General features: G+C 47.0%; 2 long non-coding RNA genes across 6 annotated transcripts; both read right to left on the bottom strand.

Moving 5' to 3' along the window:
- Positions 1 to 44549: 44549 nt before the first annotated feature.
- On the bottom strand, positions 44550 to 115183 carry LOC311584973. 5 transcript variants are annotated; one of them, XR_014775059.1, is made up of 6 exons: positions 114734 to 115183; positions 114328 to 114433; positions 113688 to 113879; positions 66280 to 66443; positions 65389 to 65613; positions 44550 to 46852 (listed from the first exon to the last, which is right to left on the bottom strand). It is a non-coding gene; the product is annotated as an uncharacterized lncRNA (long non-coding RNA). The 5 variants fall into 5 exon arrangements; XR_014775060.1 differs by having other exon boundaries at positions 65389 to 65591; XR_014775061.1 differs by having other exon boundaries at positions 65389 to 65591; positions 66347 to 66443.
- Positions 115184 to 125812: 10629 nt separating this feature from the next.
- On the bottom strand, positions 125813 to 127035 carry LOC311584454. The gene is made up of 3 exons (XR_014774887.1): positions 126854 to 127035; positions 126577 to 126720; positions 125813 to 125943 (listed from the first exon to the last, which is right to left on the bottom strand). It is a non-coding gene; the product is annotated as an uncharacterized lncRNA (long non-coding RNA).
- Positions 127036 to 144179: the final 17144 nt, after the last annotated feature.

Genomic DNA, 144179 nt, shown 5'->3' with positions numbered 1-144179 from the left:
TATGTTAAGGAACTGGCTCCCATGACAGGGGGTGCTGACCAGTCTAAAATCCCTGGGACAGGATCACAAGTCACAAACCCAGGGAAGAGACAACAGTGCCACTTAATCCAAAGCTGGCATGCAGACAGAGTCCTCTTTCCTTAGAAACTGCAAGGTTCTCCTCCTCCTTAGGCCTCTAGGTGATTAGATAAGGCCTACACACACCCAGGAGAATAATTTGATTTACTCTAAGTTTATGGGTTTTAAAATTAAATGTTATCCAAAGCCACTTCCCCAACTATTGTGTTTACTACATAGTTGGGTACCATGCTTGGCTCCTTTGACACATAAAATTGACCATTCTAGCCGTCAGTCTACTATTTTTCTTTGAGCTCACCTGAATTAGCCAAATATCTCAGGTGATCTTATTATGACTATACCATTCTTGACGTAGAGCAACCCAGGAGCCTGTGAAATGAAGCCAGGAAGGGCTAACCAAGATGAATGAACACAGAGCAAAGGTGGGGATGAACTCAGGACAACACTCCCCGGGCCAGGAATATGTCCTTAGGAAACTGTGTTCACATAGTGCCTGGTGTGTGAAACATATTGAAAAGGAGTGAGAGGACACAGTGCTTCAAGATGGATCTAGAAGCAAGGTTCATGCCACAAAGGGCTTTGAGCCTTGTCCTGAGGGCATCCGGGTCCATCAAGAGTTGGAGGGAGAACTGTACAGTTGTTTGGTACTTTTGAAGGGTCATCCCATGACCTTGTTTGATGCTCAAAGAATTTCTAATTCATCTAGGTAAATAATAGAGATCAGATGAAGGAGAACACGGGTGGATGGGAGGGGCCAACCTCTCTGCCCCTCTCCTCCCAGCCGGCGGCAGCAGCATCACTTCTGAACGCTGGGCTGTCTGTTGATATAACGAGGATCTTTGTTTACTTTAGCCCAGCAAAACTGGAAGAGCAGACCTTTTTACAGCGAAATATTTGTTACTAATCTATACAATGGCTCCAGTGGTTGATGAATTAATACATCACTCACCTCATTAACGCGCTTCCGGAAGAATCTGCATCTTTGCAATGTTTCAGATGGTCTTGCCTATGCTCCGGCTCTTTAATGCACACTGTAGTTCATTGGATTTGCCTTTCAACTTTTCAAATAAATCAGTGTCATTTGTCGTGAGGTGGTGGGGGTGGCAGTTGGAGACAGACACTGAGATTAGCTTGAAGTGTTGACACAATGCTGTCACAGAGCCAAGACACAGAGTCTGTAGAAGAGACCTTTAGAGTCTCCTCTCTCCCAGCAAGACAAGCCAACCCACAGGGGCAGAGGGACTAGCCCACAGATCTGAAGGTAGTTAGTGGAAAGAGCCGCTCAACCCAGTCTCTCAGACTAGGCCCCTCTTCTACACTTGGCTCATTGCCAAGGCATCCAGCGCCCATAGCAAGTTCTCAGTCTCTGCAGTACGGGCCGGGTGGTGAATTCTCATCTCCCATGGACTCGAGTAGAAAAGGTTACAGAGAGAGTTATGAGGAAGCCAATTTCAGTTAAGGGGAAGTCTGAGGAATCTGTCTTCAGGACTCAGGCACTTCTGTTTCTTGGGTTGTTCCTTGGGCTAATTGCTTTCAGGTGTGCTCTATCCATGCTACCATAGGAGAACAAGCAAAAATCCCAGCTCACTTGTCCCGGTGTTTCTCTAGTGGAAAGAGTAAATGCTATTCTTCCAACAATAATAGTAAACATGTAGAATTGAGTTGTATCGGTTGAGTTCAGGTCATTGACAAACTCATTGGCAAACCATTCATGGTATCATAGGTAAATAGATTACTGATTAGTCAGTCACTATTTTGCCTATGGCAATATCAAAAACAATTATGTAGTGTGTCCATCAAGGAGATATATGCTCCCGTACTGCTTAACAAGGGAGGGTGGCTTCTGAGAAATATGTCGTTAGGCAATTACATTATTCTACAAATATCACTGAGACTGTACCTACACAAACTAAGATGGCTCCAACATCATCAGACAAACTTATCTGTGGGACCACTACCCTATATGTGGGCATAATTGATCAAAATACTCTTGTGTGGAGTGACCGTACTTGAAGACTAAGGATAGTCACATGTCCAGAAGGAAAAAACAAGACCAAACAAACAAACCCCAGAATTCTAACAATCCAAGAGAAGAAATTTAATTACCGGATGGGCATAACTGAGCTACAGTTTGAGTTCTGAGACTGAGTCAGATGACGACTGTTTCTAACTTGGACATATCCTATTGTACAAAATGACTCATTTAATTATCATGGACTTCCCAAAGGACATGTACCTGCCACACACCTTAGCACTGCCAGCTCTCCCTGTAAGCCTGGTGCTCTGTAAAGGTACTGCTGGTGAGGAGCGGAGACAGATCACTTTAGCATCCTGAGCATAATCTGGGACTAGTTCCCCAGCGAGGAAGTTCTTGCCTCTTAAATTACAAGCAAATCACTCAAGCTATTTGGAAAATAGTGTCAATGGCTCATGTGCTGGCACAATCTCAGAATTGTACACACACCCCCCCCCCGAAGCTGAGGCAGGAGGATTGCGACCTTGAGGGCTGCCTGGGCTATAGAGTGAAAGTAAGGCCAGCATGGGAGATTAAAAATCTTTGTAGAGGTCTGGTGATATAGCTCGATGATAGAGCATTTGCTCTGCTTGCGTGAGGCTCCGGTTTCAATCACTAGTCATTGAACGCTCCCCCCAAATAAACAACAACAAACAGTCATGAAGGTTTGACAAAGCCATGCTCACTGTCTCATTTAAAAGCCACCACCTTCTCCTGTGGGGCACAGAGGGAAAGGGGACTTTGTAAATAAACATGATTATACAGTCAGAATCTTTTTTTTTTAATCTGAAAATAGTGTACAGTAGGCAGTAGGGAGACAGTTCAGTCAGTAGGGCGTTTGCTGGGGAAGTGTGAGGGCCTGAGTTTGATTCCCAGAGCCTTGTAAAAAACAAACAAACAAACAAACAAAAAGTGAGGCATGAATTGTGGGGAGGCAAAGACAGGCAGATCTCTGGGGCCCACTGGCTGGCAAGGCGAATGTAATCAGTAAACCCCGGGTTCAGGGAGAGACCCTGTCTCAAGAAGCAAGGTAAAGAACACCTGAGGAGTTGACACTCAAGATTAACTTCCAGCCTTCGTGCGCATCACATGCATCCATTTGCACACGTACTGTCCCAACACACATGCACATGCGAACACATACACAGGAACAGTGAATTGAGAAACTGTTAAGGGAAAATGGCAAACGTTGAAGAACTATACAGCTTGTGCTCAAAAACGACACAATATTTTTATATAAAGGATTCTTGCAGAGGAAAAGGATAAGTGTCACAGTAAATAACAGTCCAACGAAATGAATGACAAATGAATTAAAAAATACATATATGTATGCACACACACACACACAAATATATATATATATTTGCTCCTATGTGACAGGACTAACATGGAAGGAACAAAGAGACACCGCATTCAGAATAGCAGATGAGCAGAAGTAAAGATTGACCATTTCAGAGTCAGCCTCCAGCACACTAGTTGGGAGTTAGATTGCTGAGGCTTTCGAGGTAGCAGTGCTGGGTGACGACGATGGACAGAGAGCTTTTGTCACTTGCCATTCTAAGAAGCCATGGGTGTAGGTATGTTTGACTCAACAGCTTGAAAGAATTGAGCTGCAGAAGATGTAGCTGCAGGTTGTTTGTGATAATAAGACAGTAGAAGCTGAGCTACCCCCACAGAGAAGAGCTAGTTGACTATATTATGATGTCGTTGCTGTTTATGTGACTAAGAAGGGGAAAGGTGTGAATATAAAATGGAGTTTCCAGTTCTCTTTCATTGGCTTTGTAGATGGAGGTTTTGAAGAGGTTTTCACACTGGTTTTCTTTCTCTCCCGTCTGTACCTTGCTAATCACAAATGGCCATGGAAGGAGATCATGGTGTTATGAAAAGGAATGGTAGCCTGTGTGCTAAATGGGGTGCTTCCTTAACCACACTTCTCTCCCTCTTGGGGAGAAGGTGGAATGTGACTGTCCATTCTCCTCAGAGATCAGGCCTCCAATGCCTGCCCCCCTGGTGGGTGTCGGTGCTCGGCTCCCCTGGGTCTGAGAGAGCTCCTGACAATGATAAGCAAGCTTGCACCAAATAGGAGGCTTTGGATCTTTAGGCCTGGGTCAGAAATTCCCAGGTTGAGCTGAGTCTGGTCTTTTGTTTCCATGTTAGGGGAAAAAAAGGCCATTTTATATACAGAGCACATAGTTTCCTCTTATTTTAGGAATATGGTGTTTCTTAAATTCCCCACTCTCTTTCCCCACAAGTATTTCTGAGTTTTTATGGAGAAAAGAAAAATGGAAGGAAAGGCAAGCTGGTATCAGCTGGCCTAATTTGTCTCCACATGCTCTTTGGTGCGTGTTGGAAGTCGGCTGCCTTGCATCGCCTGCTGCAGTCTCAGCCTCGTGATAAGGGTCCCTGCTGAAGTCTCCGCTGTCCGGGAGAAGAGGCTTCAAAGCCAGCGGAGCCCTTCCACGCCTCTGTTTGTTTAGATTCTGTCACATTGCATTCATTTCATGACTGCGTATCATGTCCCTACCCTGATGGAGAGGTCAGCCGATGCTATCTTCTTTCCTCCTGTTAAGTCCACTCCAAGACTTCTGAGGAATTTAGGAGATGTGAGCCAGTGCTTTGTGGTAGGCTAACAACCACACAAAACAAGACAAAACTAAATCAAGCCAAGCAAACAAACAAACAAAAAACAAAAACCCCAAAAGTCAAACCCAAGGCTCAGGTCCTAGCTCTTGCAATCAGTTCTTCACACCGGATTCACTTCCTTCACACTCACACCGGACTCACCTCCTTCATACTGGACTCACCTCCTTCACACTGAACTCACCCCCTTCACACTGGACTCACCCCCTTCATACCAGATTCATCCCCCTTCACACTGGACTCACCCCTTTCACACCAGACTCACCCTCTTCACACCAGGCTCACCCCCTTCACACCAGACTTTTCCCCCTTCATACCGGACTCATCCCCCTCACACCAGACTCATCTACCTTCACACCAGACTCATCCCCTTCACACCAGACTCACCTCCTTCATACTGGACTCATTCCCTCACACTGGACTCACCCCCTTCACACCGGACTCATCCCCCTTCACACTGGACTCACCCCTTCACACCAGACTCACCCCCTTCACACCGGACTCACCCCCTTCACACTGGACTCACCCGCTTCACACCAGGCTCACCCCCTTCACACCAGACTCACCCCCTTCACACCGGACTCACCCACTTCACATTGGACTCACCCCCTTCACACTGGACTCATCTCCTTCACACCGGACTCACCTCCTTCATACTGGACTCACCTCTTTCACACCGGACTCACCCCCTTCACACTGGACTCACCCCCTTCACACCAGACTCACCCCCTTCACACCAGACTTACCCCCTTCACACCAGACTCACCCCTTCACACTGGACTCACCCCCTTCACACCAGACTCACCCCCTTCACACCAGACTCACCCCTCACACCGGACTCACTCCTTCACACCAGACTCACCCCCTTCACACCAGACTCATTCCCTTCACACCGGACTCACCCCCTTCACACCGGACTCACCTCCTTCACACCGGACTCATCCCCCTTCACACTGGACTCACCCCTTCACACCAGACTCACCCCCTTCACACCAGACTCACCCCCTTCACACTGGACTCACCCGCTTCACACCAGGCTCACCCCCTTCACACCAGACTCACCCCCTTCACACCGGACTCACCTCCTTCACACCAGACTCACCCCCTTCACACCGGACTCTTCCCCCTTCATACTGGACTCATCTCCTTCACACCAGATTCATCCACCTTCACACCAGACTCACCCCCTTCACACTGGACTCATCCCCCTTCACACTGGACTCACCCCCTTCACGCCGGACTCACCCCCTTCACACCAGACTCACCCGCTTCACACTGGACTCACCTCTTTCACACTGGACTCATCCCCCTTGCACTAGTTCGCATTTTACTTCCCTTTGTTTTTTTGCATACTAGCCACTTCATTTTTCCGATCATGGCTCATCTGGCTGGGATTGCCACATCACCCTCTCCCACCTGATGGATAATTTCCTGCGTTGCATGTTGCAAGACAATCTGGTGAACACTCCTTCCTCCTGCTGAGCCAAAACCTTTCATAAGCTTTCAGTCCTGCGGAGGGAGGGGGGCATCTAGTGTGGAAGCCGCAGAACTCAGAAGTGTATGGATGGTCTCTTAGCTCTGACATTCCCCCCCCCCACACACACACACCTTAATTTCTAAGTGCGTGTCTTGAGCTTTATCAGGATAGTGTGTCTTTATAAAGCCCCGATTTCCTGGAATTTTCTGGGAGACTGAACAGAGGGGCTGGGGAGCCCAGACATGCTGCTGCCTCTCCATCTGTTTATAATATAAAGACCTATAGGGCCCCTTCCAATGAGATGAGCCTAGTTTATGAAGTGCTCAGAAATCCTCAAAGAACATTCCTCCTTTGCCCCAAGTCTCCTCAGCAGACCAGCAACAAGGAAAGCAGGTATTCTGGGTAGTGGGGTGGCTAGGCCCCCTCAGCTCCCAAAGTCAGGCTTGTGAAAAAGCTGTGCCCCCGACTCCCAGCTCCTCTCTAGCTCCACCATGTGTATTGGGGTCTTTGCTGCTAATTATAAACACTGCCTTTGTTTGTGTTGGAAAGAGCCACATGTTTTCAGAGTGGGATAAAGGGGCCTTAAAAGTCCATCAAGAATTTCTGGGACCAAGTCACACATCCTTTTGCTTGACTGTGATGGTGGTTTCAGGGATGTACACATACCTCAGAATGTATCAAGGTGATACGTTTCATGTGTGCACTTGGCTTCAGGCCAGTGATACCCTCGATAAAACTGGCAGACAAAACAAAACATTTGTCCACCCCCACCTCCAGCCTAGAGCCTCTTCCATTCCTTTGTACTATGATTAATAAATTGGGTTAAGTTAGGGGGAAAAAAGCAACACAAAACTCCAAAGTAGTTTAGGTTCTGATAAAATGTTCTAATTTGAGCGAGGTGTGGTGATGAATGCCTTTAATGCCAGTACTCATAAAGGCAGAGGCAGAGGCATCACAGGGAGCTCGGTGCTGACTTAGTGAGATCTAGGCCAGCCAGAGTTCCATAGAGAGACAGTCTCAAAATGAATGTCGTTAAGCAGCAACAGTCTTGTTTTATCTCATTACTTCGGCTACTCTCAGAATCTAGGACCTTGAAGTCAGAGGCTCTGTTTATAGGAAAACAAAGATCTAAAAAGGCTGGTCAGCACCAGAGGATAAACCAGGAATCACTTAAGATAAAGCTGGATACAGGAGACAGCTGCAGGTCATCTCTTAAGGAGCCTCTTCAGCTGGAAGGCGTCTCACTGGACCACCTTAACTGTTATCGGAAGGCTTACTTATCGGCAGTTCTCACAGCCTGTGGTCCAGGTGATATTTATGGGCTAGTGTTAAGGCTAAAATTTCAAAAAGTATCTGTAGATCGAAACCGCAGAGAGGAGGCAAAAAAAAAAAAAAAAAAAAAGAAGAAGTGACTGTCATTCAAATGATGAGAAGTTGCCTTCTCTCTTTCACAATTGAGCGCATACGTTTTGCTGATGTCCTTAAACAAAACGCGATGTGATTCATGGGTAAAAAGCTCATAGCAGATGTTGAGGAGAGCCAGTGGCTTGCTTGGGCAGGGAGGAGTCGCAGGCCAGGTCTGGGGTCCCACCTGGCATACACTTTCTTTCCATGGAGAGCGTTTAGAAGTGGAGCAAAACTTAGAAAGCAAGTACAGTTTCCACCTTGTGACGGCCAGACTTGCTGGCTTGCGATATGCTGTGTCATCCATACATTAACCTCACACTCTGAAGCACGTTGTCTCTTTCCTGTTTTACAGAAGGACAGGCTGAAGATATGGCATACAAGTTGCCATGGTCACAGCAACAACAGCACAAACTAATTGTAGAGCATTTGCTTTGTGCCAGACTCCACCAGCTGCTTTTGTGTTTATGAACATGGCACATCATAGCACAGTGCACACGGCACATAGCACAATGCACACAGCACACAGCACAATGCACACAGCACACAGCACAGTGCACACAGCACATAGCACATAGCACATAGCACACAGCACATAGCACATAGCACATAGCACACAGCACATAGCACAGTGCACACAGCACATAGCACATAGCACACAGCACATAGCACATAGCACATAGCACACAGCACATAGCACAGTGCACACGGCACATAGCACAATGCACACAGCACATAGCACAATGCACACAGCACATAGCACAGTGCACACAGCACATAGCACATAGCACACAGCACATAGCACAGTGCACATAGCACACAGCACATAACACAGTGCACACAGCACATAGCACAATGCACACAGCACATAGCACAATGCACACAGCACATAGCACAATGCACACAGCACATAGCACAATGCACACAGCACATAGCACAATGCACACAGCACATAGCACAGTGCACACAGCACACAGCACATAGCACATAGCACACAGCACATAACACAGTGCACACAGCACAATGCACACAGCACACCTTTGTTTCCATTGAAGATGAGGCTCAAGTAATGCCATACACTTGGCAAGTGAGAGCCTGTGATTCACAAAACATAACATAACATATGAGTCTTTCTAGGATGTGTGTGTGTGTGTGTGTGTGTGTTGTATTCATTTTTTTGTGTGTACAAGTAGGATGAGAGGTCTGTTTAACTTAAACAGTTCTGGATTAGAATTGACACTGGTAGGAGGCTTCCGCCCCACCAGAGCCACAGACTGTTGTTCATCATGCTAGCCGGTTTTATTTATATCTCCCAATGCCCTGTGAGGAGCTGGGCCTGTAGTTCAGAACCGATGTCACAGTGTTCACCCAACTACAGGACTCGGACCATCTGAAATCCGCCCACTGGAGCATATGATTGGCTCAGCGCTGAGAATTGAGAGATGAAAAACTCTCTGGTTTCTGGAAATTTTCACTAGGAATTATACTCTTTTTTTTTTTTCCCAAAGATTTATTTATTTATTTAATATATATGAGTGTTCTGTTCTCATGCTCACCAGAAGAGGGCATCAGACTCCATTACAGATGGTTGTGAACCACCGTGTGGGTGCTGGGAATTGAACTCAGGACCTCTGGAAAAGCAGGCAGTGCCCTTAACCGCTGAGCCATCTCTCCAGGTCCTGGAATTATACTCTTGAAGCTAAAGTCATGCTCCATTTATTCTGTGCTTCCCATGGCAGCTAGAATAGGAAATGGCAAGGCCAGAAGGAAACAGAGGTGGGTGACAAGGACAAATAAGGAGGAAAAGAGACAACAGAGGCCACACTTTCACCTTAAGAGATTTCTCAGGCCCACCCAGCCCCTACCTTTACTAGTTATCTGTACCAAGAAATGTATTTACAGGCACACCCGGGAAATATTCTTTTTCCTTTATGATTTCACTTTATTTATTTTAGTGTTTTATAGCACTGGGATTGAAACCAGGGCCTCGTTTATACTAGGTAGGCCCCTCGCACCAAGTTGTTTCCCCAGCAGTTTTCCCTTTTGAAAAATATTAAAATCGGCCAAGTGCCGTGGCTTCCAACTGACATCCCAGCATTTAAAAAGTAGAGGCAGGATGATTGTTAGTTCGAGACCAGCCTGAGTCTTGCAGGGAATTCCTGGATCAACATAACAATAAAAACATATTTAAATCCTATTCCCTCTAAATTAAACAATAAGCCTTAAACAAACATAAGATTGTAAGGGGTCATGGTTGTGGCCATTTGTTTTGAAGCGAGTCTTACTACAGGAATGGAATGTCTTGAAGAGTAGGAACTGGAGATGGAGAGTGTGCAGGACCCCTGTTGATGTTATCTGGGCTCCGCTGGATGCCTGTTGATTGATGTTATCTGTGCTCCTGCTCATTCCTTGCCAGAACCCTTGACCCTCCTGGGTCCTCCAGCCTTCATTCTGTCCTATCCCTTTCACTGGTTTCTTGGGATATTTTTCTTCCTGTGTGAATGTGTTTGTGTCTAGGCTTGTTTTTCTTTTCATAACCCAAGAAACCATAAAGCACTCACAAGTCAGTTGTTTTGCCACCAAAATGAATCCTGAACTCAAACGACGACCTTTGGCGTGTTCTTCTCCACTTGAATAACAGTTCTCTAAGTTTTTCTCTTAGGTGCTGCTGCCTTCCTCGGATAAATGCTATTCATGGCCATTTGTTTATTCCGCACTTGTCGGTTGGTCATGAACTTCCGGGTCAGATAGTTACCATGTGTCATTCATGACCACCGTGACAGAATCAAGAGAGCAGAGATATGATTTGGAGACAACTAATGAAATCCACTAGGGCTTGGGATAAGTCGTGTAGCTGACTCCCTTTGACCACAAATTGAGCAAGAACAGTAAAAGTTGGGCAACATTCAGACTTTTCGCCTTAAACCAGAGTGCATTTGGATGTTCCCTACAAAAATTGTCTCAACCAAATCGATTTTCAAAAGCAGTGTTCCCCATCCCCGCCCCCTTAGAGGGGGGATTAAAAAGCAAATGTATTTTATGTGCGTGGATTTTTGTCTGTGTGTATAACACGTGTGTGCTTGCTGCCCTCAGATGCCTGAAGTGGGCATCAGATCCCCTGAAATTGGAGCTACAGATGGTTGTGGGTCACCATGTGGATGCAAGGAAGCTAACACAGGTCCTCTGCAAGAGCGTTCACTCTTGACCACTGAGCAATCTTCCCATCCCTGACAGTGCAGTTTATATGGAGCAATATCTACAGCTCCCAGGCCCCAGAGAATATGGCTGCCTGGGTCTCCAATATACTTTGTAGACCAGGCTGGCCTCGAACTCACAGCAACCTGCCTGCCTCTGCCTTTCTGAGTGCTGGGATTACACTCAGCTAATATCACTTGCACCTTAAGACAGTAATTTTATGGTGATCAAATCCATGGATTTGAGGCAGACACTCTGGGATCCCACTCTGGCCGTGTCATTGATTTACCCCCTTCCTTACGCCCCTCCTTTCCGCGGTCCTTAGTTTCCTCCTCTGTCACGTGAGGAGGATAATAGTGAGATTAAAGGTGATGACACCTGCATGGCTCCTAGCCTAATAGTTGGTTCATAGCACACCCTCAAGCAGTGGAAGCTGTCATTCTGAAGGTGGGCGATCCCGGAAGAGAAGTGGAAAACCAACCAGGAGCCCCCTCCCAGCCCCCTGCTCAGCTGGTTCCCCAAACTGTGTCCAAGCTACCCTATCCAGAAACACCTCGTTTTCTCCCCACCTGATAAATGGTGATTCTATTGTCCCATCATGCCTTGTTCTCAATGGCGGCAAACCATTTTGAAGACAAAATGAGGAAATAGGAATGAAATAGGTTATAAAAAGAGGACATGTGTTTTTTATCAGTACTCTCGGAAAAAAATAGTTTATTCATTCAACGAATATTTCCCAAATGCTTACCATGTCTAAGGGTGGAGCACAGCCTTATCTTCAAGTAGCTGCTAAAACCTTCTCCACAATAGAGAAATTCAGGAGAGAGCTTGAGAGCTCCTTAAAAATGGGGAAGTGATGTGGGCATGGTGGCACACGCCTCCAATCTCAGCGTTTGGGAGGCAGATGCACGTGGATCTCTGTGAGTTCCAGGCCAGCCAGGGTTACATGGTGAAACTCTGTAAACAAACAAACAATCAAAATTTGGGGAAATGAGTCAGGCATGGTGGCACATGTTTGTGATTCTGGAACTCAGCAGGGAGAGGCAAGGCGATCAAGGAATTAATTCAAAGCCAGCTTGAGCTACAGAGTAAGACCTTGTCTCAAATGAGGCGATGACTTGGGATGTAGCTCTGTAGAACACTTGTCTAGCATGAATAAGACCCTGGGTTTGAGTCCCAGCACTGGAGGATGGGGGTGGGGTCAGAGGTAGGGGTGCAGATGTCTTGTCTCTGTGGAGAATAAAAAAGACCAAGCTTCGGTTGGAGAGATGGCTCAGTAGTTAAGAGCACTGCCTGCTCTTCCCCAGAGGTCCTGAGTTCAATTCCCAGCAACCACATGATGGCTCACCACCATCTACAATGGCATCTGATGCCCTCTTCTGGCATGCAGGTGTACATGCAGATAGAGTAGTCATATGCATTAAATAAATAAAAAGAAAAAATAATTATTATTTTTAAAAAAAGACTAAGTTCTGGCTGTCTTCCTGTTTTCTCTGCAGGCCAACTCTACCTCATGGGACCACCATAAAATCTAAACCTCCATAAGATCAGGCCATGGGACAGACTATAGAGCATTTTCTTTAATTAATGCTTGATGGGGGAGGACACAGCCCATTGTGGGTGGTGCCATCCCTAGGTTTGCAGTCCTGGATTTTATAAGAAAGCAGGATGAGCAAGCCACGTGGGAGCAAGCCAGTCAGCAGCACCCCTCCATGGCCTCTGCATCAGCTCCTGCCTCCAGGTTCCTGCCCTGTTTGAGTTCCCCATCCTGTCTTCCTTCGATGATGAATAGTGATGTGAAGTGTAAGCCAAATAAATCTTACCCTCACCCCAACTTGCTCTTGGTCATGGTGTTTCACTGCAGCAATAGAGACTCAAATTAAGACATTGACCCCCTTCTCATGTGGCCAGCCCGGAGCTCTCATGTCTTTGGGCCGGTGTCAGTTGAGTGAAGTCTGGCGTGTCTACACTCACCAATGGCTGTGATCTCATACAAGCTGTTTTCCAAAGAACAGAGCTCTTTTTCAAGAAGGATCTAAGATAATTACTCCCATGAAATTTGGAACTTGGACCACATTTTGCCCTTTCCTGCTCCCAATTTATTAAACGCCCTCAGTGTGTTTTCAGAGCCACCAGGCTTTGGGCAGGAGTGATGCTGTTGCTCTGTGGTGCTTGTGGTTCCGGGTCACAACCTCATATCTGTGCCCTTGGATTTCACCTTTTATTTATTGTTCCATTCTCCTACGTTTTACGTACAAACAGGACCCTTTAGGGGAACAGGCACAGTGCGTGAGCCACAGCCCATTGGGCACTTTTGTTTAAGGGGCTTAATGGTGGGTTTTGAGATCTTGTCAAGCCAAATGAACACTGCAGCTGGTCCATCACATGGCGCCTCCATTGGTGCTTACAGGAGCACTTGTCATGAAGGTAAACACTCCCAGATGGGAGAAGTGGGGCACTCTGCGATGTGAAGGGGACAAGGCTATAGCTTGTTGGTGATTCTGGAGCAAACAGAGAAGTATGATGTTAATGTCATCTTAAGAATAGGTCTGGGGGGGGGGGGCTGGAGAGATGGCTCAGCGTTTAAGAGCACTGTCTGCTCTTCCAGAGGTCATGAGTTCGATTCCCAGCAACCACATGGTGGCCCACGACCATCTGTAATGTTATCTAATGCTCTCTTCTGTTGTGCATGCAGGCAGAGCACTGTATACATAAGAAATAAATAAATCTTAAAAAAAAAAAAAAAAGAATAGGTTGCTATGCTCCACGCTGAAGAAAAAGCAAATTGTCAAGGCCTTGTCTGCCACCTGTCTCTTCTCTACATCAATGCCAGCTCAGCAAAGCCAATGTCCTTTATGTAGGTCACTTACAAACAAACAACAGTAACCCCTTGTATCCTTCCCAGCATTGGTTGTTCTCCTTTCACACCCACCACCCCAGGTGGAGAGTGTTACCTTGTGCACAGGCTGAAGGCCGCACTGGACTGGGGCTGTGGAGGAACAGCCCACAAACAGAGCAAATGGCTTGTGAATCATCCCAATGATGGCAAGACTGGTCTTGGCTTAGATGTTCAGAAAGATCCTTACATTTGATCAGCAGAGTATGTGATCCACCCATGAATGTGGTTTAGGGTGGGCAAAGGAGAGGATGCTGGGTACAGAATGGTAGCAAAGCTTCACAGTGAGTACAGTCCAAGCTTGGTGAGTAAGAGGCTGAAGATGTAAAAGGTGTTACCACTGGACCCTTTCTGAGATAATTGTCTAGCTGCTGCAATAATATACCTGGCAAAATTAGTTCAAAGGTGGCAGTTTGAGGGCACAGTCCACCATCCCAGGGAAGTCACGGTGGCTGGAGCTTGAGCCGATTGACCACACTGTGTCTGTGATCAGGAAGCAGAAAACAATGGAAGTCTGTGCACGGGTACCTTTTCCCTTTTCCTGAATGAAGTCCAGGTCCTCACTGCAGAGAATGGTACCACTGATAGTCAGGGTATGTACCCCCACTTCAGTTAGCGTCATCAATATTCTTTCATAGAGGACTCCAGAGGCTAACTGAAGCCATATCATTCTTCATCTTCATCCCCAGAGGCCTGTCTCCTAGATGGTTCTAGACCCTGTGGAGTTAACAATCTCCATTAACCATCACAGACCATAACACTTGAGTTTTATGGACTAAAGCTAATAGCATAAGTGCTCTGTCCGTCCGTCCGTCCATCCATCCATCCATCCATCCATCCATCCATCTTCCCATTCATCCTTCTGTCCATCCATCCATCCTTCCATGCCTTCATTTAGACAGTTTATATTTCAGGGTATTATGCCAAGAGCCGGGGTACAGTGCTGAACAAAAGCAGACTGAGCCCCTCTGAGTTAGAAGAGAAGAAGTAAAACTTGGTGAGGGAAAACCAGGAGCGAGGGGTGTAGATCACAGAGGCTGGCAATACATGATGGGGGTCACTGAATTGTTGGGGGATGGTGGAGGAGCAAAGATGCTAAAGGGGCAGCAGGGAAGGGCTCCCTATGGCAAACAGCACTGAGCACTACAGAACACCCAACTGCCTTCCCAAGTTGAACTCTACTCCTTGTTTGGTGGCAGATAGATGCTTATGAGTTCGACCCATGAATAGAACACTAGTGTACTCATTCAATCTGTTACTTAAAGGTGACGGATTACAACTTTAAACATAGACTCAATCTTCACTTGACCCTTTTTCTCCTTAACTCTATTGTTCCTTGTCATTCCAGCCATTTATATGTTAATGTCCTCAAGGATGAAATAACACCAGTGTGCCTCAGTTCTCTTGAGAGTGTGCCTATAGCTGAACTATAACAGTGGTCTGCATTCTCCATCTGTCTGCCATTTTCCAAGTGTTTCTGCTGAATTGAGCTGCTTGAAGAGTGCCTGGATGGCATCGTTCAGACCCAAGACAGCAGTGGAGGCACTTCTGTCCCTTCGCTTTGGTAAAACAAACCAGGCAAAATATCCCAACACTTTACATGTGACAATCTAAAAACTCGCCTGACTTACCAGAGGCCAGGTCAGCTCCAGAAGATAGTGATGATATTAATAGCTAAAGCCCCTTGAGCTTCTGTTGTGCGCTTATCACTTCATGTGCACATCTCACGTCTCAGGTTTGCACCAAGAAACATGAGCTGGTGAGAGGGCTCAGTGGGCCATGCATTATGCAAGTGTGAGTACCATGCAAGTGTGAGCATCTGAGTCCAGACCATCTCTGCCTACATATAGGAGGAAGAGGTAATCCCAGTCATCCTATGATGACATGGGTAGTGGAAGCAAATGAATGCCCAGAAATGTGTGGACTAACTAGCCTGGGGTAAGTCGAAGCAAACTACAAAAGACCTTAACTCCAGCAAGGCAGGTGAGGGCAGACTCCTGAGTTGCACTTTGACCTCCACACATGTGCTATGGCATGTTTTCACTCTCTCACACAAATTTATACAGATTAGAAAAAAGAAACAGATGTTGTGCTGCCGTTATTTCCATTGTATTCATAAGGAAGGAGAGATACAGAGGTGTCATAAGACTTGTTCAAGTTCACACACTGTTGTGGTATGACCAGGTTTGGAACTGAAGTCTGACTGTTCACAAAGCCCACCAAACAAGCACCCTCCTGAAACCTTCGAGATCTTTTTTTCTCCAACCTCGAGAGCATTGGGCATTAATATACATAGTTAGCAACCAGTCCCTTTCTGACTTGGGAACACAGGTCTCTAGACACAGTAGCCCAACACTGTTAGATTCTAAGAGGAGTGAAAATTTCAAAAGTACACAGGATACTGGCCTAGTGCTTTCATGCTTAAAAACACAACTCACCATCATCTTACTAAAGAAGGATTAACTAAAAGTGTAGGAATTGAATAATATAAAAATCTAAAAGCTGAAAAAAATCTAACCATCTGAAGAATCACCCCACCCTTCTAGGTTTCCTCATTTTCCTTCAAATCAGTGTAAATAAGGCCCCAACGCTGACTGGCATCAGTACAAGAATGGGTGTTTGCAAGTGCGCATGCAGCCTTTGCTTTTTAACACAACACTCTCCTTTTGAATGCAGCGGGAGAAAACGGGATGGTCTTTATTATGGTCTTTTATAACTCAGACTTTCCGTTACCTTCATCTGGTTTCTATCCTTCCCCACCACACAATTAGTCTCAATAGTTGAGGTTTCCCTATTGTCTCTGGGAAGGTTCTTGAAGACAAGGTCAAATCAAGGGCGAGTCTCAGAGGTTAGGAGTCCTGCGCATTGAGTCATCTGAACGTGCCTCTCGGTAGTTCTGACAAAGCCGAGTCATTGTGATGCTGGAGTTATTGAGTGTTTAAACCAAAAGGCTGAGTTGGTCTTGGGCCCAAACCAAAGAGCACATTTTAGAGATGGTAATGATTTAAAAATGTTCATCCATCACAGTGCAACTGGGCCAGAGAAGCAATGTCAGCTGGGAGGGGGAAGGCCAGGCTCTGATTTGTTTGGGGTCAGTGACCTTTCTCTGCTCTAGTATTTTTGCAGACCTGTGTTGACCGTTCGGCACCACACGGTTGGTAGTTTATGAGGCACGGGTTATCTTGAGGGCAGTGTCTCCTTTTCTGGGGTGTTGGGTGGAAATTCCACCAGGTAGATTGTGTGGCATCATTTTACTTCAGGATTTGTTCCCTGGACATTTGGAGGACGACCTGATTGAAGTGTGTGAGGTGTCTCAACATCTCCCCTTTAGGCAAAGCACAACCCAAGCAAGGTTGGTCTCCATAAAATATCTTAACTTTAAAAATGAGTCTGATGCCACATCTTAAAACCAGACTTATTTATCTTTCCGTGGGAAGTGTAGGTGACTTCCCCAAGGTTGCAGGACTTTGAGGACTCTTTCTTCTTCTTGGGTTTCAAAGTGATTCAGGAATCAAAGAAAACTGAAGATGAAGATTTTGAAGGGTTTGGTGCAAAATTCCTCCATCAAATCAAAAGAGGAGAGACGTCGAAAGGCAGATGAAAATTGCCGGCAGGTTCGATCATTTACTCACCAATGAGCTTGAGCCACGCAACCTCAAAATTTCCGTCTCTACAAGAAGAAAAAAGAGCTAAAGCAAGACATCATTTGTAAGATCTTGTCACTGCATCCTGTGTGAAACCAAAGTGCCCAAAATGTGGCAGAAACCATCTTTGCCATCAGAACGTCCCATGGGCGCCGCTGCATCTTCTGGCTCCCCTCAGTGCAAGACACCTGGGCAAGGGCATTTAAAAGACGGGTGTTCTTGTGCTCCCCCACCTCTCTCTCATACCCCCTTTCCCTTTCCCTCCCCCCTTTCCTCTCTCCCTCTTCCACAATGACCTGACAGCCCCATTCTGAGATGACAGAACAACACAGAGGGATCCTCACTATTTGGAAGAAAAGTCATGTTGAGTTTAATGTAAAGGCACACTAGACTTTTCCTATAAAGACATGGATGTTTTAAGGAATGCCATTATGATGTCACATTATTAACTATCAAAATATACTCAGAGTCAAAATACACACACACACACACAGACATATACATACGTACATACATACATACATACATACATACATACATACATACATACAGTTCAGATCATCAAGTCACATTTTCCCCCTAGCAGGAGTCCATTCTCACTGTGCTGAGTCGGTTTTTCTGGGTAGGAAATTGAGAGAAGTGTCTAATCTCATGCATAGTTTGTCTCCTCTTGATCTCTAAAGGAGAAGCCCAACCTAACAGTCTGGCCGCCACCTGGCCATTGACTGAGCCACTGTGGCCAACTGTAACTACATTAGAGCTAGGAGCATTCTCTGTGAGGCTCCGCAGATGACATCTACTCAGTATAGACACACATACCTTCCCACCACTACCCACAGTCCTCCTGGGCATCAATAGTAGATATAAGATCCAAAGGAAAGCTGGATACCTCAGTTCGCTAGAGCTCCCGTAACAAAACTGCACAAAACTGGGTGGTTTAAACAAGCAAAAATTTGTTTCCTTGTGGCTCTGCGTGCTGGATGTGGAAGATCAGGGTGATTTCTGAGGTTACAGGGTCTTCCCTCAGCATCTGTGTGTAGCTAGCTTCCTTCTTTTTGGAGCATGAAGACAAGCCATATTAGACCAGGGCCTGTGCTAATGGCTGTTTGTTAGCTTAATTATCTCCGTAAAGATCCTGGCCCCAAGGGTAGCCTTGTTTCAGGTACTGAGAGTTGGAGCCTCCATAGGCAAATTGTGGAGAGACACAATTGAGCTCTGACCACTGCACAGCACAGAGTGAGTGCGAAATGAGGCACAAGTGTTAGTGCACACGGACACTGTCCCTGCCTGTGTGCCTGACACCGGCACAGGGGTTCCTGTGGTTTGACTCCACAGCAAGATTCTTGGAATCCATCAAAAGCAGCCTGCCCTCTGATTTTTTTTCTTTGTATTTAGTTCACATAATGATTTCACATCTATCATGATGCACCCAGAGCTGGTTTAAAGGATACAGCATTTTAAAAAGTCATTTAAGATTGAAGTACGCGTGGGCTTGCCAATGCTCCCTTCCTCCAGCTTTGTAAACAATATCACAAGATGTACAAGAAAAGAATATTCAGTTGACTTTCTGCTTTTTGACATCTGCGCCTTTGCTAGCACTTTGTTCTTTACCTCTCGAACAGAACCTTTGTTTGCTTTTTGTTTACCTGTCAGCCGGGGCTGGGCTCAAGGCCAGTCCACTCCACGTCTTGGTCTAAGTACTTGGCTTCCCAGCCTCTCCTTGGGTGTGCTGCAAGCTAGCCCAGCTACACGCAAATGCATAGAGCTCACCCACAGCCATTTCCAATTAGATGAAAAGATTCCCTTTTAAATTGGGTTTGCTGCCCTCTTTGAACATATAAAAGACTAATTTGGGGGTTTCGTATATCCTTTTAGGTTGCTCTATTGTTTCAAATTCATGCATATGTGTAAAACCATAAAAGGAAGTTAAGTAAGGGCTCAGCGCAGGGAGCTGTGATTAATTGCTGGCCTTATTAAGACAAGTCGCTACACAAAGCTAAGCAATAAATTAATAACGTCTCAGATCATAAATTAATCAAGACAGCTTGTCTACGAGGTAAATGATCATTCGTAAAGCCTGTTGCAGGCAAAGTGTCTAGGGCAGCCCTGGGGCGGTAAAAGAATTTGGAATTGCTGGCTATGACAGCCCATATGTTCTATATGATAAGAAAATTAACAGACTGTATAGTGAACTCCACTTTAAATCAGAGTGAAGGCTTAATTGTGTCCTGCACAGAGTTTGGGCAGCGATGGGGAGGTTGCTTGTGGTGATGCTGGGGAAATGGTGAGCTGGGGCTCCCACAAGATGCTGATCTAAGCCAACTTCTCAGTATTTGTTCTTGCGAGGCAGCGTGGTAAAAAGAGCCATGTGGTACCAGCAAGATGGCTCCATGGGTAAGTGCTGTTGCTGCCAAAGAGTTGCATTCCCAGAAATAACATTGTGGAAAGAGAGTCAACCCCCACAAGTTGCCCTCTGACTACCACATCATGTCGTTGCATGTGTGCGCTCACACAATGCATAGGCACCGTAAATAAATGCTATTTTAAAAAATGGAAGGAAGGAAAGAAAGGAGAGAGGGGGGAAAGAAGGAGGATGAAGAGGAGAAGAAGGTGATGGCAACAGTTACAATAAGAAGTGTAGGTTTAACAGATTGGTTCCTGATAGGCAATGGGTCTGAGGAAATGCACAAACTTAGATTAGGGGTTCTCAACCTGTGGGTCACAACCCCTTTGGCAAAAGCACTGTTTCCAAAAATGTTTACATTATGATTCATAACAGTAGCAAATTACAGTTCTGAAAAGCAATGAAAATAATTTTATGGTTGGGGGGTCACTACAATATGAGGAACTGTATTAAAGGGTCACAGCGTTAGGGCGGTTGAGAACCACTTAGATAGACTTCTACAAACCTCACCTAGCAACTGTCACCAGCCTTTGTGTACTGGTGCTGCCTCCAAGGGGCTGGCAGGGCCACCTGTGCCAGCCCATTTTAGTTGTCCTCTCCCTTGGGATGGTTAGGAGATTTCTTCCAACTGCATCTTGCCTCAGGTTGGGCTACTCATTACAGATTCTGGAACTTTCTGTGCCTGGGTAATGTTTGGGGAAAGTTTAGCATAGTCCAGGTGCTAGTAAAGGTGTTTTCCAACAATGTGTGTTCCAGAGCCTGGCCACACCCACCTGGTCAAGACACCGATGACCAGCCTGAGGGCAAGCTGTGTGCCATGGGGCTTGGGGACAATATCTGTGGCTACCTGTGCTGTGCTGCTGGGAGGAAAAAAGCTGAGACCCTGAATGTGAAGAAAGGCACAGTTCTCAGGATGGGGGATCGATGGCTGCATACTGACCTTTGTGGACACCCTGTGCACAGCACTGTTTGGCAGGCCTCATGTCTTCTTGAGCAAAAAGAGAACTGGAGAGCAAGTGGGTCTTGCTCCTGGGGAATTGGAGTTCCCCTTTGTGAATTATTAGTCTCAGTGATAAAATAATTTAAAAACTGACTCAGACACTGACCATTTCATTAGTCAGAGAAGAAAATCATAGTCAGACAATCTGTGGGTCCCAGCAGCTGCCAGGACGAGAGAGACAGAGAAGACACGGAGAGAAAGACTGTCATTCTCCTGACCCTTAGCAAAGGACTGTGTAAAATCCCATCTGGGATGGTTCCCAACAGTGAGGACATACCAAGAGTTAGATTGTTTGCTTCTTTTGTCCCTCTGTCCTTCAGTCAGCCAGTCAGTCAATCAGTCAGTCAGTCAGTCAGTCAGTCAGTCAGTCAGTCAGTCTCTTTCTCTGGCCGAGGCATTTGAGATTTGATTGCAGTCATCATAATAATTCACCCCTTATTATTTCAATTTATCTTTCCTAGTAACAAGGGCATTCTCCTTGAGAAGTACAGAGACGGCATGCAGAGAATTTAACACGCATGCAGCGCTACTTCACATTAAGAATTTATAGCCCTTGTTTGTAAACCTTCCAAACTGTGCCGATAACAATTTTTGGAGGTTTTCTCAGTTCAATCAAATGCAATCAAAGCTCTTTCCCCCACGACTTCCAAATGCCCCAGTGGGCATTCATGAGAGTGAAACAACAAATAAATCTTTTTGCTTCTGAGACGAGACCCTTACTTTGTTTTTAAAAATAAACACAAAGCAATTTCCTATAGTTTTAATAGACATTACATTTTATTCAAAAGCAATTACCAGGGCGGTCGAGGACAAGTGTGCCACACTTTGTTTTGTCTCGGGTTGGGTACTGATGCCGGTGGGAACCCTGTGCCTGGTGTCTGTGCCCAAGTGCACGTGTGTCGGTCGGCTCTGTCACAGAGGCCTCACAGCCATTCTACTGCGGGTGTCAGCAGTGACTTTTCTATGAGGTCTTTTATTTAAGCCTATGTAGCCACATAATAAAACACATACCATTAGGAATGGGCTTCTTCCTAGTTCTCTTGTTTCATGGCTAAGGCATTCGTTATGTTGGGTTGGCTCTTCAAAAAAAAAATGATATGTCACAGGCAAGTGTAATAACAACTTTTCAGGGTACCAGAGGGAATGTTATAGGCATTTATTATTAAAGGGACTTTTTGACCCGTTATGACATGAACTATGACATCTGCCTTGCCAAGAGTTGGTGGGGATACAGAGCAGCTGGAATGCAACACAGCAGGTGTGTAGGGTAAGTGGTGTAACAATCTGGGAAAGAAAGTGTAACAAGCTCTGACAAAGTCAAACCTGTTTACACAGTATGCCCAGACATTCCTCCAAGAGGGATATTCAAGGGCATTGTTGGCATCTCCACATGTATGATGTTCATACATGTTTGTTGGCCTAATGTTCTTGTGGACTGTGCACAGTTTACCCTTCTTCATTCAAATGCCGATTTCTCTATCCCAATCTCTGGATCAATCTGGACATTGCATTGTGATGTTTATTCTAAGTATCTCCTGTCTCAAGTTTGTGTAAACACATCACCATTTGTCCTCTGTATTGCCAATAAAAAGCCAACTAGCCAATGCTGGGCAATAACAGAGAATAGGGTGGGACATCCTGATCCAGTGAGGGGAGGAGGAAGAGAAAAAGGAGAGGATGGAGTCATGAGGAGAGACCAGGAAACATCAAGAGAAATGAACTGGGCCTAGGAGATAAGTTAAAAGCAAGTATAATGTGGGAAATCTGATTGAGAAGAAACTGTGTGGTCATGGACGTTTAGGATGGAGTAATTATTGCACAGCATTGTGCTATAGGCTGATTAAATAGATTCTGGTCTCTCTGTGTAGTTATTTGGGTATAAAACTGGTTAAGGGGTAACCACTCATTTCACTAAAATAATAACTTAATACTAAGTATTAATAATCATTCAACACATGTTCTACTTAAATGTTCATGTAAGTTTTTGTTTTGTTTTTCCAGCACTCTACACATGACAAATGTCCAGGTGAATGGAACAAATTGCAGCAGAGCCACACAGCCCCACATTACCAAACCACAGCAGAGCCACACAGCCCCACACTACCAAACCACAGCAGAGCCACACAGCCCCACACTACCAAACCACAGCAGAGCCACACAGCCCCACACTACCAAACCACAGCAGAGCCACACAGCAGCACACTACCAAACCACAGCAGATCCACACACCCCCACACTACCAAACCACAGAAGAGCCACACAGCCCCACACTACAAACCACAGCAGAGCCACACAGCCCCACACTACCAAACCACAGAAAAGCCACACAGCCCCACACTACCCACACACTACCAAACCACAGCAGAGCCACACAGCCACACACTATCAAACCACAGCAGAGCCACACAGCCGCACACTATCAAATCACAGCAGAGCCACACAGCCCCACACTACCAAACCATAGCAGAGCCACACAGCCACACACTACCCACACACTACCAAACTACAGCAGAGCCACACAGCCTCACACTACCAAACCACAGAAAAGCCACACAGACCCACACTACCAAACCACAGCAGAGCCACACAGCCGCACACTACCAAACCACAACAGAGCCACACAGCAGCACACTACCAAACCACAGCAGAGCCACATAGCCCCACACTACCAAACCACAGCAGAGCCACACAGCCCCACACTACCAAACCACAGCAGAGCCACACAGCCCCACACTACCCACACACTACCAAACCACAGCAGAGCCACACAGCCCCACACTACCAAACCATAGCAGAGCCACACAGCCCCACACTACCCACACACTACCAAACCACAGCAGAGCCACACAGCCCCACACTACCAAACCATAGCAGAGCCACACAGTCCCACACTACCAAACCACAGCAGAGCCACACAGCCACACACTACCAAACCACAGCAGAGCCACACAGCCCCACACTACCAAACCACAGCAGAGCCACACAGCCCCACACTACCAAACCACAGCAGAGCCACACAGCCCCACACTACCAAACGATAGCAACAGTCAGCTTATCAGCACACCAAAAGCATATACAAGGGGATGAGGTCTCCCCAGTCACAGTCATTCGGGAGGGGAGTAGGGGGAATTGGGAGGGAGGGAGGAATGGGAGGATACAAGGGAGGGGATAACAACTGAGAATGAAATAATAATAAAAAATTTTAAAAAATAAGAACCTTTGTTGTATAAGGCTGTTGGGTTGAAGATATAGTCATAGTTCCAGCTATAGGTCTCTATGTAGATATTTGCTGTCTTTGAAGGCCCCCCGTGCCTGTCAAAGCCACCCTCCAGGCTATCTCTCCAGGCTGAGAGAAGAAGAGGAAGCCATGTCTCTTCCTCAGCCTTCAGGCAGCTGCTCCTGTGGCTTTGGCTCTCTAGGAGGACACACTGTCACTGTCCCGTCCATGCCAGCAGGCATAAAGGACCTGTGTGTCACTTGCCTCTGCTTGCTCTTCCTCCAAGACTCATTGGAGTTATTTTCTGTCTTGACTCAGGATTCCTCTGTTTGACTCATTCACTTGTCTTGGCACCTCCCAAGACTACTAGGTCCAGCGACACTAACAGGGGATGTGTGCCTGCCTCCCAGGTTGCTAACCCCCAAGAAACATGGAAACCCAGCCAATGCCTGTCCCTGGGCCTCTGCTAAGTGTTTGTCTCCTTTTCTGGGAGCTGAACCTCATGCTGGAGGCAATGCAATTCATCATATTTTGGTTGCAAATTGTGCAGGAAGGTGGTTCCTGGTGTTTTGAACAAAGACCTTCTCGCTAAAACTTGTGACACGTGATGTTGCATGCGATCCCTTACCTGGATTACTGACTAAGAACTCAGACTCTAGGAATTGAAAACCCAGGTCTAAACCTATGTTCTGTCCCTTGATTAGCTGCCCAAGCCAGAGAGGAAATTTAACTTCCCTGAACCTTGGTTCCCTCGTCTCCACAGCAACAATTTGATAGACTGCACCCATCTGCTGCAGTGGTGTTGAGCATTAAGGTGTCGTGGTGCAGAGGGCTCAGGTCCATGGCTGGTATAAGGTTGGCACAGTGTAGGTGTTAGGAGAAATACCACCTCTATGACTGGCAGTGACACGGTCAGTGACTATTTCCTGTGTCCCTGGTGTTTGCTATTTCAAGCTCTTTAAAAACACTAGCCCACACAAGTTGGATGTGATGGAGAGTGTGTGTAATCCCAGCTGCTCTGGAGGCTCATGTCTCACGATCACTTGAACCCAGGTGTTCAAGGCCAGCTTGGGCAAGGAAGCAAGACACAAGCCAACAAACAAACACCCCAAGGCCACTTAGTCACTAGGTCTTGAGGCAGTGAATGAAAAAAATGAAAGAACAAAAGAAAACCATTTTTTTGAGCACTCTGTGACTGGTGCTTTATACATTAGGCATGTTAGTCTAGTGACAGGGAAACTACAGGTGAGGTCAACTGCCACGCGTATGGCTGAGGGCCAGGAAGCCACACTTCAGGTCAGTCTAACCACGGCTCTCACATGTGAGCTCCTCTGAGAGTTGAGAATCTGCTACACTGCAAACCCTGGTAACAGAGCAGCTTAACCAAGCTAAGTCTGGGGAGGGGACAGGGGGTGTATGTTTCTGAACTGTGTCCAGGGACCTGGGGTGGGGGTGCTACTTTATTCTTATAGTAGGCTAAGTCCTTTCTTACATTTTGTCAAGAAATTGTGACCTGGATCTCAGATCCTGCTTAAAGGATTTCCAGGCCACTTCCATTCTTACATCCAATAAAACCAACTCTCAAATCCCAACTCTGTCTATAAGGACACATGTTGTGATGATGATGATGATGATGATGATGATGATGATGATGATGGTGCTGGTGGTGGTGGTGGTGATGATGGTGGTGGTGGTGGTGGTGATGATGGTGGTGGTGGTGGTGGTGATGATGGTGGTGGTGGTGATGGTGGTGGTGGTGGTGATGGTGGTGGTGGTGGTGATGGTGGTGGTGGTGGTGATGGTGGTGGTGGTGGTGATGGTAGTGATCTTCCATAAATCTCATGGGTCCCATGAGCTTTTATGCACATGCATGTCAATCTTGTGCTGCTAATATGTCAGATTTCAAAGCCACTGTATGGAGATGCAGAGGAGACCTCAAAAAATTGAGCATCAGTCTGAGTGTTTCGGCAGGAAGGGATTGGCTGTATCCCTTGTGGATACCAGATCTTTATTCAACATGGAAGACTTCTAGAATAAAGTTTCTGAATTAGAAGACACAATTGGTACAAGCTCGCCAGTTGCCACCTTGTTTCCCCTTGGCTAAAATCCAATCCACCCATTTCACTCTGCTATGGAATGTTCAGCTGAGCCTTGCAAGCATTTCTCTTCTCCTCGCTGCCTCAGAAGGTGCTTTGACAGCGAAGCTGGAAAGTCATAGGCAAAGAAGAGGCTCACCTCCAGAGTTCCAGTGTGTACAGCTGCCAGGCCCAGAGTAGCTGGAGGCCCAGAGTAGCTGGAGGCCCAGAGTAGCTGGAGGCCCAGAGTAGCTGGAGGCCCAGAGTAGCTGGAGGCCCAGAGTAGAGTTTCTCCCGCAGCTAGCAGAACACTTTTTCTAGACCAACTCTGTTCAGGCTCCATTTCTGTTGCTGAAATAAAATAACTTGGTAATGAGAAACCTAGGAGAAAGGGATTCTTTTAATTCATACTCCCAGGTTACAGTGCATTATTGCAGGGCAGTCAAGGTGGCGGGAACTTCAGTCACATGACACCCGGAGTCAAGAGCAGCAAGCAATGAATGTATGCGTGCTCACTTGCTTGCTGGAGTCCTCCATGCCTCCAGGGCCCTGTCTAGGGAATGGTGTTGCCCAGAGTGGGCTGAGTCTTTCCACACCAATTAACTTAATTAAGACCCTCTGCTCATAAACATGCTCAAAGGCCAACCCGATGTACATGATTTTATACCATGCCAAACTGATAATTGAAACTGACCACAGCAAGCTCTAACCAGCCAGTATGGCTTCAGGTGGCTTCCTGTAAAGCAGCCTGGGTCCTCTGATTCCCCAGTTAGCCACCTCCTCCCCAGTTCATCCATCAGGACCCTACAGAGAACACCTTCCTTCACCACCCAGCTCTGCCATTGTTTCAGGTCTGCTCCAGCTTACCTTTACCTTCTGGTGAGTTCCTCACCACCTAGGAAGGTGTTCCTGCAGACAAGACGGGCCCCACTCTGGCAAACTTCTTCATTATGGAAAGGCTACGTACATATACCTCTGCAGCCAGCTGGCGGGACTCAGCGTCAGCCCCGGAATGGTCCCTCCTTTAACTTGTCTCTCGGTCCCTCCTTTTATAGTTCTTTCCCCTAGACGTATAGGCTCTTTTGTTGTTGTTGTTTTTTAATGTTTATATTCCTTCTGTTTTGATAACTAACTGCCTTTTGGCAACTATTGACTTTGTATATTAAATTTCCTCAATTCAAATTCTGGTGTGTATGCTTTGTGGCACAGACTAGAAATCAGGGGTGGTCCCGGAAGACAGACCCTCAGCTCCGAGGCTAGGTATGAGTGTGTCTATGGCTGTTGTCTTAAGCGCGATGACAAATGCTTTGCCAGCAGGAAGTGGATGCTAAGCATCTATGCTGTGCAGTAGCTTCACAGTTCATTGTGCTCGGGAAACTGGGTTGGATCTAAGCAGAAGCACATGTCCTTCGGTGGTGCCCTGTGGTGCTGGCTGGATGCTTCCAAGTGCACCGGAGCGTGTTCAGGAAGCGAAAACCCTCAATTCTCTCTTCAAGTCATGATCTGAGAATCGGAAATTTCCACGGCTGTCCTAAGAGAATTTTTTTATTATGACCAGAGGCTGACATAATTAAAACTCAAGAATGACACTTAATTGGGAGTCCTGCAGCAACACAGGGTCAGCCGAGTTCATGGCCTTGTTGAGTTTTGCAAGTGAACGTCAGGAAACCGAAGCAAAGGAACCACACAGAGGCCCACAGTGGGGTCTTGGAGGAACTGGCTGCTTAGTGTTCGCACCAGTCCCAGCCTCTCTCTCTCTTGTCCTTTCATGTTGGAAGAAACCAGCTTTTCCTTGATGTTTCCTGGGATGGGAGGCTTATAAGGAGTTGCTCATTCCCCCCTCAGGCCCTCCCACAGTAGCCCCTGTTGCCACTAGACCAATGACTAGGTTCTTTTTTTTTTTAATTCAACTTTTAAAAATTATTTTATTAATTTATTCATATTACATCTAAATTGTTAGCCCATCCCTTGTATCCTCCCATTCCCCCCTCCCTCCCATTTCCCCCTACTCCTCTCCCCTATGTCTGTGACTAAGGGGGACCTCCTCCCCCTGTATATGCTCATAGAGTATCAAGTCTCTTCTTGGTGACCTATTATCCTTCCTCTGAGTGTCACCAGGTCTCCCTATCAAGGAGACATAGTCAAAAATGGGGCACCAGAATCACATGAAAGTCAGACCCCACTCTCCATTCAACTGTGAGGAATGTCCTGTGTGTTGGCTAGATCTGGGTGGGGGTTCGAAGTTTACTGCCTATGTTGTCCTTGGCTGATGCCGTAGTTTGAGCAGGACCCCTGGGCATAGATCTGCCCATCATAATGTTCTTGTAGGTTTCTAGGACCCTCTGGACCCTTCTATTTCCCCATTTTCCCATGCTTCTCTCACCTAAAGTCCCAATAGGAAGTCTTCCCCTCTGACCCACTTTCTGCGACATGAAGACTTTCATGGGACATGCCCCTTGGGCTAGTGTCTCCTTATAAGTGAGTGTATACCATTTGACTCTTTTTGGTTCTGGGTGAAGTCACTCATTATGATAATTTCTAGTTCAATCCATTTGTCCACACATGCTGGTGAGGATGTGGAGAAAGAGGAACACTCTTTCATTGCTGGTGGGAATGCAAACTAGTACAACCACTTTGGAAATCTATCTGGGGCTTCCTCAGAAAAATGGGAATAGAGCTTCCTTAAGACCCAGCTATTCCACTCCTTGGCAGATACCCAGAAGATACTCCACCACACAACAGGGACATATGCTCAACCATGTTCATAGCAGCCGTATTCATAACAGCCAGAACATGGAAACAGCCTAAGTGTCCCTCAGTAGAAGAACGGATAAAGAAACTGTGGTATATTTACACTACTCAGCTATTAAAAACAAGGAATTCCCGAAATTTGTGGACAAATGGATTGGACTAGGTTCAACTACAATGTGTTTCCTGACTAAGGGAAACATTTGGTTCTAGGAAGAACTGGTGAGTGACTTTATGTATGTATTGGAAGAATCCTGACAAGCACGTCTTCTCTATGAGGCCTCGACTAAGGCCTCCTTTAAAACAAATAAAGCTATTTTGTGGGTGAATTTTGTAACACAAACCTGTAGCATTTAAAACAGAATGATGCCAGGACATGAGTAAACACAGGGTCAATGGAACAAGATGGAGTCCTGAAAACTATCTGCACATGAGTAGAAATTTGTTTTATGGGAATAAGTAAGTGGTTATAGGAAATAAGTAGCTGTTACTCATACAAAACGGGGGAAATGAATTTACTTAATTTATAATGAACTATCATAAACCAGAAGGAAAAGAGACAAAAATGGGGCAGAAAAAAAAAAGAGAGACAAAAGATAAAAGCAACTGGTTCCAAATAAGAAAAGTCTAACTGAATAGTCACCAAACAAGTGAATGCTCAATTTTAGTCTAAATCCAAGCGTATACATAAGACAGCACACCGAAAACAGCATGAATCTGGCTGATAACCAGGGCTGAGGGGCATGAGGGAGAGGGAGGCGGGCCAGCACTCCTGGCAGGAAAAAGTACTCTGTCTGTGAATGTTCCGTCTATGAAGATTTGACGTGTACATGCCCTCTGACCCAATGCTGAAGTGTTCATGAAAGGTAGGCTCACACAGCTGCTCAAAGTGTTTGAGCATAATCCTGACTGCTGGCTTGCTTGTATCTGGGTGGAAATGCAGTAAAGGCGTGTGTGTCCGTTTTGGAAAGCTGGTGAAACAGTTGTTTATCTAGTCCATAGTTCTAAATGCTCCTAATCCTTTGACCCTTTAATACAGTTCCTCATGATGTGATGAGCCCCAAGCATAAAGTTATCTTCATCTCTGCTTTATAACATAACAGTTTGCTACTGTTATGAATTGTAATGCAAGCATCTGATATGCAGATGGTCTTAGGTGACCCCTAGGAAAGGGTCATTTGACCCCCAAGTGGGTAGATACCCACAACTCAAGAACTCTTGATTAGTCAAACATGGCGGAGCCACTTAAATTTAATGAGTTGTATTATGTTGTTTGCTTGTTTTTCTGAGACAGAGTTTCCCTGTGTTAGTTTTGGCTGTCCTGGACTTGCTTTGTAGACCACACTGGACTCGAACTCACAGCGATCTGCCTGCCTCTGCCTCCCTAGTGCTGGGATTAAAGGCCTGTACAAACAAGGTCTTCTATGTAGCTCATTCTGGCCTGGAGCCAACTGTGTAGCCTGGGCTCATCTTGAACTCAGGATCCTCCTGTCTCAGCATCTTCAGGGATGGAACTGCCATCAGGAGGCATCATGTGCACTTGGCAGAGCCACGTAAAGCAATGAAATAGCTCTACAAGCAGGGAAGCCAGAATATGTGCACAGTACATCATTAAGTAAACAAAGAAACACCTGGCTAAACAGAAGGCATGCACAACCTCACCCGTGGGGACCACAAGCACTTACCTGTACTCTAGATACGTGGACAGCCTGATGGATGCCCTAGGGATTGACAGGTTCACCTTTAGAGAACGGGATAAGGGAGGATGCTCCACTTGGTGAGAGCTCTGGGTTGCTCTGGGTTAATTTTTATGTCATTTAGTTTATAACTGCTTAGTGTTCAGATATATATATATATATATATTTCAAAATTGTGTTTAAAGTTAAATTCCCTTTAGTTTAAATAAAACAGGAAAGAAAAAAAAGAAGAAACATTTTTTTTCTTTCTTCCAAAAATGTCTTTGCTCCAGCACTTGTATGAAATTTCTGATCTCCTGCCCATCTCACAGTGGGATCATGGACAGGCCAACCTCTCTCCACCTGGTGTCTTCACCTTTGAAGTGAGGCTGCAGATCCAAGGAAGGCCCCCAGCTCCCGCTGCCCCTCCCTGCCTCAAGGACCAGCGCTGCCTTACATGGGAAGCATGTGTGACTCCCACCTCACCTCTCACATGGAGGTGTCCCTGACACTGATGGGCCCCACAGGGCTTTTATTTCACCCCAATCTGCCCCATCTGGGCCTCTATCAGCCATTCTGCATCTCAGACTTGCCTTTGTTATCTAAATGGCCTCTTTGTGCCTGAGAAACAAATTGAGCATCAGGGAGAGAGCTAGCTGTCTGTGTCTGGATTTAAAGTGGCTCCAAACAGTCTTGTCACCCGACACCTGGGTGGCTCCTGAGTTGAGTAGAGACACTGCAGGCATGAGGATCTGTCCCTGGAAGGGCCACCACACTCACAGAAGCACACACAGCATACACCTACAAGCATAACACTGTGTTTGTGTGCACACGTGAACATCCATACTTCATCAGTACCCCCTTCCCCTGCCAGGGTACAGCCTGTTGTACATGGCTTACATTATCTTATCCTCTTCCAACCCCCGAAGCCATGTGTCACTAACCCCATTTCACAGGTGAGGAAAACTGAGAATCAGAGAGAGAAAGCCACTGGTTGGTCATGGGTTTAAAGAATTTGAGTTAAGAGTTTAAAGCAGTGTTTCCTCAATCTGTAGGTTGTGACCCCTGAAGGGTAAAATGATCCTTTTACAGGGGTGGCCTAAGACCGTGGGAAAAATACCGATAGTTACATTATGATGTGTTACAGTGGCAAAATGACAGTTAGGAAGTAGCAACGAAACAATTTTATGGTTGAGGGGGTTACCACAACCTGAGGAGCTGTATTAACGGGTCACAGTGTTAGGAAGGTGGAGAACCACTGCTTTAAAGAGCTGAGTCAATAGATTTAAGGATGTATATTTGGCTTAGAGAAGGAGCTATACTTGCTTCCTATGTCTAAGCCCTGGGTCCAGTCCCTAGCACAAGGTGGGGAGTGGGGCAGAATTGAGCCAAAGGATCATCACAAAATTTTCTTTGCCTCAAGCAAGCCAGTCTGTTGGTTGGCAAGGCCCAAGCAGGTTACTGGAAGAAAAGGAAAATCATTCTGACTTTTCAGTTCTTCCTCCCACTGCTCTCCGCTGCCCCCTCTGCCCCCCCTCCCCCCCCCCCACCACCATGAGCTCAACCTCATCATCTCTTTCCCATTCATGTATTTGCTCAAGAAAATAAAAACCTTCTGATGGTCAGTATTTGCCAAGTCCGGGGCAGCTGAGGGGACAGGCACAAAGCAAATGTTGAAACATTGTTTGAAATGTGATCGGGAGCCCGTGGCAAAAGTTTGCACAGACTTCTGATCAGTTTTGTTGAAGCAGGCAGCTTGGGGTGGGGTGGGGTGGGGTGGGGTGGCTCTACGATGTATCTTGGAAAATGGGGCTGGAAAACAGCCCCACTGAGGCTCATTTTGCAGTGACAACTTCTACCTTATCTCCAGCTCCTTCCTCCCTAAAATTACAAGCATATGCCCCACCAGCGCTGAGAATAAATTTGTCCAGACAACAAGCTAGCATGGCACAGGGCAGTGTGCAAAACAGGATGTGGTGGCAAACGCTCCCACATTTCTTCAGAGACAAATTACGCTGCTTACCCCCCCGCCCCAACTTGGAACCAACTCTAGCACTGAGTATTTTATTTCTTAGACCCATAAAAGCCTAATTGGTGCCCATATGTCAGACTATAGGAGTCTTCCCAACCTTTAAAGCCTGCTGCATGCTCCAACGAGCAGCTAGACCATAATTGAGTTCTCTCAGACTGAGCACAACGGCTGCACGTGGAAACCCTCGGGATGTAACCTCTGCTTTTCCTCACGTCCTTGTGAGTGCCTCTCAGCCAAGCAACCGAACCACACCCAGTCTTTGCGTGCTCTCTCACAATGTACAAGATGTACAAGTGCAAATCGCTTCCTGTGAGCCTAAAGATTGCTCCAGTCTCCTCACAATAGCTTTATAATATCCCAGAAGATGGCACACATATGGTTCTTAAGCAGACACAAGAATCAACTTCATCATTTATTAAGACGAAATAACAATGTCTGGTAAAGTCTGGTCTTTGGAAGGGTGAAGGGTCCCAGATGTGTGTTTCTTCGTCAGACTTATACATTGGATTCCTTTCCCCCAGGTATGAAGAGGTGGGGGCCCTCGGGGACTGATTACATCATGACAGTGGGACCCTCATGAGTGGGGCAAGTGGTACCCTAACAAAGGGTCCCCTGGACCTGGAGCTTCATCATAGAGTACCCATCACACAAGCATGAGGACTCCTAAAACTGCTGTAAAAAGTTGAGCTTGGTGTGGCGTGCCCAGATCTCCAAAGCTTGCTAGCCAGTCAGCCCACTCAGTGAGTTCCTAGCCAGCCTAGCCCACTAGGTGAGCTCCAGGCCAGTGAAAACCTTAAAAAGCAAGATGGCTGGCTTGTGGGGATAACAGCACACATACAAAGTGTTCTCTGGCGAAGCAAATGGCCTACTGCTGTGATCCCAGCATTTGGGAAACCAAGGCAATTATGAATTGGAGGCTAGCCTGGGCTACAAAGGCAGCCCTCACCTCAAACAAAAACAAAGAACAAAACAAAACAAAACAAAACAAAAACCATCCAAACAACAACCAAAGCAGAACCAACCAAACAACCAAACAAGCAAAAACCACGAAACCAAAAGGGCTGAAGAGAGCCGCCTTGCCCTTTTCACTAAGTGAAAACACAGTTAAGGTCCTGTCTTTGAACCAGGAAGCAAGTGCTCACGTTCACCACATCCTGGATTGCCCTATTTTAAACTTCTGAGGCTCTGGAACACTGGCCAGGACATTTCTGCTGTCTGAGTCTTCCCAGAACCCCCTCCTTCCACTGTGGTGTGGGTGGGTGGCCTGGATGGGTGAGGACAGAGAACTGTGAGTTTTGCCTTCTGCCTCACTCTGCAGCCCCAGCACCCAAGACAAAACCAGACACACTCCTGCATTCAATGAATACTGTTGACTCAAAAAAAATTTTTTTTTAATGAATGGTGACAGACCTCTAGCTGGTACCTATTGCATCCTTTGTGTTCTTCCTAGTAAGCACACCTGGAGGCTAGCAGGATGGCTCACATCTGTGACCTCCAGAGGCCAAGGGAAAAGGACCCCTGAGAGTTTGAAACCAGTTGCATTTTGGATTCTAAGTCAGTCTGGATGACTGAGTAAGACTCTATCTCAAGAAAAAACAAACAAACAAACAAATAAAAAACAAAGCTTCTAGAACGTTCTTTGGGGAACTTCTTTCCTACTTCTGAGCATAGTCTTCCCCATAAAGATGGTTGGCTCAGAGATGGGAAGATAATACAATAGGCATCATTTCTGGGGCTCCTGTAAGAGCCCTGGGAGTAAGGAACCCACACACACATACACACTGGTACAGATGTCCCTAAGAGCTATGGGAGCCAGAAATTTTTAGGGTTTAGTTCATAGAAAGGGCCTGCCTAAGAGTCAACTCAAAACAGAGAAAGCAGACCTAAGGGAGAAGGGGTCAAACCCACATCCTAACCATTAGTAGTCTAACCATACATGGGACCAAAGGTCCCTTGGAACTGGTGGTTATTCAGCCCAATAGCCCCAGCAAGCCAGCCAACCTTCCAGAAATATGGCATCTAAAAATAATGAAGAGTACACTACAGAATTGGCCATGGTTTTGGCATTCTGATAGTTATGGCTTCTTCTTTTTTTTAACATGTGGGACCAGCTGCAACTAGTCAAGAGCCAGGCTGATGTTTCTTAGACCTCAAAATACAACTGCTTAAACACACTGGACATCTCTCTGCCATGGGGAAGTCTGCAAGGCCGTCTAGGATCCGGACTGTGGCTTAAGCAGTCATCCGTACTAGGCAGCCTCTTTGCCACGGATCCAGGAGGAGGCTAGGGCTCGGGCTTCATGAGTCTCCCTGCCAGCCGGTAGGAAAGTTGTGTGGATGCTCTAAAGATGCTACTGGCTTGCAAAAAGAGGCAGGTCAGAAGAAAGGCCAAAAAATCAATCTTTTCCTCTCTCCCTCTGTCCCTCCACCCTTCCCTCCCTCCTTCCTTCCCTTTCTTTCTTCCCTTCCTGCCTTTCCCCCTTCCTTCATTCATCCTTCCTTCTCCTCCTTAGCACCACACACACACACACACACACACACACACACACACACACACACCATTGCACATCTGCTACCAGCAGTTCATTGTTGACTCTCGGGGACATAACACTAAAAAAGGAGAGACAGTTTTCTCTTTCTTCAAATTTCTGTTTCCGAGAATGTTATTTCTTGTTTGTGAAAAAAAAAAAAGTCAGAGGCCCAGCTTTATTGGTGCCTGTTCCCAGTGGTATTGCCTGACAGTTGGATTCAGAGGCCACCACCAGAGAGAGGTCCTAGCTTCTTGTGTCCCAGAACAAAGAAATGAACAGACAGGTGACAGCAAAGGAAGCAGGGACACATGGGACACACTGGCAAGCAGCAAAAGTGGTGGGAACAGACAAGCAAAACTTAGCAGCTCAAAGGCTCTGTAGTGCAAAGTGGTGGAAGCTCCTGTTACTTTAGCTTAACTTTTTCAGCGTTTGCCTAGTTCTTTGCTTTCCTTTTCATGGATGCTCTACGTTACATGCAGATTCACATATAACTCTGCATGTCTAACACTCTACCCTGGGTGTGGGTATGGGTGTCAGCGATGAGCCAAGTTATTCACTGCACTCTGGAATGGCTCTGTTGGCTTTAGTTGGCTGCCCCTGCAGAGAGTTTTCAAACCAGTTCTTCTTCAGCAACTTGTTCTGAATATGCTAATTCTGTAGCATTTGGCAAAGGTCCTTTTGAACTTTGTCCCTTCACCTTCCTCTCCTGCAGAGTAGACTCTGGGTCACCCTCTTGGTAAAGCTTGAAAGTCCAGCCACCCCTAACTTCTAGGAGCCTGTGGCTTCCAGTTTTCTGGGGCCCAGGCCTATTGAACTAGGAAGATCTGCCGCGCCCTTGCTTACATTTTCAGTAACATTATTGATCTGCACGCCAGTTTTCTTCATCATGTATGTCTCGCAAATCTTTGCTCTCCTTGCCATTAAAGCCTTTGTCTCCTCTTAAAGGAATGAAACACATTTGTTTAGAATGGCAACAGTGTTGCCTAGTTCATGATATTTTGTGAAACTTAACGAGATGGTTCAAGTAAAGGAGAGAGAGAGAGAGAGAGAGAGAGAGAGAGAGAGAGAGAGAGAGAGAGACTGTGTCTCTATGTGTATGTGTGTTATTAAGAGTATGAAAGAGAGACTCAAGCAAACAAAGCTTTAAAAAACATAAGCATATATGTACACACTATTTTAAAGTAAAATCATAGATTTCCTAGTGCCTGAATTCAACATTAGGAAGTTGAAGGGTTGTTGCCCTTTGGTTCAATGCTCTTTAACAGAAGAGATGTTATTTCCTTAGAACTCTCTCTTGGGGGAACAAGGTTAAGAAAAGAAATCATGAAAGATGTGAAAAGGTTGGAATCACTATTTTTTTAGGAAAGTGTTTCAATTTTCCACTGTATTGAATGACTCATGGTTATGAACAAAGAGAAACGCCTTCCAAATTGTGTCTCCCCACTGTCTATTCCTCACTCCCAAGTCTGCATGTTTACCATGTATAATTGTTAGGATAAACTGATGTATTTTGATGCTAATTACTGCTTGCTGTCTGACCCACCTTTTGCTTAATAAAAAGCCATCCCACCTGGGCAGGGCAGAAGATAGGTGGGGCTAGGAGAGAGAGGAATTCTGGGAAAAAGGACTGCTGAGAGAGGAGGAAGGAGACCTGAAGTGAAGAGAGGAAGGCCGCCATGGGTTAGCTGGAGAAGCACATGACCCACCGCATGGATAGACAATCCAGCCCAGATGAAGAACATGAACAAGTATTTGGGATTATGGATGGGAGGTAGCTTGATAGAAGTTATTAAAAACAGATGCCATGGGATTAAGGCAGGGATCCCATGCCCGTCCCACTATGGGAGGTAGTGTAGAGGATTGAAATCTGCCCTGCCCCAGGTTAACTAAGGCTATCTTAACATATAACAAGTGTCTGTGTCTTGATTGATTGCTAGCTGGGCCTACTGATAATACATGTAATTTTAAAAACACTATATAATGCTCCCATGAAGATGTGGAGACATCTCTTCCATAACGCTTTACCATCAATCAGTTGTAGGATCACACAGTCGATGTGTTCATGATAAATTCTCATGTGCACCAGCATATCCGCTTTCAGCCATTTGTTATCATTTTCATCTCTAATGACAGAGTGCTGAGCAGGCAGGGAAGGGGAGCTGGGTGGGGCTGAGGGAGGGAGATGGATATAACCAAAATACACTGTATAAAATCTCAACTAATTAATGGAAGTATTACTTTTAAAATCCCCCATTTGTTCCTCGGCTTTCACTTTTTACAGTATATGAATCGACGTTATTTCCATTCCCTTGCCTACTTCCTGTTTAGAGGTTGGCTTATTTTCACTTATATTATATTATATAGAGAAGAATCTCTATTTTTCCTTTATGCTTCTCCAGGAGTCATATTGTTTATATTTCTTTTTACCTATCACAGTCAAGAAACTGGCTTCCATTTAAAAATGAGTTTGTATATGAAGTACAATGAGCAGACTTTTTATTTATTTATTTATTTATTTATTTATTTTGAAAAAGGGTCTTATACTGTAGCTCAGTTGGCAAGGAACTCACTTTGTAACCCACGATACAAAGTGGAGTTAAGCTTATAAGCAACATACCTGGTTTCAAATATTGGTGGGTTTTGTTTTAAATAATAGAATCTTAAGGTTGCAGTAGATCGAGGATTGTGTTTTAGTCTCAAAAGAAAAGCCCCGAAGATGGCTTTTGCACCACCCATGATGGGAGCTTTCCTGGGCACAGCACTCAGAGTTTATCTGCCTATATTTAGGCAGAAACGTGCTATTCTTATTTTCAGGCCTACTGACCTTCCCAGTGGCATAATGGACAGTCTTCAAAAATGTCCCATTGTAGGGATGCTAGCATCTTGCAAAGAAAAATATTAAACTAGAAGATTCAATGTGTTGACATGAAAGCACAGATTGTAACAATGTACTTGAGTCACTTCCACTTGTGCCCAAATACAGCAGGAGGAAAAAAAAGTGAGTTGTGGAAATTACCCCTGCTTGACTCTATAACGAGCTTTCAATTTGAATGCAATGGAACCTCGTGCAATCCTCATTCAATGCACAGAGATAATCGCTCTTGCCAGTGTTGGCAATCTTTCAAAAAATTAAGCAGAGGGTTGCTGAGAGCTGGCCATTAGCACCTCTGTGCTGAGTAAGCACTTGTTGAGTGAGAACGGCCTCCCAGGGCTCAGACCCCTTCCCAGGAGGGACCAGCCCACAGAGCACTTTGCTGATCAGCCTGCAAAACAAAATAGGCAAACAGCCTATTCAGAAATTTGCAACATTCCTGTCGCCACCTTTTGTAAATACGTTTTTAAAATATGTTTAAGATTTAACAATATCCTTCCAGCCTGAAGAGAGATGTTTTGGCATGTTTCATCAGTTCGTTTTGTTGTTGTTATTTTTGTTTGTTCTCCTTGTGAGAGCCTGTGCTCTGGCGTCAGAAGCTACTAAGGTGCCTGACACTCCAGTGCTGTCCTCTTTGAATTAGCTAGAGGGCTAATGGTGGTGTGTAGCTCTCTGGTGGCCACGGTTAGAGACTTTTGCCTCCTTCCTGTTGTCATGTCTACCGTGGTTGAAGGCCCAGGTCCTTGGCTCACTTCGCCCATACTCTTTCTAAGCAGAGCTCCACAGGTCCTGGCACAGCCCTTAAGACCCGTCCGAGGAGTCGCGTTTATACACCAACACGCACACACTTGAAGCCGTTCGCACACTGTGCTGCAGGTCAGAGAGCCTTTGTCAGAATTTTACAGTTCTCCTCGCTGCGAAGTCTGGGACAAAATTCTCCTCAATTGGCAAGATGCGAGCCTCAGGCTTCTGATTTTCCCTTCACATCTATTCCTCGTTTTCCAGTTCTGGGAAGGGGTAGGTAGGTTTCTCCTGACAGACGCTTGTGCTCCTAACTCTAATCTCATGTAAGACATTGGGGAAGACAGGACTGGCTTGGTGGTCCTTTCTCTGACTCCACACGGACTGACATGCACAGAACACAGGCCACAGCCCTGCTCCTTCCTCCAAGCCACTTTGTCCCAGGGCCAGCAGCCCCTGCACCGAGAGCCAGCAGCCCCTGCACCGAGGACCAGCAGCCCCTGCACCGAGGACCAGCAGCTCCTGCACCGAGGACCAGCAGCCCCTGCACCGAGGACCAGCAGCCCCTGCACACAGCGCCTGTCTCCCCTGGGCTCCCTATTTTGCATATTGGGAAAGGGAAGGTTAAATAAGAAACCCAGAGTTGCTGGTGGAGAGAAAAGACTTCAAATATAAAGTTAGCGATTGTGAGTCTAGAGCATGTATCCGCGCTGCGGTTCCCACTGCATTTACAACACACACACACACACACACACACACACACACACACACACACACACAGGAGTGGGTCAATGCGTTATGCTTATAACCTGTTAGCAGCAGGCTTCCGTGTGTTCTCCTGGACATCCCGTGAGCAGCTCGTTCGGTGTTTGCTCACCTGAGTGGTCATGATGCTCGAATGATCTCACAGGGGCCTTGCTCAGACCTAATGGGAGCTCCATTTGGGACAATGTGGTGGATCGCACGACCCAGACCCTCCTGCTAGGAGACACCTGTAAAAGCAGCATAAAATACAAGCAGCGCCCCGGTCCCAAATGTCCATCTGAGCTCAAAAGAATGAAGAGGAAGTCGCAGGAACTGGAAACGAAACTGGAGTCCAGAGTGTAACCTACAGGCTAGCGTGGGGCTGCCTGGTGCATCAGAGGCTCTCAGACGTTGTCTGGGATGTAGTGGTTAGTCCAGGACAGAGGAAAAGTCAGTGTCCCACGCGAAGCTGCTGCCCTCGGTGAAGTGGGAGGGGAAATGAGTCTACCCTCCCTCAAGGAAAGAAAAGAAGAATGTCAAGGAAGTTTGCATCCTTGGCGTGAGCTCTGAATGGAGAAAACTCTTGGAGCCCTAGGCCCGCCCTCACTAACGTGGAGTTGCAGAGCTGCACCCCCTGCACGGTGAAGTCCTTAGATGTTACGTTAGCGTAGAGTAGAGACTGTTCTCAGGAATTCCCGATGTTCTGGATAGAGAGCGCATGGGAGAGGAGCCCTCATTCCGGGAGACCCAGGATCCCTACAGATCAAACATCACAGAAAATACACTTATCAATGGATCTGAGTCTGCCCCAAACTCAGATATGAGGTAGAGACTAAAGAACCTTCAAAGTGACTGAGGAAAGAACTACTCAGGGGGGAAAAAAAACATCAAAAGGGGCCAACAGTTAATACTAAATAGAACTTGGAGAGCTGTGCCTTACGCTCATTAAGAGTAAAAACTCCAGGGCAAGGCCAGGCGTGGTGGTGCACCCCTTTAATCCCAGCATTTGGGCACGTGAAGCAGGTGGATCTCTGTGCATTCGAGGCCAGCCTGGTCTACAAAGCAAGTCCAGGACAACCAGGGCTACACAGAGAAACCCTGTCTCAAAAACCCAGAACCAAAACAAAACAAAGCTAAACCAAAAAAACTCCAGGCCAGCCAAAGAGAGATTCAAGGAGGCAATTGACCATGCTCGCTCTCAGATGTCTGAGACAGACATATAAGAAAAACTCCAGAAGGCAGCACAGGAAATAATATGGTCCCATCACAGCAACCTTCATTCTTTTCCTGAAAGCAATGAACAAGGATTGCTCCATTTGTGATTGAGCTGCTGTGTGGACAAACAACAACAACCTTATAATAGTAATAGTAATAGTAATAGTAATAGTAATAATAATAATAATAATAATAATAATAATAATAATAATTTATACTACTACTTCTTTAAGGAACAGATAAGCCCTGTCATTGGCTTTACCATTCACTGTCCCTTTTGTTGAACAGTCTTCTCTGCATTGTTTTTATGACCCACCGAAAATGTAGACATTTTCTTTAATCCACAGACTGTATGGAGAGAGGTCACAGCTAGGATTTTCTCCAAGGGCTGCATATCGACTCACACAAAGCCATGTGTGTGAAGCAGCATAAGGGGAAAATCTGGTTGAACCCCTGCTTCCCTCACAACACACACACACATAGGCATGTGTGCACAAACATACACACATGTACACACACGTGCACACACACACACGCGCACACATACACACACCACACACATATGTACACACATACACACATGCACACACACACATACATACACACACACTGCCAGGAGGAGAACAGATTCTTCCTGATATAGTTTCCATGTCCAAGCTCACCATGTACCAACCCAGTGACTCATAGTTAATGGGAACCAATAGACACTGTTCTTTCTCCAGAACTCATGTGCTTTGGTTTTATGTCACTTGTAAATAAAATGAACAGCATGTGAAATTGGCGGCAGTGTTTGAAGCTCACTTTAGAAGGATCTGGAACCCCTCACATGCAATAGTCTTCCTGCCTAGATCATATCTAAGCTGCAAATGCTGTTACTGGTCAGGGATTACTTAATAGATAAGCCCAAAGAAATGCAGTATTATTTTCCAATTAGTCACTAAGCAGGGAGAACAATAGGAGAGAGGGAAGTAATAACTTGCTGCGCCAGGCGCTGTGAGGAGAATTTTGGATATTGTCTCATTGAATAATCACAGTGGGAACTAGATGTGGCGGTTCGTACCCTGTAATCCCAGGGCTTGGCAGGCGGATTGGGAGTTAGATGCCAGCCTGAGCTACACAGCAAACTCTGCCTTAGAAACGAGGCCAGATAGCTCTGTGATCCCAGCCCCAGCCTTATTCTAAAAGTGAGAAAACCCGTCTCTGAGAGGTGATGTAATAGCCCAACTCTACTTGTGGAAAGTGACAGGCTGGTCTTGGATTTGCCACCACAGTATGTGCTCATGTAAACCCCACGTTGCCAATGCCCTACCTCGGGGATCAGCAAGCTTTTCCACAGAGGGCCAGATAGTAAATAGTTTTGGCTCTGTTGGCTACACATCATCTCTGTTGAAATAACTTGATTATGCCAAGTAGGGTGGCAGCACGGAGATGAGCGGTCGGGGCTATCGTCAAACCAAGCTTTACTTACAGAAACAAATGGGGGTCCTACAAAGATGCCTCAGTGGGTAAAGGAACTTGCTGCATAAACATAAGGACCTGCATGCGAATCCCAAAGGTCTATGTAAAACCTAGACGTGGGTGAATGTGCCTATAGCCACAGCACTGGTGATCAGAAACAGGCAGATCCTAGGGCTCACTGGCCAGCTGGTCTAGCTGAAATGGTGAGCTTCAAGCTCGGTGAGGGACCATGTCTCAAGACTTATAAAGGACACATGGCATCCTCCTCTAGACTCTGCACACACACACACACACACACACACACACACACACACACACACACACCAAAGAGAAAAAGTGCTTGGTTGGATTTGGTCGGCTTTTCCATAGTGAACACCATTGCTATTTTTATTTTTCTTTCATTTACAATGAATTTCAATCCTGATATAGTTAGGGAGTTTTCCATAGCAAATATACTTCCAAAGATGAATCCTAACAGTAAAACCATTATAAGGAATCTTAAGAAGATTACACCTCATCTTGTAGCAATGAAAGAGAAGAGACTGCTTAGTCAGTAGGGAGTGAACAGAGGGTCACTGTTTTAAAAAAAAAAATAATCAGTCTTTGGAACATAAATTGTAATGGTGGCCAGTTTTGCAGTTGTTAGATACGCTATAGCAAAGTGGTTGAGCTTCTGAGCTTCCGTAGCAAGTCCAGAGTTAAGGAAGCTGGCTGCAGGGAAAGCGAAGGCAGAAAACAGCAGTTCTCAGCCTGCAGGTTGCGACCTTTTGGGGAGGGGTCACGTATCAGATATTTACATTATGATTCATAACAATAGAAAAATTACAGTTATGAAGTAGCAACAGAATAATGTTATGGTTTGGGGGCGTCACCACGAGATGAGGGGCTGTATTAAAGGGCCCCAGCAGTAGGAAGGTTGAGAACCACTGCTCAAGAACTTGATTCATGAGGGCGCTGGCTGGGGAAAGAGTGAACCTCACTATTCTCACCTGGCCAACAGCATCACTCACAAGAGAAGGCTTTAGGAAAAGTGATCTGCTGGGCTGAAAACAGAACTAGCAAACATAAAAGAACAGTTAGTTCAGGGATAGTACTTCTAAACATACGAAAACCATGCCATGGAAGGTTCTAGAAACATGGTGTCAAACCAGTTATAAGACTGCAAACGTAACAGCCAGGTTTTTGTTTCTTTGGTTGTTTTTTGTTTTTAAATTTTGTTTGTTTTCTTTTCCTTTCTGTTGTTTTGTTTGTTTGTTTGTTTGTTTGGCACAGTCAAAAGCATAAACCAAACTTAATTGGTCCCAGTTTCAGAGACCATTGCTTGACTTTGGGCTCCCTGACTTTCACCTTCTAGACCTTTAGTTTCTTTTATTTGCAAAACTAACTCAATCCGAAAGACCTCACTAGATTTTGTGACAAATAGTGAAATTCCTAGTTTTTGACTTGACATAGTAAGTAGTTGATGTGTGGTTACACGCTGTGTGTCTGGGTGTTTATGTCATCTGCAAGAGTGTGTCTCCTCCCCTGCTTGGTCTTGTTGTAATGGCTCAGCACAGGGGGCTTTCAGTCTTAACTGAGTCTTGTTGGACAACACATTCTCAATCAAAGCAAGCTCAGAGGGCAGCCCCGTGTGTCCGGCAGACCTTGCTATGCTACCTTGTTACCTCGTTTTGCTTTTCTTTCTGTATCCAAGCTCTTTCACTCATATGTGGCGACTCTATTTCACCTCCTACCAGCAGGGTTTTAAACATAGTGTTTCTGGGTGGTAGAGAGATGGCTCAGCGGTTAAGAGCACTGTCTGCTCTTCCAGAGGTCCTGAGTTCAATTCCCAGCAACCATATGGTGGCTCACAATGCACATCGTGCTCTCATATACAATACAAACAAACAAACAAATAAAAATACTGTTTCTGGGCTTGGGAGATTGCTCGATCGGTAAAGTGTTCAGCTTGCAAGCATAACGACCTGCATTTTGAACCCCATGACATGTGAAAAAGCTGAGTGTGTGAATCCCAGTGCTGGGGAGGGGGAGACAGATTCAGGGACTTGCTGGGCAGATGTCTAGCCTACTTGTTGAGTTCTAAGCCAGGAGAACCCCTGTCTCAAATAAAAAGAAAAAATGGTGTATGGTGCCTAAGGAATAAAGCCAGAGGGCTGCTGTATGATCTCAACATAGGCTGACCTGCACACACATATGTGTACCTTCCACTAGCATGTACACACACACACACACACACACACACACACACACACACACACCTACTCACATTTTTCCAGTAAAAAATTTGACCGATTCCTTGATGTTTTAATGTGGTAGGGGGGAAGAAAGGATTGCCTTTTTATAAATGTTTTCCCCTCACTTGAAAGTATGCAAGCTTCAGATCTTCCAAAGATCTCAGTGTGATATATACAACACTGGCCAGCCATAGATCTGGAAGAAATTAAAAACTAAAGACGAATGTCTCTGATTTTTAAAAAACACACATATTTAATCATTTTAAAAAATAAAGCGAAAGGCCACAAAGCTTCATGGGCATCTCAAACAGTGAAGAAATAACTTTTCACGAGACTCTTGTTGCCTCCTCACACTGACACTGTCCCTGCATGGTGCTGACAGCCTTGTCCGAGACTGCGCCTGAAAACTGTGTATTTTTTCAATCATCCTCTGGAAGCAATGAATGAAATTCCAGAATTAATACATTCCAGTCTTGGACTACTCGCTGACTCATCCCAAAGTCCCCAATTTTCCCTTTAGTGAAGTCTCCATCCTCAGCCTTCCGTGATGTGAGTGACGGCCACACAAGCACATGCACATTTGTGCACTGACAGCCTCCTCTTTATTTTTGGTCTGAACCAATGGCTATGATACATCAACATTTTCACAGCTAATCTGATCGACTTTTTCCACTCATAGCTCCCGTTTTCTCATCCCAGATGGAGGGGAGCCATCTTACTTCCCACCTGGATGGTCTCCCAGACCGACTAAGCTTCAGCGAAACTCTGAAATTACATAGGCTTGGTTGGTTCTTTCTGCCCATAAATCCACACAGCTCAGCAGCCTCAGGCAGAAAGATGGGGGCTGTGTGTCACATTGTTCCCTCGAATACCGGAACTGCACCGCGTTTGCATTTATTGTACACTCTTCACAGAACAAATGATGTACCTGGGAAGCAAGACAGGGCTTCCAGGAAGATGAACTTTCAGTCTTCTTGCGGGGCTGGAGAGGGGGAGAGAGTGCCCAATATGAATCGGCTTCAGAGTTCAAGCTTTTAGCTGCATAATAAATTTCTATTTAAAAATTCTTAAAAGACGTAAACTCACATACATAAAATTGAACCTTCTAAAGGGTACAGTCCAGTAGTTCTTAGTATATTCATACATTTCCACAACCCTTATGACTATTTGTTTCTAGGATGCTTTTATCACTCCCAAATTAATGGCACGGTCAGTACTAGTCGGCCTCAGCCCTGCAACTTCCAACCCAAGGCAATTGCTAGTCCGTAATCCATCTCCTTAGGATAAACTGTTCTCGGCAGTTTATATAAAAGGATTCAGATAACAAGTGAGCTTTGCCTGTGTCTTTCTTCCACTTAATCGTGTTTTTAGGACTTTCTAGATGGGAGCTTGCGATGGTATGTTGACTCTTCCCCTAATCACACCAACTGTCCCTATACACGGCGTGTCCCCATGCTACAGGGCTCTGCATACACACCCCACTTCGTTCCAACAGTAGCATGAGTCACACATGATAATATCCATGTTTTTGATGAATAGACTGAGACTCGTAGAAGAGGGAAGTAATGTGTTCAAGGCCAAACAGCTAGCAAGCTGAGGACTCAGGGCTTCATCCAGGTCTGCTGGACTCCAGACTCCAACACCAGAATTCTTAAAAGATGAACTCAAATTTCTTTCTCTTTCCCAGCTTTGTTTTCTGAAGAAGCAAACGGGTACTGTGATGACACTTGAAAGCAAAGGCAGGCCCCCGGGTCCCGGAACTGGGTTAGGGAACCGTACAAGCCAGCATCATAGATGAAGCCTCAGAAACCAGGGTTTCTAGGGAGAATGAGCCAGGGTTCTGGCACCATATACCACATAGACCAGTGGGGACCTTGGAATGTCACTGCCCTCTTCTTTGGGTCTTTGATTTAGGCCCCAATATAGAGCCATATATATGCATATATTAAGTTGTTTAAATAAGCCCATTTACGCATATAAAATGTTTTCCCTGACAATCACCACAGCAATAAGAATGAATAAAAACCCTGCCTGTCACTAAACTGTCATAGCAAGATTTGGTGTTAAGCATCTGGGGATGCGATTTGATGTCTGTGAATTTCTTCACAAGAGCAGGAAAACATCCAAGCAGGGAGCCGTGGAAACCTGTCCATCTTCATGTCTCTCCCAGATCGAATGGACACGAATGACACTCGAGCCCACAGGTGAGTCTTTTGTTGTTGTTTTTGTCCTTGTCATCCCAATGCTGACATGTCAGAAAGGCCAACAGAGTGGTTGCTTCCCCTCTCTCCATTCTCATCTTCCAGGCTGCAGGCACCATGACACTTAGGAGCCGTTCGTGCACGGCTGGAAGTGGGCCACGTGGCTGTGGAGGACCAGAGCGGGGACTCTGGGATTCTCCCTCTCAGCCTCAGCCTCTGGATGCACTCCGGGTGCAGGTGCGGAGGAAATGGCCTTTAAATGATGACAGATTATTAGACTCATGATTAAAATGAGGCCGACCAAGCTCAAATGTTCAGATCTGCTTCCCAGTTCAATTTGGAGCTGAAGTTGAGTCCTTTAAGGAGAGAAAAGAGAGCATCATTCTTCTTCCCTGGATCCATCTGTCCGTTCTTGCTGTCTATCCTGCTGTTTCTGGGAACTGGAGTCTGCTCTGCAGGCTGAGGCGCTCTCTCTCTCTCTCTCTCTCTCTCTCTCTCTCTCTCTCTCTCTCTCTCTCTCTCTCTCTCCTCTTCCCCCCCCCCCACCCTCTCTGTGGTATTAGGAGATGCTCCATCTAACTCTGGAGTGAGACAACAAGACGTGCATGTGAATTCCCCTCTGCTGACTTACAGGTGCGTGAGCCAAATCACTTACCTCTCTAAGCCTGTGTTTCCTCACTTGCTGACTAGGGCCATTCATACCAACCTCTTAAGGGTGTTATGAGGATTAAACAAAATAAATATGTAAAGTACTCAGCAGGATGTTTGACATAGAGTAAGTCCCAGTAAATACTAGCTTTTTTTCTCTCTCTCTCCATAAATTTCTTTCAGCTCCTTGGAAGCACATCCAGTGAGGCAGCCTGCGGTCTTTCTCGCAATGTACAAAATACACATCTGATGGAGAAACACTAAGAGTCAACAGGAATGAAAGCTGTTTGTAGTAGGAGCTTTCTGGTAAAAGCTTTGCATCTGCAGGAAAAACCGTTCCAGGTGGCTTAGAAACAGAAGGGATTTTGCCCTTTGTTCTCTTCTTAGAAGCCAAGGAAAGAGCCCATTTAATGGAAGATGCTGAGGCAGGAGGTGAGAGCAAAGGCTAGCATTCCTCGGAGCAGGTGAGGTCCAGACAGCAGGAGTGGGGAGGGTAGAAAAAGGCCATGAATGCCACACAGGGAGACAGCCACCTCCATGCCTAGGCAATGGCCTGCTGGGAGCTGGTTAGGAGAAAGGGCTACCAAGGAACGTGCTCCCTCCCTGTGAGATGTAACTGTTGGTGTGAGACTGGCTTGGGTACATCTCCCCACAGAAAGAGGGGGGGGGAGAGAGGGGAGAGATGGTCCCTGACATCACAATGTCCCTGGGCTTGGGACTGGTTGTCAGGGTGTGCATTGAGACCCTGGAACTAGGAGAGTAAGGGGTCAATGAGGGAAAAGAGATGGAGACGGGCGATCTCAAAGAGCCTCTCCACTTTGCCACATGCACAGGCTGCCAGAACAAGCAGGATTTTTCAGACACTGGAGCTGAATTATGGCTGGGATTACAAAGTATTAGCCAGGACCTAGCACCCTGGACTAGAGAGGAAGCAGCAAAGCCAGGTGAAACTGCCATAGGGGTCTGACAAAGTTTCACCCAATGCTGCAAGGATGGAACATGGCTGGACACTATGAGAGGGTCCAAAATCAGAGAAGGGCATGGCTTCAGGAAGGCTGACTCTCTGGCTAAGAGGAACCCTGTAAGTTAAAGCTTGCCTACCAACCCCATTCCCCATGGCTGTACAGCTAAGCCTACCAACCCCATTCCCCGTGGCTGTACAGCCAAGCCTACCAACCCCATTCCCCATGGCTGTACAGCCAAGCCTACCAACCTCATTCCGCATGGTCATACAGCCAAGCCTACCAACCCCATTCCCCATGGTCATACAGCCAAACCTACCAACCCCATTCCCCATGGCTGTACAGCCAAGCCTACCAACCCCACTCCCCATGGTCATACAGCCAAATCTACCAACCCCACTCCCCATGGCTGTACAGCCAAGCCTACCAACCCCATTCCCCATGGTCATACAGCCAAGCCTACCAACCCCATTCCCCATGGTCATACAGCCAAGCCTACCAACCCCATTCCCCATGGCTGTACAACCAAGCCTACCAACCCCATTCCCCATGGCTGTACAGCCAAGCCTACCAACCCCATTCCCCATGGCTGTACAGCCAAGCCTACCAACCTCATTCCGCATGGTCATACAGCCAAGCCTACCAACCCCATTCCCCATGGTCATACAGCCAAACCTACCAACCCCATTCCCCATGGCTGTACAGCCAAGCCTACCAACCCCACTCCCCATGGTCATACAGCCAAATCTACCAACCCCACTCCCCATGGCTGTACAGCCAAGCCTACCAACCCCATTCCCCATGGTCATACAGCCAAGCCTACCAACCCCATTCCCCATGGTCATACAGCCAAGCCTACCAACCCCATTCCCCATGGCTGTACAACCAAGCCTACCAACCCCATTCCCCATGGTCATACAGCCACGCCTACCAACCCCATTCCCCATGGTCATACAGCCAAGCCTACCAACCCCATTTCCCATGGCTGTACAGCCAAGCCTACCCACCCCATTCCCCATGGCTGTACAGCCAAGCCTACCAACCCCATTCCCCATGGCTGTACAGCCAAGCCTACCCACCCCATTTCCCATGGCTGTACAGCCAAGCCTATCAGCCCCATTCCCCATGGCTGTACAACCAAACCTACCAACCCCACTCCCCATGGTCATACAGCCAAGCCTACCAACCCCACTCCCCATGGTCATACAGCCAAGCCTACCAACCCTACTCCCCATGGTCATACAGCCAAGCCTACCAACCCCATTCCCCATGGCTGTGCAGCCAAGCCTACCAACCCCATTCCCCATGGTCATACAGCCAAGCCTACCAACCCCATTCCCCATGGCTGTACAGCCAAGCCTACCCACCCCATTCCCCATGGCTGTACAGCCAAGCCTACCAACCCCATTCCCCATGGCTGTACAGCCAAGCCTACGAACCCCATTCCCCATGGTCATACAGCCAAGCCTACCAACCCCACTCCCCATGGCTGTACAGCCAAGCCTTCCTTGAAAGATTGCAGTGGTGTGTCTACCACAACCACCTCTACCACTCCAGTCTGTATTTATTTGTGTTCTGTAGTATCTCTGCAAACACTGAATCAGTAAATCAGGACCATGACTCCTAGAATAACATAAAACTAGGTTCTTTTGAGCCTCTGACCAGAACATCTCCACCAGTCAAAGATTAAGCTTGTGTCCTAACCTTACTTAGTATATACGGTTGGTTTATTAGTCTTGAGCTCATGGCCAATGGCACCATAATTCATCGTAATGAAGCTGGTGCCCTTGTGATTAAGAACAATAACCAGCTCTTAAGAGCTGTACTGGAATGAACAGCAAAAAGGTGTAAAGGGCAATGGCACTCAATAGACACCCTTTGTGCTGACCCATGTTTACAGTAAGAGAGCTGTGAAGGGCATTTAGAACACTGTCTGTTGGACACAGTGGCCCTCTGAGCTGGATACCACGAGGAGCAAGAATCTGAACCATCAACAGCTCAGTTTTCAACCTTAGAAAAGTCTGTCTCGCCTTGGGTTTCTGAGCAACAGAGAACCAACTTCTCTTCCACATCCACTCAGTATAGATTGTGTTCATCCACTTGCTTAATGCAACGGCAGCTTGTGTTTAATTCGGATTGATTCAAATTAGAGGATTCAGCCACTTTCCAAATCCACCCACTCCTTCCTGTGTGGTTAAATGGTCCCATATTCGATGAAAATGGAGAAACGACACAGGATTTGGATGCTATCCTTACGGTTATTTACTTGCTCTTAAAATCTTAATAGAAGATCCTTCCAATTTAATTTTCATAACTTTGTGGAAACCAAGAGTAATTTCTGTGAAAGAGTTGGTTTTAAGCAAAAATTTTATTTAATTCCAAAATACACCATAACCCAGCTTTAAGTGCCATAAGGCATTTGTAATCTGAAATGTCCAAGGCCAGTAGCACTGTGCAGGTTCTCTGATGGGACGGTAATCACAGGGTTGCAAATTGTCTTCTTTGAGTGAAATGCTTGTTAGAAAAGCACATTAGCCTTTCAAAACTGGCCTTCCCCATCCTCTCTGTATGCTGTCGTGTAACTGCTTTCCTGTGGTTGGTAAGTGTTAGGTTAGTTATTTATAGATGAAGCTAAATATTTGTGAGTTCAAAGCAGATAAGATAAACCAAAGCAAAGACTCATGTGTACGTTATAGAAGTCTTGGACCTATAGAAAAGCATCCAAATCCAACATCCGGTTCCCTTATTCACTGCATTTTCTGATGCTTAGTGATGTCCCTGTCAGGCTCTCCTTCTAATTCTCTCCCAGTTAATTAATTATGCAGGAGAGAAGAGGGAGAACCGAGTCAACGGCTGGAGTCCCTAGGCCCTCTCACTGGAGGGGCCATCCCACACTGAGTACAGATACCAGATGAAGGGACAGCCTACGGTCTTAATGCTCTGTCATCCTGTAATCCTCCAGGGCCATTGGGCTTTGCCAGGCTTTTAAAGTACTTGATTTTCCTGCTCTGTTTTGTTATAGGATGGTAGCAGCATGTTCCGTTTTCCTGGGATCCACATCCTAGCCGCATGCCATCCTCTTTGTCTTTTCTTGCTAACTTTGATACTTGTACTGTACACCACAGCATGTGGGTGTCACAAACCATCTCAGTCTCCTCCGCAGTGGCCAGAGAGACACCTGGCCTCAAATAGCTTCGTCTGTGGAGTCAGGTGTATAGCATAACAATTGCCTTTTTTTTTTCCTATGTAGTCTGTGACCTATGACAGGAGGAGAGTGTTACTCAAGACAAACGCCTGTATCTTCAACCACATTTTCTTGACTATCTAGTGCAAGGGTTCTCAACCTGTGGGTCACAAACCCTTTGGGGGTGATGTCACATACTTACATTATGATTCATAACAGTAGCAAAATTGCAGTCGTGAAATAACAACAAAAATAATTGTATGGCTTGAGAGGGGCGCCACACATGAGGAACTGTATTAAGGGGTCACAACAGCAGGAAGGTTGAGAACCACTGATCTAGTGACTACGTCCCCAGAACAACTGGATATTACTGTATTTTGAGCTGAGACTGACCTACAGGGACTGACTAAATGTTGACCAAACCCTCGAGCCCTGTCCCAGGCTTGGACATAAACTACATTTCCCAGGTTCCAGTCATCCAGGTGAGCACAGAAAACCAGTTTCGCTGCCGCACTGAAGCTGACTATGATGCGTCACTCCTGGGTCGAGGCTGCTAACAGTGTGTGCCTTTTACATTTCTGTCCTCAACCCACAGTGTCCTTGGACATAACATAGGCCAAGGACAGCAGCTGGGGCTGATCAATTAGGGGAGCACACTGTTCTTCCAGGGGGGCCTGAGTTCTGGTCCTAGGACCCACATCAGGCAGCTCACAACTCCAATTCAGAGGAATCTAGTGCTTCTGATCTCTGTGGGCACATGCTCATGTGCACACACACGCGCGCACACACACACACACACACACACACACACACACACACAGTTAAAAAATATATATATTTTGTAAAGACAGCAGCTAGCTCCCTTTCAGGCTGCAGTCCAAACAGCTGTCTCACAACCTCTAGCTGCTGGGAATGGATTTCACTGTCAGTGAAAAATACCCAGGGTCTCAGAATTTATCAGTTGTGACAACTGGTATCTTTTAGCACAATTGCTCAATTTCTTCAGCCTCATGGACCCACAGGATGTTCTGTACTGAGCAATGCCATCTCTCTTTGGATTCATGCATTGAAAGTCCCATCTCCTGGAATCTCAGAACATAACCGTAGTGTAGATAAAGAGATAAGTTGAAATGAATCTCTCTCTCTCTCTCTCTCTCTCTCTCTCTCTCTCTCTCTCTCTCTCTCTGTGTGTGTGTGTGTGTGTGTGTGTGTGTGTGTGTGTGTGTGTGTGAGTGTGTGTGTGTGTTGGGAGGTACGTGTGTACATGCATGCTTACAAATGCGTAAGCCAGAGGTCAATGTCCCAATAAATCTCTACTTTAGTTTTTCGAGATAGGATCTTTCACTGAACCTGGTGTTCAGCAGTTCAGCTAGGCTGGCTGGCCAGAAATATCCACGGTCCTTCTGTTTCCACCTCCCCAGAGTTAGAAGTACACACTATCTTGACCTAGCTGGGCCTCTTGAGTGGATGCTGCTGATCAGAGCTCAAGTTCCCATGCTTTTCCCACAGAGCCAGCTCCCCAGGCCTTCAAGCTCCACCATTTTTCTCTCCTTTGTGTCACCTTCTTAGACACTCCTTGCAAAGCCTGCCACTGCTAATGTCCCCTGACCTGAGTTGCAGGTTTCTTTGACCCGGGATCTCAACCGACAGCACACCGGTTGGTTTGTAAGTGCAAGGTGGGCGGAGCTGCTCAGCTCCTGCACCACACCGGAGCCAGGACCTGCCTACAGAATCCAAAAGGCTTAAACTGTGGAAACCGCCACACTGGGTTCAAACTAAGCTCTGCTGATGGAAGCAGGCTGCAAAATCCTGCGGAGCCCACAAACCCCAGTATACCACCTCGCACAAGCGTTGGTCTGGCTCAGAGCTTTTGAACACCCAAGCTGCTCTGTGAACAGTTGGCGTTTCCAAAGCATACACAGGACCACCTGCTTGGCCAATTCTCCATCGGCCTTCAGCTTGTGGAGTTTGTTTGAAATGGCTCCCTCTACTGGGCTACTCCTGACTCTGAAGGTTTCTGTGTTAAAACTTTGGAGGAAAAGAAGATAGACCGATCTGGAAAGAATTACATTAAGTGAGGTAAAAAAGAGTCAGAAAGACAAAAAAACCACACGTTGTCTCTCTCACGCAGATCCTAGCTTATAATGTTTACGTGTGTGTACGTAAGTGAGGCTGAGTGTGCACAGAGGCCATGAAACTGGAAAGGAGACCACAAGCCACGGGATGAGGGTGGGGTGGGGGTGGGAAGGGAGTGGGGAGGGAGTAAAGAGGGGTGCTGAGGAAGTAAGGAGAAGGCAACAGAGCACATGAGGCATGAAAGAACGAGGAGGTAACAGAGTGGGGGCCATAGGTGAGAAGAGGGAATCAGCAGCAGCAACAACAATAACAACAACAACAACAAATTCTGGGTTGAAAATGCCATAATGATGCCAGGCATGTGGCCCAGGTCTTTCATCCCAGCACTCAGGAGGCAGAGTCCAAACCTGGCCGCATAACTAGCACCTATTTTTTAAGGTTACAATGAACCCTAATAATGTGTGTGCTAATCAAACAAATATTAAAACAAATATTTTAAAGAACCAACCTGTTGCCAAGTAACGAACTGGCTGATAGGCTTAACGAGTCCAGTACAGTGCCTGAAATGGGACTAGAAGGGCTGTGTCAGTAGGGGCGCTCTGGGATTTTGCGAATCCTTTTCTGGGTGATCCCTTACCTCCTTGCTTCTCACTCACCCATCACTGAAGAAAAAGCAGCAGCCACCCTGCCCGAGGAGGTGCAAGACAGCAGATACTACCCATCCTTCTAGGCTTCAAGGTAACCCAAAGTTCAGCTCTCCAGGACACTGACACACACGAGAAACAGGAGGGCAAAGTTGTTCCAAAACACATTTTCTAAAGGGGCCTTCCAAACAGAGGGTGTCTCCAGAGGAAGAAAGGCAGCTATCCCGAGCATCTTCTCTAGAGATGAGGTGAGCTCTGGGTTTGGACCAAAAGAAATGTCCGTGACCATGTGGAAACGGTACCCACTTGAACGGAACCATGTGGACTCGTTTCTTTCATCCTGCTTTTTCCTTTTGAGTTCACTGCAGAGTTGGGCCAGAGGGGAACTGCAAGGGTGGGGGTGGGGGTGGAGGTGGGGCTGGGGCTGGGAAACCCTTCCTCCAGAGCTCAAGGCCAGTCTTTCAGGTCTTAGCACATGGGATGTTCACTCCTGTCAATCAGGCCAGAGTGGTGAGTGTACGCCCACCGTCCACGTATGGACCACACTTAGGTATCATCTGTGTTGTGGTTCAGATGAGTCTAACTACTTTCTCCCTTGCCACGGGCATCAGGTGATGCAACCAAGAAATACTAACGAAAGCTAGGCTGTTGAGTGTAGTTTTAAAAATATTAGCCAAAATGGCCTTTGCACTCTCCCCATCCTGAAGTCACTCCCAGCAGCTACAGTCCGCACCTCCTTGGCAACGGCCATCTTCTATAAACTCCACTCAGGCTGGGAAGGGAGTGACCCGTCCTAGAGAAGCAGCTGAGTCACCCTGTCCCAGTTTCCTCTTCTGAACTCCTGAGTCTCCAGTCACATAGATAAATCATGACTGTTCTCTTGGGGAGGCATGGGTGGGAGGGAGAGACCAGGCGTGTTAGTCTGTACTGTAGCTCAAGGCTTGGGAGCACGGAGTTTTCTGAGCAGGAAGGGCACCCAGCAATCTCTCCACGTGTGCTCCCTGCCTCTGCCACAGCACAGATAACCCCCACTGCTTAGCATATAGAGCGAAGCAGGACTTTGGGCTTTCCAAGCTCCTAGTTGCATCTGCCACGGCTCTTACCACAGCTGTTTTCTTTTTCATCTCCTGCTCTAGATTTTGAACTCCTGGAAGTGAGGGATCATATTCATTATTTTAAAATTCATTTCTGCATCCCCAGAGCCTTGTTCAGGACTGTTAGGAACGCATGGATGAACAGACAGGAATAAAATGAATGAGTAAAAAAAAAAAGCATAGGATTCCCACAGAAATAGGGTGCTCTACCTTGAATACACTGAAGACTTAGCACCCAGCTGCTAGTGCTGTTCTCGTAGGTTCTAGAAGCCTTAAGAAGTAGAACCCAGCTGGAAGAAGTAGATCAAAATGGACATGCTCTTGAGAGCTGTAACTTGTCCTAAAACCTCATCTCACTTCCTCTGCTTCCTGGCCACACATTTCTACCACCATGGTGCACTGCGTCAATACAGGCCCAGAAACACAGAACCAAGTAGCCATGCACGGAACCCTTGGAAACCGAGAGTTGAAAGAATTCTTCCTTTTAAACGTCTCCCTTGGGTATTTTACTCACAGTACCGAAAGTTCTAACACATGGGTACCCCGGCCCACCCCATATACACCATTTGATTCAGTCTAATGGCAAGGTTGTCTTAGCTCTAAGGGGTGGGGTGGGCTATCATAGGGTCAATATCCCTGAGGATCCTGCACTAAAAAGACAACCAAGATCTGAACCAAAATCTTCAGAAAGCCGAGAGTTCCCGCGTGACATGAGGCCTCACCAGCTGGCACTGGCCCTGCACTGAGTGCTGGCCTTGCATAGGCATCTTCTTTATCTCCGTATTGGTTTTTCCCCTCTTCTAGGTGAACTTTAGCTCAGGCCTGCACCTGGGAGTCTCTAACCCAGGGAAACTCAAGACGTCTTCCAAAGTACAAGTCTTGGTAATAATATAATCTCAACATTCCTACACTACACATCACACCTTATTTTATTTTATTTTATTTTATTTTTTGCCTAACTTCAATAGTATGTTGGTTATTTGGGTCTCAGAAATCATGTTAGATAAACACTGTTTGCTATGTTTAATTAGGAGGGCAAAAGAGAGAGGAGCTCAGACTTGAACAGAAAGAAGACTAAGAATAAGAGGAGTTATGAGCTCTGTCAGATGTTCTTTGCTGTGTGTGTGTGTGTGTGTGAGAGAGAGAGAGACAATCAGTCCTGCCAGCTTGTGTTTGTGTCCTACCCCTGTGGCAACTCTGACATGTCCTATCATTTTTCTAACCTGCCGTTCTTTGTCGCCTGGAGGTAATAAATAACTGCAAATTTCATAAGCCTGTTCATTGAAAATTAAACAGAAGGACACACATCAAATGTTTTCTATACTATTAAGCATGTAGTGAGGATTTGGCACCAGTAGTTTTGGATCATGGATACTGTTTTATTGTTTTTCACCCCCATCAGTTAAGATTCTAAAAAAAAAAAAAAAAGAAAGGCAAGCAGCCAAGGAGAAAAGATGATTAACAGTTTCCAGGGACCCATGCTGAAGTGGTAAGGCTGGAGTGACCCCTTGCTGGGGCACAGATGTTCGAGCCTCCAGATGTTCACACTAGACTGGTTTTCTGCAGACTGAAGGAGCTGAAACCCAAACAGGGTCTGGGAACCTCGTACAAGGCCAAAGCGGTGCGGTGCGGGCACTGGTCTTAAATCAGCTGCAAATAAAAGCCGCTGCAACCTGGAAAGCTTCGGGGTTTCTCCACCTTATACAACGGAGTAGGGAAAGGAGAAAGGAGGGCAGAGGGGAGAAGAAAGAGGAGGAAGAAGAGGAAAGAGATGGAGGATAGGGAGGGAGGACAGGAGACTCTTTAAACACTCCTCCCCCAACTTCCTGCCTCCCTAGAAAGAGGAGACGTGTCCCTTGGCCAGCAGCCATCTGAGGTCTTACAGGGATGGATGCCTTGTGTCTGAGCTGCCATGGTCGGCCAAGGAGCCTTGCTTTCAGTCAGTAGGGGCAACTGTCCCTTGAGAAGGCCACAGTGTGTCCACACACAATTCAATGAGGGCAGTAGCTCGCACACACGGGGGACCAGGAGGAGTGACCGAGGCTGAGTCTAGCCCTCGGGGCTATTTTAGGCCAGACCCAGAACTGGAGTCACTGGAGGTTTTGTTTATGTAACATCTGCACAAGGCCCTTTGGAGCAAATAACCCCAGCCTCCCCGGCAAGCGCTCCCTCACTCGCCTGCTTGTCGAGCAGGGGCGTGGCTTCGAGCTTCCTGTTGCTCTTGGCACTGTTTCCCGGCTGTAGTGGCTGGAGCTGTTTGCTGCCTCATAGGCTCAGGGCAGCAGTCCTCTCTTTAGCTCCCTTTCTAGGGTCGGGATGGTCAAGGCTGTAAGTAGCCATGAAGCTACGCTCCCCAAAGTTGCTTTCTGATCCCAGGGTGTCCCGGCCACTTGTCTGCCTCCCCTTGCCCCATGACGCGCTCCCTACACAGCCCCTTAGCTGAGCAGCTTTCACAGGTCCTGGGGGTGCTAGACAAAGAATTCTGTCTGTACCCGATCCCTGCTGTCTGGAATTGCTTAATTCCGAAGTTAGTTTTTACTAGAAAAGCATATAAACAGGACTGGGATTGGCTCCAGTGTCCAGCAGAGACCCAACTGTAAGGATGCGTGAGTGCTTCATGTGAAATGCGGTGTTTGCGTTAAACCCACACAATCTCTCGATTACTTGTAGCACAGTAGCACAGTCTAAGTGAAGTTAGTAGGTGAAGCATATTGCTTAGGGGGGAGGGAGAATGACCAGAAAAAAAAAGACAGTACATCTTCAGAACAGATGCAGTTATTTTTCATAAACATTTTTGTCAGTGGGTGATTGACTCCAAGAAAACAGAACAAACACACACACAGGGTGACTATACATATAATAATATATGCCAGTTTCCTTTCTTTCAGGCCTTCTCAGGGATATGAAGACTTTTTTAAAAATCCAAATAATATAGGGCCTTTGTATTTTATCATGAATTCTTTGTGTGTATGTCTCTCTGCATGACAGTGTGTGTGTGTGTGTGTGTGTGTGTGTGTGTGTGTACACACTGCATTTTGATTAGATTGATTGATTAGATTCACCCCCCCACACACACACACTTTTTTGTCCCTCTTTTGCTAAATCCAGGTTCCTTCCAAGCAGTCCCACTCTTACCTTCCTGTAGTTTTTCCTCCCCCTACCCTCCCCTTACTCTCCCCCCCACCTTCCCCTCCCCACCCGTATCCCTTTGTGACTCACTGAGCTTAGTTAGCATTGTTTGCATGAGCATGGATGGGGAAGGCATTTACTAAAGTTTGGACAACCTACTTGTGGCTAGGAGGAAACTGACTTTCCCTTCCCTGGTAGCCTGTTAACTGCCAAGAGATCCTAAAGGGAGGGTAGGCCTCGTGAACCCCTTCCCTACCAGTGAGAGACCACTGATGCGCCCACTCGTTCACAGGTAACCATAGCTACGGTGAGTTTATGAGTGCCACGGCCCCATCGTCGTGAAGGTAGCACTTCACATCACTCTCCCGCATCTTCTCTTATATTTTTCTACTCCCTCCGCCATGATATTCTTTGGGCCTTGGAAGGGGACACACCGATGTCTCGCTTAGAGCTGAATAGCCTGAGTCACTAATTCATAGCACTTTGGCCTGTTATGAGTCTCTGCATCAATCATTACCCACCCTTCTCTGCCCAAGGCTGAGAGCAGCACTGTCCTATGGTATAAAAATAAGTATTTAGAAAACAACGTATTCATTTAACAAAACAACTGCTGGTTCCCTGATAGGGCAATGGCCTTCTCCAGCTAGCGTCTTTTGACCAGGCTTATGTACAGCACAAGACATGAGCCCTCGCTCTTGGAGAGAACCCCAACTTCAGTCTCAAAGCAGTTGGTTGCCACATAGCAGTGACATCACTATTGCACAAGTGGCATGGTGTGCATTGTATTGTATTGTATTGTATTGTATTGTATTGTATTATAGCAAGCAGGGGACATAGCTGGGTAAGACCATGGGAGACTTTTCTTCCCCAGCAGCCTGCACAGCACATCTTAGTCCTATAAGCTAGCTAGCAGGCTTGGTCCTACAACCAAAGCCTGCAGTAAGATACATCATTTTAAAAAAGCATATTCATTGAAAAATATTAGAGTCAGGAGCCCTTTTATAAGTTTAAATAAAATTGACATTCACAAAACCTTACAAATCTTAAATGGACAACTTGATAAGCCTGCTTAGCTTCATAGCCAGGTTACAAATACCCAGATCAAGGTATAAAATTTTTCCTTTTTTACTTATGTCTCCTCTTGTCCCTGTAGAGTCAATAGCCACTTACTCCCTTAACCTACCTATATGAATGTGATAGGGTGGACAAAACAAAATGCCATCAGCTGGAAAATTTAGTCAACAGAAATAATAGATTTCTCACAACTCTGCAGAGTAGACATCCAAGATGAGGGTAGAGTGTGGCTGGGCTCTGGTGAGCACTGTTACTGCCTTGCAGATGATTGCCTGTTGTGTGCACAGGAAGGAAAAAGGACAAGCTCCCAGACCCACCATTCAAAGCATGGTAATCCTACTAAACCAGGGCTCTAACTTGATGGCCTCGTCTCATCGTGATTGCTTTCATCAAGCTGCTGGACTCTGAGTGGTTAGGACCTCAACACGTGCATCTGTGGACACACACCGAGCACACCACTGCTAGGATGCCCCACTGCTCCAGCCTGTGGCGGCAGCTACTGCCTCACTTCCAGTCTCAAAACTGGAAGCAACCCAAAGACCCCTAAAGGAAAATAGGGAAGCAAACACGGAAGCACTCATTCAATGGAATACTCTGTCTCAGCAGGAAAGAATGGGTTATTCCTGTCCACATCTGTACCCATGCCCACATCTGTATCTATGACAACATCTGCACCAGTGCCCATATCAGTTCCTATACCCACATCTGTGCCCATGCCCATATCAGTTGCTATACCCACATCTGCACCCATGCCCATATCAGCTCCTATACCCACATCTGTGCCCATGCCCATATCAGCTCCTATACCCACATCTGTACCCATGCCCATATCAGTTCCTATACCCACATCTGCACCCATGCCCATATCAGTTCCTATACCCACATCTGTACCCATGCCCATATCAGCTCCTATACCCACATCTGTGCCCATGCCCATATCAACTCCTATACCCACATCTGTGCCCATGCCCATATCAGCTCCTATACCCACATCTGTGCCCATGCCCATATCAGCTCCTATACCCACATCTGTGCCCATGCCCATATCAGTTCCTATACCCACATCTGTGCCCATGCCCATATCAGTTGCTATACCCACATCTGTGCCCATGCTCATATCAGTTCCTATACCCACATCTGTGCCCATGCCCATATCACTTCCTATACCCACATCTGTGTCCATGCCCACATCTGTATTCATGACAACATCTGTGCCCATGCCCATATCAGTTCCTATACCCACATCTGTGCCCATGCCCATATCAGCTCCTATACCCACATCTGTACCCATGCCCGTATCAGTTCCTATACCCACATCTGTGCCCATGCCCATATCAGTTCCTATACCCACATCTGTGCCCATGCCCATATCAGTTCCTATACCCACATCTGTGCCCGTGCCCATATCAGCTCCTATACCCACATCTGTGCCCATGCCCACATCTGCATCCATGACAACATCTGCACCCATGCCCATATCCATGCCCATATCAGTTCCTATACCCACATCTGTACCCATGCCCATATCAGCTCCTATACCCACATCTGTATCCATGTCCATATCAGTTCCTATACCCACATCTGTGCCCATGCCCATATCAGTTCCTATACCCACATCTGTACCCATGCCCATATCAACTCCTATACCCACATCTGTGCCCATGCCCACATCTGCATCCATGACAACATCTGCACCCATGCCCATATCCATGCCCATATCAGTTCCTATACCCACATCTGTACCCATGCCCATATCAGCTCCTATACCCACATCTGTATCCATGTCCATATCAGTTCCTATACCCACATCTGTGCCCATGCCCATATCAGTTCCTATACCCACATCTGTACCCATGCCCATATCAGCTCCTATACCCACATCTGTGCCCATGCCCATATCAACTCCTATACCCACATCTGTGCCCATGCCCACATCTCTATCCATGACAACATCTGTACCCATGCCCATATCACTTCCTATACCCACATCTGTGCCCATGCCCACATCTGCATCCATGACAACATCTGCACCCATGCCCATATCCATGCCCATATCAGCTCCTATACCCACATCTGTACCCATGCCCATATCAACTCCTATACCCACATCTGTGCCCATGCCCATATCAGTTCCTATACCCACATCTGTACCCATGCCCATATCAGTTCCTATACCCACATCTGCATCCATGCCCATATCAGCTCCTATACCCACATCTGTGCCCATGCCCATATCAACTCCTATACCCACATCTGTGCCCATGCCCATATCAACTCCTATACCCACATCTGTGCCCATGCCCATATCAGTTCCTATACCCACATCTGCATCCATGCCCATATCAGTTCCTATACCCACATCTGCACCCATGCCCATATCAACTCCTATACCCACATCTGTGCCCATGCCCATATCAGCTCCTATACCCACATCTGTGCCCATGCCCATATCAGTTCCTATACCCACATCTGTGCTCGTGCCCATATCAACTCCTATACCCACATCTGTGCCCATGCCCACATCTGTGCCCACATCTGTGCCCACACCCACATCTGTGCCCATGCCCATCTGAGTGTTCCCTTGAGCAGGATATGAATGAAGCATCTGCCAATCGTTCCTATTAGGAACAACTTTAATTTTTTCCTCATGTCTGAAGGCAAGTGTTCAAGTCTCTAGGACTTCGCCTAACTGCTGATAATCTTCTAGGGTAGAGAGGGTGCCAGCTCCCTCACAGGGTTGCTTCCCACCAAAGCCTGGTTAATGTGAATCATAGCTTTCTTGGGAAAAAAAACTCAACTTAGATTTTGGATTCCCTTAGTCTTACTAAAACCCAATAGACTAGCCAGTTGACCAAGAAAAAACAGTTGTTTCAAATTAGGTGCAATTTTGAATGAAGCCAACATCAGCTTAATGCATTTCAACTTAGATATTTTCCTATACGCAAGATATTTTCCTAAATCCTACAGAGATCAACATTGTAAAGCATGAAAGCAAGCTTGTTTTTGACAGTTGTAATGCCAGTTCACTGGACTGAGCAGAAAGGATTTTTATAAAACTCATTTCTGTCAGGGTAGGGAGTCTTCATTCACTCAAATGATAGATTTGGAAACAAAAGTAGTTACAACATGAAAGCCAACGTGCTTGCGGATCTGTAGGCTGTGGTGTCACCCCGGGCGGTGCATTGACTTTCCCTTCACAGACGCTCCATTCTGCTGTGTGAACACCTGGTTTTTGTTCAAGGGCCTCACTCACTTAATACTCCAGTTTTCACTGAAAGAACAATAAATGAGTCAGAAACAAAGAAGCCAGAGACTCCTGAGGGAGAGTTGACCATCAGAGACCTACCTCAAGGTCTAGTCCTTTTAGCCAAAAGACTAGAAGCATGTGACTTCGCCTATCTGAGATCAGGGCTGCCATTCATAAAATAGGTACAGTAATGCCGACCTCTGAGCAATTGATGAGGGTCCAGAAACATACCTGTGGAGTGTTGGAATAAAATAACCCTCCCCATTGAACAAATATTTGTGCTGTGTCAGACACTTTATCGGCAGGAACATAGTTCAGACAGACGATCTCCTCCTTCTAGGAGCTCAGGGTTGATTGACAGCCACCATTCTAACGAGCACCTAAAGAGATGCTCCACATAGCCAGTCATCAGGAAAATTCAATAAAAGCCACAAAGGTGCTGGGCACCGTAGTACACACCTATAATCCCACCACTTGGGAGGCAGAGACAGGCAGACCTCCGTGAGTTCAAGGCCAGCCTGGTCTACAAAGCAAGTCCAGGACAGAGAAGGCTACACAGAGAAACCTTGTCTTTCAACAAACAAACAACCTCACAAATACTGGAAATGTCTACTGTCAAAAACAAACAAACAAACAAACAACCCAGGATATAAATGTTGAGGGCATAGAGGAAGTGGAACTTTGACACACTGTGGGTGGCTATGTAAAATGGGGTGGCTGTTACAGAAAATAATATAGAGGTCCAACAAAACATTAAAAATAAAAAAGAATTACTACCCAGCAATGTACTTGTGGGTATCTATCCAAAACAATTAAAAGCAATACTTCAGCGAAAACTTAGCATTCCTGTGTTCATTGTGGCATTACTGACGGCCCTAAGAGGTGGAAATTACCCACGTGTTTATCCACAGATGAGCAGAGAAGGAAAATGCCATATGTGATTCAGCCTTTAAAGCCTGATTGGTGTACTTGTGTGTACCCACGCATGCAGGTGCCCAAGGAGGCCAACAGAGGGCGTTAAATTTTCGGCACTGGAGTTTCAGTTGTAAGCAACCTGAAGTGGGTGTTGAAAACTGAACCCAGGTTCTCTTCCAAAACAGCAAGTGCTCTTACACCCGTGCCACCTCTCCAGCTCCACAGCTCAGCATTTAAAACGAAGGAAACATTGCCACTTGTGATGACCCATGTAACCTCGATATGAGTGGTTTGGGAGAGCGGCCACCATATGCTTGAATGTTTGGTTCCCAGTTTGGAAAGATTAAGAGGCCTGGCCTTGGTGAAGGGGGTGTAGCCTTTTGGGAGGAGGTGTGGCCTTGTTGGAGGAGGTGTGGCCTTGTTGGAGGAGGTGTGTCATCGGGAGGTGGGGTTAGACTTTGAAGTTTCTTTGAAGTTACCTGAAGCTCTCAGCTGATGCTCCAGCACCATGCCTGGCATGCTGCTACCATGATGGTCATAGACTAATCCTCAGAAACTGTAAGAAAGCATCCAATTAAAAGCTTTCTTCTGGGCTGGAGAGATGGCTCAGCGGTTAAGGGCACTGACTGTTCTTCCAGAGGTCCTGAGTTCAATTCCCAGCAACCACATGGTGTCTCACAACCATCTATGATGTGATCCAATGCCCTCTTCTGACCTGCAGGTGTACATGCAGGCAGAGCATTATATACATAATAATAAACAACTCTTTAAAAAAATAAAATAAAAATAAAAGCTTTCTTCTATAAAGCATCTTGGTCATGGTGTCTTATTACAACACTAGAACATAGCTAAGATAGGACAACATGACTAAAAGGAACATGAGCACACAAGCAGAGGGTAGAGTGGTAGGTGCAAGGGCTGGGAAAAGAGTGAGGGGGGAACGGAATGAGTTTTGACTGCAGGATGACGATGTTCTAAACATCTGTTGTGTAATGTGGTCTCTCTCTTCAACAATATTACATAGCATGCTTTTAAATTATGTTAAGATTGCTCTTCCAGTGTGGGAGAGCCAGCCTTGCCTCCTGTCTGCCCTATCCCTTACAACACTATCCCATCAACACTAGGTAGAAAAGAAAGAAGGTTAGAGGGAAAGGTGGGTATTAGACTACTTCCTGCTGGTTAGGGTTGCCAAGTTCCTTGAAGCAAATTTGATCTTCATTGTCGGGATATCTCCAACCAGCAATCCAGCAATCCAGGAATCCAGCAATCAAGGAATCCAACAAACAGCAACAGTAAGAAACAGCAACAGCAGCAGGAGGAGCAAACAGCAACCAGCAACAGCAGCAGCAGCAGGAGCAAACAGCAACCAGCAACAACAGCAAGAGCAACAGAGGCAGCAGCAGCAGGGGGAGCAGCAGGGGGTGTCATTCTTGGGGTTCTGGCATTGATATACCCTCTGCAAGATCCCCAGAATTCCAAATGTTAACTATCTTTAGGTAGAAAAATCATGCCTCTGCCAGAGCACCAGAAAAAAATCATAGTTAGCTGCTGTGGACAATCTGAAGCAGCCCTGTATCCCACACCTGGGATTAAAACAAAAAATAAATTCACATAGCATTTCTATATGTATAAAGAAATCAAAGTTCTCACTACACAACCCAAAAGAGTCATCTCTAGACCCTAGGGGTCATTATCATGGTTAGCTCAGTCTAGCAGCTTTGGTCCATGAGGCCTTACCACTGACACACCAACCCATTCATTCATTCATTCAACAAATGTCCCTGAGATGCTGATGTTGCCCTGCCCTATAGTAAAAGTGTCTGCCCTGGTCTTAAGTTGTTCAGCCATGCCTCAAGCATTCCCTAGGAGTGCAGGTCCACCTGTCCCCAAAACATACTGAATCCCCCAAGGGCAGCTACCTCCTGCTTCTGATTTGCTTTGAGGAACCTGAGGGTGCGTGAGAGAGCAGCTGGTCTCACTGGCAGTCTTGGCATCCAGCATCAGGTGTCACACAAGGATTCTGTCCTGTTCACAGCATCTGGTCCCACTTTGATGTTTTGTCTGCCTTCAGTTTTAAGAGACAGTTACATCATACCTCTCTCAGCATCTCTCTGGAATGACCCTAGTCAATGAAGGAAGAAATCCTATCAGAGAGAAAGGCAAAATATTAAGTCCCATTTTGCAAACAGCCTCAAGTTGACAGAGCTCACACTCTACTTTTTAGTTCCCTGGTCATTACTTACCCATCATGCTCCAGGCCTAACATGCTTAGGGGGGTACGTACCGTATTTAGGAGTTAAAGGGGTGTTGACTGACGCTTTAAAAAGCAGTAGGGGAATGAAAAGGAAATTTTGGTTCACAAATATTTTTATTTCATCTTAATCTAAAAACAAATGTTTTACTGTATATAAGAATCTATTAAATTTCCCCAAATCAAAAGTAAGTGTAAGGTTGAAGTAATTAAAGTTTATCAAAATAATGTTCATATTGACATTTTTAAGAAAATGAAGGCCCATAAAACTCATATTGTGTTCCCAATGCTACTATGTAAGAAATATGATTTTGTCATAGTAAAAGACCTTTTAGTTCTAGCATGTTCACAGATCTAGCAAACAGCCCTGGGAGCTCACGTAAGAGCCCCAAATTTTAGATATATTATCTCATTTTAATGAAACTTTCAAAAATGTCAGAAGCCCAAATATTTTTCTGAGTTTAAGGACGATTATTCCACCTCTAACTCTAACTCTACATCCTTCAATATCTCCCTTTATTAAAAATAAAGAAATGATGGGGCCAGAGCGATGGCTCACTGGGTAACGTGGCTTGCCATGCGAACATGTGGCCTGGAGTTCAAGTCCTATGTTAGTGGGCACCCACGTGGACGCGAGGTGGGTGTGGCAGCCGGCCTCTGATCCCAGCACAGCAGCAAGGCACAGGATCCCACGAACGAGATGGCTGACGAGCCTAGCCAAGCCTACAAGTTAAGAAAGATAGAATAAGTATCATACATCAACCTCTGCCCTCCACTGAGATGTGCCCACACATGTATATGAGCCTATATAGTTTGTGTGCATGCACACATACACACACACACACACACACACACACACACACACACACACGGGGGTGGGGGGGAAGGAGGGAGGGAGGGAGGGAGAGAGAAACAGACAGACAGAGATAGAGAGACAGAGAGAGAGATCATTTAAAATTACCTTCTCTGAGATAAGCTCTCATTGTGTGACCCAGACTAACCTTGAACTCTTCACCTTCCAGCCTCAGCCACCTGAGAGTCAGGGTTGTAGGTACACGAGCCGCCATTCCTTCCTTAGTTTTCCCTCAAATTAGAACCAGAGGGCGAGGCTACAGCTCGCTGGTAGGGAAATTGCTAAGAATGTCACAGACCCTGGAATCAAGCCTCAGTACTGTTAAATAAATAAATAAATAAGAACCAGAAAGATAGAGTCTGACAGTCAGGGGCCTGTTTTTTTGCTTCCAGAATGTTCTGACACTGTTCTTTGAGATGCACCTGTGGTCTTGAGGCCATGGTTACCTAGGGCAGCCTACCTTAGAGAAACATGTGGTTTTTATTTTTTTTTTTTAACACGTTTCATGTGTGCAGAGGTTATTTGAAAGAACATTTCACAATCAGACTTGATTGTATTGGCCTCGGTGCCAACACACCCACGCTGTCTTCAGAATGTGGCCCCAGGGAAGTTCAATTAGGAAAGCCAGAAAATGAAGCTTGCCCACTGGAAACAATCCTGCTCTGTGTGTTCCAGAAAAACAGAGTGCTGGCTGCAAAGGGCCTGATTTCTCCTTCAGCCAACTGGGTCCGTTCGCTGCCCCAGGCCCACACGCTCGCACTGCTGTGTGAGGGGTTGGTCACTATGCTGGGTGTTGAGGGGCTCAGCATCCCCAATAGAGGGATCTAGTCTTGTGCTTGTCACTCTTAAACTAATGAAGGCAGCCATCTTGGCTTAAGCCACCAAAGCCTTTCTGGGACTGCAGCAGAAACTTCAGAGATCCGTGTGTCCAGTGGTGCATCTGCCCCTTCACTTCTTAAAGACAACGCTTTTGTCTGGTTTGCTTTCCACTCTGTCCCCTGGTACCTTAAGTGCCTAAGAAATAGTAGTTGCTCAAAAAGAATTGATTTTTTTTAAAAGCAAATAATTGGCTGATTCATTTCTGAAATAAGCCCCCCCCCAAAAAAAAATGATACACAGGAATGGTTTGGGAGAGAGTAAGAAGGCAGATCCTCTTTGGTGACAGAAACCCAGCTGGCTCGTTGGGGGATTTGGTACTTAGTTTCACAGGGTACTGGCACTTAGCCAGGTTTTAAAGAAGAGGAGAATCAGATGTGTGGAGGCAACAGTATAGGCAAAGAAATGTTACTTGGGGGACTACAAGAATGAGTGTGGAAAACGGAGGGGACCGAAGCCAAGGCGGCAATGCTGTGGTGGCCGCTCCCGTCAAAGCACGGAGTTTCTTTTTCCTTACTCAGGTGGTGGGGTGACTCTGGCAGGTAGAAGCAGAAAAGACACTCAACTGGATATATGTTTTGAGGCAACCTTGCTGCAAGTCCTAAGGGAAAAAAAGTATTAGAGTATTAGAGATGCTGAGAACCGGAAGCAGGAAGAAAAGCTCCACATGAGGCAGCAATAACACTACAGGAAGATGGCAGCCCGGCTGGTGCGTGAACATGACTTGAGAAGTAGGACTTAAAAGCTGTTGGCATCACAGACTCTAGAACAGTCACTGAGAGAAAGGGGGCTGGCTGGAACAGATGAATAAGGCTTAAGATCCCCACGTATCACTGTAGCTGATGAGGTAAATCTATAAATTCACCCACCAACAATTATTTACTGGGAACCAACTCTGCTTCATGAATTTGGGCACCAGGGATTTGAAGGAAACTGAAAAGTCCTAATTGGAAAGGCTATAATCAGCAGATGAGACTGTCAGCAGATAAATAAGTAAAGAACAAAAATGTGGCTATAGCAAGTTTTATGAAGGGCATAGAATATGGTAAAGGGATGGGTCCCCTTTGGTTTACTAGGGCCTTAGGGGGTCTCTGAGGTGACATTACCCTGAGATCTACAGCCCGGTTCAGGGCCACAGGGATGATCGCATGAGTCCAGGCAGCAGAGCCCAGTGCTACTGTTAACAGCGAACCTGTTGGAGGCGAACAGTCTTTTTGTTTTGTTTTGTTTTTGACAGAGCCTCACTATGTAGCCCTGGCTCTCACTATGTAGACCAGGTTGGCCTCAAACTCACAGAGATCCACCTGCCTCAGCCTCCTGAGTGCTGGGAATAAAGGTGTGTGCCATTATACCCAGCACCGTCTTGTCTTTTTGAAGATGGGGGAGGGGACGGAGATTTAACAAATGGGTTGAATGTAAGGAGAGAAGAGAACTCATGAACCCTGCTGAGGGGCTCACAAGCTACCCACGCACAGCTGAGACCCTGTTGACAGTTTGTGACACCCAGGGGTGTAGCCCCTGGGAGGTGGGACATGATCCCGTACCTGGCTCTACATCCATGTGTATTTGGGTAGCACAAACTGAACTTGGTGGGTTTCTCACACACACACACACACACATACGTACACACATACATACACACACACACACACACACACACACACACACACACACACACCATGAAGTTGAGAGGGTGTGAGGGATGAAGGCAGGATCTGTGGGGACTAGAAGGAAGAGTAGAGGGTGACTGTCACCCAAATTACATTGTATACCCGTAAGGCACTCTCAAAGAATTAATTAAAATATTATATTAAACATCCCCCCTAATTAGGGCAAGGTGACACACATCTGAAACTTCAGAACTCGGAAGACAGAGGCAGAAGTACATCCACAAGTTTCAGGCCAGCCTGGTCTCCATAGCAAGGTCTGGGCCAGCCAGCGCTACATAAAGAAACCCTGTCTTACAGAGCAAACAAAACTAAAAATTGTTCTTATGTTTTATCCTGAAGGAATAAGTGAAAGCCAAAGGGAAAGTGGGTTTCTAGGTCACTAAAGGGAATAAATTTTTATTTTAGGTACATTCAATTTGGAAAGCCAGTGACATACCCAGGAAGATGTGGCTCTGGTCCTCTGGAGATAGAAATTTGAAGGTATGTGACATGGTAAGACTGGATGCGATTACCCAGTGTCATAGTTAGGGTGACCATGGCTGGTCATGAAACACCATGACCAAGAGCAAGCTGGGGAGGAAAGGGTTCAGTTGGTTTACTTTTCCATGCTGCTGTTCGTCACAGGAGGAAGTCAAGACAGGAACCCAAAACAGGAGCTGACGCAGAGGCCGAGAGGGTGCTGCTTAGTGGCTTGCTCCCCATAGCTTGCTCAGTCTGCTTTCTTATAGAACCCAGGACCACCTGCACATGAGTGGGGCCAACCACAGTGTGGGTTCCCCTATAAATCACTAATTAAGAAAATGTCCTACGTGCCTGCCTATAGCCCGATCTTATTAAAGCATCTTCTCAATAGAGGCCTGCTCCTGTCCAGTGACTCTAGCTTGTGTCAGGTTGACATAAAATTAGCCAGCGCACGAGGAAGCTGAATGTTTATAAAAAAGGGAAGACATCTGTGGGAGGAGAGAGTGACTGACTCTCCAGGTGACAGTGTGTTTCGAAGTCCAGCAAAAAGGGGGAGCAGAAGGTAGACAAGGCAACACAAGGAACCCAGAAAGCCCACCAAGGACACCTTCAGCAAAGTGGTGACAACGAAGTGCAAGAAAGAACCGGAAGCAAGAAAGTAACCATTAGGCGAGAGTGACTGACATCCACAGAGTGCAGAGAATACTGAGGTATGGATGAGGCACGGAACAGAGGGGAGTGAGGCCACGAGACCTTAGAGTAAACACATACACAGATGTAATTACTCTGTGGAAAGAGCGTTACTGGTGTAAGGCAAAGGGGATGGTTGTTGGTGGCCACACCTTAGGTGCACGGGTGGGGGAACACAGTATACGGCTGGAGGGATGCTACTGGGAGCGGAATTCCACTCTCTGAAGGAACAGTGGTGCACAGGATTTCGGGTGCCAGAGGTGTGGTGGATTCTGCTTAATGGAGAGGAGTTCTCTCCGGTTGTTTTTCTCAGCAAAATATTTCAGTATGAGTCTGGGAGCAGGAAGGGCACTAGGCATTTGCGAAAAGGAGAAGATGTGAAGAAATGCACACAAGCTCAGTGAAGGACGGTGCAGAGCCTACGCCCCGGGGATTGCCACCAGCAGCCAGCGGCCACGTGAGAACAAGGTCCTTCATTTAAACTGAAGACAGAGCCAGATTTGGTCAGCACACCTGTTACCCAGCACTCAGGAGGCCGGGACAGGAGGATCACAAGTTCACAGCCTGCATGGTCTACGCAGCCAGCAAGACCCTCTACCAAAAGTCATGGACAAACGAAAAGCAAGTAAAGTGAGCTCCTGCCTACCTGGTGTGCATGTGACTCTGGCCAGTTTAGCTGGAGGAAGCAAGCAGGAGAAGAAAAAGCCAATGATGATGATTTGTGGAAGACAATATTTTGGGGTTGTGTACAGAGTTCAGTGTGGCACATGCTGGGTTTTGGGGACAACTAAGGAGATCCAAATGGGAGGAGTCAGTGTTAAAAACAGCCTAGGGATGCTAGCTGGGGCTAGCTGGGGTGAGGGGTGCTCTAATTGGGAATAACTCTGATTCCAGAAGCATGTCCTGGGGTGTCCACTGTGACTGAAATACCACAGTGAGCAAAAAGTAGTCTTCGCACTCAAGAGCTGCCATCCTGCCCAGAAAAGCTGTGCATAGACCAGTGGCTTCCAAGGATAGAGCTGTGAGGCCAGGGAACGTGACACACCATCCCCTGGGCCTTGGGTAGAAAGTAGAAGAACTTCCATTCTGATTTCTTTTTTTTTTAATCTTCAACATCTGTTTTTATGTCCCTACTTTTATAGTATGTTAGCAGAAGTATATTCAGTACATATATATATATATATATATATATATATATATGTAAATAAAATGTGTATATTGAGACACGTTTGCAGAAAAATTGTTTGCTGATGAAACTGCTTGACGGAAAACATTTGGCAACCACTAACCACACAGAGATAGCAGCCGATGAGATCCTGGAGCAAACCCCCACGTATGACACAGTCAGTCAACAAAGCGGAGAAAGAATAAGCTTGCTCTGCAGAGCGCAGCCCCTGAGTTATCCCATTCTGTGATGGGAGTGAAAATGCCTAAGCGATGAGCCTTCCAGAAATGAGATAAAAATATCATAAAGACTCTAAGATGAGTGGGCTGTCAAAAACCAGAGCAGGCAGCCACGGGACCACTCAGAAACATTCACGAGAAGCTAGGTACCTCTTAGTGAGACTGGCCATGAAGGGGCGTCCTCACCAGGACTGTACTCACTGCATCAGGAAGGCTGGACCACAGGACCACTAAGTACCATGTAACTTGGAGCATCTGTGAAGAATGAGCTGGGAACTTCGCATTCTAATAGGTCTGTTTCTGCATAGTTGGACTGGAGACGTGTGAACCACAACCTTGACTCTGCAGAGGGCAATGGCTGCTCAGATTACAAGGAAGGGAGAGCTGGAAGCCAGGGGAGGAAGGGATGTGTCAGCATTTCCAGCTCTCAGATTAGGATGGCTGAGTAGCAGATGTGAGCCTGCTGTTTCTGTGGTTGGTATTTTCCTATAGTGATTCATGAGGGCCCCGTAGCCTGAGAAAAACCACCAAGAGAAGCCAGGCATGGTAGCTCATGTGCTTATAATCTCAGAATTTAGGAGGATGAGGGTGAGGCCAGCTTGGGTTACAAAGTGAGACCCTGTCTCAAAACAAAAAGATGCTCTACATGCGCTGTCTCCAGCGTTTATAGATGAGGACACTTGGGTTCAGAGAGACCCAGCGATAAACTCAGAGTCACCTGGTTGAGAAGTGATGAAAGCGCACTCCAAAGCTAGGGCAGTCTAACTTAAAACCCTGTGTTTACTGTCCTGCACACACACCTTAGAAACACACAGTGGGCTTTTTTTAAAAAGCCAAATTCACTCAGAAGGTACAGACCTATAGGACAAAGGAAGGCAAGAATTGTCAAAAGCAAATCACAGGTTCAACAAGCTAAGAGGTTTTGTTGTTTTGAGGCAGGGTCTCCTGTAGCTCAGGCTAGCCTGGGACTTGTTATGTATCTGAGGATGCCTTTGAACTCCTGACCCCCTGCCTCTGTGTCTCAAGAGATGGGATTACAAGCACGCAGCACCACACCAAACTAGTTTGTCTTATGCTGAATTCCCAGAGTTCCTTCTACCTCCTGGCTCTACCACTGTACAGCTGCCTTTGTATCACTGTGACCGTAGCACCCAGCAGAAACAACTTGGAAAGGACTGAGGGTGCTGACTCACAGCTGTTGCCCATTAGGCTAGGGAAGGCCGCGTGATCACAACAGTTCATGAACACACGCTACGGGCTATTCCTGTCACACAGGAGTAGGAAACAGACCTCAAAGGCGGGAACAAAAGGCTGAACTCGCTTCTCACTAAATATTCTGCAGCTTCCTAAAGTAGCCCCACCAGGGGAGAAACAGACATGGAGACCATGAGCAAGCCTGGGAGGGATATTTCAGATCCAACCACAACAGGCATCTTCCTGCCGTTGTCTCCATCTCTGGCTAAAGGTCACGGTGCTTCCCAGGTGTCCACCGGCTCTGAGTGGCATCAGAGAGAAAAACAAGGAAAAGGAGTTTTTGTCCCCTTGAAGGTGGCCCAGCCATTGCACACATGGGTCCTGCTTACAGAGTTGTGGCCACAATGAGCTCCATGAACAACACCAGGTCACGACAGGGGCTGGGACATGTCTTTGTGCCAAGAAGGCACTTGCCCTGACTAGGATGCAAATTCTGTTTCTAAAAGAAAGGTGGAGGAGGGGAGGGAGCAGAGAGGAAATTTTTTAAAAAAGAAAAATGAAGAGTGGCGGAGAGGAATTTCTAGGCTATGCTAAAGGGAAGAGAGGAGAAGAACTGTGCCAGCAAAGGATGAGGAGACAGCTCTCTTCAGAGATGAGCTCGTGGGGGGGGGGGGGCTGAAGAAATTCCCAGGTCACGCGATGATCCTATAACAAGAGTGGCTCGTCTTGTCATGGTGTTCCTGGAGTGAATGCAATATGTGGATGAAGCGAGATGAGAGAGAAACTGGACTGGGCAGGATGAAACTCTGACTGGGGTCAGGATGCCCATCACAGACCCACAGCATCACATCTGGAGCCACTGTCCTTGCCTCTCAGCTCAGCTCAGTGTAAAACTGAGGTGACCCAGCCTCGCATGCTGGCACATGCCCTTCATCCCATCGCTGTAGAGGCAGAGGCAGAGGCAGAGGGATCTGTTTGTTCCAGGCCACTCTGATCTAGATGGTAAGTCACAGGTTAGTCAGTGCTACTTGGCAAGACCCTGCCTCAGAAAACAAAACAAAACAAAGCAACCGCAAACTGACCCACAGATAGTGCTTATAGGCAAGGCACACTGGTCCTTGGCTTGGCTGTTGGCTTGAATGAGCCTTTTCTTCAGGCCAACAGCCTCCCAACCTCAATGTAAAGGCCTGGGGAGTTGGCTTCTTTTGGGGGTGGGGGTGAGGAGTTGATTTCTAGAGGCATTTTCATCCCCCAATCTCCCTGACCACCCAGTTTGTAGAATCTAAAATAACTTCTCAACATTGGCAAAAGAAATTATGTTAGAATATTTTTCCCATTAAATAACATTAATTTTGCTAAATTTGTTTTGGCTCCCCCAGACCAAATTACAATAATTTACTGGTGAAAGAAAAATAAGTATATTCCAATCACCATTTGTGGCATACAAAAACAAACAAATGAAGGATGTTAGCCTAGAGCTCTTGAAGCAACGCGTCTGCCCAGTTATATACAGTCTTACAAAAGAAACGGAGATCCTGAAAGACACCTTAATTTCCTGAATCTAATCAGAAGCAGGATTTTCCACCCACTCTTTACTAAAGCTTTTTTGAAATTTCTTTTTTTAATTCTGGAACTTAGTGTGTAGAGCAGGTTGGCTCTTGAGCTCACAGAGATCTACCTGCCTCTGCTCCCAGTGCTGGCGTTCAAGGTCTTCCCCCACCGTGCCTGGCATTTGCAGTCTTCTGAGGACACGGTTACAGAGGTCCCTAGGTGCAATGGCACCGACTAGATAGAATTCCTGCTCCCTGATTCATCTTGTAGACTCTTGCCTCCAGGTTTGGAGGAAGATGCTTGAGCAGCTGGGCCTTGCTGCTCTAGCTCCAGGGATGAGTGAAAGGAAGTAACCAACGCAGCAGAACTCAAGAGCTGGCTGTGGGGTACACACCTCTCATCCCTGCACTTGCCTGAGGTGCACACCTTTCATCCCTGCACTTGCACGGGGTGCACACCTTTCATCCCAGCACTTGCACAGGGTGCACACCTTTCATCCCAGCACTTGCACGGGGTGCACACCTTTCATCCCAGCACTTGCACGGGGTACACACCTCTCATCCCTGCACTTGCCTGAGGTGCACACCTTTCATCCCTGCACTTGCACAGGGTGCACACCTTTCATCCCAGCACTTGCACGGGGTGCACACCTTTCATCCCAGCACTTGCACGGGGTACACACCTCTCATCCCTGCACTTGCCTGAGGTGCACACCTTTCATCCCTGCACTTGCACGGGTGCACACCTTTCATCCCAGCACTTGTACGGGGTACACACCTCTCATCCCTGCACTTGCCTGAGGTGCACACCTTTCATCCCTGCACTTGCACGGGGTGCACACCTTTCATCCCAGCACTTGCACAGGGTGCACACCTTTCATCCCAGCACTTGCACGGGGTGCACACCTTTCATCCCAGCACTTGCACGGGGTGCACACCTTTCATCCCAGCACTTGCACGGGGTGCACACCTTTCATCCCAGCACTTGCACGGGGTGCACACCTTTCATCCCAGCACTTGCACAGGGTGCACACCTTTCATCCCAGCACTTGGGAGTTAGAGACAGGCAGACCTCTGTGAGTTTAAAGCCAGTCTAGTTTACATAGAGATTTCTGAGCCAGCCAGGGCTATATAATAATCTCTCTCTCTCTCTCTCTCTCTCTCTCTCTCTCTCTCTCTCTCTCTCTCAGAGACAAATCTTTGGGCATGTCTATGAGGAATATTTCATTAGGCCAATTGAGGTGGGAAGACCAGCATTAACCGTGGGTGTTAGCATTCCATGGGCTGGGGTCCCGAACTGGATAAAAAGGAGAACTCAAGCAGAGTCCCAGCACTTCTCCTGCTGCCTACTGACTGTGGTTGCCTCAAGATCCTGCTACCTTGACTTTCTTACCAAGATGGACTATACCCGGAAGCTCTAGGTCAAAGCTAACCAGGCCTTCCTTACTTTGCTTTTCGCCAGTTTATCATAAGGGCTAGAAAGGTCGCTAACACAGTATGGACTGCATTGTGTGCCTCTCAGTTCATAACTTGAATCCCTAATGCCTAAATTCAGAACCTGACTGTAGTTGGGGCCATAGGTCTTCCTTGACTTACAGTGGGGTTAGATGTGTAAGTACTGATATATAGAAAGTTGAAAATATCAGTCAAACTGCCTTTAATACACTGGACCTACTGAGCATCCTACCTCTGCAACACCGTGCACAGTATTGGTCAGTTTCCCATGATCACGGGCTGCCTGGGGGCTGTGCTCACAGCCCTGCCCATCATCATGAGAAGTACCATGACACATATTGCTACCCTGGGGAAAAAGCTGGAACTCAAAGCTCTGTTGCCACTAAATGCAATTTACTTTTGCATCATCGTAAGATGGAAAATCTTGAGGGCTCTCTGCAGGGATTTTACAGAGATGGTAACGTTCAAATGGAGCCATTAAGGTGGATCCCGTGACTAGTGTCTTTATTGGGAAGGAAAGATGGAGGCAGTAACAACAGGGAAAATATCATGAGAAGATAGAGGCAGACCCCAGAGTGATGTTTCTATAAATCCAGGAACACTGGCGCCAGCCTACAAAGCACCAAAGCCTGGGGAGAGACGACAGATGGAAGAGACGCTGTCTCATCTCTCAGCAGGACACAACCTTGCCAGTGCTCCACGTTGGTCTTCCAGCCTGCAGAGCTGTGAGACAATACACTGTTGCTGTCTAAACCACCCTATGAGGGGTTGTTATGGCTGCCTCAGCACACTCACCCAGCCTGTGTCACACAGGAAGTACCTGGCTCGTATTCAGTACTCGATGAGTGCTTTTTGGATGAATGACTGAGTGCGCGAATAAGTGATTCTGAGCAGATGAGTCGTCGCTGACTTCCTCTGCCTTCAGCATCCCCCACCCCTCTGTCATACGCTGTGCATGTGCTCACTTAGCTAGAGAACAAGCAAGGAGAAGCAGCTGCCAGTAGCTCCGTTTCCCAGAAACTCTCCCCTGGCTGCAAATGTGAGGGGCTTGGCCAGGCCAACTACCTTAGAGGAAATTTGCCTAGGAAAGTGGAAAACTTACTGTTTATTATTCAAGCTAAGAGCACTCATGACTATAAATTGATTTTGAAATCAGCTAAAATATATTTGGAAGGTTTGGAGAGCTGGGGGCACCTCTGGGGTTCATTTTCAGCGAATACTCCCCCGGCCCCCGCTTTGTTGTGAGAGACACTTGAGTTTCTGGGGAAATATAATCCTATGTCTCAGCCCATTTGTCCTGAAAACCCCTCATGCTCATGTTAAGCATGAAGGAGAAAGGCTGGAGGCCTCTCAGTCCCACTCTCTTTTAGTGGGTAAATTTCTTTTGCCAACTTCACCTAAATACTAAACTTCCATCCTATTCTTAGTTACCTTGTACCTGGGAAAACCTTTATGATTGTTTCTATCGGTGGTCACCCCACTAGTCCATTTGCTGTTACTATAATGAAATGTTCAAGGCTGGAAACTTATAAAGAAAGGAGGTTGGTTTGGCCTCAGTTCTAGAGGTCAAAGGGCATGTTGCTGGCTTAGGCGCTGCTTTGCTGAGGCACTGTACCAAGAGTACATGAGGAAGAGAGATCAGCCACAAGGAGACAGGAAGGGATGAGATACCTCCTTCTAGGCCCCATTTCTTAGAAGACCCACCACCTGCTAGGCACCCCACTAAGAACCAGGCTTCCAGCACACAGATGCTCCCAAACCTCATCTAACCCATAGCAGACACAGCCTCATGTCTCCTCCCCCAACCAGGACTTGCATGCTGCTCACACAAGTGATAGCCAGGCCTAGCCAGGCCCCTCCAGCCTCTAAGGCACAGGTCTGCTTGCCCTTTCTCCATCCCGCCCTGAAGCATCTTTCTAAGAAAGATACTAAATCGTGTCTCTAACACAAAGCGCAAATGATCCACTGAGCCGCTCGAGCGAAGTGTCTATTCAGTGCCCAGAGGAACAAAACTTCAGTCCCCTGCAGTCCAGAGGAGAGTTTAGCAATAAATATTCATGTGTCTCCTCTTCAAAGAAATATGAAACTTAGTTCCAGGAAAACGGCAGAATATATGAACCACTTGGGACAGAGGCCCTCCTAGTCAGTGCCTGGTGACTCTGAGATTTATTTTATTTCATCCGTTCATAGCTTCATATGTGTCAGCAACTGCAGAAACACTCGCAGAGCTCAACTGATCCTGAGCCGCAAACCAACAGCACAATGAGCTTGTCCTTGGACTGAAAACTGTTTGTGGGTGGAGATATCAGAAGGAAGGAAAGGAAAGGGTTAACATTAGAGACAAAGTGGAGGCTTTCAAGGAGCACAACCCAACACACTGCAGAATAGCTGCCTGGGCTGCACTATAAATCACTCTTTGCCCAAGGCATCATGGGGCCCCTCCCTCAGGCACAGCGGGTACAGATTCTCAGTCTTTGCCCCTGTGTAATTTATCCCACCTGAAGGACCACCTGCCCCGCCCCCAGCCTGAGGAGGGGAGCCACCACTGAAGGGAGGGACAGTTGAGTTAGTGGAAGTCCTGAAAGGTGAGTTTTCACACATCTCCCAGCTAGCATTGAAGTGCCTCAGTTCCATATTGCAGTTACTATTTTAGTTTGTCCTTGGGAGCCCCTGCCTTTCTTTTGCTCCCTTCTGTTTTTCTTTCTTCTTTATTTCTTTCTTTTCATCTCCCTCCCACGCTCTCCCTGTCCTTACCTACCACCACCCATCCTAACAGAGCACATACTTTTGTTTCTATACATATTTTCAAAAATGCATAAGGCTCCTCTTTGCCAGGGCATTTTAATTTCTGCATACTATCGGGTAGATGTCATGAAACAATTTCAACATTTAGTTACCACTGCCCCACAGGTGCAAATGCTGATTGCCTTCAACTGTTGTCGCCTACAAACACAACTGGTGTCATCGTGAATTCGTTACCATGGCTACGCTCCTGCGGTACAGATGTGGCTCTACCACGTAAGGTAAATCATGATCTCAGCTGATGATACACACCTGCGATTGTAGTGTCTGTCAGGCAGAAACAGTGTTGGAAGTTCAAGGCTAGCCTGGGCTACAAAGAGATTCTGTTCCTAAAATACAGGGGCTGAAGATGGGGCTCAGTGGTATAATGCTTGTATATTATGCATAGAGCCCTGGGTTCTATCCTTAGCATCACAAAGAGAAAGGGGGGAGGGAGGGAGAGAGGGGAAAGGAGAGATGGAAGGAAAAACAAGAGAAGAAAAAGAAAGAGGAAAGGAAGGTTTTTTTTGCTAGTTTCGATCTGCAATCTGGCAGAGAGGAAAGTAGAATATAGTCAAACTATTGAAATTAGTATATTTTTGTGGTATTTTAGAAGGTGGTAAATGTATATGGGAAAAAAAATCCAGCAGGCATTGTGGGGAGGGTGGGTTGCAATGCAAATGGATTGGTAAGCGCGTCATTCAGATGCAGACCCAAAAGGGCCAAGAAGAGGGTGATCATGCAGATGCCCCAGAGAGGAGAATTCTGAGAGCAGGAGCAGCAGCAGCCTCTGCACACCCTGAGGTCAGAACGCCCTGCTGTGGGTGGGTGTGGAGGGGTTCGGGGCCGGGCTACAGTAAGCAGGCCAGTTGAACAGAGGGAGCTAGCGACTTGGCAGATGCTGGAGGGTGGCCACAGAGGGCATTTGAAGGACTTGGATTTTCATACCAGGTGGGGAATTTCTGGAACATGAACCAAGAAATGTCTTGATTTGGTTGATGTTTTCCAAAGGTCATTCTGGCTGACATGTTTGGAAGAGACTATGTAAAAAAAAGTGAGGGTAGAAGCCAGGGTTCTACCCAGAATGCTTTGTGATACATTAAGGGAGATGTGATTGGAGGTACTTTAGTAACTTTTCTATTGTGACAAAATACCACGACCAAAGTTAAGTTACAAAATTAAATGTTAAAGTGTGCTTCTGGTTTCAGAGGGCTAGGAGTCCCTGACGGCAGAGCAAAGGCAGGGTGGCAGGAGATGCTGAGAGCTCACATCTTGATCCACAAGCAGAAGGCGGAGGGCACACTGGGAATGCTGTGAGTCTTCTGAAACCTTAAAGCCCCTCCTCCCAGTGACACACCTTTTCCACCAGTTCCACCAACTGGGAACCAAGTATTCAAATACCTGAGCCCGTGGGGGCCTTTCGTATTTGGACCGCTATAGAAGGCATCAAGATGCCAGATACATTTAATTTTTTTTTAATTTACAGAATACCACTGATTTTTAAAGACCATCACGATTTTTGCTTAAGCATTCAAAATATTTGGTTTCCTTATAACATTTTTTCACATCTATATTACTGTACCTTTTTCATATTCATCCTATTATTCTCCTTTGGCCTTCTTCCCAAATTCTAGTCCCCTTTTCTCAGTAAATAATGCTTTTGTAGTGTGTGTGTGTGTGTGTGTGTGTGTGTGTGTGTGTGTGTGCGCGCGCGCGCGCGCGATGTAAATCTAGATATCTAGTATGAGAAACTGGTTGTTTGCCCTTTTTTGTCACCACCCCTTGGCTTTTCTTGTTATCCTCCTCTTTCCTGTAGAATATTTCTGGCTCCTCAGCACGACCCCCCTTCCCCCCCCACACTTCTACTTACATGTTGGACAAATTTTAGATTCAAAGCTGGTAAGATTGCTGCAAGTTCTGCTTCTACTTAGGATGTAAAAACCGCAAAAGTGCATTGTTCTCAGACGAACAATGAAAACAATCTGGATAATCTACAAAATCATTTCTGTTCTTGAGCCCATCAGAGAACTGAGGTCTCGAGGCAACCAAAGAAGTTGAATTCCAAGAGTCAGGACTCTTCCCGAGAGACATGAGACACACTGGCTGTTTTGGCTTTGGCAATGCAGAGAAAGAAAAGATGGCTGCCAAAGAGTGAGCAAGAAAAAAGGAGCTAGGATTGTTGGACATTCCTAAAGACTTAGCGTGGGTTAGTATACCAGAAACTGGACACAGGGGACTCGCTGCTCGCTAGCTCCTCCCCACAGGTGTTCCTGGAGACTAAAGGCAGGACAACGGACCAGATCAGTGACCTTGGTATGAAACAAGCGGCCAAACGATGCTAGGAAACCCAGAAAACATGCCCTTACTGTCCCAGCTTTGGCCTACAAAGCTGAAAATTCATAATGCTGGGAGAAGTACAGCTTTGAAGATGGAAAGCCACCTGCCTTTCAGTAAGCAGTAAAGAACTTTGGGCAAAGACCTACCATTTGCAGGGGATGGGTTGAAACAAAACCCACCTCTCCCTAGGAAAAGAATGCGGGGGGTGGGGTGGCCCTCTGAGCATCAAGATGTTGCACACACCCAAAGCCTTACTCTATTGACACTGGGGAGGCACAAGAAAATCTTTACTGCCCAAGGGAAAGAGTTTGGGGGCTCTGGGTAGTAAGAGGGGAGAACGAGTAGGCGTGCTGAGAGGTCGAGGTGTCCACTGTAGAAGGGACACATACTAGAATGAAACTCGCTGAGCCTCAAGTGTGTAGGGCAGCCTGAGATGGCAGGGGATGACAGGAAGAGGAAGGCCTCCCACTGAACAAAGGCTACCAGAAGCAAAACCCAAACCCAGCCTAATCTCAGCCCAGGGCCTGTCACAGAGGCAGATGGGGATCTCTCCTGTGCGGAAATGCCAGTTGTCTCAGTCACCACTGCTCCTCAGACACGATGCTTGGCATTCATCTAGAAATGGAGGCACAAAGAAAGCAAGGAGAGAGGAAGCATCTTGAGAGACAAATTGACCAACAGAGCTTGCCCAGGGATGCTGAAAGGATCCCAAGGGGTCATCCAAACAACTATGATTTAGTATGTGAAAAGAACTTATGGAAAAGAAGGACCACATGCGTGAACCAATATGGAGTTTAAGCAGTTACAAGTGATTTCCTAGGACAGAAGACACACGTTCACTACATCAGCATCAACAGGTCCACCTATGTGGAGAGATAGGTGTATTCCACCAGCGAGGAAGACAAGTGAAGGGTTATCCTGTAGACGCCCACCAGCAACGTTGTGAGGAGAGGTGGGAAAAGCAGAGAGAGGGGACTCAGGGAAAGTCAGAAAGACAGAGACAAAGAAGACAACAAAGAACCATCCCTTGGGGTGGGTTAGATCTCATTGTTACAATGATGGACAGAGCCCAATAGACTCCAGGAAGAAACCAACACAGAAGAAAGCCTCAAAAAGAAAACCAAAAGGATGGGGAAAATGATGAAAGAAGCGGATCGGGGTAAAACAGCTGGGGTTAATGTAAAGGTGGGAAGAATGTCAGATACAGCTACTGCAAGGTGGTTCCTACAGCTCCAGTCACCCCATCAGGATGTCAAGTACAAGGGAGAGCGAAGACAAGGCGATGCCTCCTGCCTCTGTCTCCTTTATCTGGAAAACAAAGCAGTTCCAGAACCTCCCTTATCATCAGGTGGCCCTCTGCTCCCTCACAGTCAAGGGCAGGTGAGGAAAGCAGGCCCTTCCCTGAGTCCATTTCAATCCAAATAGGATCTAGGTTCTCTTCATAAGGAATAATGGAGTGCATGACGCTGGCTTGACGACCCCAAGAGAGCTGAGAGTGTGTGCAGAAGAGATGGATGCTACAGTTGGTACCTCAAAGACTCAGTAACTGTAGTCTAGAGTTCTACAGCTAAAGAAAGGGGAAGCGATGGCCTGCAGCTCCAAGGTCAGGTTCCCACACTCCAGGACTGACAAATGGAACATTTATATTTGATGTTGTAAATCCTCAAAGTACTTAGCAAAGACACTGCCATCCATTTCCAGAGCACTCTTGACAGGCAGGGATGGGGCTCTGCATATCTCCAGCGGGCTGACTGGTTAACACAAACTGGAAGAGAAGGGGCTGTGACAGATGCAGAGAAATAGCAACTGTCGTGGGAAATAAACAAACGCAGAGGTAACCCCGGGCCCGAAGAGGGCTCCTGAGAGGTGGAAGACAGACAGCACGCAGAGTGTAGGAGTGCACTGTACAGACGCATGTGCATTCTATAAATAGCGCAAAGGCTGCCAAGGCATTCTTTAGCAAGGAGAAGTGGGGAAGGTTCCCATCCACCCAAACATAACTGATTTCGGCATATCCCTTCTATCAACTTCAAAAAGTTATTTTAATAGTAAGAGCTTTGTTGCTTTTAGGAAGCTTTAAGGGCAAATTTTAACACCTGCTTCCACGGTCGATGTGAAGGGGGGCGGGACACTCACACCCGAGTGCTTGATCAAAGACACCAGCAAGTATAGTGAACTGAAGCACCACACGGATGCTTTTCAGCCTCATTTCCCTCCCTTTGGGGGGGGGGGCCAGGGCTTCTGGTAAAAGTTGTCATCACCATTTTCATTCCTCGTCTTAATTCCTCAAGAGTTTGAGGTACCAAGTCTAAAGCACAGAAAGAAGCCCAGATGCTCGGGTGAGCCCTCCCAACACAGTGACAAACGCCCTGAGGCGATCACCCCAAAGCTGGGGAGGTTATCTCTGCTTCACCGCTTCTGGAGTTTTATTCTGAGGTCACTGAGGTAAAGTCAACTGTGGCAAAGTTGAGCAACATGGCAGAGTGTTGGGGACGATAGGCCATATGACCAATGTTCAGCCATCTTGTCCAAGTCTGCACCTTTATGGCTCTGTTTTTCCTAGAGCTTGCCTTTCACCAAAAACTAGCTGACCCTGTGTGGGTCAGCAGTTAGACTAAAGACAGATAGAGATGCAGCAACTCTGTTGTGGTTTAGCAGTTAGACTAGACAAAGATGGAGCCAGATACCCTGTGTGGCAGGACGTTATGGCCCTGACTGGAATTCCCTGTGTTTTGAGAAAAGCATGCAGCTGGGTTGCTATAGCAATATGCTTCCCTGCCTTCTGAATTATAAATACTGCTGCCTGACTAATAAAATTTGAGAGCTTGATCAATCAGACTTGCTCTCCTTCCTTCTGTCTTGCATTTTCAACAGGTGAACTTCTTCCTGAGTTTAATTGAACCCCACAGGCCAGGGCAGCAGAGGGAATGCAGTGGAAGACAGATGCTCGCTTCATTGCATTCAAGAAACAAAGGGGGTGTGATTTGGGCTCCAAGATCTCCATCAGAGGCACACCCCCAATGACCTAACTTCCTCCCAACAGGTGCAACCTATTACAGGCTCCACTACTGTCCAATAGCACCACCAGCTGACTACCAGACCTTCAGCACATGCGCCTTAGCTCCAGTAGACGGTTGAAATCGCCAGCACAACCTTCTCTTCCACCCAGTGGAAGATGATGGAACAGATAACCCAACAAGAGTACCAAAGCATCCTTGTGGATGCTCCAGTTCAGGCAGCATGCACTCACTGGGGCAAATCTTAGTGCAGATCCATGTTTGTACAACCAATAATACCCAGTTAGAGATTCTATTTAGGGTACATGGGTGTGTGTGTGTGTGTGTGTGTGTGTGTGTGTGTGTGTGTTTAAAAGTAGCTCACTTCACCATGGTTGAGTTGTTTGCTAAGACCACACAGTCACATTAGCTACCTTTCAAGACACCTGGCGAAAGCAACCTAAGGAAGATTGATTGGCCCTGGCTCATGGCTTAAGAAGGGATACAGTCCATCTTGGCGGAACAGCCTGGGAGCAGATGCCTGAGGCAACAGGTCATACTGCGGCCTCGGTCAGGAAGCACAGGGAGAGATAGATGCTGGCACTTAGCTCGCTTTCTCCGTTTTTCCTGTTAATTCGGTTCATGACCCCAGGCCTCTCAGGGTGCACTTTCCCTCTTGAGTTAAGCCTCTATGAGAACCGATAGAGATGAGCCCAAAGGTGCATTTCATAAAGATGCTAGGTCTTTCTTAATCGGTCAAGTTGAAAGTCATTTATATACGGCATGAAAACGGCCTTAAGGAACTCTGTATAATATATTAAAAATAAGTAAATAAAAATTCCATAGAAGAAAAGAACTTATCCAGCTTCAGTAAGGACTCCAAAATAACGAAGGCTTAGTAGCAGTTTGTATGCGCTCATGTAGATTTCCGGGTGGGCAATTTCCCTTCTCCCATGAACTTCCTGCTCATGCCTGCCTCTGGCTGAGACATTGGCTTGGTGGATTAAACAGCTGGTGGTTGCTTTTTTGTGGTTCTGAGTGGGTCCAGGAGAGCCAGCTCCCAGTGAGGCCTCTTTCCCTGCCTTGCAGAAGGACCATCGTCTTATCATATCCAAAATTGGGGATTGTTCTGGATACATCACTAGTACCTGCTTCTCTTCTTCAAAAGGTCACTGGAGACTGAGCATGGTGGCACAAGGCTTTAAACCCAGCACTATCCCAAGAAGCAGGGGCAGGTGGGACTCAGTGAGTTTGAGGGCAGCCTGGTTCATATGGTGAATTCTCAGTCAACAAAGCCTATAGAGTAAAACCCTGTCTTTAAAAATAAAGCCCCTGGACTATTGGCCTAGACCCCTACCCTCACTACCTCATTTGACCATAAATATCTTCTCATTGACACCATCTTCAGATGCAGTGTCACTGTGGGAGTTGGGACTGCCCTATGTGAGGCTGAGGACCCAATTCAGAATATAATATATCTCAGAGCTCCTCTGACACCCCTAATTCTGGCTATAAGCAGGAAGGAAGTCAGCTGGAGACATAGCCTTTCCCCCTCAGGACCAACCAGAACTTCAACTAGCCCTCAGCTGCCATGAGCCCCACCCTTGTCATGTAGTCACACTAGTGGCAAAGTAGGCTGGGAGAGACGGGTTCTGTGGCTAAGCTTCCATAGGGCTGGCCAGGGGAGCAGAGTTAGAAGCAAGCGCCATAGGGACAATATCTAATTTCTGGTGCACTCATCCGGGCTCAGTTGGGGTCTTTCTCCCCCTGGCTCACTTCTCTTTTGTTTCTTTTCATTCCCCCCTGCAGTTTAGGCTCCACTTTGCATCCTGGGAGGAGCGTGGTGCATGCTTGCACTTGGAAGTTAGTTTATGGCATCAAGAGGAAGCTCGGGTACATCACCTCACCCAGAGACCCTCTTCCCTCTCTCTTCAAGAATGAAAAGGGGGTTTGGGAGGCAGTAATGCAAAGCATCTGAAGATAATCAGAGGACAATGCAAGGTCGCAACAGAGAAGTCGGAGATGGAGACGCAGCACATTCTGTCTGTGCTAGGAGTGATAACCTTCCACCCTCATGTTTAAAATCTCCCAGCGAGGCAGACTCTTTGCAGAGAGAGGATGTTTAGAGCTGTCCACTTCCGACACAATTTCTTGCTGAGCCACAACGGGATCTGGCTTCCTGCTTTGTCTCTTGAAAGTGGAATGTCTCATTCCATTAGTGTCTTTTTAATCTCATTCCTACAAAATTGTGCAATTTCCTGATAGTCCTCCTATGATATTCTGGCTAGTCTTTGTGGGGGGGGGGGCAGGGGTACTTTTCCTGTGACTTAGATTTCCCCCGAAAGGCGTTCCATTGATGTCTTTCTCCTCCACTCTTTTGTGGGAAACGCTGTGCTCTGACCCTCACCAAACAGCCATTTGACATTGCATCTTGTCACTTTGGCCCCATTTCAATCAACAAAGATTCATGGGATGCTTTCTCTGCTCTGATAGGGTTCTGGATCTGGCAGAGTGTAGACACTAAAGACTCCCAGGTCTAAAGCAGCTAGAGTGATAACCACTGTTTTCCAGCTGAGCAAAAGGAAAGGCAAAGAGCCAGCAACTTCCCTCAAGATCACAGGTTGTTTAGAGGAGCCTATTGGCTCTCCCACTTCCTGTCCTCATTAGGGCTTATGTTGTATTAGAGAGATGAAAGAGGGCATGGGACTATGGGGGGGAGGGATGTCTCTGAGCCATGAATTGTGTTTTCAGCATGTTTTGTAATCTGTAATATCCCATGTGCCCCCCTCCTCGGCTAAGATCCCTCAGGGAAGAGTTTCCCCGAAAGAAAACCGCAAAACCTATCTAGACAAAGTCTATAAGGAGCCATGCAAAATCTTATTGTATAATAATTATTTATAATACCAAAGACTAACAGCAGATGCCCAACAAAAGCAGAGCAGTTAGCCATGTTGTATTCTTTCAACAATAAAAACCATCTTGCGCGGCAGTGCAAGTGAGCAGACTAAAAAGCCATGGGTGGATGGAGTTCTCAAATGAGCTGGGGAAAGAAAGCACACTGAAAACGCATAGCTCTGTATGACTCCATTCAGTCAACGTTCTAAAACGACCCCCAAATAATAAGCCCTTGTGTGTCTGGATGCACACATCATATGTCCTGACAGTATAAACAGCTATAGAAGTTAGAATGCCAAGCCCAGCTTACTAACGATAGCAGGCAGCACAACACTAAGTGTGCGTCAGGCATGGTTCCAAGTACAGCATATACATTAACTCACTCGTTCCCTGTAAGAACCCTGTGAGGCACAATCTGTTAGCAGAAGAAGCTGAACAGAGGGAAGGTGGTGGCTTGCCCAAGGCTGTCCCTGTGCTGCTTTATGCATAGACATTGGAAACAGCTCCTTTGAAAGGGATTAGATATGATTCTCTGTCTGTCTGTCTATCTGTCTGTCTGTCTGTCTGTGTGTGTGTGTGTCTCTCTCTCTCTGTCTCTCTGTCTCTGTCTCTCTGTCTTTGTCTCTCTCTGTCTCTCTGTCTCTGTCTCTGTCTCTGTCTCTGTCTCTGTCTCTCTGTCTCTGTCTCTGTCTCTGTCTCTGTCTCTGTCTCTCTCTCTCTCTCTCTCTCTCTCTCTTTCTCTCTCTCTCGTGTGTGTGTGTGTGTGTGTGTGTGTGTGTGTGTGTGTGTGTGTGTGTGTTTGCATGCCTGTGCATTCATGTCGATGTTAGTTATCTTCTTCAGACCTTTCTCCCATCCAAGTACTAGCCAGGCCCTTCCCTGCTTAGCTTCTGAGAGCCAATGCACTCAATGGTATGGCTGTAGACCTTCCACCCTTTCTCCACCTTAGGTTTTTGAGGCAGGAGCTCTCACCGCACTGGAAGTCTCTGATTTACCAGACTGGCTGGCCGGCATGATCCAGGGAACCTCCTATTTTTATCTTGCTAGTGCCAAGATTAAAGGCACGTACTGCCTGCCTTACAGTGGGCGCTAGATCCGTGCTTGGGTCTTCGTGCTTGTATGGCAGCCCTTGACCAGCTAATTGTGCCATCTCCTCAGGCGCAGCCCACTTTTTAAGCCTGTTCAAGTCAGTGTTTCCTTGTTCTTCTATACAGCATGCTGCCTTATAACAACACCTGCTCGCTTTCAATGGCACACATTTCCATCTGAGACGGTGTGAATGGAAGCACAAGCTACCCCGGGTGAGACCTGTCCATACAGTCAGGGCTGAGTTGCTATGGTGGCCGGAAGGGGAGGAACTGAAGAGAGAAAGGCTGCAGTGGTCCAATGCTTCCAGCCTGATGTCCACCCAGCAGCACTGTCCCTACAGCTGTGATAGCCATGAACCGTCACAACGAGATGACATCAGCCACCATCCCACCACATTCCCGCCTTCGCAGTTCACCCAGGGGTCATCTCCCTCTAACTTACGGCCCCCGCAGTAAGTTTTAAACTGTGCTTTTGGCTTGTACTTTATTTAGTCTCATGAGTTTTGATGAAGAGCTAACTGAGCTATCTAAAGGCTAGACTTCAAATGCTAAGGACCAAGTGCAGGAATGTCACAAGGCTGACACCCTTAGAGTCTTGGGGACTCTATACGCTGCTACATGCAATTCACTTTATCATTTCAACAACCTTGTGAAAAAGATAACAGTATTCCCAGTTTAAAGATGAAAACATCATGGCTTAAAGGAAATCCCTTGGAGAGATTCTGGTGTGACTGGGGGGAAAGGGTAATGAAAATCAGTTTTATTGATGCTATCCCTTATCCTCAAAGCCCTAGAATACATCATTTCCCCTCCTTGTACAGCTTCCCAGTGCAGAGTGGTAGAAGGATGGGGGGAGAGGCCCTGTTGTCATGGAGACACAAACTGTCCCTCAAAGGCCCATGCACAGCTTTGTCCTCAGCCTGTAACACTATCAGCATCTGGTAAGACTTATAAGGAGTGGGGTATAGAGGCTGGAAAGATGACTCAGCGGTTAAGAGTAGTGGGGTGCTCTTCCAGAGACTTAGGTTTGATTCCCAGCACCCACAAAGTAGTTCATGTGCCAGGGGATTCAGTGCCTTTTTCTGGCCTCTTTGGGCATCAGGCATGCACACACACCCAAGCACATATATCCAAGCAAAAAACACCCATATGTATAAAACATTTTTTAAAATTAGGGCCTACTGGGAAGAAGCTAGCCATTTCAGATGGGTTCAAAGGCTCTTTCGGAACCTCAGACTCTTTCTGCCCATGCTTCCCAGCTGCCAGGATCTTTACTCTGCTCTGTACTCATCCCATGATGCTCCGCCTTGACACAGACTCAAAGCAATAGAACCAAGCAACACCCAAACTCTGAAACCATGAACCCAAATAAACCTTTTCTGCTTTTGAATTGTCAGCCTCTGGTACTTTGGGTGCACGGTGATGGAAGGCTCATTGACCAGGGTGCGGCCTTCAGAATGAGTGTGATTGTGGGTGCTTTTCCTCACAGCTGGCGTCTGTGAGATACCAGAGGCCTCTTTCTCTGCTCTGGGAGGAGAAAAGTCCCCTTGCAGGAGCTGAGGGATACTCCCATCCTCTGGAATGGTTCTGTGGTGCCCTTGAGAATAGAAAAGGGATTTTAAAAAAGAGTGTGGGGACTGTGGTGGGAGATGGAGAAGGGAAAGGGAGAAAACAGAAGGTGCCTAGGCCAGAAGCCTGCTGGGATGGGGTCCCACAAGGAAGGCCATGCTCTGTAGCATTCTCCAGACCCAATACACACATTGGTCATCCTCCATCTCTTCTTCCTAGACTCTTGCCTTCCCTTCATAGCTCCCCAGATATTGCAGTCCTAAAGTCAAAATTACATGTTTGTGCTTTCACACAGCAAAAAAGTATATGAAATAATAGGCACACAAATATCAATAGTTGTGACCTTGAGTGAAGGTTTCGGTCATTTAAAAAATGTTTTTCTCCCTTCGTATTTTCTGTTTTCATGAGCCAAATTTCCTTTTAAATTAAAATGGAATTGTTTTCCATTTAGTAAATGATAAAAGGCCATCATGTACATCTCTTGCGTTCAAATATAGCTGCTGCCTAAAAAATGCTGGGACGTTTCAGTATGGCTCTGGTCAACACTGCGTCTTTGGCGTCACAGGAAATTTGAGAAGAAATGGAAGAAACCAAAGTACACACCCAGATCAGGGTGTGGAGGCAGCTACTAGTCGGACGCTCGCTAGAAAGTCCAACAACGGGCTCACATTCCTCTTGTCCCTGCACAGTGTCTTCTTGGACTTTTCCAAGTATTGGGTGGCAGCCACTCTGGGCAAAGGAAACTAGTTACAGATGATTATAATTACTTATGACCAGGCTTGAGAAGCTCATGAAACAAATATGAAGATTTAGTGGCTCTGTTTTTGTGTTTTTAAGAGTGGCTTGGTGTTATAGTATATGCTTAACATACATAGGGCCCTGGATTTAATTCTCAGCACTATCAAAACAACAACAGCAACAACCATGCACAAGAGAAATGCAGGTAGGGAGCGGACCAAGGGCAAACAGCGAAACGATGGCCATTTGGCCTTTGTGGGTGCCAGGAAGAGGACAGACTCGAAATGTTCCTAAATGATTTGGAGACATGCAATTTAATATTGGTCTGGGAGAAAGGAGGTGACCTTGGGTTTCTGCTGTGGCCAAGTAACTAACAAAAAACAAATTAAGGGAAGAAGGGCTTGTTCTGGCTCATAGTTCAAGGAGCTCAGTCCATAATGACAGGGCAGGCATGATGGCATGAACATTCATGAGACTGGCAGCCATAAGGAAGCCTTAAGGCTGGCCCCTAGCAATCCACTTCCTCCAGCAATGCTCTTCCTCCTCAGCATTCGACAAGTTTTCCGAACAGGGAGCAAGGATCCAAACACATGAGCCTATGGAGGACAATTCACATTCAAACTATAACTGTTTCCTCCTTTGGATGCCTCTTTGCAATCAACACATGACCATCAACTAGGACTGAGTTCTCTGACTGTCCTCATAATTACAAAGAAGTAGACTTGGTTAATTTTATCAACCTTGGTTTACACAGATTTTGTATTTTCTTTTATCCTCATAGTAAAATGGCAATTGATGATCAGTATAATTCTCCCCCTCCACCCTGACCTCCCGTTAGCGTGGACATTTTTGTTTGTTTGCTTTGTTTTATTTTGCTTTGTTTTTTGAGACAGGGTTTCTCTGTGTAACAGCTCTGGCTCTCCTGGAACTCCCTCTGTAGTCCAGGCTGGCTTCGAACTCACAGAGATCCACTTGCCTCTGCCACCCAACCAGTTTCCCCTCACTCCCCTCTTCCAAGTGTTCCCCTACTTTCCCTCTCTTCCAGATCCACTCCTCCTCTATTTCCCTTCAGAAGAGAGAAGTCCTACCACAGATGTCCACAGAACACAGCATAACAAGATACAGTAAGACTAGGCACAAACCGTACCCATCAAGGGTACATACCCATCAAGGATGGGTGAGGCAGCCCAGCAGGATGAAAAGAGCCCTACGTGCCAACAAAAGAGTCAGAGGCAACACCATCTCCGGTGTTAGAAGTTCCACAAGAACATCAAACTACACAACCATAACATATATGCTGAGAACCTGGTGCAGACCCATATAGGCTCCACGGTTGCCACTTCAGTCTCTCTGCCTCTATGAGTCACGCTTAGTTGATTTTGAGGGCTGTGTGTGTGGACATTTTGTATAATTGCTACAAAGTATTATTCATCCTCAGTGTCCCAAGTTCTCCCATGTATCAGAGTTAGAGCACATAAAGAGCCACTCACCAGGGGGAAACATGGGGACAGACTTCTTGCACTAGGTGTTGTATGGAGAAATACTTCTTCCCCTGAGCTATGCTGTCCAGCAAAGTAGCCACTGCCCATGAGTGGCACATAAATTTTAATTAATTCAAATTAGCTACACAAGTCTCCAGGGAACACAGGAATGCAACCCTATGTAGACTGGCTCTTCCTACCTTGATTCTTTCTGGAATGTTCTAGAATAGTAACAAGCAGAATCAAGCAGGTCCATCAAAATGGCTGAGTGGCTAAAGGCATATGAAACCAAGCATGGCAATCTGAATTGTATAGTGAGAATTCTGGACTTTTCCTTTCTTTAAAAAAAAACAGAAATATTATAAGAACATGTTTTTGTTTTCATCCCAGGTGTGGGCATATGGGGCTGCTTTGCAGCAACTGACTATGATTTGCCTCATGCTCTAGCAGAGGCATAGTTTGCCACCTGCAAATAGTTTCTGCAATTGTGTAACTTTTGAAATTCAGGGAACTTTTCAGAGGGTTAAAGGGCATATTAATGCTAAGACCCCAAGACGCAGGGTTGGTCATTCAGAGGGGTTGGTTGAGGTTTATTAGTAGTTGTGCTCAGGGAAGAAACAAGAAGAAAGAAATTAGATTTAAGGATCTCTCTCTCTCTCTCTCTCTCTCTCTCTCTCTCTCTCTCTCTCTCTCACACACACACACACACACACACACACACACACTCTCTCTCTCTCTCTCTCTCTCTCTCTCCCCTCTGAAGTGGAAGTTTCTGGTTTCCTTAAAACTCAGTTGTGTTGTGTGAATATATTTTTTTGTTTTGGTCCCAAATGTGGCATGCGCAAATGTTTTTAGTTCATCCTCAGTTGAAAACGAACTCATGAGAGGGCACACGATCTTGTGGGCACATGATCTTAGTCAGGTGAAAACAGCATGATGTTTTGCTGGAAGCTGTCGTGGGAGAATGGGCATGGTTTTTGCCAGCTGAGTGTGTGAGCGCTGAGGAAGGATAAACACACTTTGCAACCGTTCACATCGCTTCGCTGGTCTTTGCTTTTCTACACTTCACTTCCCAGAGGAAAATGCTCTAGAGACCTTCTCGTGGCACTCTGGCTGAGTCTTGCAGCTCCGGCTGACTCGTGCAGACTCTGCAAAGTCTTGCTGTTTCTACTAAGCTGTGCCGCCACTGCTGTTGTTTGCCGTTTGCTGGTCTACTGGACTCACCCCAAGGAACTATGTCCTAAGAGGTTTACAACCACCTTTCCTACTAATCTTCTTACTCCCCTACCTCAAGTTGATGAATTGGAAGGGAGGTAGAAGTGTCTAAGAACCCTAAATGAAGTAGGTTTTTGAAAAACTCTAAGCCCACAATCCTCTATTCTTCTTTCTCTCCAATCTCGTGATGGGGAGTGAAATAGTGGGGATAAAGCGTGGGAAAAAAAGAACCCACACAGTAGCAAAGACAAACTACAGAGTTGGACCCTGGGATCCACATGATGGAAGGAGAGAGCTGGATCCTGTAAGCTGTCCCCTGACCTGACATGTGCGTCCATATACAAAGTGAGTAAGTTAGTAAATAATTCAATAGAAATGTAATTTAAAGAATTTAAGAACTAACTTCCAGAACATTAGAACGTTTTTTTTTTCTTCTTTAAAAGAGCCTGGTGTGTGTGTGTGCATGTGTGTGTGTGTGTGTGTGTGTGTGTGTGTGTGTGTATGTGTGTGTGTTTAGAAGTTTCCATACCCAGTGAGCCATAGTGGCACAGTAGTTATTTTTGCAAGTAGATCAATGCAGGCACAGAGGGGCAGAGTGATGAAGGACAGAGAACTCAGCAACTTCCACTTTTCCTATCAGCACTTCTAGATGGCTAAACATTTTTTTTGAGTATTCATTCTCTCTCTCCCTCTCTCTTTCAAGAATATTTATTTTTGCTTTAATTATGTGTATGTATGTGCAGGTGCTCAGGGAGAGCAGAGATGCCAGCTCCCCACAGGGCTAGAGTTCCAGGCAGTTGTGAGCTGACCCACATCGGCACTGGGAACTCAACTTGAGTCTTCTGAAAGAGCAGTACACGCTCTCAACGGCTGAGGCATTTCTCTAGCCCAAATGTTTTTATTTTTGAAGTAGGGAAAGCAAAATAAAGAAACTTTGAATAAACAAGCGCACAACCACAGTTCTAAAATCCTGGACAATCTCATTCTTTCCTTCCAAAACCAAAGACTGGGGAATCAGAAACACATGTTTGGGAAGAAAAAAAAAAAACAGTCTGGCATGCCTTACCTGCCCTGTGCTGGGCCCCGTCGCACAGTGGCATGGCATCCATTGCCCACAGGGCTTGCCTCACACAATTAGCAGCTGCCTTGCCGGTCTAAAATTGCTACATGGTTGGCCTTGCCCTTGCCCTTGCCCCACCCTTACCCTCACAGTTGCAGGGTGGAGATCTGAGTTCTGAGCTTAGTGTGACAACCTTCACCGCATTCAAGGACTGCCTCTGTCTTGCTTAAGAGTCAGACTCAGAGACACTGAGTTTGCTTAGAACCGTGGGCAAGCATGAATTGAACCAGTCCAGACTGGGGTTCAGGTGATAAGTCTCTGGCTTTGCTATGCATTGTCACTACATACAACTGAGTGACTTGGCCACTTGTGTCCCTTTTCTGCTGTGGGACTTAAATGCAACCTAACACATCATCTTTTTAATAGTATTTGTCACATGGTGAGAGTTAGGCATCTTCACTTTCCGAATATCTAAAGTCACCAAGGCCTCTAGGCGTCAGGGGATCAACCAAATGAGCCTGTTTTTAAAAAAAAGAATTCACTGGCAAATTGCGTTGAAGGCCTTCATGTGGCACTAACTAGCCAGGACACTAGTGAAGACTTAACGGGGGATCATTTTTCCTAAGCGAATAGTTACCTTTATTTTGTTTGCTTAGCAAATCTGGATATTTCAATATGTCACATTTGCATAAAGTAGCTTCAACTCCACTTCAGCATCCCAAAAGCAATGAAATATGAGTTACAATCAGCATGCAGTTTTAAAGTTAATTTTCAGTTCGCATAAAAAGTAAGGCTGTGTTGTCATATATGTGTATGCAAATGAAATATATGGGGCTGGAGAGATGGATCAGTGGTTAAGAGCACTGACTGCTCTTCCAAAGGACCCGGGTTCAATTCCCAGCACCCACATGGCAGCTCACAACTGTCTGTAACTCCAAGATCTGACACCCTCACACAGACACACATGCAGGCAAAACACCAATGCACATACAATAAAAATAAATTTAAAAAAAAAGAAAATGAAATATATGTCATCACATATGATATATGTAATCTAAGATCATATCATATATATATATATCATTAGAATTTATTTGCCTCCTCCTTCTCCCCCTTTTCCTGGCTCCCTTACTCTCCTCAAACAGTCCTTCTTCCTGCTTTCATACCTGCTTTCCACAGGTGGTCCTTTGTCCCTCTTGCTGCCCCTCCCATTTTAGCTGCCTTGGTACATTCATGTCACATTTGTCATTTTGAGCCTGGCTTACTTCATCTAACACCGTCATCTCCAATTCCATCTATTTTCCTGTACATGTCACTCTCTACAGCTGAATAACACTTTGCTATGCACGTGTACCCTACGTTCTTTATCTATTCGCTGGTGGGTGAACCCCTAAGCTATCTTGGCTACTAGGAATATTGCAGAATGAACACGGTGTGCCAGCATCCCAGAGGCATGTTGGCTTAGGACCCTTCGGGCGTAGGTTCAAGGGTGTACAGCTGAGACATACGATAGTTTGTATTTCCTGAGGAACCTCTGCGCTGACTTCCCCATTGGTCGGGCCAATTGACATCCTTACTAGGATATTAAAAAGTATTCCTTTCTCCCCATAGCTCTGCTGGTGTCACTGGCACATGTTCTCTTGCTAATAGCAGCTCTGCCTGGGAGGAGCCGAAATCTCTTTTTAATTTGCATTTTCCTAATGGCTGAGGATGTGGAACATTTTTTTCAAATATTTATATGCCGTTTTGCATTTCTTCCTTTGAGAGACATATTTTTCCGGTTCATTCACCCACTTATTCATTGGCTGATGGCTTCGGTATTTAATTTTTAGAGTTCTTTGTTGCTTATAGACATTAACCCTGTTGGCTGTATAATTGGTGAAGATTTTTTTTTCCATTCTGTAACTGGTTTCTTTACTCTGCTAGTTGTTTCCTTTGCTGCACAGTTGCATTTTAGATTCATGTGAACCCACTCTTCAGCTCTGGGGTTGCTTTCTATTCTATTCTATTGGGGTCTACTTCAGACAGTCCCTGTAACCTGTCACCAGAGGTGTTTGGCCTATTCTCCCCAGCCCTTTCAGAGGTTCGGATTTTACATTAGGATCTCCGATGAGTTTTGGATTGATTTTCTGCAGCCAAGGGACACAGATCTAGCTTCTCTCTCCTGCATCGTGTCTCTAGAGGAGCATGCTGCCTTGCTCATTCATATTTCTATTGATGGTTTAAGCAATGTTTGGTGGGTATGCCTCTTCTGGTTTTGTTTGGGGGAATCCTCTTATTGAGAAGGGCCCTGTTCCCAATAACCACTCCCAAGAGGAAGAATACATTGCTGAAATAGCACCGACGTCAAATCATGCAACATACAGCTACCAACTGAAAATCAATTACATCCCACTAGTATATCACCAGTGGCCAATGTTAATTTTTTGTTGCTGTGGTTAAAAAAAAAAAAAGACGCTGACAAAAAGAAACTTAAGAAATTATTTACTCTGGCTTGCAGTTTGCCTTTGTTAGGGTTTCTGTTGCTGTGAAGAGACACCATGACCACGGTAACTCTTAGAAAGGGAAGCATTTAACTGGAGTTGGCTTACAGTTCAGAGGTTTAGTCCATTGTCATCATGGTGGGAAGCATGGGGGCATCCAGGCAGACATGGTGATGGTGAGATAGCTGAGAGTTATACATCCAGATTGGCAGAGCAGGGAAAGAGAGTGCCACACCGGGCCGGGCTTGAACATCTGAGATCTCAAAGCCAGTCCCTAGTGACACCATTGCTCCAACAACACCACACCTATTCCTACCTCCTGATAGCTGCCACTCCCAATGAGCCTGCAGGGGCCCAATTACATTCAAACCACACACAGTTCCAGAGAGTTCACATCTATCATGGAGAGCAGGTATGGCCACAGGTGGTGAGAGCGAGCAGGAAGCTGGCTGGTCACATCTCCCCTGTGTACAGGAAGCAGAGAGAGTAAGCAAGAAGGCTGTAACCCTGAGCAGGTTACATTTGAGCCTTCCGGTTCGTAATTACTCTCTATTCCCAGGTCCCCAGGGCACACTTGTTTTAAACAATAGGTTCCCACCTCCCAAATCATAACGAGTGAGCAAATAGGATTCCTCTCCATGGCTGACCCAGCCAGAAGAACCACAGTCTCTGGAAAGCCCTCTGCTGGATTCGAGGCTGGTGAGGGCTAGGGTTTGTCCTAAGGGTGGGGCTGCCAAGTTCTTTACCCTGGGGCGGACTGGCTCACTCTGGGATGGGGCTTCTGCTCCCTTCCACCCACCAGGGAACCTGACAGCCTGGTCTACTTTCTTTGTTCCATCTGATTGTCAGGCATGGTCCCCACTAGAGAACCTCATGTCTACAGCTGCTTTCCAGACTCCTCCTTTACACCTGGATACAGCCATGGTCTCTGCAGCCTTCAGGTGTCCTGTCACTCACCACCTGAGTGGATTCCTGAAGGCCTTTCTTCTCTGGGAACAGTCCTTATTTTCTCGTTCAGCCTCTGCTCTGTGTCACACAGAGGCAATGCCTACCCAAAAGTCTCTCTGGGTATTTTCATACTATTTTAGTAATTACATTTGCCAGTTTTGCCCATTAAATTTCTTTCTAAAAAGGCCTTCAGATACGGAGAAGGCTCTTTGGGTCCTACGACGGCAGCAACCTCCTCCAAGCCTTCACTGCCCGCATCACGGACTCACCCTATTCTCACATGCATTGTCTTGTTCTTGTCCTTTGCAGCTTCCCAACTGTGTTTTAATTGCCTGACTTCAAATTGATGCAATTCTTTTAAAAGGGAGCACAAGTGAGCTAATAGGATTTTCCTTTAAAATTGGAATCTTAGAATTGGTGAGTTGACTCAGTGGAAAAGCCTACCAAGTCTGGTGATCTGTTTGATCCCCCAGAACCCACATGGAAGAGAGAGAGAACCATCCCCCCAGAAACCACCCTCTGCTCTCCATGCATGTACCCTGGCGCACATACACGCACGCACGCACTTAAAATCTCTAAAATCTTTAATTCCACCTTTATAAATAGAAGCAATGGATGGAAAAAACTCACAAATCATTACATGTATAACCAATAATTTTGGAAATAATTTAACTGGCAAGTAATCGCAAACATGCTATATAATTACAGCATCCACCTACTATGAAATGAAGGAGAAATATTCACTTACACAAAAGGATAGCCAACAGTGCGTTAAGGTACAAAACAACAAAGCATAGACCCTGCTCATCACAGTGTATCAGCTGTCTATTGCTGTACAGCAAAATATCCCCATCACTCATACGCCTTATAACAGCAGTCAGTACTGGTTCATGATTTTTCATGCAGTTTGAACTGGGCTCAGCTTGGCAGTCTTATCTCTTCTCGGTGTGGTTGGCTGGGCTCACATATTTCTGAGCAGGGACACAGGGACAGCCTTCTCTCCCTGTGCTCTTGTTACTAGCCAGTTTGTTGGTGGCCCTTTGCCACATCTGGATAGCTGCGGTGTGCCAGGCACCCCGTGTTAGGGTTCCATAGGGCAGGGAAGCGTAGCTCCAGGTGCTTTGGATGGAAACTTCTTGCTCTGGATTTTAATTAAATATCTGTGGTCCTAACACTTGACAACTGTTGTTATTCACAGCTCCCAGCGCCAGTGGGCTGTAGGAGCTGAAAGCAACAGCAGGCAGCTGTCTGTTGCAACATTATGCAGGCTAAGGGCAGAGACTAAGATAGCAGCTCTTGTTACTTGGTCTTGGTCGAGGGTGTCTGGAGCCCTCAGCTTGGCCGTTTCCTGGGATCCTTCCCACAACCAGGACCCACAACTTCTCACTTGCTGCTCTACCCAGCCCTAACTGTCCCCGGCATCTCTGCTCCCAGGGGTTCTGTTGCATCTGCCCTTCCAACTCTCAGCTGCCCTCTCCTTTCTCCTGGGGCTGCCATGTCTGCCATCCTGTCTGCGTATTGCCAGCTCAGCATGATCTATCCGTGACAAGGATCAAAAGGAGGTAAGAGAGAAGGAGGCCTGGAGAGAAACCTTTTGTTTGGTCTAATTTCGTAATGCCAAGGGACATCTCAGGAGGATGTGTCCTGGCTGGTTCAAAAGATAAGTCAAATAGCCATGTGTAGCAAGAGGTGATGTGTAGTAAGGCTCCTCACAATCACACACACACACACTCATTCTGCTTTGATCTTCTAAGAGCTATAATCTTGATTGCTGCAATTATGAGTGTGTGCCACTGTTCTATTTTTTGCTTTGTTTTGTTTTTGTGTGGGGTTTTTTGGTGTTTGTTGTTCGGTTGTTTCATTTTTGCTTGTTTTGTTTTTTGTTTGTTTGTTTGGCTGGTTGGTTGGTTGGTTGGTTTTTTGAGACAAGATTTCTCTGTGTACCCCTGGCTGTCCTGAAACTTAGTTTGTAGACCAGGCTGCCCTCAAACTCACAGAGCTGTGCTTGCCTCTGTCTCCAGAGTGCTGGGATTAAAGGTGTGCGCCAACACTGCTCAGCTAGTTCTGTAATTTGTTTTGTTTTGTTTTTTGAGACTCGGTTTCTCTGTGTAGCCCTGGCTGTCCTGGACTTGCTTTGTAGACCAGGCTGGCCTCGAACTCACAGGGATCTGCCTATTCTGCTTCCCCAAGTGCTGGGATTACAGCTGTGCATCACTGCACCTGGCTAGTTTTGGAATTTTTAAAACAATAATCTCCTGATATTGAGAGACATTTGTACAGTATGAGCTGTACCAAGTGGTGTCAGGAAAGAGTCTGACCCATCTGAGAGTCATTTGAGGTCACCTGGCATGCCTGGCCTAGTCATGACTACAGCATGCCCAGAGCACACATACAGACTGTTTCCCAAGATGAACACTCAAGTAAAGGATACCATGGATGTGAAAATAATAATAAACAAGCAAACAAACAAACAACAACAAAACAGTGAGATTTCAGTATTTGTTCTCCAAAAATGTTTTCCCCCAAAAGACACACAGGCTCTCATACACAATTAGGACAAGCAGCTGGAGATGGTTTGGAACACAGAGAACCTGTTTGAAAAAAAACTCAAAATGGGACCCAGCTGCTTGAACCAGTTTGAAAAACTTCACTTTTCTTTACAACTCGGTTTTAAGCTGATCTGGTCAATCAATTGGTGCGATTGACCAGAGTGTTTTGGGGTTTGGGGGTTGTTGTTACTGTAATTGTTGTTGTTCTATGTTTTTACTTTCCAAAGTCTGAAATAACATCATGAATTTCTTCTCATAAGATGCCCTTGGCACCCCTCATATTCTTTTCTTTTGGTGTGTTTATTACTGACGTTTATTGCTTTTAGTAAAATGCCACTCGTGTTGCCAGGGTTGGAAACGGAAGCCCAGAAGCTCGAGCCTTTGCCTAGTGGAGCCCAGGATGCATCTCTTCATCATGGCTGCCCTGGAGAAGCTGCCAGATGTAGTCTTGAGGCCTTGCACGGAGCCAAGAAAGAGACGATTTGCCCTCAAAGAGAAATGCCTTTAACTTAAAGAAGGCAAACACAAGACAAGACAAAACAAAAACAGAAAAACCCCAGAAACGTGACGAGATGCGGACACCATCCTCATCCCTGGCAGCACATACAGACTGCTCAAACGGTCTACAATTTGGAACTTAATCAGGAAATTTAAGTTTAACCATTGCTTCTAAAAACTGTGTTTTCTTAATGCACCCAGCTCCTGTTCATGAGGGAATCAGATGGGATCCTGTAAGCGCAGAAATAACCGGAAAGCCTGTGGGACCAGAAGCTGGAACAGGAACTTGAACCTCTCGGGAGGAAACTGTGGGTCTGTAAGCAATTGGGGAAAGCGGAGGAAGAGATGGGGCAGAGGGTTGGTCCCGCTGTTGGCTTCATAACTTCTGATATTCTTAGAAACAGCCCAATTCTTCCAGGCCTGCAGTTCTGGTGGGAACCAAATGAAGAAGCAACCAAGAACACTGAGTGAAAGACTGGCTTTCTGAGGAGCCAAGCGGATAGTGAGTCATGATCCATGAGACCCATATGTGTCTGACTAAGCCACCCACAAAACAGTGATGGGGGGGGGAAGCGGAAGCAAGGGAAGAAAGACTTATCTCCGCTGGCCTAGCATCCCTGTGTATGTATGGCGTGCCCAAAACTAGGGAGCTTAGAGGCTGAGGCTTGGCATGGTAGAGCATGCCTTTAATCCCAGCACTCAGGAGGCAGAGGCAGGCAGATCTCTGTGAGTTCAAGGCCAGCCTGGTCTACAAAGCAAGTTCCAGGACAATCAGGGCTATTACGCAAAGACCTTGTGTGGGGTTGGGGGGACAGGGGGCTGCACAAGGACCCTTTGGTGCCTGCCAAGTGTCAGCATAAGGACATGAAAGGCAGAGAGGAGACCCTGGCCTTTCCAATATAGCTCCTTATGCTCACATTGGTCAGAGACTCCTGATCGCACCAGCCAGGTTGCCCATTTACTGCTCCTATCCCAAGGAGCAGCCGAGGAGGCTCCATCCCATTTACCCAGTTCTTTCCCAGTAGACAGGAAGTATCTTCCAAATAGGGGCAGGAAATAGTTTCCTGGTTCTGCCTCAATGCAAATAAACACAATCCCTGTGTGAATAAATTATCTAGTCAGTGTTCCAGCATTATTGTCTTAACACATGCTAACCAGTGTTGAAGAGGAGCGTAAGAGGGTGGGGCTGCGGGCGGGGGGGGGGGGGGGGGGGAGGGGGGGAGGGGGGGGCAGGGTGAGTCATCATAGTTTTGCAAATTCATATAAAACAGGAAACAGATGAACTCCGAGCCTGGAGTTTAGTTCTGAGTGACTTTGGGGGAATATGTTGGTTATTAGAAATTGGAACACACCCCAGCCCCTTAAATTGATGTTCTAAAGTTAAATGGTGCTTGATTTCCCAAAGCTGGTCAACAAAAAAATTTTTATAGCAGTACAATGTTCTCTCTTCCCTGTTGTCTTCATGAGGAATGAGTTACAAAATCTAACATGGGAAGGCAGACTGGCACTCCTGGAGCTCACCCTCATTCCTGCCTGGACTAGGAAGCAACTGATTGAGACACAGGAGGGAATGGGTACTTGCAGATTCCAAGGCCACAGCTGCCTGCTAACTCCCTGGTCTGACATCTGAGTGAGAACATTAAGCTCCTCACTGCAGATATTTAAGAACCTCAGGCTGGCAAGACAGCTTAGCAGGTAAAGGATGTTTTTCTTTCTAGCGTGAGAACTTCAGATTAGCTGTGGGTAGAGACATGGATCCAGGAAGGTAAATTATAGATCAGATAGTAAACAAATAGGGCCTGGAGAGATGGTTAAGACCTCTGCTCTTCCAGAGGTCCTGAGTTCAATCCCCAGCAGCCACATGGTGGCTCACAACCATCTATCCTGGGATCTGATGCCCTCTTCTGGCATGCAGGTGTAAATGGGGATAGAGCACTCATACATAAAACAAACCCTTGAAAAAAGCATATTAAGTAAATAGATACAAAATACTGGCTGAGAGATTGCTCAATCAGAAAGGTGCCTGCCATGAGAGCCACAAACACTCGGGGCATCATGGAACACTCTAGTAATGCCTACTGGGAAGGTGAACATGGGCAGATCCTGGAACTCCTTAGCCTAGTCTCCTTAGTCTAACCTGATTGGTGACCTCCAGGCCAGTGAGGTGGTCAGTCTCAACAACCAAACAAACAAGACCAAGATGGATGGTACCCAAGGAACAACATCTGAGGATGACACACACACACTTATGAGTACCTGTGTATACCCAAATCATATTAAATATGTCTCTAGGCTCAAATCCCATTCGAGCTGAGATCTGAAAGATGAGAAAGGTAGGCAGGAATAGAGAGTTTGTATGTGAGTGAGGAATGGTCAGAACACACCATCCCCGGAAGAGCAAAAGCTGGGAGATGAAGAGAGCTGGGCCATTCAAGGAACTGCTGGCGAGCTAACGTCCACTTCAGTGATGCTGAGGAAGTGAGCCATCCCATCATGGCAAACCCTCAGGGCCAAGTCAGAGGTCTCGTAACTCACCCCGAGGCTTACACATAGGCTCACCGCACAGACCGAAGTATATTTCAGAAAGGCTTGTGTTTCAGAGTTGCGAGTGTGGATTCAGGAGTGGTCCAGGGGCAGTCAGGGACGCACGGAGACCCCATTAGTAGACCACGCACAGAACTCCAGTGAGCTGAGCATCGTGGCCAAGTACTTAGTTACACGGTGGAAATAAGGCAGGCCCTGGAGATAATATACTTCCTGAAGATGACAAAAAGTGGGGATCTGAAATTAATCCATGTAACGATAATTAGTCCACCAACCAGTCCAGCTGGTCAGTTATTGGGGGATCGAGGGGGGTCGCAACCTGTACATAAAGACATGGGCGGGAGAGAGACAGTAGCTCAAGCGAACAATTGCTTGTCAAGAGCTCGTTTATTAAAGGTAAGGGCAGGCTTTTTAAAACCTGCTTTAGGGCGGGCGGGGTACGCAAGGGAGTAGTGGAAAAGTACAAAATCTTCTGGGTTGAGCCCCGGGAACATTAGCAAGGGGAGGGGTCTTTAAGGTGAGACAAAGCAGGATGTCTCTGTGAATATCTTAGGATCAGATCGCTGTCTTCTCAGGACTAAGCCGGATGCCTTGCATACCTAATGAGTGGCCCAGCAGGATGTTTGCTGCAAATACTGAATGGGTGGGAGTCGGCCTCAGGCCTTTTGGTCCCTGGCATCCTCACCCCTTTTGTTTACTTTGGCCTGAGGGAGACCTTACAGCCCAGCGAATGACCTTTAGGAGGTCACCAGTCATTGTTACAGGATGGCGGTATATTTAAGAATCACTAATGTCCAATGTTTCAGGACAACAGTTATTCTGGACCGGCCAAATTCCCAAGGAGAGGGGGCCTCGCGATGGCCTGAGCCTGCTAGAGGATCGATGCTCAATCTTACCACGCCTATGGTCTGTCCTCCCACCAAGGACCGACCGACGTCTGATAACCGAGGCTTATTCGAACGCTCCGTCTCTGACTTACCAGGCACTATCGCGGGTCAGGTCAAGGTGGGCTCAGGCCAAAAGATATAGGGGAGGGCTTGCACAGGTTTACCAAAGGCACCGAGGGCACAACCAGGCTCACCATCCAGCATTCTGCATCCTCGGGAACTGCAAAGGCCGCCCATAGGAACTGCAAAGGCCGCCCATAGTTAACCGACTGAGGCGTAGGTGAAATCTCCTGGATGGAAATAGAAGTCTCATTTGAGTCCTCAGTCTCCAGGCTGCGGTAGTGAACCTGGATATTCTTGGTGGCAGCTTCAACCTGACTTTTAATAAACCCTGTAAGACGGTTTAAAGTCCATGGGCCAAAGGATAATAGAAGGAGAACACCAACGAGGGGCCCGAGCAGGGTGGGGAGAAGAGTAGTAAGCCAGGGGGAGGCAAGGTTAGGGTTGGGGAAATTCCCCCTTTCAGAAAATTTAAAAATGAGTCGGGGTCATGAATAGTAAAACGGGGAAGAAGAATAACAAGGACACACCAGTCTTTGGAGGAAAGGAAGGTAGGGGCATAGACGATCGAGGTTAAACCAGAGGAACAAGCAAAATGGGTGTTATTTGGCGCGAGAATGTAGGGGAGGGAGAGGTCGGGAATGACAGTCTGGGCGCGAACGTCGCTGAGGGGAAGAGGTTGGGGGAGGGAGCATATGGGGACCCAGGAGGCAAGTACCTATGCCGGAAACAGGCTGGAGGGTAATGCGATTGTCGGGAGCTAAGCCGGTGAGGGTGGGGTAACATTAGTAAAGAGCAAGGTGGAAAGAAGAGCAATACCCTCGTAAAAGGGCGGGGAGGGGGAGAAACACATACAACATTCAGGAAATGACAAGGAGGAGTCATTCTTTTTTTTTTTTTTTTTTTTTTTTTTTTTTTTTAAGGCCCATATGGAGGCATTTGTCAACTGGGGAATGACATCAGCCGAAATGGGGGGGGGGGGCCCAGGGGGAGGGTAGGTCGGAAGGGAGGGGGTGGGAGGGGAGGGAGGCATGGGGGTGGCGGGTTTAGGCGGAGGGGGGGGGGGGCGGGTCAGGAGCAGGAACGGGAACAGGATGATGGAAAATATGATTAGGCCCAACCACTGCAGCGCCCTTACTGGGTACCTTTTTCAGGAGGTGTAACCAAAACGTAAGTCCAAAATCGTACTCTGATTTATAAACACGGAGGCCCCATTTAAATCCACGACCCGTCCAAATGGCACGTTTACCGGGCTCAGTGGAGCGAATGGTCAGGGGGTTGCACCAGCCATTGGTGACTGAACGAGCTACATTGCAAAGGTCTTTAAGGGTCCCAAGAAGAGGATGGCTTCCAGTACGTGTCGCCAGTGGTCTCACACCCCCAAGAGGCACAGTAAAAATCTTGGGCCCCACCACAGCGGTGGTTATCAGGATGGGGCCGATGAGAGGGTCCCGGGCAAACATAGAGTCCTCCGGCCCAAGCAATCCCATCCTGGTGTAAGGTTTTGTGGAGCATGATGCGCTCCAGGTCATTACAGCAGCAGGGGCTGGGACCACCAACCGAGCGAGAGAAAAAAAATGTCTTCCACGCCCCAAGAAGAGGGGCCTCCCAGGGCCAGGGCACAGAGGTCAACCTGTAAATCGAGCCACTGGGGATTAATGCCCTGAGAGGAGGAGGAACTAACAATATCTCCCGCTTGGTTAATAATGACCCAGATAAAATTATAGATTGTATAAGGCTGAGGTTGGCGCAGAAATGCGGCGAGAATCACTTCAGGGAGGCAGAGGCAAAGGAGCGACGTGGTGAGTAGCAACGTGATGCATCGGCGGTATCTTTTTTATCCTAAAAAAGAGCACAATTACATCTTTTCCTCAGGGGAGTTCCCTGGGAGAGGGGGGTTAAAAGGTTTGACTAGGCGCTCAGGTAACCAGCGCGCATTTTGTTCTTTCTGATCATAAATGCAGGCATGACCTTTGCCCCAAATAAGGACTGGGTCGGGTCCATGCCATCGGTGGGTCAGTGGATCCTTCCACAGAGCCTTGGCATAGGTGGAGGAGGTGGAGGAGTGCCAAAGGCGATCGGCCGCCGAATGGCCAAGATCATCCTTTTGTAGAAAATTTAGGATGAACAATGCATGATTGAGAAGCAGGCGAGGCCCTGCTGTAGAGGGATATAGGATTCCTTTGGAAAACTGTAATTTATTAAGCATTGCTTTAAGTGTCTGATGGGCCCTCTCGACAATTCCTTGTCCTTGGGGATTGTAAGGTATCCCCGTAACATGTTTAATCTGTAGTTGGGCACAGAAGGACTTGAAGGCAGAGCTTGTATACCCAGGGCCGTTATCAGTCTTTAAGGTATAGGGTTTGGGGGCAACAGTAAGGCAATATAAAACATGATCAATAACATCTCTAGTAGCCTCTCCAGCGTGCGGAGAGGCGCAAATAAATCCACTAAAAGTATCTATAGACACATGAATATACTTAAGTTTCTTAAAAGAGGAAAAATGAGTAACATCTATTTGTCAGACCTGTCCAGGCATGAGGCCACGAGGGTTGACTCCCGTATGTGGCTCGGGAAGAAAGGTGACACATGCCTGGCATTCTTTAACAATAGTCCGGGCTTGTTCCCGAGTGATGGAGAACATGTGGTGAAGGCTTTGGGAATTAAGGTGGTGGAGGGCGTGAGCCTCCCTGGCCATAGCAACGGTGTCGCTGGCGGATGGAACGGCCAGCCCTGAAAGCAGGGGGCGCGTGGCTGAGTCCACCTGGGCATTAAGTGTAGTCAGAGGCCCTGGCAGGGTAGAGTGAGCTCGAATATGACCAACGAAAAAAGGCTGAGAGCGCAAAAGAATAAGCTGTTGGATACGGGAGAAGAGAGGAGAGGCATTAGTAGCAGGCTTAATACGAGGAACCGTCTCGAGGAGTGGAACAGAGGATGCTACATAGGCACTATCAGTATATAGATTAAAGGGAGTATGGGGAAGCAATGTAAAGGCGTGTGCAACAGCTTCCAGCTCAACAAGCTGAGCAGAGGTATGGGGGGTTTGTTTTTGCAGGATAGCTCCGTCCACAGAAAGGGCAGCAACCCCGGTAGAGGAGCCATCAGTAAAAACCAGGGAAGCTTGGGGGAGGGGTCTGGAGCGGGTGACTCTCGGGAAGATGACAGGTTGTCGCTGCAGGAATTGAATTAGTTTATCTGGGGGATAATGATTATCTAATAGGCCGCAAAAAGAAATACAGGAGACCGCCCAATCATCTGAATTTTGAAAAAGCCACCTTATTTGTGTGGCCGAGTAAGGCGTGATAATAGAGTGAGGGTCCCTTCCGAAAAGCCTGGTGGCCGCTTCCCGCCCCTGTCGAATGAGAGACGCAACCAGAGTAGGATAGGTAGGAAGGACCTTAGTGGAGGAGGAGGGGAGATGAAGCCAAAAGAGAGGGGTCCGTTGCCAGAGCAGTCCTGTGGGGGCAAAGAGGGAAGGAAAAATTATGAGCGCGAAAGGCTGGGTAGGGTCATAATAGGAGATGGACTGGTGGAAGATGGCGTCTTCGACCTTTTGTAGGGCCACTGAAGCTTCAGCAGTGAGACTGCGTGGTGAAGAAGGGTCAGAGTTGCCTTTTAAAATATCAAAAAGGGGTTTAAGCTCTCCAGTAGTGAGCTTAAGGTAGGGGCGCAGCCAGTTTATGTCCCCCAAAAGCTGCTGGAAGTCATGAAGTGTTTTAAGGGTGTCTCGGCGGAGCTGGACCTTTTGGGTCCTGACTGAAGAGGTCCCAAGTTCATAGCCCAGAAAAAGAAAAGGGGGGTGTAGTTGTATTTTGTCTGGGGCAATTTTAAGTCCCAGATGACCCAAACTCTTAACAAGTTCCTGGGTGACGAGAGAGAGCTCAGCCGTGTTAGGGCCAGCAAGTAAGATGTCATCCATATAATGAATAATATATAAATGTGGGTACCTAAGGCGTAGCGGGTCGATGGCCTGGGCTACATATTTTTGACAAAGAGTGGGACTGTTGGCCATGCCCTGAGGAAGTACCCGCCATTGAAATCTGGGTGAGGGCCCAACATGATTAACAACAGGGAGGCTAAAGGCAAAACGTTTGGAATCGTCAGGGTGTAGGGGAATGCAAAAGAAGCAATCTTTAAGGTCGAGAACAAGTTTATGAAATCCTTTAGGGATAGCTACAGGAGAGGGGAGACCAGGCTGCAGAGCTCCCATGGGCATCATGGTCTTGTTAATTTCCCTGAGGTCCTGGAGGAGTCGCCAGGCACCATTCTTTTTTTGGATGACAAAAATGGGGGTGTTCCAGGGGGAAGTAGAGGGCTCAACATGGCCTGCATCAAGTTGCTCCTGCACCAGCCTTGAGGCTGCGGCCAGTTTACGGGAAGGAAGGGGCCACTGATCGATCCAGACAGGAGAATCAGTTCTCCAAGTAATTTTATCGGCCTGGAGTGCAGGGGGAGAAGTGGCCCTTATAAAAAATTTTGTTCATATCCCAGCCCTTGGCGACTAATCCTAGGCATAGGGACAATGGGCTCGAGACGCCCCTGTCCCAGCTTGCCGAGGCCCTGGCCTGGCAAATAGCCTTGATCCAAAAGCTGATGCGTGACAGGAGAGGAGGGGCTATAGATAAAGACCCCCATCTGAGAGAGTATGTCCCGGCCCCACAGATTAACGGGTAACCCTGGGACAATGAACGGTTGCACCGTCCCTGTCTGGCCATCAGGGTCAGTCCAGCGAAGGACCTTAGAACTTTGAAGGGTATTGGTAGATATTCCGATGCCCTGAAGGTGAGTAAGGGAGGGCTGACAGGGCCAAGACGAGGGCCAAGAAGATTGGGACAGGACCGTCGAATCTGCCCCGGAATCAATGATGCCTTCAAAGGGGCGGCCATCAAGCCTTAGTGTAAGATGGGGTCTATCAGAAGTTAAGCGTTGGACCCAAAAAGCGGAGGGGGGCAGGGAGGGAGTCGGGGTGGCGGGAGGAGAGACAACAGAGTCAGCCAGGGTTAACGGAAGGGCCCAGGCCAGAATCTGACCAGGAGAGATGGAGAGAGGGCCCTGGGTAGCGGCGGCAAGGAGGAGCGTAGGAGAAGGGAGCGGGTGTTTTAAAACGAGGGGATAGATGAGTAGCCCGATAAGGGCAGAAGAGGCACGGCCGAGGACCAGGAGGGGAAGAGGGGGAGGGTTTCCAAAGAGGGCGACAGGCAAGGACAAGGTTCCATCCTCGGGCGTCAGTATTGTAGAGGTGGTGGCACGGAAGTCCAATCCTGTGGGGGAGGGCAAGGGGCCGCTGCTGGAATGGGAGGAGGTTGGGTTTGGGAGGTGGGGTAGGAGGTCTGTGGATGGAAGCGGGTCTGTAAATTGGGGGGAGCCTGTGACACCGGTCCCGACGCAGGCTGGAATTGGATAGGGTGAGGGGCCCGGGACTGGCCCCCAGAGGAGTTTCCCGAACGCGGGGGGAGAGGGTTACCCATGGCATCAACAGTGGAACGGCAGGTGTTCGCCCAATGACGACCTCTACGGCAACGAGGGCAGAGCGTTGTAGGGGGGGGCCGGGCCACAGGTCCCCGGGATCCAGTGGGTGGCGGAACGACCGGCGGCTGTCCAGCCTGTGAGGGTGGGCGGTTACGCTCATTTGGGCAGGCGCGGGCAAAATGTCCCGGTTGGCCGCACCGGTAACAGGAGGCCCCGCTAGGGAGGGCTCCGACGGCCATAATGGCCTTGGTAAACTTATCAGTTAGGGGATCAACCTCTCGGCAAAGCTGAATCATCTCATCAAGATCCCTGCCCTTATATTTGTGTCTAAGAACTGCCTTACAGGCTGAGTTGGCATTTTCAAAGGCCAATTGTGTAAGAAATTTACTGTCTGTCTGGCCAGGACCAAGGGATCTTTCTGAAGCCTCCAGGAGGCGCGCAGCGAAGTCGCTGAAGGGCTCCTGAGGTCCCTGAAGAATCTTGGTAATAGGGGACAGGGCGGAGCCCGTGGAAGCAATAGTTCTCCAAGCAGCGAGAGCGGCAGAACTAGAATGTGAAAGTAAGGAAAAGGGGAGTGCACGCTGTTTTTCGTCAGTGGCATATTTGCCCTGGCCAAGGAGTTTGTCAAGAGACCATTCACGGGTCTCGCGATGTCCCTGCTGTACGTTTTTTCGGATAAGGTCACGGCAACGATCAGCCCAGTCCGCCCTCCAAGAAAGGAACTGTCCTCGAGTGAGGACAGTCTGTGCAGTGGTGATCCACTCGTTGGGCGTTAGATGACCTCCATCTGCCAAATCATCAAGGAGGGAGAGTGTGAACGGCGCATTAGGTCCGTAACTACGGACAGCCGTGTTAAGTTTTTCTAGCTTTTTAAATTTGAGTTTATGATAAGCAGTGGGGGTAGGGTCAGGAGCCGTTCCACCACCTTTCTGTTCTCCCTCCGAACCTGAGGAATCATGCTCACTATCAGAATCTACAAGGGCCGCGGACGACTGGGAGGGTGTAGGGGCAGGTGGGTCTCCCAAAGCAGCGCCTGAATCAATGGCCTCAGTTTTCGCCCCGCTCAGGGCGGGCTGGCTCTGGGAACGGGTGACAGGGAAAATAAACGGAGCTGTGGAGGAAATGCGCGTTGTTAAAAGCGAAAGCCGTTGTTGAAGCTGAAGAATCTTCGTCGCATGGGAGATCTGGTGTTGGAGATGAGCCTCCGTCTGGCAAAAGCAGTTTGGGAGGGAACAAGGTGGCGGGAGCCGGGAGGCAGGGTAGGGCTTAGTAAGGGGAGGGGGAAGAGTGAGCAAGGTAGAGGAGGGAAAGGTTGGCGCCGCGCGGAGGAGGCCATCATCGGAATGATGTCGAGCAGCCTCCTCCTCAAGGGTGGCAGCAGCATCCGGATCCAAGGGCTCATCTGGGGCCTGAGAAAGGAAAATGGCGGAATGGCGGGAGGCGCGTGAAGGGCCGACTGACGGAGGGGGAACAGGAGAGGCTGGCGGACCGGACCGGACAGAGGGTGTCCTTTTTGGGGGAAAAACAGGGGCACAAAGTGGTGAACACCCGCGTTCCATAGCGGAAATGGGGTCCTCATGGGTGGGAGGAAGCGACGGATAGAGACGGCGGGAGGAAGGGGAAGGCTTGGACGCAGGCGCAGGGGAAAGATTTTTTAAGGGCTCCGAGGATGTAGGAAGAGAGGAACCCTGCAAAGAGGAACAGGAAGGAACACGAGAAGGAGGGAGAGATTCGCGCAGGCAGAGTTCAGCCACGGAGAGGAGCTGCCTCTCTCCGCTTTCGTTTTCGCCGGACTCAATTATGTCCCGTATAAGGCCCCAATAAGAAAAAATACTGTTCGACACCGCTGTATTACCATCTTTTTTAATAAGTGCATTAAGCTCACGCCCCACCTTCTGCCACTTTTCAGAATGAATAGTAGGTCCATCAATCATGAACCAGGGACAGGTCTGGTCAATAAAAACAAAAAACTCAATCAAATGTTTCTTTTTTACCCTAATACCTCTCTCTCTGAGTACGTCCTTTAAGCCTTTTATGAACTTTGCTTCCTTGGACAGCGAATGGCCCATTCTTGAGATATGCGAACGGATGACTCACCTAATGACGAAGCCGGCCGGGCGAGCTCGGCTGGTCATGAAAACTCCTGTGGACCGGTCCCTTAATCCGTTCGGGGAGAAACCCGCACCTCGAGTCCCTTCGTGGTCGCCAGATGAAATTAATCCATGTAACGATAATTAGTCCACCAACCAGTCCAGCTGGTCAGTTATTGGGGGATCGAGGGGGGTCGCAACCTGTACATAAAGACATGGGCGGGAGAGAGACAGTAGCTCAAGCGAACAATTGCTTGTCAAGAGCTCGTTTATTAAAGGTAAGGGCAGGCTTTTTAAAACCTGCTTTAGGGCGGGCGGGGTACGCAAGGGAGTAGTGGAAAAGTACAAAATCTTCTGGGTTGAGCCCCGGGAACATTAGCAAGGGGAGGGGTCTTTAAGGTGAGACAAAGCAGGATGTCTCTGTGAATATCTTAGGATCAGATCGCTGTCTTCTCAGGACTAAGCCGGATGCCTTGCATACCTAATGAGTGGCCCAGCAGGATGTTTGCTGCAAATACTGAATGGGTGGGAGTCGGCCTCAGGCCTTTTGGTCCCTGGCAGGGATCAAAGGATAAGGCTGAGTGAGGGTGGATGTGGGAAGGATTGTAGGCATTGTCAGGTAAAAGCAGTCTTTGCCCTTGGACACACCACGGATACTCCCTGAGATTAACCTTGAGATGGACTGGGTGGAGCCATCCTGGGCCTGGGATTCAGGAAGGGGACCGAGGGACTCCACCTGGACTATTGTGTTTCTAATGGACCCTCAATGGAAGAGGGAGACCGCCCCTTGCACGTGACAGACAGGCAGGCAGACTGGAGAGAGGAACAGCAGGTTCAGACCCAGCTTGAGCGCACTTGGATTGGAAGGAGGATCAGAGAACAGGTCGGACCAGTGCGCAGGCCAGAGACACCTAGGGACCCCTTTCCAGAGACACCAAGGGACCCATTCCGTGGAACAGATACCAGAAAGTTCACTCTTTTTTCCCTTTAACCTTTTTTTCCCTCTTGTGTAAACTAGTTGGGTTGTATAATAAAGTTTAATTACTAAGACACAGAGCCAACAGTGGAAGAGCCACAGGCTAAGAGGGGATACAAGAAGAAGGTTGAAAAAACAACAGGATAGGGTGAGAGCAGGGTTTCAAGGTGGCTGTGAAACGTGAGACCCAGGTTAAAAGTCAGCCTCTGGGTCAGAGATGCTGTTGCTGCAGAGACGGTATGGAGGCCAAGGCAGGAGCTTTGAACTCCCCACTGTCTCCCATTTGCACTGAGTGGGTAAACCAAGACAGATAAGGCAGAGACAGTGAAAGGCACTGGTTCGTGGCCTTAAAAGACACCATCTCTCTACTTCCATCACCATAGGAACATTTCTGGAGAAGGAAAACAGCCCAAGAGAGTCTGACTCAGGTTCCAACCACATCGCAGTTAGGAGACCGAAATGGTTTCTGTATAATTTCACATTTCCCAGTTTTAAGCCCCCTCCCTCAACATGCACCAAACTATAAGATTCCCGCAGGTTTAACTGGGCGCGTTACTTTGCTGAGACCGTCAAGAACGCACCATGTCTATGGCGAACTGTGTGCTTTCCTGTGATGTTAGGGCCAGAGTTACATCTGGGCGTTTCCGCAGAGTTGGAGCGTGTCACCGGCTGGAAAGCCCTCCCCTCATGGAAAGGACAGTTCAGAGCCATGGTGTTCAAGCAGACTCTGGCCTCACACGGCTCATGCCAAGAGTGAGTAATGCTGGCCTTGCAAATGGCACATTTGTAAGGCTAAATTAATACGTCCTGTTTCTCATCCATGGCTTCTCTCTGTTTCCACTTGAAAGTGGTCAGCTGCTTTGGTTATATGACTATCATATAAGAACGCTGCTTGTTTTGGTGTGTGTGTGTGTGTGTATGTTTTGGGTGTTGAGGTGTGTGTTATGTTTATGGGTGTGTGTGTTGGTGTGTTTTGGTGTATGTGTATTGAGTGTGTATGTGTGTGTTAGTGTGTTTTGGGGGACTGTTTTGGGAAGTGTGTGTGTGTGTGTGTGTGTGTGTGTGTGTGTGTGTGTGTTCAATCCCAGAATGGATTCAACTCTTGGAACTAACTCAGTCAGAGGAAACAGACAAAACCGGTTATCTTACCTTTCTGGGAAACCCCACAGCTCTGACAGTCCTCGAATTTATTATCGTTTTCTCCTGGCAGTGAAGAGCTGGGGGGAGCAGGAAGCGCTTGCATGTCACCGTGGTGCTGTCAGTTCCTTCCCAATATGTTGGGCTTTATAATCTCATCCAATAAGGTTGACCATCCCTGATGCTGCATCAAACTGTAAGCTGCTGGGAAAGAAAAGCACAAAGGTGTCTAGACTAAATGCCATCCCTTTCCAGCCACCCCGAGTCACAGCAGGTCTGTCTTCAGTGAGAACAAAAGGCCAACCAACCTCGGGTTTAAGGCTGATGCAGCTTCAGGAGAAAATGCCACAGGCTCCATCCACAGAATCCAAGGTGACAGGAGGAGCAACTGCGTGACGTCTCAAGTCTCATCTTTACACAGACCACTCACATCCTGCAGTAAGACATTGTCCCTTAATTAACTGACTTACTTCTCTTTCATCAGCAGCCAGTTGGCCTGGATAAAGACCATAAAATACAAGGGCTCACAATTGGAAGTAAAGACTAAAACACATACAGAAAACAGAGGGTTTGATCTTGGGCTGAGAATAGATACGCTAAGTTTCCTTCGCAGAATAGGAGCCTAGTGACAACCGTTTCAGGGGATACTTACCCAAAAAAAAAGCTGCTAACAGATAGATTCCTTTAGTCAGAAGGGCAACGAAGCCATTAGCCATGGCCTGTTTGTCAGCAGGAGGCATAGAAGTCTGCAGTGTCACCTGGGAATAAGGAGAGAGTACACCAAGGTTATTATATGCCATGGTTTTTTTTTTATTGCACTAATTAACGGTAGGACTGGGCTAGTGAGGCCAATAAACCAGACAGTCAAGTCCCATGCAGTGGCCGACTTTATTCAGAGCATCAGACAATTTAGACTCCGAGACTTAAGAGGAGTCACATGAGTAAAGTGCACGCTCACAAGGGCAAGCTGCATGTGGCGGACAAGCCGCACGTGACAAAGACATGTTTTCCCACAGAGGCACATAAACACGTAACAACAGCCAGTTGTAATGAATTACCCGAAGTAAACTCACTGCTCCTTGCTATGCCTGAGAAGCATGGAAACTCATTCCAAGACCAATGCTGTGCTCTGTAAAGAAACTGAGGCCACACACACTCTTGTCTTGTTTCCTTGGCGTCTTCTCACGAGCTCTCCAATTCTCCTCTCACGACTCCACTCTTGGACTTTCTCTCACACTGCTTAATCGGAGAGGCCATCTTGAATCACCAGTGGAGGACTGGAGTTTCTCTTTGGAACTCTTTCCCCAGAGCACTGACTGAAGCCGTCACACCTGAGCTCAAGCCGGCTGACAAGAGGAAGCCAGATTTGCAACATCACACTCCTAGACACGCCACATTTAACTAGCTGGGTGCGTTGGTTAGATTTCTGGGGGATCTAGACTAAAGCTAGAGTCAGCTGGGAAGCGGAAACTTCCATGGAGAAAATGTCCCCTTCGGATCGGCAGATAGTGTCCTCAATCAACGATCCTGTGAGAGGGCCCAGACCACCAGGCGAGGCGGTCCTGCAGTGTATTTCCAAACAGCAAGCTGAGCAAGCCACGAAGATCAAGTCAGCTGTCGCTGTTCCTCTAAAGCTGCTGCGTCGGTTCCTGCCTTAGTTTCCTCCTGTGCGCTGTGACTCAGGGTATGTGTAAGGCAAGTAAACCCTCCCCCCTGCGGGTTGCTTCCGGTGGCGTTCTTTACCGTAGCAATAGAAAGCAAACTAAGACACTTGGTCTCTGAACAGGAGTGACTCTGTCTCTAACCCTGAGCATCTTATTCTACGGGAGGCCCTCCTAAAACTCTGGTGGGAATTAAATAAAATTTACGTAAGAACTGGCAGGCGGTAAGCCCTCAGTAACTGCCAGGCAAGAGGCTGCTGCTCCTGGCCTGGCTGCCAAAGAGAGAGCAGAAGAAATCCTTGCTTAAACAATTCTACAGTTTTAGGATTAAATGTTTTCTCTAGTGTCAGCTGTCGGTTTGCTCGATTCCGTGGCTCTCAACGTCAGCCAGCATTCAGTGATGAGTCGCACTGTGCACACAGGATCTTTGAAAGTTTTGGCAAGTTTGCTTGGGCAAAGTCAGACTCACTTGATGTCTCTGCTACAGATTTGATTGCGTGCCTTTTTGCATCTTTAAAAATAAAAATTAGAAAAAACGCTCAGGGGTCTAAGACCAACCATGAACAAGCGCTGCCTGTTCAGGAACCAGGCCCAGCACAGAGATTATCCTGGAACTAAAGATGGACCGGTGTTTTGTTTCCTTACTGCCGTGCCTTCCCAGCTCCAGGCTTCTTTTCTCACGGACAGTAGGAAATCAACATCCATGCACGCTGTGTGCCTGAGTCAGCAGCCCTGAAGGTGAGCTAAAGCATCCTGGCTTGAGTCAAGAGCAGGAAGAAGTTAAAGACTGTCTCGGCCTGCTCAGGTCAGGACACAGACCTTACTAACAGCCATGATGCTACCCTACAGGCTTGCTCTCCCTGGGACACCACTTCCCCGACCCCAAGGCTGCCCTCAGGCTTTGGGGTGGTCTGTTCTTCCCACGGCCTGGCGTTTGAAGGGTGGTTAAGCTGGGAATGGCAGGGTGCGGTGGCCTTTGTGTCTTTGGAAGACAGGGTTCAGGAAAGTGAAGGAAAGGTTCACTGTGCAGGATCCACCTGGAAACCCACCCACAGTGCAGCGAAGGTAAGGTGGCCTGGAATCACACGTGATTTTCGGATTTTTTAAAGAAAACTGCCTGTGCCCACATTCTCCCACATGCACTAATCTGTAGAGGATACAGCAGTGGTTCTCAACCTTCCTAACGCTGCAAGCCTTTAACACAGTTCTTTATGTTGTGGTGACCCCCGCTAACCGTACAATTATTTGTTGTTACTTCATAACTATAATGTTGCTACTATCATGAATCCTAATGTAAATATCAATGTGCAACCCACCAAGGGGTCGTGACCCACAGGCTGAGAACCACTGGTCTAGATAAACCCAGGACTCCTTGGGTAGGTATGTCAGAAACACTAGAAAGGCCTCCAGGTGGTGAGGAAAGGCTGTATGTGTTTAGGAATAAAATGGTGAGAAGTGCTGCGCAGAGCTGGCTTTTGACTCTGTGTGTACCCTCGACGTATATGTTCAATGTTTTGGTGATGATCTATCTTTGTTGGAAAGCATAAAGATACACTGGTACACCCGAGTCCAGTCCAGCATGCGGAGTCCGCCTCCGTGTTTGCCGTTCCACCGCTATCATTAGTCAGAGCCCTGCTTCCATTACCTTTGATATGCTTGTCAGTCTTCACTTCCCTGAATCCCAGGAGCCTGCTGTTATCCCCTTCTCCACACAGCCTTCCTCCTGTCCTTGCTTAGGTCTCTCTCTTGCTTTGTCTCCCTGTGGGAAAGACTATAAGCTTTGTCACAGGTGAAAGCAGTCTTGGCGGGCTTTGCCCTTGGACACACCGTGGATACTCCCCGAGATTAACCTTGACATAGACTGGGTGGAGCCATCCTGGGCCTGGAATTCAGGAAGCAAACCTGGGGACTCCACCTGGATGATTGTTTTTCTAATCGATCCTCAATGGGAGAGAGAGACCGCCCTTTGCACGTGAGACAGGCAGGCAGAGAGGGGAGAGCAGCAGCAGGTTCAGACCGGGCTTGAGTGCACGTGGATCGTGGATTGAAAGGAGGATCCGCAAACAGGCTAAACCAGCACACAGGCCAGAGACACCTAGGGACCCGTCCGGCCCATGGAACGGATACCAAAAGGTTCACTTTTTTTTCCCCTTTAACCTTTTTCCCCTCTTGTGTAAACTAGTTGGGTTGTATAATAAAGTTTAATTGTTAAGAAACAGAGCCTACATCTACCCTATACACATAGCTTCTTACCTTGATTTCTTTTTTTTTTAAGATTTATTTATTATGTATACAGTATGCATCAGATCATATTATAGATGGTTGTGAGCCACCATGTGGTTGCTGGGAATTGAACTCAGGTCCTCTGGAAGAGTAGTCAGTGCTCTTAACCACTGAGCCATCTCTCCAGGCCCACCTTGATTTCTTTTAAGTACCGTGGCTCATATTCGTGTGTGCACAGGTATCTTACTATTTTTTTTTCTTCACCTTTACTCTCATGGAAGTGGGAGGTGCTTTCAGTAACATCCTTCTTTCCAGTGGCACGCAGGCATTCTGCTTTCACTTAAAGTATCATACCCAGCTGGGTGTGGTGGCACACGTGTAATCTCAGTACTCAGGGAGGCAGAGGCAGATAGGTCACTGTGAGTTCAAGGCCAGCCTGGTCTACAAAGTGAGTCCAGGACAGTCAAGGCTATACAGAGAAACCCTGTCTTGAAAATAATAATAATAAATAATATCTGACAAATCCCACAAGGTAGTCAGCGCCTGTTAGAAAATGGGCTCTCTGTGGTCATGTTTTTTCCTAATCATAAGCTAGTTGAATGTTTCAAGCATATTGGAGGTAGGCTGCCTAAGGCTTAAGGTTAGGAATATTAAATGTTTTTTTTTTTGGAGTTTTTTTTTGTTTGGTTGATTTGTTGTTGTTGTTGTTGTTGTTGTTGTTGTTGTTGTTGTTGAGGCAAGGTCTCTCTGTGTAGCCTTGGCTGTCCTGGATTCCCTTTGTAGACCAGGCAGGCCTCAAACTCACAGCCATCCCCTTGCCTCTGCTCCTGAGTGCTGGGATTAAAGGTGTGTGCCACCACGCCCGGCTAAATGTATTTTTGACTTGTAATAATTCTAAGTTATGGTGAATTTATCAGGTGGCAACTTTACAAAATGAGGACATGACTGCTCCAAGGTATGGCCGAGGGGAAGGTTTTTATTGTATACACAAAGAAGAGACCGGCCAGCGGCATCTGGAAGAGTCCAGAGCAAAGAGAGAAGCATAAAATGAACATGGCCAGCAGACGGGACCAGGCCGTGAGAGGAGAGAGAGAAGGGAGGAGCAAGAGACAACTGAGAGAGAAACAGGCAAGAGGGGGTGGGCCCTGAGAGGAAGAGGAGAGAGCACGTAACTGAAATAGCAGGGTTGCATGGGAGGCAGGCCGGGTGCTGGAGCAGTAGCTCAGGGTTTTACATCCTGAGCCACAGGCAGCAGGCATACAGAGAGAAGCTGGGCCTGGCACCTCACAGCCCACGCCCAGCACCACACCTCATGCAGCAAGGACACACCTATGTCAACAAGGCCGCACCTCCTAAGCCTTCTAAACTGGGGGCTGAGCATGCAAATATGTGAGGCACTTTCACTCACACCGCCAGTGGCACAGCGAGATCACGTGATCTATTTCTAGCTTTTGAGGAACCATCATCACACTGATTTCAGTAGCACTGGTCTTTACCCCCACCAGCAATGAATAACTGTTTCTCTTTCTCCACATCCACGCCAGCGTTTGTTGCCGTTTAAAAAGCCTTAGCCATTGTGACTGTGGCAAGACGAAATCTCAAATAGTTTTGGTTTGCATTTCCCTGATGGCTAAAAAGTCTGATCATTAAAACACAACAACAGCAAAAACTATTTCTCAACTATTTGCATTTCATCTTTTGTGAACTCTGTTTAGTTCCTGGTTCCAACTTTGAATTAGGTTGTGTATGTTCTTGATGTTTCCTTTTTTTTGAGTTCTTTGTATATTTGAGATACTAATCCTCTGTCAGATGTATAGCTGGTAGAGATCCCTACCCAGATAGCTGCAAATCCTAGGATGTACATAACTACTGTCCTGGCAAGATATGCCCACTGGTACCATAGTGGCGCAGATATTATGAAAATAACCAAACACTTTCTGATTTGATTTAAGGCCCACTCCACAAAATGTAATCCAAACCTTGTACTGTTGTCGAATTCAAGACCCTGTGGTTTGATAGGTTTTTGTTGGGGGAGGGGGGCAGAACCTATTACTATTATTCTGCTAAATGAACATAGTATTAAAACTGCCTCCTAATACGTATAGCTGTGCCCATAGAGTGTGCAGTTCTCCACCCTCATCCAAGAAGTGTCTTCTTGCAGTAGATGGGAACTAACACAGAGACCCACCACTGGACAGTGTGCAGAGAGTGGACCACTCAGTTCGGAATGGGAGGTCTTCATCAAAGCCATCCTCAAAACGCTGGCATCTGCCTCTCAGGGATCTCTCAGGCAAGTGGAGGCGAAAGCTAGTGAGAGCCAGAAAGGATAACGCCAAGGAAACAGTGTCTTCCAGACACAGCAGGCCTGGTGCACATAGAAACTCACAGAGACTGTGGCAGCATGCACCGGTCCTGGACAGATTCAAACCAGATGGGGCTCCAGCACCAAGAAGGAGAAGTGGACATGGCGACCACCGCTAAACAAGAAGCTATTTGTAACTGATATCCCCTGGGAAAGGGAAAATCAGTTTTCTGTAATAGAGTGTCATTGCGTGTATCAAGCACGCCCCAGGGCTGTGCCTAGGAGTACTTGGCCAACACTAAAAAAACCTCCATAGGTGTTTTTGGTGGCGCTTGTGTTTCATTTTGGCACTTTTTTTTTTTTGGTCATATTTGTTGTTTAGTTGCTTGTTTTGATTTTCATTTTTGTGTTTTTGTGTTTGTTTTGATAGAGAGAGAAAGAACATAAAGTTCGGTGGGAAGGGAGGTGCGGAGGATCTGGGAGTTGGAGAGAGACAAAGATGATAAAAAATATATTGTATCAAAAACAAATTTTAAGTAAAAAAATATTCTTTGCATCAGATAAAAGAGCCAATAGACTGAAGAGATAAACCTCAGAGAGGAGAGAAATATATGCAAATCATGCATATGATAAATTCTAGACTATGTAAAGAATTCCTGTAACTCAATAACGCAAAACAAATGGATTCAAGACAAGCCAAACAGTTGAATAAAATAAACACTTCTGCAAAGAAGATATATGAATGGCTGAGAAGCACACGGAACAACATGAGCATCACAAGTTATTAGGCAAATACAAATCAGAACCATAGAGAACTAACACACACACACATGCGCGCGCGCACACACAAGCACATGTCCTTCAAACTAAAAACAAACAAACAAGCAATAAAAGCTTAACAAGTGCTACTGAGGATGCAGAGAAACTAAACCCCACATGCACTGTTGATAAGAATGGAGAATGCCAAAGCTATTGTGGAAAAGAGAAGAAGTCATCAAAATGTTAAAAACAAACAAACAAGAAACCCGCAGTTGACATGTGATCTAGAAATCTCACTTCTGGGTCGTATTTGTCACTTTTTCATTGTTGAAACCAAATACTTGTTGAGGGAAAAAGAAAAACAAACTCAAGTGAAGGAATCCTAACTGGGCTCACAGTTCAGAGGACTCAGTCAATCGCGATGGAGCGGCTGGCTCCGTGGCAGCGGAAGTGCCCAGGCTGCTGTGGTAGGGACAGCACGCAGAGCCATTGCACACCGGCAGCAGAAGCCTGCAGTGGAGGCAGTCCTTTGCTTCACAGGACGGGAAGCTGAGGCAACAGGAGACTTCTTGCAGACATGGAGCAGAGAGAGGTGAATGCTTTTTCTCATTTTAGACTATTAGGCTCACAGCCCATGGGATTTTGCTGCCCACATCCAGGGTGGATTTTTCCTCTCTTTTATTAATCTCTGGAAACGTCCTCACAGACACACCTAGAGGTGTGCCTGAACATTAAGCCACCCCTTTGCCAAACTTCTGTCTCCAAAAATGTTAGTGTTATGGTTCATATCAGTAGAAAAATTACAGTTATGAAGTAGCAATGAAAATACTTTTATAGTTGGAGTGTCACCGCAACATGAGGACTGTATTAGAGTCACAGTATTAGGAAAGCTGAGAACCACTGTCCTAGGTGATTCCAAATACAGTCAGTTTGACAATGTAAAGTAACAACCACATGCAAATCTATTCCAGAAAATTGAAAGCAAGGAATCATGTTGGCAGGGGAATAAAGAACTAGTTTTTAATGGGTCTGGAACTCCACGCATGACAAGGCATGGTGGAGAGGGTAGTGATGGCGTACAACAACATGTGTGCATTTGGTAATGCTTTAGATGAGGCTGGGGCTGAGACCCATTGGCGTGGTGTCTGCACACCATTAGTAAAAACTAGGGCCCAGTTCCCAGCACTTTAGAACAAAAGAGATTAAGGTATCAAATTTCATGTCATGTCTGTTTTATCTCAATTTTAAGATGATAGTAAACTCTAGCTTTATTTACTTAAAAATGTGAACTAATGATTCGAAGACAAAAATGACAAAAAGGACTGTGGAAGGAGGGGGGAAGGTCCTAGCAAAGTGTGGTGTGTACATCAGTGATCCCGGGACTTGGGAGGTGGAGGCAGGAGGATCAGGAGTTCCAGGTCATCATTAGCTGCACCGTGAGCTGGGGTGAGGCCAGCCTGGACGACAGAAAACCCTGCCTCAAAAAGAGAAGGAGGGAACGAGGAGGAGAGATTTCAGGGGGAGTCCTAGGATTTGTGGAGAGGTAGAGACATGAACTCTAGTACTTTGTGTGTATTAAGGCTCTTCTGGGCTCACATACGAATGCATTGGGGAAACAAGTCTCACTCGGAGCTCGGTAACGCTCTCAACAGTTAGTTTATATGGCCTCTGTTTAAGCACAAAGACCTCACCAGCTTGACAGTGAGTCACACGAGGAGAGCATCTCCTCAAATAAGATCACCATAATATAGCAAAGACGCCAAAGCAACAAGACACAAGACACTCGAAATTCAGCACAGGTATGGTTGCACAGGTATGTGAGCTGCAGAAATATTTTAGGTTTTCCATTTTTGACAGGTAGCCAGTGAAACGAAGGGTATGGTACATGAGAAGGGTTTAAGAAACACACACTATGCACACACTGACAGGCTAGATCTCTGTCAAAACTTATAGAAATAGACCAGCATGAGGCTGACCTTAAATTCAAGGGCACGGTTTGTAGCAGGGAAAATGCCCATGTAACATCTGGGACGGAAGGAACGAGGCCAGGGGAGCCTTCTGTCCCTCTTTCCTGAGTGCCTGGCCAGGGGACTAGCGTGGACACACACCTGGGAGGCCGAGATGGTTGGAGGCCTGGAGCTTGCAAGACAGCTGGGGGCTGCTGAACAGACCAATGAAAAGTCTGAGAACACCTGTCTCAAAAAACCACCACCCAAGGCTGACCTCTGGGGTGCCCTTGCACCCCCACACACAAACACACACACATGCACCCCCACATACAAACAAACGCACATGTATACACACAGAGGCACACACGTGCACTCACCTTTATTCATCACTGACCCAAAGCACAGCTATGATGTTCCAGGCAAATGATACTGGTACAAAACACGTTCTTTCCCATGGAAAAACAGAGGGAAACAAAGTGTGCAAGACACTCCAACATAAGACAATATGAACTCTGATGGAGAGGATCATATACACACACGTATGTGCACACACACACATATGCACACACTTTCACAAAGTAGCTATAGGAAACGATGCTATAAATAAATCAGGAATGAGGAATAGAGACCGACAGTGGGCCGTGGGACAACGCTATATGAGAAGACAGCCTCAGGTTGCCTCAGCTTTCACCAAACCCTACCCAGACTCGCTCTGGTCATTGGCTGTTATGTGTCTGGCCATTGGTGGAACCCAGAGCTGGAAATTCCTCCATAAAATGACAGTAAATATGAACCAGACTTTGAAGGGGGAACAGGATCAGTACCAAGTAAGAGAGATGACAAGACTAGAGGAAAGGAGACATGAGCAGGTGAGCAGGGACATCTTTAGAGTCTTCTGGGTCGTGTTGGGTATCAGATTTCATTCGGCTTCCTGGCAGCCCAGAGCAAAAGGGAAATATTCCCAGTGACCTCGTGCTCATTTCCAGAAAGGAAGGGATAAAGACAGCCAGAGTAAGGCTTTCCTTCCCTGAACTTGGGAGTAGAAATGAACTCTGTGAGGCTCATTAGGGAACTGGGTGAAACAGTGCTGAGTCTCCTCACAGACATGGCCAGGAGCCTGATATGTTCATCAGTACAAATGCTTTCAGGACATCTTTACTGAAATATTAAAATAAGCACCAGAAATACAAAAATACACTCTTGCTCTAATGGCCATAGGTAAGAGGTAAGGACGTGCACCTTCTAACCTAGTGGGCACTGTGCACCAGGCAAAGATAACGCAGGCCAGGCTAACGGCTCCCACTGGTACCAGTTCTGAGGGGAAGGTGAACATAATTGCTGTCATTCAAAGTTCTTCTTTCCCCAAATCTTGCTTTTCAAGCTGCCTAGACAGAGAGGGGATAACTTTTCCTTGTGATGGGCCTCAGCACAGGTCAGTCCTTTTACTAAAAGGCCTTGCCTTCTGCAGCCCTTGGGTGTCCCATAGCAGCAGGAAACAGCTTCTCCCCTTGCTGGAATAGCCCCAGGGAGAAACACCGAAGCCCGTGCCTGCTGATGACACATTGATGCCAAGACAAGACCAGCCCACCTGAGAGGAGAAATGGCTGCATCTTCTCACTCACTCTCTGTACAAGTAGGCACACTGCTGGGCCAGGAAATGTTGCTCACCTTCTAGAATGTTCCCTAGAAATGCCTTTATGGTCTGATTGCCTAGCCTCCCAAGAGTTCCTTTACTAAAGAAAGCCTCTCCCTTGGGCTCTCTCTGTGTGTTACCACCATTCTGTACCCCAAGAAGTGTGTGGCTTCCGAAAGTGCTTCTGCCACAGAAAAAAGACACAACAAGCAAATCAGAATTAATCCAAAAGTCCGCCCTTCTGTTTTGCATGGATGCTTCCTGGCCCAGCTCTTCCTGCCCAAATATCTTTCGGTTTACTGGGCCTTTGTGGACACAACTCGCCTCCTGTTGGCAGGAGTGGAGCAGTGTTTGAGAGCCAGGCCCAGGCATTATCTGTCCCTCCCTCTTTTGAAAACAAGAGGAGCCCTCAGTATGGCTTCCTCCACCCTGTCACCACACCTCTCTGTCCCTTTGACTCCCTGTGCCCTGAGCCAACCCGGCAGAACTGGTTCCCTGAGCTTGTAGCAAGAAGTGCCAAGAGCTCCCTCTAGGCCCAGCCTCACACTTTCTGCTTGGTCATCTGGCACTCGGCCCTTAGGGTGTTTAAGTGACCCACTCTACATCACGTGACATGGAATCCAGCTCCATCCTTGGGTGAGGCAGCCACGAATGTCTGAGAATTTGCTGTGACAGCCCCAGCTAACACCAGATCTCTTGTTTTGTTTTGTTTTGTTTTGTTTTGTTTTGTTTTGTTTTTAAGACGGGTGGGGGGGGGAGTCTTATTTACCCTAAGCTGACCTTGAACTCTCTAACTAGCTGAGAACAACCTTGAATTCCTCCTCCTGCCCCCTTCCCCTGCGTTCTTTATGTACCAGCATACCGAGTTGAGGCGATGTGGGGATCTGCCTGCCCTCTGCTTCCCCAACAGTGCTGGCGTTACAAGCATGTACAGCCATACCCAGTTTTTACGTAGGCTCTGAGGGTCCTCACACTTGTCATCGTATTTTGTCCTCGTCATCATATTTTGAAGATTAAGAACAAATGATGTCCAACTGGCACTGCGTGGCTAGGAAGCATAAGATGCCTCTTGTCTGGTAAAATTTCTTGTTGCTGCGATAAAACACCCTAACCAAAAGCACCTCATAGGAGAGAGGGCTTATTTGGTGTGTGGAAATCTGCTGGATAAGGCTGAAGTCTGACTTATCCGGCTAGCCATCTTGCACTGGGTCTATGAAAGAAGACTCCCTTTTCTCAGCAGGGTTCTCACCCCACCTGGTCTGGTAGCCACAGATTTTGTAAGGAGTAACACATACCACTCAGGAAAGATTACAGGCCTGACCCTTTCCTGATAAGGAAACACAGGGGATTCCTGTCAGTACCATACCCTATGCTGAGGAGATCCTAGCCTCCAGCAATGACCCCTCTAACCATACCTACAAGTCTTCCCCTCATCCATAGGATAATTAAGTACTGTTTTCTCCTTCTTGTGATAGGACTCCCCTCTCATGTTACTACATGTAAATGAGGTACTGTACCACTGTATGTAGATTATTTTCCAGTGTATAAGACAACTTTTTTAACCCCCCAAAAAAATCTTTGCCAAAGTCGGAGGTTGTCTTATATGCCTGGTACTTACCTGCTGCTTGCTTCCCCTGGCTTCATATGTCTGGCGTATATAGTGGGGGTGCTGTGGTTGATTTCCCGCTTTGTGCGGGGAGTATGAAACAGGGAGGAGCAAGCTGCACACATCTTCCTGTACCTTGAGGAGGAAGAGAATGTGAACGTGGATTGGCTCTCCACCAGAACCCACCCATCCCACTCAGAGGGCTGCACCTTTGGGTTGAGTGTGGAGAGAGCCTTAAAGGGGCAGTGTAGGCTGGCACTGGCTGTCTGCAGCACTTAATAAAGTGCCTGTCTGTCTGTGCCCTGCCTGCAAATAGACACATGCCCGAGCCTGCTGCACAGAGTATGCACTGGAAGAGGGGTAGTCTTATACGGTGAGTATATTCCAAACTCTATTTTTTTAACTGGAAAAGTTGGAAGCTGTCTTATATGCTCAGTCATCTTATACACTGGAAAATACAGTAAGTCTCCTGGCAACCTTAACCCTAGTAAATCAGACACATTCACCCTCAAACCGCACCCCACTGCCCATGGCTTATAAATAAAGACTGGCTGCCATGCTCGGGTCTCACTCTCCTGCTCACCCTTCTTCCGCCGTGACTATCTGAAACTCCATTTATTCCAGGGGAGAATTGCCACTAAATGCCCAGTGGTCAGGCAGCAATGGCAGAACTGCCTTTGCAGCTGCTGGGACCTGTCCCACTACCTCTGCTAGCTTGGTGCTGATCCCCGATGAAGCATGGCAGGGCCCGAGTATCACCCGACCTGCCTGGAAGTGAGTTTCAGACACCCGCCTGCTTCTTCTGCTATGCTTAGCACAGTAGCTCAGACAAGGAGTGGTAACACTTGGGTGTCATCACAGTCTTGTGGGGTTCACGAGTCTCCAGTGCCATCAGAGACCTGCAGTCTTGTTCTAAAAGAGAAAAACTGTAACACTCTGTGGAAAAACTCATTTTCCACTTGCCTGGGAGAGACCAGGGCTTTGCGCCCCAGATGACAGGCCTCACTCCAAAGTGCTGTAGCCACCCCTGAGTGAGAAACCAGACCTTGAGAGCTTTAATAAGCAATGCCTGGACCAGCCGGCCAGATGTGGCCACCCAGATGTGACCACCCAACACTGGATGCAGAATAACATTTGGGGATTGGGGCTTCAGAAGGAGAGTCTATAATGCTGGAAGAGACATGGCAGCTGGCGGCTGGAGTAGGAAGCTAAGAGATCACATCTTCAACCAGGTGAAGGAATAAAGAGAGAACAAATTAGAGGTACAGTAAAGCCAGGGATTCTCAAAGCCTGCCCTTTGTGACACACTTCCTTTAGCAAGACTCCGGGTCTTAAAGGGTCTGCAACCTCCTCAAACAGTGTCACCATCTGGGGATCAAGGGTTCAAATGCATGAGCCTAAAGGGTGCATTTCTCACTCAAGCCACCACAGATAGAGAGGGATGAGGGAGGGAGTGGTGAGAGAGAAGTCTTGGATGGCCAGTTTTCTGGTGATCGCAAGCCTCGTGACCCATCATCTATGGCTGTACCTCAGCCGTGGTCTGATTAAGGATCTGGACCGCTTCCAAACTCTAGTCACACTCTGTCCATTCCGGGCGACTGCTGACTACATCATAAAGGTTTCTGGCTTTGCCATCCGGTGTTTGGAGCTGAGCTATTTCTAACCTTGTCTTGCAAGATGTTTGGCCACTCCCTCAGCCACTACACTCCAGGCTCGGCAGCATCTCCAAGGCTGTGATGAGCAATACTGCCTCCAGACAATGCAGTGTCTTCTGAAGAGCAATGTCACTGCACATGACGTCACTCCACCATTCCAGATACACAGAGGCAAAGGAGAGCAACCCCCACTCCCTCCACCCAGAGGGGACGGTAGGTGCTCCCATGGGCAGGAAGACAGAGTAATTCCTCAAGGACCTCAAGTAGAGGAGCCCCTTTCTGGCCATGATGTCTTCACACACACACACACACACACACACACACACACACACACACAGTAGTAAAAAGGCAATGGAAGCCTAGATCTCCTACCCTCAGGCCCAGCTTGCAGGCTTCTGGAACACAGCATCCCTCCAAGAGGCACAGAGCATTCCCATTTGTGCCTTCTGGCCAAGGAGTCTGTACACAGAGAGGAGGGAAATGGTTCTCTCTTCTGTGGTTATCCTTGTAGCGTCCATTTGATTCCCTCAAGCTGAAGTGCTAAAGGGGAACCATGCTCCATCTAAGGTCAGGGTGGCACAGGGTGTGTAAGAAAGGCTCAGGCTGGTGCTGGCCTCTCCCTGCGTATCACAAGCTGGCCAGTGGCCAAGAGCATCCTTTGTGCTAAGCTCCAGCATAGGCTTGAGTTTAAAATCATAGCACCATTTCCAATATTACATGCCATATTTTTAACATATATTTAAAGTCACTAATTTGTTCCATATATATGCTAAAACATATAAATATGTCAATTATGAAGTTTCTTTAGTTTTATTATTCCACAAGATCCAAAAACTGGAAGTGGCCTGGGTCTATCTTGGTTCTGATGCCTGATTTCTCCACATAGGACACAAAGGTGCCCAGAGAACACAGCTCCAAGGCTAGGAAGGCCTGGATGCCCAGATTGCTTCCCTTGTGCTCTGCCTGGTGTTGACAAATTTTGTGAAGATTTTTCAGGTAATATCTTATAATTTGGGGTCATTCTTTAAATAATATATACAATAGCAGAATCTATAAAGGCCTCCCAGATTCAGTGTAGGTTGAAATCTTTAGAACCAGAAGTGCTAAGCTTGTGAGGGTAAGAGCCAAGTCTAAGTACAAAAAGCATTTAAGTGTTATGCATACTTTATATGCATTGCCTGAAGGTAATTTCATGTCATGTTTTTAGCATGCTTCTGTTTTGACTGTGACCTATGACATGAGGGCAGGTGTGGAATTTCCCCAGCTGCCGTGATGTTAGCATCTCTGCTGTGCCATGCTCTCCCTGCCATGGAAGAGTTGAAGTCTCTGAATCTGTGAGCCTAAATAAATCAGCCCTTCCTCCCTGACATGCGTTTTATCTCAGTGAGAAATGTATGATTTTAAAACCCACCAAGAGATGAATGTTTGGGGGGAGGAGGCATACATGCCTATAATTCAAATACGGGGGGGGGGGGGTTGAGGAATGCTGAGGAGCTGCACCTCAAGGCCAACCTGGATACATAGCAAGATTCTATCTCAAAAGCAATCAAAGCTAAAGCACCATCAAGAATAAACAAACAAAGAGGAAGGGGGTGGGCAGGGCTGAGGAGATGGCTTGGTCAGTAAGTGTGTCCCATACAAGCATGAAGACCTAAATTCAACCCGTGGGATCCAAATCAAAATACCCTGCATGGTAGTGTGTGCTTATAGTGGGGAGACAGTCTGATGGGTCCCCGAGGGTCATTTCACCAGCCAGACTAGCTGAGTGGAGACTTTCTAAGCCAGTCAAATACCCTGTCTCTGAAACAAGGTGATTGTCACCTGAGAAACCACACCCAAGGTTGACCTTTGCCCAGCCCCTCTCCCCACAGAACTAAATAAATAACAGTCTGAGCTATGCCCACATAATATAATACTAGTTACAAAAAGAATGAGCTGTTGACACACGATACGAATAAATCCCAAAATTATCGTGTTAAGGGATAGGATCCACATGGGAATTCCACTTACACAAAACTGCAGCAGATATAAACAATCTACAGTTACAGAAAGCAGATGAGTAGCTGCCTAGAATGTTGTTGGTGAACCAAGGAGAAATGGCAAAGACACACGAGAAGCAGACACATCATAAAAGTAGACTTGGATCTTTGGGCATTGGGCCAAGGGCAGCGCATCCTTTGGCTTACGTGAGAGATTCCTCCATCTCTTTTTTCTGGGGCTGGATGTGGAGGTTATGAGCATTGGTCCTCACAACTGCCTGGATAATATTACTAAAAGCCAGTGTGAGAAACTCATAAAAAATTCATCAGCTTATTGGTGGTGGAGAGCCTGGCTATGGTGTCTTCGTACTCTCTGAAGGCATCGTTTGTCTGCTAAGTCCCCTCTCGGGACTAGGAGCCATTAGACACAAATACACTGGGTATGTTTTTATGGCTTAAAAAAATCCTCCTCCTTAAAGAGTAAAGGGGTGGCCCCCACTTTCTCAGAATAGAGAAAGTGGCTGAGGGACTTGGATCCCCTCCAGCACATTCATGGCCCAAACAAACTGTGCAGTATTCCGGGGCTCACTGAGGAAATCAAATGCACACCCATAAAACACATGCATGCAGAGCAGCGGGTGCTGAGCCTCCCCCCAGGCTCCGGCCCTGCAGGTGCGAGCTCCAATTACAGCAGCCAGGCTGCCAGTACCTTTTCATTCTGAACAACAGGCGCAGCCTGGATGGACGAAGGATCCGGAAGGAGAGCCGACCAGGCTGTGTACAACAAAGCCCGTCCCAATGTCGCTTGTGTGAGTCAAACCTGAAACCCAACTTCGTTTTCAAAACCTCTTGTGAGAACTGTGCAATGCACAGCTTTGTTGGAAATCAGTGAGTGGCCCCAAGGAAGCCAAGCACCTTGCAAAATAGAGACAGGTGGTTTTCCAACACTGAGCAGTCTCAGATGGCTGTTTTCACAACTGACAACAGCTCCCTGTGCCCTGATGTGTTTTCCAGGGTGCTGGGAACTGGGGGCTCTTTATTGCTTGTGTTCCCATCCAGGCTGGGAACAAAGCACCTGTGGCCCCTTTGTCTTAGTGAAGGGGTGTGTGGCTGATGCTTTACCTCTGCAGGAGAGCACCGAGGCCCAGGACTCACTCTCTGTACTGCTTTTCTCATCTTCCCCACTGACTTCTAAGAGCAGACCCTGTCACTCACAAGGTACCCTTTACTTCTGTGACCAAGCTAGCTTGTCCCATGGCAACAAAGGCACCAGCAGAAGAAAGTCTTCCACAGCCACCTCTCCGGCTCTCTGGATTGGGATACTTTTCCAGAACCTGCTGTGTTAGAGGTAACCACTACCCTTTCTTGACCATCTGCTTTTAGCCACATAAATCCCCAAAGAAGGGCTCACAAAAAATGCTGACAAAAGCGTGTCATAAGTGTGCACTCCTGCTATGTCACCACACCACTGCCCTGTGTCTCCTTCCGGATCTAGCCAGCTGGCTTGTGTTTGTCTACTTACTATGTGCATACGCATGTGACTGCAAAGTTGTGTGTGTGTGTGTGTGTGTGTGTGTGTGTGTGTGTGTGTGTGTGTGTGTGTGTGTACTAAGAGAGAGAGGTGCACATACATGTGTACATGTGTTCCCATGCAGAGGCAGCTGGATGTCACTTGACCTACTCTGTCACCTTCTAACTTATCTGTTTAAGACAGTCAGCCTTCACAACCCCCACAGCCCAGAGGTTTCAGAAATTCATGCATGGAAGCCCAGCTTTTTAAGCGGGCACTGGGGATTCGAACCATGTCTCGGTTGTCACGCAACAGACTCTCTTGCCCTCTGAACCACCTCTTCAGCCCCCGGACTTTTGACCACTCCCTCTGACTTGACTTCTCCACAGGGCTCGCAGCTATGTGATATGAACAGCAAATAGGCTGACAAAAGAAGAAATAGGCCTTTTCGACACGTTAGCACCTCAAAGCAGTCGGTTCTTATTACTGAGAATTAGGTTAGATTACTCTGTAAGCCTGTGGTCACATTTTCATCAAGTGATCAGACATAGCTTTGTCTCCTGTGTGTTTCTGTTTAAAGAGACCTAATTTAATACATATTGTTGATTTTTTTTTTAAACATTAAACCCATGTCCAACTCAGGCATGAGGGAGGCTTACCTAACGCAAGTATTCTCTTCAGCACACAGCCTTCTCAAGCCTAGGACACTAGACAACCCTTCAAGCTGTGCTCAAGGGCCACTGGAAACAGAGAAAGGCGCAACATGAGGGAAACCAGGCACTTGAAGACGGCTAAAAGGGCACTTGTTTGCAGTATGAGAGCGGGGACAAGAAGGCAAACGCGGTCTTATTCAGGCTCAGCTGGGAGCACAAGTGCATCTGCCTCCTCAGACTTTCCCTGTTCTGTCTACACATGCACACAAAACCACCAGTGGGTATTGACTTGTGATGGTGGTGAAGTTTTATCTAGTAGGAAAATTCACAACCTTGGGGGCCACAATGAATAAGGGTTGGCGGTCCCTCTGTTGCCCCCATGCAATCCTACAGGGAAGACAGAAGGCAGACAGTTACTTAGCAAAGCCCTTGCAAAGCTCAGGATTGTACCTGTGTGAAAGATGCTACCAGTGTGTTGCCCTAATCCGTGATAAAGTTTCTCCTGTACAGTGCTGTGCTGGAAGCCTTGTGTCTTGCTTCCGAGATCACCTTCAAGATTGCCAGGTCAGCTCGCATGGAGTCCATCTGGGTTAAAGTCAAAAGGTCCAGTAGTGGCCCAGACTCCATCAGTAACCAGCTCTGGAACACAGCATAAACGTCCTCATCTCCAAAAGGGAAAGTCCGTGTGCCAATAACCCCAAGACGGTCATTATTTCACAGCTTAGCGTCTCTGAAACTGTGTTTGGTTTGGTTTGCTTTGGTTTGGCTTTATAATTGTTAGTGCGCTGCCATTTAATTGGCAATGCTCTGTTTTCTTTCTGGGTGGCACATAAAATTCAGGGTGTGCGTTCCACCCATTGCCCTCTGAGAAATGACAAGACAGTAATAGTGATGCCTACCGCATGGTGTCGTAAGGACGGAGCCACGCCGCGCTGCAATTCCACCAGGTTGTGAAAAGGTAAACAGCATGTAGACAGATGTGCAGGGTGCAAGCACGGTGGCTAAGAAACCGCCGTCATGACCGTATTGTCTTGCTTCTGAGACGGATGGCTTTTCTTCTCTTCAAGCCATGTGAGAACCTTTATAAATGCTCTGCCGTGATCACTAGGATGCAAATGAACCTTCTTCAGATAATAACTGGTACCAACATTTTTTGACATTGGAAAGAGACTCCTAAAACAATTTAGGAACCTGAGTTTTTTGAAGCTATGGCAGGCCGGGCTCCACGTCTGCCATGTGTGGCCATGAGGTTGCATGTGACTCCATGACTGGGGGTTTCTCCTCTATATTCTAAGATCCTTTGTCAGTGTGAACTGCTCTCTTCTACAGTGTGTGTGCACATGTGTGTGTGTGTGTGTTTGTATGTGTGTGTTTGTGTGTGCATGTATGTATGTGTGTGTGTGTGCACGTGCATGTGGTCCTGTGTGTGAGAGAGGCTCCCAGTATCTTCACTCCAAACAGATGCTCCAACTACAGACTGGAAGCACACCTCCTAATATATGTTGGTTTCTTGGTGGAAAGAGACCGAACTGCAAGAGGTCAATGGAATCTCTACTTGCACAAGTCATGATGGGATGGCATTGTCAGGGATGGAGGGCTGGAAGCAGTGAGTGTTTGCTTCTAGATTGGAATATATGGAGGTGGCTTTCTCATTACTGCCCAAGTGGATAAACAGAAGGGTGCAGAAAACTAGCCTTTCTCAGGCTGCTTCTCTGTGATGACAACTTGGCGTATAGGTTTTAGATACCCCTAAATATGGTGGTTACTATTTCCATTTAAAGTTGTAGAGACTGACACTTGAAGGTGAGGTGACTTGCCTAACGCACTCCCTGATCTAGTTCCCAATGGAGAGGAAGATCTAACCAGAGCCAGAGACCGTGTCCCATTTCCTGCCCATCATCGCTTGCAGTATGTTCTGTGGACCGTTCCAAACCTAGCGGCTTTGTTCAGGCTGTGTTCTTCCTACCACGAGGGCAGATATAAACAGCCACGTACTAATTTCCTAGCCATTTGAGCTACTTTCCCCTTAAACCTAACAAGGCCAGAGCCCTTCACCTCCATCCCTCCTCCATTTAAAACACAGGAAAGGTAAGAGACATGGCCTCCGTGAGGGTCCTCTGCGCCTCCACCCTGAGCAGCAGCCATTAGCGCTTTTGGAAGGCTGAACAGTAAACGCTATCGTCTTTTAGCACTAGAACACAGGGCTGTTAGTTGACCTGCCTGAGGTCACACAGGAATCAGCCAGGGACCCAGTGGGAGGCAACGCCAAATGCTTCTCGGCCCCTCTTCCCCATCACCTGCAGAGCAAGCCCACACTGCTATGTTGCGCACACTCGGTAAATATTTACATCTTTAAATATCTTCCCAGCTGCACCGAGGACAAGAAGTGCTCTCATGTAGATGTACGTCCGTGTAAAACAGATGGGGAAGATGTAAACTTCAATTCCGTAGACACAGACTCCTCTACGCTGAAACACAGAGCTAAGCCCCACATAGCCAGGCTTTTGCAGTAGGATTTCTCCTCTGCAGTCTTGTGAGTGTCTTCTCAATGTTTTGGACTAAGGAGGTTTTACGAGCTGGGTAGAACAGTGATCAAATCATGTCTTTAGTTCCTAATCGACCATTACATAAAATAAATGATGGTACAAGGCATAAGTCTTAGTTTCCTTTGTACTACTGTTGAGTAATTATAATATATCAGGACTGAGCGACTGGCCTCCTAATGACAAGCGCAAGTTAATATAAGATAGCTGACAAAAAGAATGTTCATATAAATGGAAATTTATATTTTCAAGGTGACATGTCCTTTTAAGCTTTGTGGTCAATGGAGCGAGGCTAAGATACCGTAAACTCAAGAAAAGGGGCCTTTGCGGGCTCACAAATCAGGGGCATCAAGAGAGGTGGATCTGGTTCCCATGGCGCTGGTGCCGTCTTTCCCCCACATCCAGCCACGGCACCACGCTGCTTTGTAGTGTCCTGGCTTCGCTCGTACCTCGTGTGACAGCAAATCCTCTAACTACTTGTCCTCAAAAAGCAGAGGAATCTACCTCCCCACCACCACCCCGTCCCACTCCTTCCTCATGACTGGCTGTGGGCCTCTGAGGCTGGGTCCTGGGCAGAAGGCGATGGGCCGGTTGGCCAATGCTGCATCGCGACTGCAGCCTTGCTAGATCAAGTGATGGAGAAGCAGCACTCCAACAGCGACAAACACTGATGCCAGAGGAAAGATGAAGGCTGAGCTGAGCAGACAGACCAGTGTAAATGTATCTCAGCTTGCTCCCCTGGAGCTGTGGCAGGATAAATATGAGAAAGATGCAATTGAGTATCGACAGAGAAGAAGGATGCCAGCCTCACCCCTGACTCTCTAAGCCCCACTTCCCTCTGGGTAGAGTGCTGCCACAGCAGATGTGGGTTACCTGGTACCTCATGCTCAGGGTGACTGGATTTGCTAAGGTTCCATTAGCATTACCAACAACAGTATTAGTAACCAAACATGTTTCAGTTACAGTTTCTGAACAGAGTGTCAGGGCTTCCCGCCCCCCCCCCCCAAAAAAAACTGTGTTATGAATTCTCTTGAGTCCCTTGTAAAGTAGCTGGCACATATGTCACTGCAGAACCTTTCTGATCTCGGGGACACTGCACTGTGAGGGGCTTATGCAATCTCCCTAAGGCCCCCGCAACTAGTTTGTGGCCTGGCTTTGTAAACTTTTGTCTCCTGTCTGGACTGCGGGGATCTGCTCCCCCTGGGGTGGAGGGAGAAAGGCCCGTTTGGCTCAGATAGGGGAAGATGGATAAGGGTTCTTATGTCAAGCCCTACTCTGATTGGTTTTTAATGACCTTTATTTCAATGGGAGGAAAACAACGTGGCCTTCCTTGGCAAAACTATTTCAGGAAAAGCCACAAACCAGTCTCCTGGGTCCTGGTTACAAAAATGAGCCAAGCCTAACTCTGCTGAGCTGACACAAACCAATAACCACCTAGCAGCTTCTCTGGCTGCTGCCCAGAGGATGAGGCTCTGTGTCTTGGTCATCGGAGTGCATTTTACACAAAGGATTGTGAAGGCCAGGGTAACGATCGAGGCGAAGGGGGGTTCTCCTAGGGAAGACACTAGGTTAGGACCATGAGGCCCCGGATCTTCCTTCACTCTGCCATCGTTGCTATTTTTGGGCCGACTTCATTTGAACAGTGTAAACATGCTATGACTATGGATCTCACTACACCGAAAGATCAAGACCTTAAAACAACAAGAGGAAAACCTGGGCTGCCCCCCAAAAAAAGAGCCGATTCCCCTGGCTTCCAGAATAAAATAAAGAGGATGAGCTCTTTAAAAAAAAAAACTGTATATCAAGTTTAAAAATCAAACCAAGGTGTACCTGTGGTGCATGAAACCGATAAAGACAGCTACATGCAAATCAGGGCCTAAGGTTTCTCGGGGGGCGTCTGCTGAGGAGAGGTGCAGGCTAACCACCCCACCATCCCACTTCCAAGGACTGAGCAAACTCCGAGATGGGCGTCTTTTTCCCATGCTCCAGATCCGAGCCTCTCCCTTCCCTTCATTTCAACTCTGTTGCTTCATTCTCTAGACAAATGGCTTGGCTGTGGGCTTAGAGCACTCTGGGGCAAGGCAGCGGCTTGTGGTGCAGACAAGCCATTTGCAAGCCATTTGGAAGACAGTCCGCATCTGCCATAACTCACTTTCTTTCCAGGTGCTGGAGTGAAGCCAGGTTCTGACATTGCCTGGAACGGTTGGTAAAGATGAGCTACACAGAAGGTCAAGAGAGCTACAGGGAGCTCTCAGCAGCGCCGCCCTTTTAGTCAGCCCAAACCCAATCTGCTTCTTGGTTATAAAGACGCCATAATCATGATTCCAGGGACAGTTTCCCGCCATTTCCAGTTCCTGGGTGCAGGAGGATGGCTGGAGACAGGAAGAAGGGGACTTAGGGTACCACTTTCACTTCCAGTAGCTTCCTCATCAGCTAGGATACACATCGCTTGGCGTGTAGGGAGTTTCTGGGAGCCTGACACTTGCCCCAACCTTCTACCCCACAGGCTGCTTCTGAGTTTCGCCTCACAGACACTTTGGAAATGATTTTCCTTTTACTGACTCACTTTCACTGCCCCCACCCCCGCCCCCTGAAAACTTGAAGAGGCCCTGACGAAACACACTGTCGAGCTGGAGGTTTGTAAGTTGGATACCAAGGGGTTTCTCTTTTGGCTGCACCTTAAATACAGTTTTCCTTAGAAAGGGGGGTGGGTGGGTGGCAAGTGATTATATAAATCCTGGGTCCACTTGACCCAAAGCTGAGGGCTCCCATGAAATATGGGGTGTCCAGTCTTCCTGAAAGAAGCACAGGAGGAGGCTCTGCTAAGAAGGAATGCATGGGGACCTGACCCAGAGACTTCTAGACTGTTCTAAAGGAGCCACAGTGGCTGTGGAGATGCACATCTCCTGCTGTGAACAGACATGGCTCGCCACTTCAGAGTCCTGACTCAAAACTAATCTGACAGCATGCAAAGGGGAAAATGGCTTCGTGGCTGTGTATGCGTTGAACAATGCTTTGATCCCGCCCCAGTTTTCCTCTCAATGATGGCCATGCGTGGGGTTATTTTCCACTTTTTGAGGAGAGGATCCATTTGATCTTATTTTGTTGAACAGGCCTTGGCTTACATTTAGACTCAGGGGTCAGCAGGAATTCTGGAAATAACATGAGAGTCAGTCTAAGTTTCAACGAAGTCGCTCTCTCTGCCAGAATCTGGTTGGCAACATGTGCCTGGGCTTTTTATCATAATGACTAGTAGCCACTTATTTGGGAAATATGATAAGTGCATTCTGGGGCCACACAAGCCCCTCAAGGATGTTGTGGCAGGAGAGCTAAGTGGACAGGGAAACTCCTTAGTAATCAAAAACCCACATTGGCCCACCACACCATTGAAGCCAGTCTTATACAACTTACTAAGCCTGTCTGTCTGTCTGTCTGTCTGTCTGTCTGTCTGTCTGTCTGTCTCTCTCTCTCTCTCTCTCTCTCTGTCTGTCTGAAACACCACACCACAGTCTGAAAAAAAGACCAGAGGACAATTTCAAATGTCTCGAGCCATGGCCCTGTCAGAAGCCATGCCCTTGAAGCTGAACGGGACAGGATTTCACACGAGCCATGCTGGCCTCAGCTCCTCGGCCAAAGGCTCAGTTTTTATGACTCTTTCCTATGCTTTCAGCCTCGGTTCCACTGCAGCCCCCGAGAAGATGGGCATGGGATGGTTCTCATCAGATTTCAGAAGTCAGCGCAATACTCAAGTCTTTGCTTTCATTATCATAAAAGTCCTTCTGAGGCCCCGGAGAAGCCAGGAGCTTTCTTTGGAATGAATGCAGATCTCTTCCTTCGTCTTGCCAGCTTATGGCAAGAAGAATGTAAAGAGTTGACGTTTAACTGATGGGGGATTTCAGTTTTGGCTAACTTCAGACTTTGTCCACTGTCCACATGACCTGGGGAGCTCTTCCCTTCTGCTATCCACAATGATCTTATCAAACTAGCTACACTCGACACCTCTCATAGTCCCTGGCTCAACATGTTCAACAAAAGTTTAGCAAATCAATGACTGACAAAATGAATTCTAGTCTGCAAGCAGTGCATCCTCAGTCTTTAATTAACTGGTTCACGGGTGCAATGGGCTTCGCTGAATATATTCTCCATACCTGGAAGTAGTCCCTTTATACTGTACATCTCACTGAGTGTGTAAATGTCAGAACTTGTCAACACCCTCACAGGAAAGAAACCCTGGACCCATCTTCCTCGATTGCCTCTCAATTCTATTCCTAAAAAACATGAATAATTTTAATATCTTTATGGATTTAACTATTCTGGATGTGAGTTTTAAAGGAAATCATATGACGTACACCATTTAGGTTGGGCTTCTTTCATATAGACACTAGACTATGTGTGTATGTTTGTGTTGTAAAGTAGGTCAATGATCATCCGCTTTTGTCCATGAACAATATTCCATTGTGTGGACATAAACATTTTATCCATCTATCATTAGTTGATGAAAAATTAGACTGTTTCTGGGGAATGGCCGTTTTGAAGAATGATGCTATAAACATTTGTGTACATGTTTGGCCGTGACATGAATTTTCAGTTTTTTTGAGGGCATACACACACCTTCAGGTATACAACTGAGGGGTATATGGGATTTGTGTTTAGTATTTTGAGGAAATACCACAAATGGCTGCACCTTTTTATGAGCTCAGGAATGGATGTGGGCCCTGAGTTTTCAATTTTATCAGCATTTATTTTTTATTTCATTTTTACCACTTTAAAGTATACAGTTCAGTGGCGTGAAGAACACCCACCTTGTCCCTCTCCAGAACCCTTTGATCTTCCCAAACTGATATTCCACATCCAGCAAACAACTTCCTGCCTGCCTCGGCCCCAGCGCCCGTGACTTCTGTTTTTATTCCCTCAGATCTGACAGTGCTAGGAGCTTCCTGTAAATGGGAAGAGACAATGTGATCCTTGGGGAAGTCCCATTGCACTCAGCCTCCTATCCACACTAAATTGCTGCGTATGTAGAACTCTTGTATCTTGGGGCCATAATAGATGATAAGTCTATGAACGTTGATATATAAGCACCTTTTTGGGTTCCTATTTTTACTTCTTTGGGGATAAATGTCCAGAAATGGACATGCTGTATCAAATGGTAACTCTATGTTCAATTTTGGAGGACCCTCCATCACACATTTACCAGGGTAGCTGTACCATGGAAAATACATCCTTACCAACAGAGTACAGAGACTCTAGTATCCCCACACCCTGGGGGATACAGTGTTGACTGATTGCTTTCAGGGTTTTTTTTTCTTTTAAGTAAGCATCTTAATGAATGTTAACTAACATCGCTAGCGAATATTTTTTGGTACTGGTGTTGGGATTTGAACCCAGGTCCTTCTGGGTGCTCGTTAAGTGTTCTGCCTCTGCACCATCTCCAAGCCCTCGTTGCAGTTTGATTTTTTGCTTCCCTGGCTACTGATAATGATAAATGTATTTTTATGTGTTCATTTTCTAGTTGTATAGTTCACCTTGGAGTAATAATTATTCAAATACTGTGCCTGGTTTTTAATTGGCTTGTGTAATAGCCTGAGTGTGTCTTCGAAAAGGTCTCGGGCTGGATGCTTGGCCCTCAGTGGAGTGATGTTGGGAGGTGGCAGAGCCTTCAAACAGTGAAGGCTGTTAGGAAGTGGTTAGATCATTGGGGCACTGCTGTGCCAGAAAGATGACTACAGTCATTTCCTATGAGATGGTAGTTTTAAAAGAACAATACTGGCCCCTACCCCCTGCATTCCTCCCTGCTTTCTTTTTTTACCACGTAACCTAGCCCTCTCTCACATGCTCTTCACGTGGTGCCACACATCACGAGACATGGCTGTGGTGGCTTGAATGAAAGAATGTCCCCCATAGGCTCAGCTATTTAAACAGTTGTTTCCCAGTTGGCAGCGCTGTTCAGGTAGGTTTAGGGGATGTGGTCTTGCCAGAACCATATCAGTGTGGGTGAGCTTTGAAATTGTATAGTGTCGCCCCACCCCCAGTCGGCTCTCTCTGCTTCATGCTTGCAGTTGAAAATGTGCCCCCCTCAGCTTCCTGCTACCATGCCAACCACTTGTTGCCATGTCTCCCCAAAGTGATGGACCCCTCTGGATGCATAAACTCTCTCCTTCTTCAGCCATGGTATCTTACCTCAGCTAACAGGAAAGTAGCTAACAGAGAAACAGGTACGAGAGTTGCCTGATGTTGTGAGGCCCTGACAGTGGGTGAGTTTTGTCGTTGTTTGTTTTGAGGAATAGCGAAGCCCTTGGGACCTTGAACCTAGAAAGGTGGTTGAGTACTGTAAGGAAAGCTTGCAGGGCCAAGTTAGCAGGAGCCTGGAAGACACTAGAACGGAAGGAAGCATGATTGTGCAGGTCCGGCTCAAGGGGCTTCAGGGCAGAACAGTATCATCAACAGGGCGAACGGCCATTCCTGTATTTTGTCAGGGTCTGGCTACCTTCTGCCTACCATCTTGAGAACTTGCCTGAGGCAAAATTTAAAGGTAATGCTTTAATGTCTCTGGTAGCGGGGATTTCAAGACAGGATAACATTACACAGGGGCTGCAGCTAAGGGGACACAGGAAAGAAATCCATAGTTTGAGGAGAATAGGGGCACTGTGAAGCTTAGTATTGCAGTCAGATTCGTCTGACAGAGAAGCAGTAATTAGGAGGGAGATTAGCTTCCTGCTCTGCGTTGGAGCAAAGAGAAGGGTGTCCCCAGAGCAAGGCCTCACTCAGCTAAGAGGGAGCCTCAAGAGTTCTCTGCTCCTAGGAAACAACCAAATAAAAATGCTGCTGCCTAACCCTCACCCTCACCCTCACCCTCACCCTCACCCTAACCCTAGCCCTAACCCTAGTAGTAACTGCAATTAAAATTATATATGGAGTTTTACATGTCGATTGCTTACAATTTTTAAAATATATAATACACACACACACACACACACATTAAGTGGATTTATTCCTTACTCTGCAAAGAAGGAGGGGCTGATGCCACAATGTTTAACAATTTCATTAATTTGAATCAATTTTTCCTATAAATACTTAAAATATAGACTGTTGGAGTTGAAGAGATGGCTCAGCAGTTATGACTGTGTGCTGGTCTTACAGATGGTCTGGGTTCAGTTCCTAGGAACCCTGTCAGGCGGCTCACAACCACCTCTAACTCCAGCTCCAGGGATCTGATGCCCTCTTCTGTCCTCCAAGGGCACCTGCACTCACATGTGATACCCACACACAGACGCTCATCTACAAATAATTGCAAAATAAATTATTTTTTAAATATATAGAAGTTGTTTATGTGTTTTTTCCGATTTTATTCACATATTTAATTGCATATAATTCAGAAGATACTGGAATGTCTCATCTAACTGGTCATCTAACAGTTTTGTGCCTAATATACAAGTGCAGTCTTCCAAAGAGTAGAGATCTGCAAGATCAAATGATGCAGAAAGGTCCAGGTGAGGGGCACCTTGGAGTAGATGCACAGTGTGCTGGTTGGAGCAAGTATGTGCTGCCATGTGCTATCTCACCCTGGTGGGAAGACAGCCAGGGATGCTGAGAAGTGATCACGAGAGGGAGAGACGATTTGTTGTGAAGTCGGATAGCGGTTCTAGGTTACAAAGGAGTCATGGAGCAAACCTGAGCGTGTTTGAGGTGAGGAGGGGGACCAGGGAAAGAGGGAGAGCCTAATGCAGCTCAAGGAAGAGCAACAGGCCTGCTTCTCAGAGGCAAGAGAGCAACCGCGGTGGGAACTTGGGTGAGACCTAACTCAGAGACCAGAAAATCTGGTTCTGTTGAGCAATGGCGACCTCCATGGCATCCTTGCAGCACCAAGTCCTGAGTTATTGATAGCTGTGAGTTCTTAGTGGCTGTAACACGAACAAAATGCCCAAGTAGCTCCAATTAGAGTTGGCTAAGGTTATATGTTACTCTTTCATTCTCTCTTCCTTCTCGAAGGCCAGTGAGCCTGTTTTTCTAAGACTCATTCTCGTCTTCTCTTCATCGGGCCAGCGCATGTACTATGTGAAGTCAAATCTCTAGGGTGCGGAGCCCAGCATTGTCTCGTCGGTCTACGCGGAGCGAGGACACACCGGTGCTAGCCACACAAAGGCATCTAAGGGATCCTTCTAGGGACCCTGAACCCCGAGTGATGTGATCAGAACCCCATTTTGCAACAGTTTCAGCCTTTAGGCATCTCTCTGCGTAATCAGAGGGCAGTCTGCCTTCATCTTTCTTGTGCAACTCTTTACATCACCAAGTAAAACACATTAAAACCCCCCTCCTGGTGAGAATAATATTTTGATTATGAGAGAAATGAAATTATGAAAGAAGATGCTGGTGTCTCCCAGTTGCGCAAGGCAAATGGTAAAGTCCCATGACACAGAGGACAGTGAAGGGCTTCTGACATGTGGCTTAGCCTCCCTCCCACACCCCCGGCCCTCCAGCAACAAGCATCTTCTCAGTAAACACACGGGACTGTATTGCATTCTCCGGGCGTCTTGTTTTCCTCTGAAGTATTTTACTGTTTATGCTTTTGATTCCCTTCGCCCTCATGAATTTCCTCCTTGTTTTCTTTACTGTATCCTGTTGTAATAAGGGGATTTTTGTTCCTTAAACTGATTTGGAAAACTTCCTTCCTGGCACTGAGATTCCATCTTCAAGTGTCAAAATGAGCCATAATGGCCCATTGCTGGCTGGGGGTGGGTGGGGACGCTGAGGGACAAGGGGAGCTGTGGTCTCCCCGTGTGGGCAGGCTCGCATATACTTCACAAACGCTGAGTGGTCCAGTGTGTGCCAACAGTGACTGTACTGTTGACTCCTACAACACACGGGCATTAACATGCAAGGCTAGCAGCGTCAAAACTGTCAGGATTTCCAAACCCGTGCACTCCTTTTGACAAGTCCGTGGGTTTCCTAAAGAACTTAGGTGCTCAAACAGACTTGGATTGTGAGCAAATGCCAGCTTTCTTGATGAAAACCCACTTCTCCTGGTTTATTGCACACCCGCTTCTTCCCAAGTCAGGTTTTCTTCCATCACTTCTTTGTCTTGAGAAACTAAATATATAATAGGCGATGTTTATAAACAACACTAAGGGAACTAGGAGAACCATGTATCTTAATGTGACTTGCCTGTAAAACAGATCCTGAGAAGGGCTTATTAACCTCCGGAGGCCCGTTTAAATAAAACCTTAATTTCCAATGTAGTCTGCACGCCAATGAAAGATCTTTTGTCTTATGGAAGACTTACAGCCACCTGGGAAACGGCTCGGCTGGTAAAGCCTTGCTGTATAAGCCCGAGGACCTGGGCTCAGATCCCCAGAGCCCACACTGAAGAGCCAGGTGCAGGGCAGGGACGGTGACGGAGTGCTTTAGAGCACTTGTTGTTACAGGGGAGCAGGGTTCGATTCCCAGCACCTACATGGTGGCTCTCAACCATCCGCCGCCATTTCAGGACTCTGACATGCTCTTCTGGCTTCTACAGGTACCAGGCATCTGTGGTATATACATATAGATGCAGACAAAACACTCAGACACATAAAATAAAATTTAAAAACTTTTTTTAAAAATGTAAAGCCAGCTAAAAAGGCAGAGAGAAAGGGGGATCCCTGTGGCTTGCTGGTTATGAGGTCCAGTCTTGCCAGATTAGTGAGCTCCAGGTTCATTAAGAGGTCCTGTTTCAAAAAATATAGAGATTGAAGTAGGTACCCAGCATTCACATCTGGCCTAGACACACACACACACACACACACACACAGAGAGAGAGAGAGAGAGAAAGAGAGAGAGAGAGAGAGAGAGAGAGAGAGAGAGAGAAAGAGAGAGAGAGAGAGAGAGAGAGAGAGAGAGAGAGAGAGAGAGAGAGACTATAGGGACATGGGGGGGGAGACTATGAAAGGTTGCTCACACAGGAATCAGTTCACTGGGGCCAGGATCCCAAATGACAGGACGCAAAGCACCCCCACCTTAGATCAATGTCGGACTTGGGGTGGGGGCGAGGCAAG

This window comes from Acomys minous (genome assembly GCF_964271855.1).
Source record: "Acomys minous genome assembly, chromosome: 15".
In the NCBI taxonomy this organism is placed as follows: Eukaryota; Metazoa; Chordata; class Mammalia; order Rodentia; family Muridae; genus Acomys; species Acomys minous.
This window is presented reverse-complemented; position numbering and strand designations above follow the sequence as displayed.